This window comes from Cervus canadensis, chromosome 6, assembly GCF_019320065.1.
Source record: "Cervus canadensis isolate Bull #8, Minnesota chromosome 6, ASM1932006v1, whole genome shotgun sequence".
In the NCBI taxonomy this organism is placed as follows: Eukaryota; Metazoa; Chordata; class Mammalia; order Artiodactyla; family Cervidae; genus Cervus; species Cervus canadensis.
In genome coordinates this window covers 61,108,476-61,252,654 of record NC_057391.1, presented here as the reverse complement: position 1 = coordinate 61,252,654, position 144,179 = coordinate 61,108,476, and the positions used below count along the sequence as shown (strand labels likewise).

The 144,179-nt window shown below is 38.8% G+C and overlaps 1 protein-coding gene across 4 annotated transcripts; it reads left to right on the top strand.

Annotated features, from left to right (window-relative positions):
• Nucleotides 1–67,870: 67,870 nt before the first annotated feature.
• Nucleotides 67,871–137,887, top strand: DDHD1 (DDHD domain containing 1). Of its 4 annotated transcripts, XM_043472117.1 has the most exons (14): nt 67,871–68,942; nt 86,147–86,320; nt 94,253–94,354; nt 96,244–96,372; nt 97,423–97,570; nt 103,495–103,601; nt 105,550–105,656; nt 114,277–114,539; nt 116,185–116,260; nt 120,801–120,950; nt 123,638–123,890; nt 124,888–125,079; nt 127,651–127,734; nt 133,011–137,887. In XM_043472117.1, the coding sequence occupies exons 1-14, from the start codon at nt 68,093–68,095 to the stop codon at nt 133,190–133,192; spliced, it is 2,817 nt and encodes a 938-aa protein (XP_043328052.1). In that variant the 5' UTR covers nt 67,871–68,092; the 3' UTR covers nt 133,193–137,887. The 4 variants fall into 4 exon arrangements, with proteins under 4 accessions (XP_043328052.1, XP_043328053.1, XP_043328054.1 ...); XM_043472118.1 differs by lacking the exon at nt 127,651–127,734 and having other exon boundaries at nt 67,872–68,942; XM_043472119.1 differs by lacking the exon at nt 94,253–94,354 and having other exon boundaries at nt 67,876–68,942.
• Nucleotides 137,888–144,179: the final 6,292 nt, after the last annotated feature.

The window sequence follows — 144,179 nt, the reverse complement described above, 5'->3', positions numbered from 1 at the left end:
GTGGGCTGTTTCTTGCTGGCCATATTCTCCCTCAGGCTCTGGCTTGTTGCCATCTTCTCCCATCTCTCTCTCCAGATCTTTTTGCCAGCCCCTGATTCTCCTAGCTGCCAGCCTCTGACCTTCACTTTCCTTTTACTTTTCTCATGCAAAGCAGTTCACTCAAGGCTTCAGGACCAGGCCCTGACTGAGGTTGATGGAGAGAAGGGGCTTCACCTTTCCCATCCAAAAAGTCAGCCAAGATATTTTTTTTAAAAAACAAACAACCGTCTTTCCTGTTGTGAATTTTACCACTCCTCCACCTTGTGAGCTGCAGTCTGTTCTAGCCTCAGCAGAATTTTTTACTCATTGCCATCAGCCAGCAGTTGTGGGAAAACAGTACGCAGAGTGAATTGCTAAAGACTACCCCCAAAGTGGAATTTTAAGCACTCACATTAACAAAGCGTTGGGAAAATGTTATTAAAGATTCCAAACAAATGAGCAATCAATCCTTGTATACTCAATAATGAACAAGTAGAAACTGAGAGCCTTTCCAAAAAATCAAGTTGGATCACTACCTCAAGTAGAATATCAAAATGACTTTCAAATATATCAGAGATTCAAACATGAAAGGGGGAACACAGGGATCTCCCTGATGGTCCAGTAGTTAAGATTCCTATGCTTCTACTGCAAAGGGCACGGGGTTTGATCTGTGGACAGAAAGAAAAAAAAAAAAAAAGTTGAAATCAATAAATGACTTTAAAAGAAAAGGACCACAAAAATAATAGAACATGATTGAGGTTTTAAAATTAATATTCTTGAAGTAGAAAAAACCTTCTAAGTATGATATTGAAAAGTAAAGAGAAAAAGTTAGCAATCTGACTAAATATAAATGTTAAACTTCCACATAGCAAAACTACCACAAATCACATCAAAAAAAAAAAGTGAGAAAACATTGTAACACACAAAACAAATTTAAGAATAAATTCTTCAGAAGACAAACAATATCATCAAAATGAACAGAATTTTTTTTTATTTTCCTTTTTTTAAATTAATTTATTTATTTTAATTGGAGGCTAATTCCTTTACAATACTGTAGTGGTTTTTGCCATACATTGACATGAATCAGCCATGGGTGTACATGTGTTCCCCATCCTGAACCCCCCCTCCTGCCTCCCTCCCCATCCCATCCCTCAGGGTCATCCCAGTGCACCAGCCCTGAGTGCCCTGTCTCATGCATCGAACCTGGACTGGTGATCTATTTCACACATGGTATTATACATGTTTCAATGCTATTCTCTCAAGTCATCCCACATTTGCCTTCTCCCACAGAGTCCAAAAGCCTGTTCTTTATATCTGTGTCTCCTTTGCTGTCTCGCATATAGGGTCACCGTTACCATCTTTCTAAATTCCATATATATGCGTTATTATACTGTATTGTTGTTTTTCTTTCTGACTTACTTCACTCTGTATAATAGGTCCCAGTTTCTTCCACCTCATTAGAACTGATTCAAATGTTTTCTTTTTTAACAGCTGAGTTATATTCCATTGTGTATCTGTACCACAGCTTTCTTATCCAATCGTCTGCCGATGGACATCTAGGTTGCTTCCATGCCCTAGCTATTGTAAACAGTGCTGCAGTGAATATTGAGGTACACATGTCTCTTTCAATTCTGGTTTCTTAGCTGTGTATGCCCAGCAGTGGGATTGCTAGGTCGTATGGCAGTTCTATTTCCAGTTTTTTAAGAAATCTCCACACTCTTCTCCATAGCGGCTGTACTAGTTTGCATTTCCACCAACAGTGTAAGAGGGTTCCCATTTCTCTGCACCTTCTCCAGCATTTATTGCTTGTAGACTTTCGGATAGCAGCCATTCTGACTGGCGTGAGATGGTACCTCATTGTGGTTTTTATTTGCATTTCTCTCATGAGTGATGTTGGTTATCTTTTCATGTGTTAGCCATCTGTATATCTTCTTTGGAGAAATGTCTGTTTAGTTCTTTGGCCCATATTTTGATTGGGTCATTTATTTTTCTGGAATTGAGCTACATGAGCTGCTTGTATATTTTTGAGATTAATTCTTTGTCAGTTTCTTCATTTGCTATTACTTTCTCCCATTCTGAAGGCTGTCTTTTCACCTTGCTTATAGTTTCCTTTGTTGTGCAAAAGCTTTTAAGTTTACGTAGGTCCCATCTGTTTATTTTTTTGAGGGATGGGTCATAGAGGATCCTGCTGTGATTTATGTCAGAGAGTGTTTTGCCTGTTTTCCTCTAGGAGTTTAATAGTTTCTTGTCTTACATTTAGATCTTTAACCCATTTTGGGTTTATTTTTGTGTATGGTGTTAGAAAGTGTTCTAGTTTCATTCTTTTACAGGTGGTTGACCAGTCTTCCCAGCACCACTTGTTAAAGAGATTGTCTTTTCTTCACTGTATATTCTTGCCTCCATTGTCAAAGATAAGGTACCCATAGGTGCATGAATTTATCTCTGGGCTTTCAATTTTGTTTCATTGATCTATATTTCTATCTTTGTGCCAGTACCATACTGTCTTGATGAATGTAGGTTTGTAGTACAGTCTAAAGTCAGGCAGGTTGATTCCTCTAGTTTCAGTCTTCTTTCTCAAGATTGCTTTGGCTAGTCAAGGTTTTTTGTATTTCCATACAAATTGTGAAATTATTTTGAACAGAAATTTTAAAGGTAGGCAAAGGATATGATCAAGCAGCATACACATATACACAAATGGTCACTAAAACCATGAAAATATATTCAACTTTGTTCCTCCTTAAATAAATAAGCATTTTGAAAAGGATATTGTTGACATAGTTTCCCACCTATCAGATTGGCAAATATATCAAAATTTACAATACAAAGTGGTGGTTATAAGAGGAATTATTCATTTTCACATATGTTGATATAGAATATAAATTGGTGCAAACTTTTTGATAGATTATTGTTGTTTAGTCTCTTGGTCATTTCTGACTCTTCACAGAGAAAAGCCTTCAATCTTCCTGAGTTTCAAAAGGCAGATTCAAGCAGTTAATAATTAGGGGAGTGAGGAAATGCAGAAACAAAGGAAAGGCAGTCAAGAAACAATTTGTTGTTGTTGTTGTTCAGTTGCTACTTATGTCCTACTCTTTGTGACCCCATGGACTGCAGCACACCAAGCTTCCCTGTCCTTCACTATCTCCTGGAGTTTACTCAAACTCATGTCCATTGAGTCAGTGATGCCATCCAACCATCCCATCCTCTGTCACCCCCTTCTCCTCTTGCCCTCAATCTTTCCCAGATTCAGGGTCTTTTCCAATGATTCAACTTTTTGCATCAGGTAGCCAAAGTATCAGAGCTTCAGCTTCAGCATCAGTCCTTACAATGAATATTCATGGTTGTTTTCCTTTAGGATTGACTGGCTTTATCTCCTTGTAGTCCAAGGGACTCTCAAGAGTCTTCTCTAGTACCACAGTTCAAAAACATCAGCCAGGGATCAAACCTGTGTGTCTTGCATCTCTTGCATTGCAAGAGGATTCTTTACCCACTGAGCCACCTGGAAAGCCCACCCATATAGGAGTGGTTATATCAATCATTTTCCTGGGCTCCAAAATCCCTGCAGATGGTGACTGCAGCCATGAAATTAAAAGACACTCACTCCTTGGAAGAAAAGCTATGACCAACCTAGACAGCTTATTAAAAAGCAGGGACATTACTTTGCCAACAAAGGTCCATCTAGTCAAAGCTATGGTTTTTCCAGTAGTCACGAATGGACATGAGAGTTGGACCATAAAGAAAGCTGAGCAATGAAGAATTGATACTTTTGAACTGTGGTGTTGGAGAAAACTCATGAGAGTCCGCTAGACTGCAGGGAGATCAAACCAGTCAATCCTAAAGGAAATCAGTCCTGAATATTCATTGGAAGGACTGATGCTGAAGCTGAAGCTCCAATACTTTGGCCACCTGATGCAAAGAACTGACTCCTTAGAAAAGACCCTGATGCTGGGAAAGATTGAAGGTAGGAGGAGAAGGGGATGACAGAGGATGAGATTGTCACATGGCATCACCGACTCAATGAACATGAGTTTGGGTAAGCTCCAGGAGTTGGTGATGGACAGGGAAGCCTGGTGTGCTGCAGTCCATGGGGTCGCAGAGTCAGACACAACTGAGCAACTGACCTGAACTGATAGCTTAGCAAGACCTTCAACAGACAAAGACATCTATTCCCTCAAATGGTCATCTATCCACACTGGCTTCCATGAGTTATCTTTTTTCTGTCTGATCTACCATGATCACCAAGGACTGATATTTAACTGGAGGTGGTGGTTTAGTCACTAAGCGTGACTCTTGTGACCCCATAGACTGTAGCCCACCAGGCTCCTCTGTTCATGGGATTCTCCAAACAAGAATACTGGAGTGGGTTGCCACTCAATTCTCCAAGGGTTCTTCCCGACCCAGGTATCGAACCCAGGTCTCCTGCATTACAGTCAGATTTTTTACCAACTGAACTACAAGGGAGATGTGCCAATTTAACTGGTACCCACCAGTAAAGGAGTGCAATGTTTTAGCCAATGTTTAAAATATTGGAAAACTTCAAATTGGTAAACAGACCCTGCTTTAAGCACATTCTTCCACTGACTAGACCTGACTTTCCTGACTTTCCTCTATTCTAGGAACCTTCTTTACCTCCTCCACAGTCCAACAACTAAAGGGTTATTGCCAGGTACAGCCAGAGTTTCTAGAAGCCTGCTCTAGTGACACAGCCAGTATGTCTTCAGATTGGCAAGTATGCTATGTCTGCTGCTAATTTATTGTCAAATGTTGACTCCCTCCAAACACTGCCAAAATCATTTGTTCATAAGGCAAAGTTGAGTTTATTGCTTACTGTAGTTTTTTTTTTTTTTAACTGTAGTAAAAGAAAAGAACTACATTGATAGGGTCTTAGTTATATTTTGAAGTGGAAAGGCAAAGTTGGAATATTTATGAGGTTTTGGGTTTTGATTTAAGGCTATTCTTCAAATAAGGGGATGATGGCTTTACTATTGGAGAAGGATCGTGATGTAAAAGTTTAGGATTAGTATATACAGCAAGTTAAGTGTTCTGAGGCAAGGGTTTTAATGTGTCTTGGAGAATAAATCATCATTTGATGTTATGAATTAAACACTTTGATGTTTATTTAAATAGGTTTTTAGGGAAGTTCTTGAAATGGAAAATACAGGTATTTGCAATTTTTATCTTCCTGGTTAAGAGTTTCCTGAAATAATAAATATGATGAAGACAATAAAATAGTTAAATTATATTAATGTAGAAGACATACTGTTTGTTCATAGATAGTTTCATTTCTCACTGTGGTCATTCTTAAGCAAGAGCTGAAGATTAGGCCCTTAACATCTGGGAGTATGATCAACCCAGATGTTCACTGCTCTTGGAGTTGTCATGATTGAGTATCAAGTTTCTTAAGGTGGTTTTTCCAAACTTCTTAAGGGTAAAGTTTTTCTATTCCTTCTTTGGATGGTCACTTGTTGGATCATTTGATGGTTCAGTGACTATACAGTGGGATTTAGAATACCTCTCATTTGAATACCACAGTGCAAACAAATACTAAGAGGATTTCTGATCAGAATTTGTAGTCCACTTTTCAGCCAGGAGCCAATAATACCTAAATTAAACTAAGAAAAATGATCTCATCCCCAGTGTAAATACCATAGAACCAGGTATGGAATATTAGCCAAATTGTCTAATTTTATCATGTCTTTGTCTGCTTCCTAGAGCATTTTAACAATATTAAAGATTCTAAAGAGGTCTGCAGGAATCGAAATACAACAACACAACATTCTTTTCCAAAACCAGCAGAAGATACCCTTTAAGAAACCAATATTATATCTAAAATTTTCTATTCTGAGCCAGTGTCTGTCCAATTTCATGAACCTCTTGGATGAGAGCTACAGCCTTGGTAGAATTGTCTGGCTCTCTCTGAGTCACAGCATTCACCTACATTCTATACTTATAAAACATGAAGGAAAGAGGCTGAAAGAGAGAAGAAGTCAGTCCAGAATTCCCCTTGGGAAATTAGAGGTTCAATTCTCCAATCAAAACCCAAGTTTTCTCCTTGATTTACATTATCTAGCAACATCTTCTTCTGAGAGAGAAACCAATAGGCCAAAATGGGCTCTGTGTGGGGTCAGAAACTCTCTTAGAAGCAGGCAGCAGTATACCAATATAACAAATTCCCATACAGTGTGCAAGGAGTATCTATAACACTTTTTATACTATTCAAATACCAGTCTTAAATAGTCCCCTTTGATCTGTTTTTAGCCGAGATACCTCTAAGATATTATCACACAGTGTTGTAACATTTTGGCACCATGAATCAGGAGTGATCCAGGGCCAGGCAATGAAATTTGCAGTAGTAAGATCATTAGCAAAAGGTAAGTAATCTTATTTATAAGACTTCTGGAAGTAAGACGACCTTCAAAAATACACTATTTGTTTCCTAATTCTCTCCCAAGTCATATTTCTGTGAAAGTTTAGTTATAGAGCTAACTTCCATAAAAGGTGCCTGAGTATTGTTTTGGTAGAGACAGGAACCTTCTTTTCTAGATAAGATATGACAGGGAATTTTAATTTATGACTGTTTGGCCAGTGGAGGTATTGCCATCTAGAAAACCACCTAACAGTCAAGTCTAGTTCCCAGAAAATCGACTAATTCGTTACAAGGAACAAGTGCCAAAGAAAGACAGGGTGTCTCTCAAAGAAAAATGTGTGCAAACCCAAGAGTCAATCTTGTTGAATGCATCAGGCAGTTCACTACTAAAAAACAGCCAGATATTGAACTCATTTCAAAGAATGATTGAGGAGACAAAAAGCAAAATCAAGAATGGAGGCTTTATAGGGAATATAAAGGTAGCCTTATACCAACATAAGAGGCAGTAAGATAGCTATTAATATAAAAACAAAGAACAAAAGAACATAGGTTAAGACATGACAATATATGGTCTTGTTCAGTATTCAGTGGATCCTGGATAGAAGATGTCTACATCTCTAGTAGTCTTCTGCTTTATCTAGAAATCTTGGGTGAATGCCATCTCCTTCCAGAGACTTTCTACTTTGGACAGTTCTTAAGAATCTTCAGAAAAATAAATTAATTAATTAATTAAAAAAAAGAATCTTCAGGGACTTCCCTGGTGGTCCAGTAGCTAAAACTCCATGCTCCCAATGCAGGGAGCCTGGGTTCAATCCCTGGTCAGGGAGCTAGATGCCACATGCTACAGCTAAAGATCCTGCAGGCCACAATGAAAATAAATAAATAAGCAGCCATCATTTTATTTTATTTTTTCTAATTTATTTATTTTAATTGGAGGCTAATTACTTTACAATATTGTAGTGGTTTGGCCATGCAGTCACATGAATCAGCCATGGGTGTACATGTGTTCCCCATCCTGAGCCCCTCTTCCACCTCCCTCCCCATCTGATCCCTTTGGGTCATCCCAGTGCATCAGCCCTGAGCACCCTGTCTCATGCATTGAACCTGGACTGGTGATCTGTTTCACATATAATAATGTACATGTTTCAATGCTATTCTCTGAAAACATCCCACCCTTGCCTTCTCCCACAGAGTCCAAAAGACTGTTCTATACATCTGCGTCTCTTTTGCTGTCTTGCATATAGGGTTGTCGTTACCATCTTTCTAAATTCTATATATATGTGTTAGTATACTGTATTGGTGTTTTTCTTTCTGGCTTACTTCACTCTGTATAATGGGCTCCAGTTTCATCCACCTAATTAAAACTCATTCAAATGTATTCTTTTTAATGGCTGAGTAATATTCCATGGTGTATATGTACCACAGCTTTCTTATCCATTCATCTGCCGATGGACATCTAGGTTGCTTCCATGTCCTGGCTATTATAAACAGTAAGCAGCCATCATTTTAAAAAATGAAAAAGAACCTTCAGTTTGAGGTCTCCTGCAGTGACTTTATTGCAGTGATTCAAGGATGATTTGTGTGCTGTGCTTAGTCACTCAGTCATGTCCAACTCTTTACGACCCCATGGACTGTAGCCTGCCAGGCTCCTCTGTCCATGGAATTCTCCAGGCAAAAATACTGGAGTGGGTTGCCATGCCCTCCTCCAGGTAATCTTCCCAACCCAGGGATCTAACCCAGGTCTCTTGCATTACAGGCAAATTCCTTACTGCCTGAGTCACCAGGGAAGGCCTCAGACATGGCTTATGCCTCTTTAATGAAGAAGCATAAATCCAAGGGGCGGCCCTTTGGGATATCACTACCATGCTAGTTAGCTAATAGGGTCTTTTCCATCAGGGTTCAAGAGCTGTCTTTCCCTTATATTTCTTCCAAAAGCCAAGTCTTCAAGTTTTAGGTCATAAAAGAATATTTAAGTGTTTAGGAAAGACTGCTCAGTCCAGTTCAGTTCAGTTGCTCAGTTGTGTCTGACTCTTTGCGACCCCATAGTCTACAGCATGCCAGGCCTCCCTGTCCATCGCCAATTCCCAGAATTTGCTCACAAACTCATGTCCATTGAGTCGGTGATGCCATCCAACCATCTCATCCTCTGTCGTCTCCTTCTCTTCTTGCCTTCAATCTTTCCCAGCATCAGGGGCTTTTCCAGTAAGTCAGTTCTTCACATCAGGTGGCCAAAGTATTGGAGCTTCAGCTTCAGCATCAGTCCTTCCAATGAATATTCAGGACTGATTTCCTTTAGGATGGACTGGTTGGATCTCCTTGCAGTCCAAGGGACTCTCAAGAGTTTTCTCCAACACCACAGTTTAAAAGTATCAATTCTTCATTGCTCAGCTTTCTTTATGGTCCAAATCTCACATCTATGCATGACTACTGGAAAAACCATAGCTTTGACTAGATGGACCTTTGTTGGCAAACTAATGTCTCTGCTTTTTAACATGCTGTCTAGGTTGGTCAAAAGTTTTCTTCCAAGGAGCAAGTGTCTTTTAATTTCTTGGCTGCAGCACCATCTGCAGTGATTTTGGAGCCCCCCAAAATAAAGTCTCTCACTGTTTCCACTGTTTCCCCATCTATTTGCCATGAAGTGATGGGACCAGATGCCATGATCTTAGTTTTCTGAATGTTGAGTTTTAAGCCAACTTTTTCACTCTCCTCTTTCACTTTCATCAAGAGGCTCTTTAGTTCTTCACTTTCTGCCATAAGGGTGGTGGCATCTGCATATCTGAGGTTATTGATATTTCTCCCAGAAATCTTAATTCCATCTTGTGCTTCATCCAGCCCAGCATTTCTCATGATGTACTCTATATATAAGTTAAATAAGCAGGGTGGCAACATACAGCCTTGATGTACTCCTTTCCCTATTTGTAACCAGTCTGTTGTTTCATGTCCAGTTCTAACTGTTGCTTCCTGACCTGCATACAGATTTCTCAAGAGGCAGGTCAGGTTGCTGCTCATAGTTGCTGATAAAGCTGTATGTACTACATGACTGTTTTTAAAGTGTTTCCTACTAAAGTTAAAAACTTTTGTTGTATCCAAAGCATTCCAAAACCATAGACTTATCCAAAATCATATCTACTCTCATTGCATGAGTTGAATCTCCTAGCCCTAGCTAATTGGCAAGTTCCGATGAGTGCAAGGAGTCCTGCCACCTGCACAAACATTTCCCTCTGGCAAGAGGTCATATTTTGGACATGAAGTGACACCTGTTACAGTGCATCCCACCTGTTCCAGTTTTAAGGTATGACTTGTCAAAAAACAAGATTAAGTCTAGATTTTAATAAATCAGTTTGGGGCATAGATAGTTCACAACAAGAGGTTGAATATTTACAAGTTCCTCCATCTTCAGATTATAGAAAAATAACAGAATTTTAAAAACCACAATCAAGACTGGGAGAACGTAATGGGATTTCATAAGAAGTCACCCTACTTGCTGAAGTATTGTATATTTTCAGTGTTCAACAAAGACTATACACCCACACTGAGGAAACCAGATCTGAAAGAGACACGTGCACCCCAATGTTCATCGCAGCACTATTTATAATAGCCAGGACATGGAAGCAACCTAGATGCCCATCAGCAGATGAATGGATAAGGAAACTGTGGTACATATACACCATGGAATATTACTCAGCCATTAAAAAGAATTCATTTGAATCAGTTCTAATGAGGTGGATGAAACTGGAGCCCATCATACAGAGTGAAGTAAGCCAGAAAGATAAAGAACATTACAGTATACTAACACATATATATGGAATTTAGAAAGATGGTAACGATAACCCTATATGCAAAACAGAAAAAGAGACACAGATGTACAGAACAGACTTTTAGACTCTGTGGAAAAAGGCAAGGGTGGGATGTTCAGAGAGAACAGCATTGAAACAAGTATACTATCAAGGGTGAAACAGACCACCAGCCCAGGTTGGATGCATGAGACAAGTGCTCTGGCCTGGTGCACTGGGAAGACCCAGAGGGATGAGATGGAGAGGGAGGTGGGAGCAGGGATCGGGATGGGGAACACATGTAAATCCATGGCTGATTCATGTCAATGTATGACAAAAACCACTACAATATTGTAAAGTAATTAGCCTCCAACTAATAAAAATAAATGAAAAAAAAAAAAAAAGACTATACACCTTGAGGGATTATTAGGTTTGAAGGAGACCTTAGAACTGAGTCAACAGAAACCTCCACTTGTTTAGCTGCTGGAGCTGTTGCACTTAGACAAGGCCAGCAGGTTTTGCCACTGAGTCAAGAGACTATAATAGCTACTGGTGTTTGATGAAATGCCAGGAAGGTAAAAGAGAACAACAGGGTTTGCTCAGATCGCTCAAGAAAGATAAAGGGACTTCCCTGATGGTTTAGTGGTTAAGACTCCATACTTTCACTGCAGGGGCGTGGGTTTGACCCCTGGTCAGAGAACTAAGATCCCTCAAGCCTTGTGGAAGAGATAAAAAGATAAATTTTTTTTTTTAAATTTTAAGGTAGAAAGGTTTATAATTAGGCAGATCCAGATCTGTTAAGGTTTAGATTTACAGGGAAGTGCTTTGGTTACCCATGATTTAGTTAAATCATATGATAGCAAGGCAATTTCAGTAACCAGGGAGATCCAGGAATCTTCCTAACTATTTCATTGTAGTAGACCAGATGGGCTTCCCTGGTGGCTCAGATGGTAAGGAATCTGCCTACAACGTCAGAGAGCCGGGTTTGATCCCTAGTCAGGAAGATCCCCTGGAGAAGAGAATGGTAACCAACGCCAGTACTCTTGAATGGAGAATCCCATGGACAGAAGAGCCTGGTGGTCTATAGTCCATGGGATCACAAACAGTCAGATGCAACTGAGTGCCTAACACTACCACTACCACTAGTAGGGGAAATTTTTTTAACAGTTTGTAGTCTGTCAACAGTAAGGGAAAATTTACTGCTGGATAAACTGTGTCTAAGCTAACAACAAAATCACAAACTTTTTGTGAAATCTTATGTCTTTCTGAGCTAAAACAATAAAATGATAGTAGGATTAGTCTTAGTGTACCTCATCTTTGGAACCCAACTAAAGAGTCATCCACATATTACATGAGATTAGAACTACAAATCATGGTTGAGGACTTGTAAAACCAAAGAGGATACCTCAGTAAACTCCTGTGGCCTAACAATTCAGGTATATTAATGATTTTTCCAAGAGAAGGAAAACAAGTACTCATGATTTTTATTTAAAGCGACACTAAATAAAGCAGAACACAGATCTACAGCTATAAAATATATAGTGTCTGAGGCACCTGAGATGAAATAGTCTTTGGGTTTGCTACAGTGTTGTATAATAAAAAATTCAACAGGCCCTTGGACTAGGTAACAAAACTAGTGGGCAGCTCTACGGCCCAGTGGTAGAACTCCCCAGTGGTAGAAATAGCCCACTATTTCTGTTATCTAGTCCAAACTTGTACTGCTCGCCACATAACAGGCCAATAAATCAAGAGATGAGTTATTGGGGCAAGGAATAGTGACTTTATTCAGAAAGCCAGCAGACTAAGAAAATAGGGACTATTGTCTTAAAGAACCATCTTGCTGAGGTCTGGATGCTATTTTCTTCTATAATACAGGGTTGGGGGTTGGGGGCTGGGGTCAAAGGTAAAGCAAAAAGCTGTTCAGTTCAGTTCAGTCACTCAGTCGTGTCCAACTCTGCAACCCCGTGGACTGCAGTACACCAGGCTTTCCTGTCCATCACCAACTCCCAGAGCTTACTCAAACTCATGTCCATTGAGTCAGTGATGCCATCCAACCATCTCATCCTGTGTCGTCCCCTTCTCCTCCTGCCTTCAGTCTTTCTCAGCATCAGGGTCTTTTCTAAAAAGGTAGTTCTTCGCATCAGTTAACCAAAATATTGGAGCTTCAGCTTTAGCATCAGTCCCTCCAAAGAATATTCAGGACTGATTTCCTTTAGGATGGACTGGTTGGATCTCCTTGCAGTCCAAGGGACTCTCAAGAGTCTTCTCCAACACCACAGTTCAAAAGCATCAATTCTTCATTGCTCAGCTTTCTTTATGGTCCAGCTCTCACATCCATACATGACTACTGGAAAAAACATAGCTTTGACTATACGGACCTGTGTTTGCTATGACCAGTGCATTTTCTTGGCAAAACTCTGTCAGCCTTTGCCCTGCTTCATTTTGTACTCCAAGGCCAAACTTGCCTGTTATTCCAGGTATTTCTTGATTTCCTACTTGTGCATTCCAGTCCCCATTGATGAAAAGGACTTTGCTTTTTGGTGTTAGTTCTAGAAGGTCTTGTAGGTCATCATAGAACCATTCAACTTCAGCTTCTTTGGCATTAGTGGTCAGGGTATAGACTTGAATTACTGTGATATTGAACAGTTTGCCTTGGAAATGAACCGAGATCATTCTGTTGCTTTTGAGATTGCACCCAAGTATTGCATTTAGGACTCTTTTGTTGACTATGCGGGCTACTCCATTTTTCTAAGGGATTCTTGCCCACAGTAGTAGATACAATGGTCATCTGAATTAAATTCACCCATTCTGGTCCATTTTAGTTCACTGATTCCTAAAATTGATTTTTAAAATTCCTAAAAATTAAAAGCCGTAAGTTGTTGCAATTGTTTCCTGGTTTTGACCTAACTGCAGAGGGGATGTGTTAATTTTTTCTTCCTTCAGCCATTCATAGGTGGGCTGGGTCAGGATGTTTCCTGTAAGCTGAACAAAAGAATTTTAGCTTAACATTCAGACATGGGAGGCAAGGTTCCCAGAGATAGGCCATTATGTATACTTTAAGCTATAGAGAATTCCATGGACAGAGGAGCCTGGTGGGCTACAGTCCATAGGGTCACAAAGAGTTGGACATGACTGATCTAACGCTTTACACTGACTTTCATAGGCAGAATCCTTTTAGTAATTAACTAACTTGTAGCAAAAGCAATAGAATATAAAGGTTAAAGTAAAAGAAACAAATCTAATACAGAATCAGATTTGTTCTTCCCTATTACAGTTCTGTAACTATATAACTATCAACATAAAGAGTAAACCAGGGTGTGTTCAAATTTCCAGAAATTGAATTTATTCAATAGCAGAAGAATTGCCATTTGAGAAATGTATACTGTAGCTAGCTATAAGCAACTCTGTTGAGGGATTGGGGTGGGCGGTATTTATGGATAAGAAGTACAAAGATGAAGTTATGCAATAGGGGAAACACAACTTCAAAAGACGCTCAGAGCAAGAAATGATATTGTTGCTTAGCTCAATCACACTACATTCCCTAATAGGTGAAGCTATATATTGTTGAGATCATTCCTGCTTTTGGAACCTGGCAAGATCAAATGGAAGCCTGCAAACCTGAATGACCTCACCCTGGAAGATACTTTTGTCATGTGATATGATGATGGATTGGACTAATTATTAATGACTAAATGGGACTGTAGGAATGTAACAGTATCTTTTGTCTTTGTATTTTAGGTTACATCTGCACTGGCATTGTTAGTAAGATTATGATATTGAATATAGTATTGGTATTGACAGTCAAATGTATTAGGAAATGGAGTTAAAATCCTGCTGGGCTGGATGACCCACAAGCTGGAATCAAGGTTGCCAGGAGAAATATCAACAACCTCAGATATGCAGATGATACCACTCTAATGGCAGAAAATGAAGAGGAACTAAAGAGCCTCTTGATGAGGGTAAAAGAGGAGAGTGAAAAAGCTAGCTTAAAACTCAACATTTAAAAAACCTAGGATCATGGCATCCAGTCCCATCACTCCATGGCAAGTAGATGGGGAAAAAGTGGAAACAGTGACAGATTTTACTTTCCTGGCCTCCAAAATCACTGTGAAAGGTGACTGCAGCCTATGAAAAACCTAGCATATTAAAAAGCAGAGACATCACTCTGCCAATAAAGGTCTGTATAATCAAAGCTATGTTTTTTCCAGTAGTCATGTACAGATGTGAGAGTTGGACCATAAAGAAGGAAGAAGGCTGAACACCAAAGAAGTGATGCTTTCAATGCTAGAGAAAACTCTTGAGAGTCCCTTAGACAGCAAGGAGATCAAACCAGTCAATCCTGGAAAATAAACCCTGAATACTCACTGGAAGGACTGATGCTGAAACTGAAGTTCTAATACTTTGGCCTCCTGATGTGAAGAGCTAACTCATTGGAAAAGACACTGATGCTGGAAAAGATTGAGGGCCGGAGAAGAAGGGGCGACAGAGGATGAGATGGTTGGATGGCATCACTGACTCAATGGGCATGAGCTTGAGCAAACTCTGGAAGATGGTGAAGGACAGGTAAGCCTGAAATACTGCAGTCTTTGGATCACAATGAGTCGGACACGACTCAGCAACTGAACAACAACAAACAATAGCAACAATCCCCACCCCTCACTGGCTGCTCCAAATGTTCAGCATATAAATAGAATGATAGTCAAAGGTCAAGCAGTAGCCTACAGTATAATAAAGAATTTCTCTGGCCTTTGCCACTAGTTCCTTGAAAAGAGATGGTAAATCCTTGCAATTTCCTGAGTGATAGGGGTTTTTTGTTATTTATAAATCCCTTGGATCACACCTGAGTTTATGCTAAGAGATAAGATGTTTCAGGATGGGGGTTGGTCCCAGAAAGACCAGCCATGTGATTCGATGATTGGCAACTTGAGCCAGCCTGACCTCGGGGGAGGAGAGGAGGATTGGAGATTGAGTTCAGTCATGTGGCCAATGATTCAGTCAATCATGCCTCTGCAATGAAACCCCAATAAAAACTCTAGATTCCTGGTTGGTGACTTCATCAATGCACTGGAAGGATAAGGCACCCTGACTCCATAGGGAGAGGGCTTGGGAGTTCTGCAGAACCTCCCAGACCTCACCCAATAAGTCTCTTTACTTGGCTGGTCCTGACATGTATCTTTTATAATAAAACTGTAATTGTAAGTATGTGGTGTGGTGCACGGGTTCAGTCATGTCCAGCTCTTTGCGACCCCATAGACTGCAGCCCCCTAGGTTCCTCTGTCCATGGAATTTTCCAGGCAAGAATAATGGAGTGAGTTGCCATTTCCTACTCCAGAAATTTTCCCAATCCAGGGATCGAACCTGCATCTCCTCTCACATTGGCAGGCAGGTCTTTACCACTGCGCCACCTGGGAAGCCTCATTTGTAAGTATAACATTACAGAAATGGAATATTTCCTGCCATATCAGTCATCAGCAATTGCAGCCCTCCAACGTGAGCCCATGAGCCTGAGGGAACTCAGAAAGAAGAAGACCTTCTATCTAGCAGCTATTAGACTACGCCACTCCCAATAGTGAGCCCTGAGGAACTCAGGATGTGAAAACAGCATCAGTTCAGTTCAGTTCAGTCACTCAGTCATGTCCAACTCTTTGCAACCCCATGAATCGCAGCACGCCAGGCCTCCCTGTCCATCACCAACCCCCGGAGCTTACTCAGACTCATGTCCATCGAGTCGGTGATGCCATCCAGCCATCTCATCTTCTGTCGTCCCCTTCTCTTCCTGCCCCCAATCCCTCCCAGCACCAGGGTCTTTTCCAATGAGTCAACTCTTTGCATGAGGTGGCCAAAGTACTTGAGTTTCAGCTTCAGCATCAGTCCATCGAATGAACACCCAGGACTGATCACCTTTAGGATGGACTGGTTGGATCTCTTTGCAGTCGAAGGGACTCTCAAGAGTTTTCTCCAACACCACAGTTCAAAAGCATCAATTTTTCGGCGCTCAGCTTTCTTCACAGTCCACCTCTCACATCCATACATGACCACTGGAAAAACTATAGCCTTGACTAGACAGACCTTTGTTGGCAAAGTAATGTCTCTGCTTTTTGAAATGCTATCTAGGTTGGTCATAACTTCCCTTCCAAGGAGTAAGCGTCTTTTAATTTCATGGCTGCAATCACCATTTGCAGTGATTCTGGAGCCCAAAAAAACAAAGTCTGACACTGTTTCCACTCTTTCCCCATCTGTTTCCCATGAGGTGATGGGACCAGATGCCATGATCTTAGTTTTCTGAATGTTGAGCTTTAAGCCAACTTTTTCACTCTGCTCTTTCACTTTCATCAAGAGGCTTTTTAGTTCCTCTTCACTTTCTGCCAGAAGGGTGGTGTCATCTGCATATCTGAGATTACTGATATTTCTCCCGGCAATCTTGATTCCATCTTGTGCTTCATCCAGCTCAGCGTTCATCATGATGTACTCTGCATATAAGTTCAATAAACCGGGTGACAATACACAGCCTTGATGTACTCCTTTTCCTATTTGGAACCAGTCTGTTGTTCCATGTCCAGTTCTAACAGTTGCTTCCTGACTTGCATATAGGTTTCTCAAGAGGCAGGTCAGGTGGTCTGGTATTCCCATCTCTTTCAGAATTTTCCACAGTTTTTTTGTAAGCCACACAGTCAAAGACTTTGGCATAGTCAATAAAGCAGAAATAGATGTTTTTCTGGAACTCTCTTGCTTCTTCGATGATCCAGTGGATATTGGCAATTTGATCTCTGGTTCCTCTGCCTTTTCTAAAACCAGATTGAACATCTGGAAGTTCTTGGTTCATGTATTGCTGAAGCCTGCCTTGGAGAATTTTGAGCATTACTTACTAGCGTGTGAGATGAGTGCAATTGTGCAGTAGTTAGACCATTCTTTGGGATTGCCTTTCTTTGGGATTGGAATGAAAACTGAACTTTTCCAGTCCTGTGGCCATTGCTGAGTTTTCCAAATTTGCTGGCATACTGAGTGCAGCACTTTCATAGCATCATCTTTTAGGATTTGAAATAGCTCAAATAGAACTCCATCACCTCCACTAGTGATGCTTTCTAAGGCCCACTTGACCTCACATTCCAGGATGTCTGGCTCTAGGTGAGTGATCACACCATTGTGATTATCTGGGTCATGAAGATCTTTTTTGTGCAGTTCCTCTGTGTATTCTTGCCACTTCTTCTTAATATCTTCTGCTTCTGTTAGGTCCATACCATTTCTGTCCTTTATCGAATCCATCTTTGCATGAAATGTTCCCTTGGTATCTCTAATTTTCTTGAAAAGATCTCTAGTCTTTCCCATTCTGATCTTTTCCTCTATTTCTTTGCATTTATCGCTGAGGAAGCCTTTCTTACCTCTCCTTGCTGTTCTTTGGAACTCTGCATTCAAATGGGAATATCTTTCCTTTTCTCCTTTGCTTTTCCCTTCTCTTCTTTTCACAGCTATTTGTAAGGCCTCCTCAGACAACCATTTTGCCTTTTTGCATTTCTTTTCCATGGGGATGGTCTTGATCCCTATCTCCTGTACAATGTCACAAACCTCCGTCTATAGCTCATCAGGCACTCTGTCTATCAGATGTAGTCCCTTAAATCTATTTCTCACTTACACTGTATAGTCATAAGGGATTTGATTTAGGTCATACCTGAATGGTCTAGTGGTTTTCCCTACTTTCTTTAATTTAAGTCTGAATTTGGCAATAAGGAGTTCATGATCTGAGTCACAGTCAGCTCCCAGTCTTGTTTTTGCTGACTGTATAGAGCTTCTCCGTCTTTGGCCGCAAAGAATATAATCAATCTGATTTCGGTGTTGACCATCTGGTGATGTCCATGTGTAGAGTCTTCTCTTGTGTTGTTGGAAAAGGATGTTTGCTATGACCAGTGCATTCTCTTGGCAAAACTCTATTAGCCTTTGCCCTGCTTCATTCTGTACCCCAAGGCCAAATTTGCCTGTTACTCCAGGTGTTTCTTGACTTCCTACTTTTGCATTCCAGTCCCCTATAATGAAAAGGATGTCTTTTTTGGGTGTTAGTTCTAAAAGGTCTTATAGGTCTTCATAGAACCATTCAACTTCAGCTTCTTCAGCGTTACTGGTTGGGGCATAGGCTTGGATTACCGTGATATTGAATGGTTTGCCTTGGAAACGAACCAAGATCATTCTGTCATTATTGAGATTGCATCCAAGTACTGCATTTTGGACTCTTTTGTTGACCATGATGGCTACTCCATTTCTTCTAAGAGATTCCTGCCCACAGTAGTAGATATAATGGTCATCTGAGTTAAATTCACCCATTCCAGTCCATGTTAGTTCGCTGATTCCTAGAATGTCAACATTTACTCTTGTCATCTCCTGTTTGACCACTTCTAATTTGCCTTGATTCATGGACCTAACATTCCAGGTTCCTATGCAATATTGCTCTTTACAGCATTGGACCTTGTTTCTATCACCAGTCCCATCCACAGCTGGGTATTGTTTTTGCTTTGGCTCCATCCCTTCATTCTTTCTGGAGTTATTTCTCCAGTGATCTCCAGTAGCATATTGGGCACCTATCGACCTGGGGAGTTCCTCTTTCAGTATCCTATCATTTTGCCTTTTCATACTGTTCATGGGGCTCTCATGGCAAGAACACTGAAGTGGTTTTCCATTCCCTTCTCCAGTGGACCACATTCTGTCAGACCTCTCCACCATGACCCGACCATCTTGGGTGGCCCCACATGGCATGGCTTAGTTTCATTGAGTTAGACAAGACTGTGGTCCTGTGATCAGATTGGCTGGTTTTCTGTGATTATGGTTTTAATGTGTCCATCCTCTGATGCCCTCTCACAACATCTACCGTCTTACTTGGGTTTCTCTTACCTTGGACACGGGGTATCTCTTTACGGCTGCTCCAGCAAAGCACAGCCGCTGCTTCTTACCTTGGACGAGCAGTATCTCCTCAGGGCCCTTCCTGACCTTGAACGTGGAGTATCTCCTCTCGGCCCTCCCGAGCCCGCGCAGCGACTGCTCCTTGGACGTGGGGTTGCTCCTCTCGGCTGCCGCCCCTGACCTCGGGCGTGGGGTAGCTCCTCTCGGTCGCCACCCCTGAAATCAAAAGTGGGGTAGCTCCTCTGGGCCGCTCCTGCACCATCACAGCCTGGTGCTCTCGGTTGCCGCCCCCACCTTGGGCTAGGGGTATCTCCTCACGGCCACGCTTCTGCGCGGTCAGTCATACCAGCCCCAGATTAGCATCCTCCCATACATAGGAAAACGCTAAATCCCTTAACTTGGGATATCTGGTTTTCTTTAATTCACAAAAACACTTTGACACTCAGACTACCTGTCCCCTGTTGCAAGCTTCTATATAACCTGGCTCCTCCCACCCCATCCCGCCAGTTCTCTCAGGGTTACTTGAGATGCTGCCTCCCAGGCTTAAGTCCTAAAAATTTCTGCCAAATAAAACATAACTCAACTTTTAGGTTGCGTGTATCTTTTCAGTCAACATACTTTCCTGAGATCTGTGAGCCATGCCAGCGAATTATCAAACCTGAAAGGGGTCTTGGGAATGACTATCTTGTTTGTGGTCCCCGTGACCAGAATGAATTTACAACCCTGCCCACTGGGCTTTCTTTTCTTTCTTTATTTAGGCTGCGACAGGATCTTAATTGCTGCAGGCAGGATCTAGTTCCCTGACCAGTGATCCAACCTAGGCCCCCTGCACTGAGAGCATGGAATCCTAGCCATTGGACCACCAAGAAAGTCCCCAAACTGGATTTTCTACTTCTGAGAAGATAAGAGTGGTACAAAGACAATAACAAAGCATACTGAGTCTTTTCTTTGTTAGGCTTTCAACTTTAGGTTGAGACCCCTGAGAACTCTAGGTTCAGGGGTTTAGGGTTTGCCACTCCAGAATGTACCACTTTGGCATGTGGATTATTTCAAGTTAAAGACAGTTAAGACCCAACCGACTCAACAAGGGGGGCTTCCCAGGTGGTGCCAGTAACAGAGAATCCACCTACCAATCAGGAGATGCAAGAGGTGCAAATTCGATCCCTGGGCCAGCAACTCCTGCAGTTGGAAATGGCAACCTACTCCAGTATTCTTGCCTGGAAAATTTCATGGACAGAGGAGACTAGTGGACTACTGTCTGTGGTCACAAAAAGCTGGACCCAACTGAGTGACTGAGCATACATGCAGACCTGACAAGAGCTTTTTCCTCCTCCTTAACTGCCTAAAAAGATTTAGATAGAGGAGGTAGCCCCAGAACTATCATCAAAGATAACTACAAAGAATACGGGCAAGATGTGGTAAGCTGCAGGGGAAGCTCGACAAGGCCTAGAGATCAAATTCCTCTCTGTGTCCTTTGTCTCTGTGTGGCATGGCAAACATTTATTTACCGAACATTTACTCTTCCCATCTTCCTATAAATCATCTTCCCTTTTGAAGTCCCCCACTCCTACCGCCTTCCTCTTAGCTACAAATGGCATATAAGCTTCAATTTCCTGACTGCCTGGGGGTCTCCTATTCTTATGGGATCCCCATACATATGTAATTAAATTTATTTTCCTCCTGTAAATCTTGTGGTGTCAATTTAATTAGACCAGCCAAAGAACTGAGAAGTGAAGCAAGGAAAAGATTTCTTCCCTACAAGGATATTGTGCAAGTTTGGAGAGAGGTTTAGATAAATCAATCTGAACTTTGATAGGTTTAATCCCAATAATCCTGCTTATAGCAATATAATTTTTTGCTGTTACTCTTTATTTTTTTTTTATTTTTTTATTTTTTTATTAGTTGGAGGCTAATTACTTCACAACATTTCAGTGGGTTTTGTCATACATTGATATGAATCAGCCATAGATTTACACGTATTCCCCATCCCGATCCCCCCTCCCACCTCCCTCTCCACCCGATTCCTCTGGGACTTCCCAGTGCACCAGGCCCGAGCACTTGTCTCATGCATCCCACCTGGGCTGGTGATCTGTTTCACCATAGATAGTATACATGCTGTTCTTTTGAAATATCCCACCCTCACATTCTCCCACAGAGTTCAAAAGTCTGTTCTGTATTTCTGTGTCTCTTTTTCTGTTTTGCATATAGGGTTATCGTTACCATCTTTCTAAATTCCATATATATGTGTTAGTATGCTGTAATGTTCTTTATCTTTCTGGCTTACTTCACTCTGTATAAGGGGCTCCAGTTTCATCCATCTCATTAGGACTGGTTCAAATGAATTCTTTTTAACGGCTGAGTAATATTCCATGGTGTACATGTACCACAGCTTCCTTATCCATTCATCTGCTGATGGGCATCTAGGTTGCTTCCATGTCCTGGCTATTATAAACAGTGCTGCGATGAACATTGGGGTGCACGTGTCTCTTTCAGATCTGGTTTCCTCAGTGTGTATGCCCAGAAGTGGGATTGCTGGGTCATATGGCAGTTCTATTTCCAGTTTTTTAAGAAATCTCCACACTGTTTTCCATAGCGGCTGTACTAGTTTGCATTCCCACCAACAGTGTAAGAGGGTTCCCTTTTCTCCACACCCTCTCCAGCATTTATTGCTTGTAGACTTTTGGATAGCAGCCATCCTGACTGGTGTGTAATGGTACCTCATTGTGGTTTTGATTTGCATTTCTCTAATAATGAGTGATGTTGAGCATCTTTTCATGTGTTTGTTAGCCATCTGTATGTCTTCCTTGGAGAAATGTCTGTTTAGTTCTTTGGCCCATTTTTTGATTAGGTCATTTATTTTTCTGGAATTGAGCTGCAGGAGTTGCTTGTATATTTTTGAGATTAATCCTTTGTCTGTTTCTTCATTTGCTATTATTTTCTCCCAATCTGAGGGCTGTCTTTTCACCTTACTTATAGTTTCCTTTGTAGTGCAAAAGCTTTTAAGTTTCATTAGGTCCCATTTGTTTAGTTTTGCTTTTATTGCTCTTTAATACGTTCAATTTCAGCTTGATTTAGGCTCAAAGATACCTGTAAGTCAAGGCTCAAAGTAGTTACAACTGCCTTATAATTAGAGAAGTCTCTAGAGATTTCAAGGAAGAGACCATTGGGAAAGCATTTAAGCTGGCAATTTCATCTGTATAGTGAATCTCTCTCTTTTAAGTTGGTGGGTAAAGTGTTACAAACAAGGAAAGATTGTTCCTCAGTTAAAGGTCCCAGAGTGACAATCAAGGTCTGGGTCATGGAGAATATCTGAAAATTATTAGGGATACCCACCAAAACTTAAATCTTTCTTGATTTCCTATCTCATTCTTTAATGGCTCATGTTTTTAAATATATATATATATATATATATATATATATATATGTGTGTGTGTGTGTGTGTGTGTATCTATTCTGTTTCTTGGATAAAAAATTTTACCAAGGATCAAAAGAAGAAACCCTAGAATTTAAAAGGGGAGATGTGTGTGTGTGTGTGTGTGTGTGTGTGTGTATCTCACAGTGGATTTCTTCTCAAACTGACAATGTTTATGTTTTAAGCAAATAAAATGCCAGTTAATGTGAAACTCAATCACAAAGACTTGAGATTTTTGCTTTATGAAAACAGAGAACTAAAATTATTTTATGCCATCAATGAGCCTTCAGAGTCCATGAACCATGCTCTGCTTTTATTTAGGGGTAGGATGTTTTCCTGCCAGACCCCTTTCTTCCTGTTTCTTGGTAGAAACATGGCATAAAGTGCATCTCTTGGCTCCCTGCTAATGCACAGACCCTACTGCAGAGCCTACTTGCAGTGCCTACCAGCCCTGCTCTAGGACATGATTTCTCCTGATTCTGTTCTTCACTTACTTCATGTCCTGTGCTTGATGGGAGTATGTGACATGCTGCTCCAGCACTATTCCATTCGTGTTTGTCTTTACATTGGTGCCCTTGCTTACTGCATATGTTGCTTACAGCAGCAGTTTAAGGGGTTCTGCAGGGCTGGGGAAACCATGCATTCAGGAGGCCTGTGTGCAGTTGATAACAAACCAGTCACATGCCTGTTGTCAGGAGACAGATCTGTAGGTTTTCTTCTCCACATTCTGATACCACAAGCTAAGGGGAACAAGGTTTAGGGGGTCTTAGTGTGCTAATGGGCTTCCCAGGTGACTCAGTATAAAGAACCTGCCTGCAATGCAGGAGACACCAGAGATATGGGTTCAATGCCTGGGTTGGGAAGATCCCCTTGGAGGAAGGCATGGCAACCCACTATAGTATTCTTGCCTGGAAAATCCCAACGACAGAGGAGCCTGGCGGGCTACAGTCCACAGGCAGCAAAGAGTCTGACATGACTGAAGTGACTGAGCACAGCACAGTACTAACAACATAGTTTGTTGCCCCTGGGGAAGCAGTTGTGTGACAACGGTAGGATTTATGGTTGATACTATACTACCCTTATTGGAGAAATTTCTCCCAGTCGGCTTAAGTGTAAAATTAAAAATTGGACAATTGATTCTGCCTTGGAGCACCTTCACTGATCATTCACTTCATTGTTTTCTTCTCTACTTTCTTAGTTAACACAGACAATTGTTTTTCAAATGTCTTTTCTGTTTACAGAAACTACAAGTGTCTTTAACAAGTTTCTCCCTCTTCCAGTGGTTAATAACTGGGGTGAGTGCACGTAGCTTTTTTTTTTTTTTTTTTAAGCCTATCAATTTGTTCTGATTTTTATTCTGTTTTTATTGTAAGATTCTTTTCAATATGCTCAGCAAAGTGTTTTAAATTAAATCCCATGTCATATTAAATTAAATCCCATGTCATTGGCTTAAGGCATGCACGAAAAGGCAGGAGAGAACTGGATCATATCCACTTTAGGATCTATAAAGATGGGCTTCCCTTGTGGCTCAGATGGTAAAGAATCCACCTGCAATGCTGGAGACCTGGGTTCAACCCCTAGGTGGGAGAGATCCCCTGGAAAAGGGAATGGCTATCCACTCCAGTATTCTTGCCTGGAGAATTCCATGGACAGAGAAGCCTAGCAGGCTACAGTCTATGGGATCACAAAGAATCAGAGACAACTGAGCGACTAGCACACAAGATATTAAAAAGCTGATCCTCGACATCTCGAATTGGACTCATTCTTTCTCTGCTTGGTCTTCCCTGATGGCTCAGATGGTAAAGTGTCTGTCTACAGTGCAGGAGACCGGGGTTCGATCCCTGGGTTGGGAAGATCCCCTGGAGAAGGAAATGGCAACCCACTCCAGTACTATTGCCTGGAAAATCCCATGGGTGGAGGAGCCTGGTAGACTACAGTCCAAGGGGTCGCAAAGAGTTGGACATGACTGAGCGACTTCACTTTCTCTGCTTACAGGACTGAAACAGAGTCCAGCATGTTTTCACAGGGAAGCCTTCGGAATAGTCTCCAAAAGAACAGGCACACCTTCTATATAGCTTTTATAAAGTCCTCTAATTTCTTGCACAATCAGCATCTTTTAAGTCACCTCAGTGTCATCTTAGTCTGCCTTTTCCATCCAATTATTTTATATCTGAGGTTTCCTCCAAAATTGCCCTATGATGTATTTTAACAAAAATGTAAATTTCTTTGCAGATATCTGTCAGTTTCACCTAGACTTTCAAAAGTCTTAAAATGGATCTGAGGTCAAAATGAGACTAGGGAATAAAATCAACCACAAATGATTTTTCCTATTATCAGTTAAGAGATAAATGGTGTGTGGGGGTTTCCCAAGAGGGAAGGGGAGACTATCAAGAGATACAGGACAGAGGGAAATGGAGGAGCAATAAGAGTAGGATGAAGGCCATTAGGTTATATTGTGATTTGTGACGATTACGTATGGTTAGTCGCTAAGCCGTATCTGGCTCTTTGCAACACCATGGACTGTAACCTGCTAGCCTCCTCTGTCCATTTCTGTTTTTCATAATTTTGTTTTATACTGTGGTCAAGCAAACCCTTCAGGAAGCAATTTTGGGATCTGAATTTCTTTGGGTACTTCTTTATACCAACCCAAAAACTGAACATTGGATGAATTTAACATTGGAGTTTTAGATTTTGTCCTCTTTTATTCTAAAGTACCTCTCAAATGAACAATTTCGTCCACATCAAAGGGTCCCCAAAGTAGCTACTATAATGCTAAATTATCGCCAGTTAAATTGTTTATTTAGAAAAATAAGTATACAAGATTATGTTACAGCACAAACATATGTAAAAAAGTAGGAATCTGGCTCAAAGAATGTATGAACTCTAATTTAGACCAGAATGGGCAGCTCATTGGTTATTTATAGAAATAAAGTTTTATTGGAACTTGTCCATTTATGGCTGTATAAATAAGGACAATGACAGAGTTGAGTAATTAGAAGAGAGAGTACATGGCCCACAAGTCTGTAATATCTGAAACTTGACCTTTTACAGAAAAAGTTGGCAGGTCCTCAGTTTAGACTAAGACAAACCCAGGTGAGTCTGGAAATGGTCAGCTGTTGTTGCAATTAGGTCAGCTGACTCTGGCCACACCATCGTGACCCTTAGAACAGGTAACTATATGGTGTTTTTGGCTTTTTGGACCACAGCGTGCCTTTTACCACCAAAGCCACACGACAAGGGTGTTTGCTGGACTTTCCACACTTTGTACCATGCACAAGAATCTGGTATTGTTGAGCTTGGAACAACCTTCCTAAAAGTCAGCTCAGAGAGACTGTATCTTCCTCACCTCCTCCTGGTCTCTGAATTCAGCTGTCTCCAGAAAGGGATCTTCATCTCTCAGCTGCTTCCAGGTTAATGGCCAGGATGAAAGGGGTGTGAGTTTATACAAACCCATTTTGATAATCCAGGATTCAACACTGACCCCGGGGCTTGCTTCTTTCTTTCTCTCATGGCAACCTCAGGTTGGCCTGATGTATATATCTTCCAGTAAAAATGCCCAGCCAGGAGAGAGTCTGGGGCATTCAAGCTACTTCTGGTTCAGTCACCTGGATTCTCTTGTTTGATCAATATCATCATACATTATTAGGATAATAATCACTTTGTTGAATACACTGCTCACCCAGATTCTTCCATAGCAGCACAGATAGGTCAAAGTAGGGGATATAACAAATATCTGTGATTTTTGTTTTGTTTTGTTTTGTTTTAATTTTTAGCTCTGCTTGGTCTTTGTTGCTATGTTCAGGCTTTCTCTAGTTGTGGAGAGTGGGGGCTCCTCTTTGCAGTGACTTCTCTTGTTGTGGATCATGGGCTGTAGCGTCCTGGCTCAGTCGTTGTGGCGCTGGGGCTTAGCTGCTCTGCGGCATATGGGATCTTCCAGGACCAGGGAGCTAACCTTTGTCACCTGCTTTGGCAGGCAGATTCTTAACCACTGGACTACCAGGGAAGCCCTTCTGTGATTTTTATAAAAATCCTTTGTCTGTCTTGTGACTGAGGCTTTCAGACAAAATGTGTGCAGTGGAGGCTGACTGGGGAAGAGGGGAGTGATGTTACAGATATTGGAATAGGTCACACTGGTTTTGTGCTGGTGGAGAGAGAATAGCATCTTGGCCCCTAGGAGGGACCACCTCAGACTCGGGAGTTATGGAGGAGGAGGAGGAGCATTAATGATCTTTGTGTTTTATTAATAGAATCACCCTAGGGTGTCTTCTTCACAAAGAAAAATGCCCGATTTATAAGCAGGAAAAAAATACCATGTTAGAAATGGTTACAAGTGCCTTCAATTTAACTTGCTGGTGGCTTTGTCCTCCCCAACCAATGGCTCTGACCATGATTTGATTGCCATTCCCCTTAACCTTATCAAAAAGTTTGTGAGAAAAAGCAGAGGATGACCCCAGATCCTGCACCTCCCATTCAAATCACAAAGTCCTTCCTCTGGTGTCTTCCCCACTTCCATTCTCAGTCATTTTGTGTGGTAGACAGATGTTCCCTAGCTGATGGCTGAACAAGCAGAACTGGTTGTACTGACTACCTTCAGATAGTTCCTCATAAATTAAGGATTAGATTCCATCACTGAAACTAAACTGGGAAATTAAGGCTTGCCAGCTATCACCCCGTGCCTTGGACTGGTGTAAGTCTCACTTGAAGAAACCTAACAACGATAAACAACATTTTCCTTCCTGGCTCACCATGTGAGCCTCCAGGACTGTAATTCTTGTGCAGGAGCCAGGCATTAACTTGCCTCTCTCAAAATCAGGAAGACTTTGCTCCTGAGGGGTGGTCATAAGACACCTTCAGGTTTTTAAGGGAATATCACCAGTTGATTATGTAGCCTTCAGATGATTATGAAGATCGGTCCAAAAAGAGGCTGCCCTGGATTACTGGGAGGGGTCTCCCAAGGAGTCAACGGACTCATTATTTATGTGCATCCTTGCAGGTGTTATCTCTACAGGGGATATCATTGAATTAGAAAAGGCTGTGTAAAATTTGTCCTAGAATTTAGCCACATGATCAATGACACGCTAGGGTTGAAGCTGAGCTGTAGGTTGCAGGTGGACTTCTATGGCCTGTGTAGAAAGCTTTCCATGTAGAAAGCTGCTGCTGACCTTGCTGACATGAGGTTGTGTGCTAGGCAGTCTGACCTTATTATGGCAAGTCTGGGATAACACCACAACAGGTTATATTTAGGAAGTCCAGGTGTGCACAGAGAGAGCTGGAGGCACAGGTTCACATAGTTGGGCAACTAGTAATGGTCAAGGACACTGCCCTGCGGGTCCAGTGGTTAAGAATCCACTTTGCTATGCAGGGGATGCAGGTCCAATCCCTGGTCGGGGGTGCAAGATCCCACACGCCTCTGAGCAATTAAGCAAGCCCATATGCTACAAATAAGACCTGATTTAGCCAAATAAACAAGTAATTTTTTTTAAAAGGAAACAACTAGTAATGAGTCCAAGACTATTTCTTCTGCATTGTAGCAAGGCCAAGCACAATGAATATGTTGAAACTTTGCCCCCTGACCTGGCTGTCCTCCTGCAGACTGTGTTAATATACTAAGGATGAATAGCTCTCTGAGTCTGCCTTTAGGTATTTGTAGATATGCAACTCATCACGGTATTGGTCAGTGGCTGGATACTTGAGAGAAGAGACTAGAAGCATAGGAATGCAATCTATAGTTTTAGTAAAGGGATTTATTCTAAGGTAAACATGTAGAGAGAATCACAGATGAATAGTGGGTGGATTCAATTGGCCAGGAAGTAAAGAGGAGCACACAGGCATTCCTCTAGTATGTGGTTAAATCCATTTTTTCTACAGCAACTGGACTGGAGGAATTATGGTAAAAGAGTAGGCATGTATTTTGGGAAACCTGGAAACTGATCTCCAAAACATGGCTACAAATTAGAGATCCTGGTCTGAGATGATGGACTTGGGGAAGCCAGTGAGTTGGAAGATCTTTGATAAGATCCCTCTGTGTTATCTAGAAGTTATAGGGATCTCAAGCAATAGATGTAACCATTCAGGTGCTATTAACCAAGACCTGGTTGGCATTGTAGCCCTGGCCTGGACAAAGTGAACAGAGAATACTTGTTCCCCTCTTCTTTCTGGAAATCTGTTGGAAGGTCACCTCAGAAAGTTCTCACTACCAACACGGTCACTGCAGTAGAAATTGGTAGGCAGAAAGTAGAACCTGACCAAATACTTCCTGGCAGCGCCCATCCTATACCCAAGAGGGCTGTGAAAAAAAATTGTGAATGTTACTATTTCCAAGCCGGGAGCTGGAAGTGAGAACGGGTGAGCCTGCCATGAGTCATGTGTTGCATGGTGAGGAGACCCTATAGCTGAGGCTGCAAAGGGCAGGCCCAAACCCAGGACCAGACTGAAGTACGAGGAGGGCCGGGGCTGCCGAGTTAGCTGAGGAAGGCTGACAGCCTCCCTTTAAATAGTCTTGCTGCATTGTCAAGGGTGAAGACACAGACAAGTATACAAGCAGTGCATGTGTGTGCTCAGTCACTTCAGTAATATCGGACTGTTTGCAATCCTATGGAATATAGCCCTCCAGCCTCTTCAGTCCATGGGATTCTCCAGGCAATAATACTGGAGTGGGTTGCCATGCCCTCCTCCAGGGGATCTTCCCAACCCAGGGACTGAACACTCATCTCTTTTGTCTCCTGCACTGCAGGCAGATTCTTCACTTCTGAGCCACCAGGGAAGCCCTTCTTGGCCACCCTGATCATCTTGTTTAAAACCAAGGTCCTCCCATCCCCTGAACCCCTGATGTGCTTCAGCTCTTCCGTGGCACTTTTCACCTTCTAACATACTATGTCATCTACTTCTTTATGGGGAATATGGTTAACAGTTCATCTGCTCACTCCCCTAGAGCAGGAAACTTTTTTTTTCACTGATGTATCCAAAACACCTGGTACATTGTAGATGCTTTAAAAATATCTGTTGAACAAGTAAAGAACTTTAAAAAAAAAATACTTGACTTATCCAAGTCCGTCCAGGCTGCTATAACAAAACATCACAGACTAAGTTGGTTATAAACAACAGAAATTTATTGTTCCCAGTTCTGGAGGCTAGAAGCCCGAGATCAGAGTGCCAGTATGTTTCGGTAAGGGCCTTCTTCTGACGGCAGAATTGTCGGTGCGTCCTCACACCGCCTCAGGGACAAGGGAGCTCTCTCAGGCCTTTTTTATATGGGTATTAATTTCATTCAAGGGCTCTGCCTTCATGACCTACACACCTCCCAAGTGCCCCAACTCCTAATACTATCACTATGGGGCTTTGGCGTTTCAACATATGAATTGAGGGGGCGGCAAGGAACACAAACATTCAGACTGTAGCATGGTTCATGTTGTTTGTTGTTCAGTCCCAGTCGTGTCCGACTCTTTGCAACCCCGTGGACTGCAGCATGCCAGGCTCCTCTGTCCGCCACTATCTCCCTTTGCTCAAGTTCATGTCCATTGAGTTGGTAATGCTATCTAACCATCTCATCCTCTGCCACCCCACTCTCCTTTTGCCTTCCATCTTTCCTGGCATCAGGGTTGTCAGTGCTACATAAGTGTTAGTTCTCAAGGGAAAGAAAGTTCTAGAGGAAAAGAAAGAAGAAAGTTCTAGAGGAAAAGAAAAAAAAAAAAAGAAATTTTGAGCATAAATATAAAATTCTTGTTGTTAAATTAGCAAACCTAACCCTTCCTTAATTCACTTTAATTTAGGAGAAGCCAGTTGGTAAAGTTACATTTTCACACAATCAAAAAGAGTTTTGTTTCTTACAACCATAAACAGCAATTCATTTAACAGAATGTCTAGACAGCAGTTCCTCTGGATCTGCCTTAATGACATATTTTAATTAGTAGATACTGGCATATAAATAAGAACAGAGTCAAAGCCCTTCATCACATTCCTTTTCAGATACAGAGGGAAAGCTGATACCTTAAAAAATCATCTCTATAGCAACACAAATTGTGTTAGTTTGCTAGGGCTGCCATAACAATGCACCACAGATTGAGTGGCTCAAACAACAGGAATGGCTTTTCTCACAATTCTGCAAGTCAAAAGTCTAAGATCAAGGTGTCATCCAGATTAGTTTCTTCTGAGGCTTTTCTTCTTGGCTTGTAGGTGGCTGTCTTCTCCCTGTCTTCACATGATCTTTCTTCATGTGTGGTTTCAGGTTTCCTCTTATAGGGATACCAGTCATACTGGATTAGGACCCGCTCTCATTTTAACTTAATTACCCGCTTAAAGACTATCTCCAGGTACAGTCCTATTCTGAGGTACTGCAGGTTAGAGATTCAACATATAAATTTGGGAAAGGCATAGCTCATAACACTAGTAAAAATTTGAAAAGAAAAATATTTGTATTGACAAAGGATAAAGTTAAGCAAGACCTTTCCTTAGCTAAGCTTAATTGGACAAAGAATATAAGGTACCATGAAGGTCTCTTGAAATTTGTTCAAGGTAGTCAACTTCAAAGTACGTATTTGGAACAAGTTGAAATTTTCTTCAATGTTTTTTGCCTGTAATTGTACACTTTATCTAGAAAATGCTAATTTTTAGGAACATTATTTGAGCAACTTCTGAAATTTTAAAGAAAGGACTGTTATTTGAGGAAGAGGATGATTTTTGTAAACACCATATAGTTTTTTCTCTATCAAAAAAATAAAACAGATGATTTTGAAATATCATTGTTTCCAGAATTTATACACTTTCATAAGAAATCAGACATTTTTAAGTTATTGTTTCATTCAAGAAGTGTGGTTGTCTTTTCTAAAGTCATTATTAGTAAGTAGCATATATTTAGTTTTCTAACCATTAAAGGTCTGTAATCTCTAGAGTAATTGTGTATACCTTCCAATGATAAAAGGAAATGACATAATAACTATACAATGGTAATAAATCCCTATTTGATCTGTCTGCCCTATCCAGTCCCCTCTCTGGGAATTGTCCTTTTCCCCACTTCATATGGTTGCACAGGGAGCAATTGTCAATGTTGCTCCATCATCTGAAAAATAGACACCTGTGCAAACTGACCTGGTGATACGGCATCCAGATCAAAGTCTATTCAGGTGTCAAGAAACAAAAAGACAACTCTAGAATGGGAGAAAATATTTGCAAATCATACATCTGACATAAGGGGCTTGTATCCAAAATATATAAGGAGCTCTTATACTCAACAACTGTCCCATGGGAAATAGATTTGAATAGAAATTTCTTCAAAGAAGTTATTCAAATAAGCACATGAATAAATATCAAACATCATTAGCCATCAGGGAAATGCAAGTCAAAACCACAAAGAAATGCCATTTCACACCCACTAGTATGACTGTAATCAAAAAGACAACAAATAACAAGAGTTGGCAAGGATGTGGAGAAATTGGAACCCTCGTAAATTGCTGGTGGGATTGAAAAATGGTGCAGCCACGCAGGAAAACATGGATGAACCTCGAAAACATGATACTAACTGAAAGAACCAAGACACAAAAGGCCATATAATATATGATTCTAATTATATGAAACATCCAGAATAGGCAGATTCATAGAGACAGAAACAGATTAGTGGTTGCAAGGAGCTGGGCATAGAGAGGAATGACTACTAATGGGTATAGGGTTCCTTTTTGGAAAATTATGAGAATGTTCTGGATTTAGATATTAGTGATTGAGGTATAATTTTATGAATATACAATAGATTCTCCTTTTTTGTGGTAGTTCTATTCTGTAAAGTTGCCACAAACACTGAATTAGTGACTACTGAGTATTGCTCCTAAGGGAAATATAGGATTGAGTTCCCAAAGTTTCTGGTCATAATATTTTCATCTATCAGTCTTACAAAAGCTTGTTTTGTGTGTATTTCTGTTTAAAGACACCTTACTTAATATAGATTTCTTGTAATTAATTTTGTTTAATATTACTTTATACTAAAACACTGGCCAGGAAGAGTTTAACATTTTCTTCACCCTGGATAATGTGACAGTCCATTTCTTTGGTTTTCCATGTCACAACTATGCTACCTAATATAGTTCATGCTTTTTTTAAAGTTGGTTATCATCTTGTGAATCTACAAATTTAGCCACTTTTCCATCTTTTCCATCACCTCATCAGACACTATAGGTGTTACGTCAGTGCTTGGCAGATTTCCTCTTCCTTTGTCTGGAGGTACAGCATTGTTGTTTAATTAACATTGACCTCATAACCAAGAGCACTATAACTCGTGCCTGAAAAACAATTATCTAACATGTGTTTTCTCTGTCATGTCCCTCCCAGCCTTCCTGTGTTTAGAAACACTAGACAGCACTTCAGCACTTCAAGTACTCTATAGTTGAAGGCCATTCTAGACAGCAATATCACCAACAAAAAGCACAAAAGTGTTAAAAAATGTGCCCTCAATAGACTACAGGAAGGGTACTTGACTTCTAGTATGAGAGTGTGTGTTCAGCAATTCAGATTTTTCACCATTCTGCTCAGGTCCATGAATGAGCAACTAGATAAAAAACCACTGAGTTTTACACATTAAAAGTGAACTTGATAGTGTTGTTGAACCCAAGTTAACATGCCTGAAGCATGGTAAAGCCAAATAAACCAAAGCATCATAGTTTGGAGCAGAGAAAGGTTTATTGCAGGGCCAAGAAAGAAGACTGGCTAGCTCAGGCTCAAAAAGCCCAAATTCCCCAGTGGTTTTCAGGGAAGTTTTTAAAAGGGAAAACTTGTGGGGAGGTCTGCAGGATGTGTTATCTTCCTCTGACTGGTTGGCTGGTGAGGAGGTAACAGGGCCATATTCCAGGAATCTCTATCATCAGCCTTCTGGTTCCTAGCAGTCAGGTCCAGAGCTTGCTTGTGTTCAGCCTGAGGTTACAATCCTCAATCTGGGTTGGGGCCTTAGTTCCTGTAGAAGAACTCACAGATACATATCAGATTGTTAGGTGTATTTCTTGAGGAAGAATCAGGACCCTGCCTCATCACTGTACTATTGTATCATGTGTGGATGTGAGAGTTGGACCATGAAGAAGGCTCAGCATCAAAGAATTGATGCTTTCTAACTGTGGTGCTAGAGAAGACTCTTGAGAGTCCCTTGGACTGCAAGGAGATCCAACCAGTCCATCCTAAAAGAGATCAGTCCTGAGTGTTCATTGGAAGGACTGATGTTGAAGCTGAAACGCCAATACTTTGGCCACATGATGTGAAGAGCTGACTCATTTGAAAAGACCCTGATGCTGGGAAAGATTGAAGGTGGGAGAAGAAGGGGACGACAGAGGATCAGATGGTTGGATGGCATCACCGACTCAATGGACATGACTTTGAGCAAACTCAAGGAGATAGTAAAGGACAGGGAAGCCTGGCGTGCTGCAGTCCATGGGGTTGCAAAGAGTCAGACATGACTTAGCAACTGAAAAACAACAAGAAATTGTTTCTTGACTACCTTTCCTTTGTTTCTGCATTTCCTCACTCTCCTTTGTTTCTGTATTTCCTCACTCCCCTAATTACTAACTTCTTGAATCTGCCTTTTGGAACTCAGGAAGGTTGAAGCTTTTTCCTACAAACAAAGAACAGGGAATATGAAAAGGCTTTTGTACAGTAAGTCCCCTACATACAAATAAGTTCCATTCCAAGAGCAAATTCATAGGTTCAATTTGTTTGTAAATCCTTCAAAGTTAGTCTAGGTACTCAGCTAACACAATCGGCTATATACTACTGTACTGTAATAGGTTTATAATATTTCCACACATATAATACACAAAAAACAAATAAATACAAAAAATAAAGAAAACATTTTTAACCTCACAGCACAATACCTTGAAAAGTACAGTAGTACAGTACAACAGATGGTATACAGGAGCTAGCATCTAGTGAATAGGAAAGAAGAGTTACTGACTGAATGAGGGAGAGGAGTTGAGAGATGGTAGAGTTGAAGCATTGTCAGCAATAGAAGATGGAAGACAAGCTGCAATTTCACTCATACCTGATGCTGATGGAATGCACGTTCACATCTTTGAAAGTTTGCAACTTGAAGTTTCATGTGTAGGGGACTTACTGTACCTGGGAGGGCCCCACAGGGTCCTGCTCAGCTTCGATAGTATGTGAATTTTAAAATCATGTCTCATTAAAGCTGTTTTGTCTTTCTTTTTTTTACTTAAAAAAATATCAAGTGTGTCAGTGGGCAATTCTACACAAAACATATAGAACTCATGATATATAGCTTTTTTCTCCCATGTATCCTTTGAAACAGAAAAATACCATTCTATTCCATGAAAAAAGAATGAGATTGACTAGCAGGGAGAAGTAGATGAAAAAGAAACCCAGAAAGAGGACGTTCTGGGCTCTTTAAAGTGCTCCAGACCCTGATTTCTATCCTTTGGAGGCCTGCTTGCCCAGGCAATGCTCCCTTCTTGCTTAAGCTGGCTCAGGTAGATTCTATTTCTTGCAACCAAAATAATTCAAATTAATATAATAACTTTTCTTAGAGTTTATATGTATAGTTTATTGTTCTTGTTCAATCGCTAAGTTGTGTCCAACTCTGCGACCCCATGAACTGCAGCATGCCAGGCGTCTGTCCTTCACTATCTCCCGGAGTCTGCTCAAGCTCATGTCCTTTGAGTTGGTGATGCCGTCCAACCATCTCATCCTCTGTTGCCCCCTTCTCCTCCTGCCCTCAATCTTTCCCAGCAACAGGGTCTTTTCCAATGAGTCAATGCTTCACACCAAGTGGCCAAATTATTAGAGCTTCAGCTTCAGCATCAGTCCTTCCAATGAATATTCAGGGTTGATTTCCCTTAGGATTGACTGGTTTGATCTCCTTTCTGTTCAAGGGACTCTCAAGAGTCTATATAGTATATATATATATATAAAGTTTTTTAGAGTTTATATATAGTATCAGAGTTTATATACATATGATATTATATTATTTATATATAATAATTTTTCTGGAATCTTTTGATGAAATGATGACTGAGTTTAATTAGGTCAACTAGAACTTGAATGAATATTGAGATGGCTGTGAACCATCAGACTGAATTTCTTGAGAGCAAGCTGGCATCTTGGTTTGGTCTATTCAGAATCTAGACCTACCATCCATTCCCTGTATGTGAAATGTTGAGTGCTGAAAGGTATTCCTGGCACTGAAGTGTATTAGGATCCCTAGAACAAGCTCTCTTCAGGAGAAGTAACAACTTGGTTTGTGGTCCTGACTCTATCACAGTGAGACCTCTGTAAAAGGAGATCAGAAAAACAATCAGTCCTTAAGGCCTCTTGCAGCTCTGACATTTTTTGTTATATAAATTAAACATACTTCTTAAAATAGTTCATACACTATAGATTCTCTTACTAAACCCTCCTTTATGGCCATCACAGAAGATAAATGTCAACTCAGGCTGACTCAGCCCAGTGCATCCAGATCAAGTTACAGTGTCCATACAAGCTCTATTCCAGCTCTCAGCTGAGTTAGCAAATCACTATAAAAGATTAGAATTGATGATTTAAGTGTTATTTTTGCAGAGAGACCTTGGGGCATTTTAATCTTAATAAGACAAGGAAGGGATTGTAAACTTCTTTCTCCCTCTCTTCTCACAAATATTCAATGTCTTCACTGTCCAAGAGCCCAAATGAGATTTCCCAGGTGATTTGAGCCATTGGTATACAGCAACCTGGTAGGGTCTGGGTGGAGCAGTGGTTCTCAGAGTTTCAGTTCAGTTCAGTCACTCAGTCATGTCCGACTCTGTGCGACCCCACGGACTGCAGCACGTCAGGCCTCCCTGTCCATCACCAACTCCCGGAGTTTACCCAAGCTCATGTCCACTGAGTCGATGATGCCATCCAGCCATCTGGTCCTCTGTCATCCTCTTCTTCTCCCGCCTTCAATCTTTCCCAGCATCAGGGTCTTTTCAAATGAGTCAGCTCTTCGCATCAGGCGGCCAAAGTATTGGAGTTTCAGCTTCAGCATCAGTCCTTCCAATGAACACTCAGGACTGATCTCCTTTAGGATGGACTGGTTGGATCTCCTTGCAGTCTAAGGGACTCTCAAGAGTCTTCTCCAACACCACAGTTCAAAGCATCAACTCTTTGGTGCTCAGCTTTCTTTATAATCCAACTCTCACATCCATATGTGACCACTGGAAAAACCATAGCCTTGACTAGATGGACCTTTGTTGGCAAAGTAATGTCTCTGCTTTTTAATATACTGTCTAGGTTGGTCATAGCTTTCCTGCCAAGGAGCAAGCATCTTTTAATTTCATGGCTGCAGTCACCATCTGCATTGATTTTGGAGCCCCCCAAAATTAAGTCTGTTGCTGTTTTCACTGTTTCCCCATCTATTTGCGATGAAGTGATGGGGCCAGATGCCATGATCTTAGTTTTCTGGATGTTGAGCTCTAAACCAACTTTTTCACTCTCCTCTTTCACTTTCATCAAGAGGCCCTTTAGTTCTTCTTCACTTTCTGCCAGAAGGGTGGTGTCATCTGCATATCTGAGGCTATTGATATTTCTCCCGGCAATCTTGATTCCAGCTTGTGCTTCATCCAGCCTAGGGTTTCTCATGATGTACTCTGCATATAAGTTAAATAAGCAGGGTGACAATATACAGCCTTGACATACTCCTTTTTCTATTTGGAACCAGTCTGTTGTTCCATGTCCAGTTCTAACTGTTGCTTCCTGACCTGCATACGGGTTTCTCAAGAGGCAGGTCAGGTGGTCTGGTATTCCCATCTCTTTCAGAATTTTCCACCATTTATTGTGATCCACACAGTCAAAGGCTTTGGCATAGTCAGTAAAGCAGAAGTAGATGTTTTTCTGGAACTCTCTTGCTTTTTCGATGATCCAGCGGATGTTGGCAATTTGATCTCTGATTCCTCTGCCTTATCTAAAACCAGCTTGAACATCTGGAAGTTCACAGTTCACGTATTACTGAAGCCTGGCTTGGAGAATTTTGAGCATTACTTTGCTAGCGTGTGAGATGAGTGCAATTGTGCGGTAGTTTGAGCATTCTTTGGCGTTGCCTTTCTCGCAGCTCTCAGTTTATCCTGTAGCAGAATACCCTGGAGAGCTTGTTAAAAAAAGATTGCTAGGCTCCAGCCCAGAGTCTCTGATTCAGCAGGTCCCAGAAGGGTCAGAAATTTTATATTTCTAGCTGGTTCCCAAGCAACATGGACTCTAGGTTGTTAGTTCAGAAATAAATTTTGAGAACCATGGAGGAAGAAATTCTCAAAGAGTCAATGTTTGGAGTCAGGTGTTTTTGCCCCTGAGAGGTTGTCAATTTGGGGAATTGTTGTAACAGACATCTCAGAGCCTCCATGTTGGTTTTCACTTGGCCTTCGTCTTTCCTGTTTTTAGTTTTCCTTGTGGCTCAGCTGGTAAAGAATCTGCCCCCAGTGTGGGAGACCTGGGTTCAATCCCTGGGTTGGGAAGATCCCCTGGAGAAGGGAAAAGCTAACCACTCCAGTATTCTAGCCTAGAGAATTCCATGGACTGTATAGTCCATGGAGTTGCAAAGAGTCAGACACGACTGAGCAAATTTCATTTCACTTCATCTTTCCTATTTTTAGCTTTCCTAGAGAGATAGGGAGCTTCTCTTAAGAGCTTTCTAAAGTACTAGGTGTATCTCCTTTCAAAGTCCCATGACATGACATTCCTGAAGCATCTGCCTGATTGATATGTAATGTGAGAATAGTTCCTTAATGAAACTGGTACATTCAAGCCTTACATGAATATTTTATGCTGTATCCTTTATCAAGGGTGACTCCCCTTCCTTTAGGTTAATCTTAGACATGCAATTTTCTGATACTCCTTGATGACTGCCTAATATGCACAAGGTACCAGATTAAGGGCTATGAATGCATGCCTAAATGTACTGGCCACAATGTACTTATCATGGCTCTGTAGAACTCAGGGTACAAAGTAGAATATGGCCTGTGGCATTAGGAGGGCCTGGGCAAAATTCTGTCAAGGTCTAGAAGTGATCTCAACTGGTTTTGGTTTTGTTTTTCTTAAGGTTATGAGCATCTGGAAATTTGGCACTCTGTCGCTTTAGTGCTTTTGTGGTGCTATGAGGGCTTCCCAGGTGGCTCAGTGGGTGAGGAATCCACCTGCAATGTAGGAGACATGGGTTCAATCCCTGGGTTGGGAAAATTCTCTGGAGGAGGGCATGGCAACCCACTCCAGTACTCTTGCCTGGAGAATCCCATGGACAGGGGAGCCTGGGGGTCTGTAGTCCATAAGGTCACAAAGAGTTATAGTCATAGGTCATAAGGTCACAAAGAGTTGGACCCGACTGAAGCACCTGAGCACACACGCACATGGTACTCTAACATTAATGATTACTCTAACATTAGTGGTATGACATCATCTCTCTAAAACATATAAAGGGAGATAGCAGCATAGGACCAAAGAAAACAGAGGGCCACTCATGGAATAAGAACCAGGACGTGATAGTAAGGTGATTGGCCACCCTTAGTGGTTCAGTGGAACTCCTTTCCCTAACCTTGTCTCTTCTTCTTCCATCTCTCTCTCACACACCTCCAACCACACTGTCCCTTTTCAGCCTACCCATGGGCTAACCAAGCTGGACAATTTACACTTTTAGAAAGGATAGAGAAAAAGAGCATGAAAATAGGTTGCTCAGCTTATCATTTGCAGCTGTTGGAACAAACATCCTTGCAATTCCACTGGAATTTGCATTTATTTTTAGTCTTAGGATCAGGTGGTCTGGTATTCCCATCTCTTTCAGAATTTTCCACAGTTTATTATGATCCACACAGTCAAAGGCTTTGGCATAGTCAATAAAGCAGAAGTAGATGTTTTTCTGGAATTCTCTTGCTTTTTCTATGACCCAACAGATGTTGGCAATTTGATCTCTGGTTCCTCTGCCTTTTCTAAAACCACCTTGAACATCTGGAAGTTCACAGTTCACGTTATTACTGAAGCCTGGCTTGGAGAATTTTGAGCATTACTTTGCTAGCGTGTGAGATGAGTGCAATTGTGCGGTAGTTTGAGCATTCTTTGGGATTGCCTTTCTTTGGGATTAGAATGAAAACTGACCTTTTCCAGTCCTGTGGCCACTGCTGAGTTTTCCAAATTTGCTGACATATGTGAATCACAATAAACTGGAAAATTCTGAAAGAGATGGGAATACCAGACCACCTGACCTGCCTCTTGAGAAACCCGTATGCAGGTCAGGAAGCAACAGTTAGAACTGGACATGGAAAAACAGACTGGTTCCAAATAGGAAAAGGAGTACATCAAGGCTGTATATTGTCACCTGCTTATTTAACTTAATGCAGAGTACATCATGAGAAATGCTGAGCTGGAAGAAGCACAAGCTGGAATCAAGATTGCCAGGAGAAATATCAATAACCTCAGATATGCAGATGCCACCACCCTTATGGCAGAAAGTGAAGAACTAAAGGGCCTCTTGATGAAAGTGAAAGAGAAGAATGAAAAAGTTGGCTTAGGGCTCAACATTCAGAAAACTAAGATCATGTCATACGGTTCCATCACTTCATGGCAAATAGTGGCATGGAAACAGTGGCTGACTTTATTTTTCTGGGCTCCAAAATCACTGCAGATGGTGATTGCAGCCATGAAATTAAAAGACGCTTACTCCTTGGAAGGAAAGTTATGACCAACCTAGACAGCATATTAACAAGCAGAGACATTACTTTGTCAACAAAGGTCCGTCTAGTCAAGGCTATGGTTTTTCCAGTGGTCACATATGGATGTGAGAGTTGGACTATAAAGAAAGCTGAGTGCCAAAGAATTGATGCTTTTGAACTATGATGTTGGAGAAGACTCTTGAGATTCCCTCGGACAACAAGGAGATCCAACCAGTCCATCCTAAAGGAGATCAATCCTGGGTGTTCATTGGAAGTACTGATGTTGAAGCTGAAACTCCAATACTTTGGCCACCTCCTACGAAGAGCTGACTCATTTGAAAAGACCCTGATGCTGGTAAAGATTCAGGACAGGAGGAGAAGGGGATGACAGAGGATGAGATGGTTGGATGGCATCACCGACTCAATGGACATGGGTTTGGGTGGACTCTGGGAGTTGGTGATGGACAGGGAGGCCTGACGTGCTGCAGTTCATGGGGTCACAAAGAGTCAGACATGACTGAGTGACTGAACTTAACTGAATTTGAAAAGACCCTGATGCTGGTAAAGATTCAGGACAGGAGGAGAAGGGGATGACAGAGGATAAGATGGTTGGATGGCATCACCGACTCAATGGACATGGGTTTGGGTGGACTCTGGGAGTTGGTGATGGACAGGGAGGCCTGACGTGCTGCAGTTCATGGGGTCGCAAAGAGTCAGACATGACTGAGTGACTGAACTTAACTGAACTGAAATAACTTTATGCATACCAATCTCTAGAGTATTTCAAAACAGATACAAGTGAGAATGTGTGTGCAATCCAAGCTGTGACATAACTTTCTACTCAATATGTATTTAGTAAGGTTTGATACAAGTTTCTGCTCATACTTAAAATTGAGTTGGAAGATATCTTAAACTTTTAAAATTAAGATATAACTGACATAAAATTATCTTAGTTTCAGGTATACAAATAATGATTCAATTGTAGGTATATATTGCAAAACGATCATGGCAGTAAGTCTAGTTAATACACATCACTGCACATCTTTTTTCTTGTGTTGAGAACTTTAAAGACTTTCTTAGCTACTTTCAAATATACAATACAGCATTATCAACAATAGTCACCATGCTGTACATTACATCCCCAGCATTTACTTATTTTGTAACTGGAATTTTATACCTTTGACCCTCTTCACCTCTTTTACCCATCCCCCACTCCTACCTGCAGAAACCACCAATCTGTCCTCTATAATCTAAGAGTTTGTTGGATTTTTTTGTTTTTTCAGATTCCACATAAAAGTAAAATCATATGGAATTTGTCTTTCTTTTTCTGACTTACTTCATGAAAAGTATTTTAAATTTTTAGCAGCAGGTGGCAGGGGGGAATGTACTTATATCTAAATTATTATAATAATAAAGAAAAATTTAAATGTACTTTCAATACATGTGCGTGCATGCTCAGTCTCTCAATCGTGTCCGACTCTTTGTGACCCCGTGACTCTTTGTAGCCCACCAGGCTCCTCTGTCCATGGGAGTTTCCAGGCAGGACTGCTGGAGTGGGTTGCCATTTCCTTCTCCACTCAATACACAATGCTATGATTTTTTTATTAAAAAAGAACTTTTCTAAGTATATTTCTTTTCAAAAGTCAGAGTAGAGCAAAAGAGACTGTGATAAATACTGTTAGTTCTTTTTTTTTTTCCAGCCATGCCTGCATCTGATGGGATCTTTGTTCCTAGATTAGGGATCGAACCCAGGTCCCACAAGTAGAAGCGCCAAGTTCTAACGACTGGACTATCAGAGAATTCTCTATTTTATTTTTTAAACCAAGTGAATGATCTTTCAGTTTCCTTTTAATTCTAAATCCTGAGAGACTGCACCAATGTACCCATAACATTTTATCTAAATTATTTTTTGAGGCATTTATGATCTTACCTCCTAACTACTGCTGTTGATTAGGCATACTGTTCCATTCAGAGCTAAGCTTCCCTCTTATACAAGATCTAAGAAAAATTATTTTGAAATTATTTATAGAGCTTTGTCAATGGATTTGAGGCTATAGTAACATTAGCTGAGATACGGAAATCTGTGTGATATAATAGAAAGCACAATAGTAAGTTCTGGCATTAACTAGCTGGAAGACTTTGAATAGCTAGCTTACTTCAGATCTCTGGGTCTTAGTCTCTTCATCTATGAAATAGAGTTACTGGACTTGATAAGTAGATCTGAACTAGAATCACCTGGGATCTTCTCAAATGCATCCATGCCCAACCCCCACGCCTAAGCTCTTATACTCCAGACCACCCCAGCCAAAGCCCAGTAGGTATGTTCTAAAAAAGCTTTCAAGGTCATTCGGGATAGTCTTCTGGATCCTCCCTCTTCTAAGATTCTCCAAGGCTATGAAATATATCTTTACTTTTTATCACTTTATCTCTAAGTGAAGCCAGGTAAGAGAAACACTTAAAGCCCCTCGATAAAAATTTGGATATTTATTAATATTCTTAAATGACTTCCTGTCTTATTTTTATTGAAACCTTAGAATTTCAAGCTCCCAGAAGCCATTATAAATGTAGCTACCCCCAAAGCTTTAAAAATGAGACTGGATTCTACATTGTTTTAAAACTGCCCAAACTTTATTGACCTCAACATTTGGCTTATTTTCATACTGTAATGTCCTCTCTCCCTCTTTTTTTTCTTAACTTTGTTAGGAAAAAAGGGGGAAAAAAGTATCCTTTCTAGCTTAGAGTCATTTAATTATAATCAAAACATTTAAGTACCTTTTGTGTCTGATATAATGCTAGAAGATACATAAAGCAAGTTAAAAAGAAATCATTCCTGCTCTCTGAAGATACATTCCAAAATCAGTAGCATTAAGAGCAAACTGTTAAGATTTATGGTTTCATGACTCGAGGTATAGAATATTCTCTTGATCCATCATGTACTCATTTTCTAAAACACTTGTGTCTTTTTTCCCACATACTCAGAATACATTTTCATTCTGATTCAATAAATAAACTAAAAAACAGACTGGATCTCTTGTCTTCTGAAGCACCTTGAGTTCAGGAAATGTGGATTATCATTGTAGCTTCAATGCCTAGCACCCTGACAAGCACAAAGTAGCTGCCCAATAAACGCTGGACTACAGGGATAAATGGATGTGTTACCTCCTTCCTCTGGCCAATTCTCCAAGACAAAGGTAGAAAAAGCAACTGAGGTGGCAGGTTGCCTCGACTACTCTGAATCTTCACACAGGGCACTGGGAGAGTGAGCAGCCATCTTTCCTGGATCTAAGTCTCATTTCTGAAGTTTCCTTCCTAGAAGTGATGTGGTGAGAAGACCCTGTGAGACGCTGTGGCTACACAACCACATGATTGATTATTTTGGTTGACTTTGTCTTTTAATTCTTTAATTAATTGCCTCCTGATTTCTGAGGGTGCCTCAACCTTGCTTGTTTTGTTTTTTTAAATATTGATGTTTATTTATTATTATGAGAATTTAAAAAAAAATAATTCTCGGGGTTACTTTACAATGTTGTGTTAGTTTCTGCTATACTCAGCCATAAAAAAGAATGAAAATGGCATCATTTGTAGAGACATGGACAGACCTAGAATCCATCATACAGAGTGAAGTAAGTCAGAAACACAATTAATCATATATTAACGCATATGTGCTATAAATACGAAATCTAGAAAAATGGTGTTGATGAACCTATTTGCAAGGCAGGAATAGAAACATGGACGTAGAGACCAGAGTGTGGACACAGGGGCGAGGAAAGGGGAATGAATGGGGAGATTGGGATTGACATATATACATTACCATGTGTAAAATAGACAGCTAGTGGGAACTTGCCATATAGCACAGGGAGCTCAACCTGGTGCTCTGTGGTAAACGTGCTTAGTTTTATAGCAACTGCAGTGGTGACAGCTTCCAAACAGTTCACTGCTGCTAACTGCTGTTCACACTTACTCGGCTTTTATACCTGGCATCTCACAGAGCGCCTGGCTTGAGGATCAGTAGGGTTCATTGCAGAGGATGCTATATCTAAAAAATACACATGCTTGGGTCCCAACTAAATCAGGTTCTGATTTAATTGGTCTTGAGAGCCACCTCACATCAGAATGTCTAAAATTTTGACAGTTGATCAGAAGGTGCAGCCAAGCACCTATGGGACAGACTTCACACACTTACTCACTGCGCCTTATTAAGAGGGAGATGAGTTGTTCATCAGAAGCCATGAGGTGGCTAGGATTTTTCCTAGCTTCCTACTAGGATCTTTCCCTTTGATGGAGCCAGAATTCAAGGTGTAGAAATAGAGTTTGCTACAGAGAAAGACGGGCTTTTCTTGTGGCCCAGATGGTAAAGAATCTGCTGGCAATGCGGGAGACCTGGGCTCGATCCTTGGGACAGGAAGATCCCCTGGAGAAGGGAATGGCAACCCACTCCAGTATTCTTGCCTGGAGAATTCCATGGACAGAGGAGCCTGGTGTGCTACAGTCTGTGGGTTCGCAAAGTGTCAGACACGACTGAGTGACTAACACACAGAGAAATGGGCACCACTCTCACCCCTTTATGCACACCTCTCAGTGGCTCACATTGATCCTGAAATAAGATTCAAAATTCTTATACTGTCTTGCAAATCCCCTACCAGGACCCCACCCTGGCTTCCTCACCTCATCTGGTTCTCCCTCACCTTCTCTAGAGCAGCCTTCTTTAGCTCTCAGCTGCCATGCCTCTCCTCACTTCAGACCATCCCAACTGTTGTACCCTCTTCCTGGAATACTGCCCACTCCTCATCCTGACTCCCAGCCAACCCATTCACTCATCCATTTGCCTCAATAACTCATATGCAGTGTTGAGGCTCACGATTAAATGTCCCTTGGTCAGGGGAGAATATTTTCTTTGACCTTCAGACTAGAGGTTATGTTCTCAGCACATGGGATGACACTCTTAAGGCTATCATCAATTATTTATTTGGTTAATTGTTCAATTTCTGTCTTCTCTCTGCAGGGCTGGGATAGAATCTGGCTGGCTCACCCTTCAGGGGGCTCTGTGGTCAAACCATTCTGTAACCCTTGGCATATTATTTAACCTCACCAAGCTTCAAGTTTCTAATTAGTGAAGTGTTCATGTCAATAGCACCCATGTCATAAGACTGTGTAGGAATTAAATGAGGTTGTTCATGGAGAGGCTAGTGACCTGATGCCAATCACATAATAAATGATAAGAAAAATGTTAAGTATGTTTATTTTGTGGGGAAGATGTGGGGCTTCCCTGGTGGCTCAGATGGTAAAGAATCTGCCTGCAATGAGGGAGACCCAGGTTTGATCCCTGGGTCGGGAAGATCCCCTGGAAAGGGAATGGCTACCCACTTCAGTATTCTTGCCTGGAGAATTCCATGGAGGCAGGAGCCTGGCAGGCTACAGTCCATGGGGTCGCAAACAGTCGGACACAACTGAGCGACTTTCACACTTTTTAGCTTAGACATGGTTCCTCATGACCTCTTAGGGTTCCTTCCAAATCTTCTCTTACAATTGTGTGATACCACACAGTTTTGGAGTTTGTGCTGCAATGTGCTAAGTTGATTCAGTCATGTCCAACTCTGTGCAACTCTTTGGACTGTAGCCCGCCAGGCTCCTCTATCTAAGGGATTCTCCAGGTAAGAATACTGGAGTGGGTTGCCATTCCCTACTCCAGGGGATCTTCCTGACCCAGGGATAGAACACACGTCTCTTAAGTCTCCTGCATTGGGAGACGGGTTCTTTACCTCTAGTGCCACCTGGGAAGCCCGTTGGCGTTTAGGGACTAAATAAACAAGAGCTCTTTTCCTCCTTTCCAAAATCTGCAACCAAATAAGAAAGGAAACATGAGATAGAAAAATAAACACCTGTTAACTTTATAACAGGCAAAGCAGATGGGACGAGGTGATTTTAGCTGTGAAGCCAAAGGGGTTTATAAGACCCTTCACAAAATCCATTCATGCCAACTCTGAAATAGCAGACCTCATCTTAGGTGCAGAGCTGCCTCAGTGACCAGACCACAGAGAAGAGCAGAAGATACGGGTGTCCCAGAGACAGACTGGCCCAGAAAGATAAAACCCCAAAGGGCCAGAGCCAAGCCCAGTCACCAATCAGGTTAAGTTATCCCATCTCCCTGGGAGAGGGGAGAATGGGGGACAAAGATAAAAAGAGTCCTGACATGCCTATTCCTCCTGACAAGGAAATGGACCAACCATCCCTGCATGGAAACATGAGGAATGGGAAATAAGTACTGTCTCTTTCACAACATAGAATTTTTTAAAGCTCGTTTTTTAAAATAAATATTTATTTTTATTTACTTATTTATTTGGCTGTTCTAGGTCTTAGTTGTGGTGTGCAGAATCTTTTTTTTTTTTTGTTAACTTTAAATGTTTTATTTTGTATTGGGTTATAGCCAGTTAACAATGTCATGGTAGTTTTAGATGAACAGTGAAGGGACTGTATGTGAAGCCATATACATACATGTATCCATTCACCCAAACCCCCTCCCAAGAAACTCTTAGTCGCAGCATGGAAGCTATAGTTCCTTGACCAGGGATTGAACCTAAGCCTCCTGCATTAGCAGCACAAAGTCTTAAACCACTGAACCACCAGTGAGGTCCTCAGTGCTAGTTGAATGACATTTTCCACAAAATAATTGGCAACTTTACTTTGAAAAAAGTCAGTTCCTAGTACACTACAGGAGGCATGTAAAAAGAAGTTTGGTGAATAACTGGTTTTGGTTGTCTTTTAACTAAGTTGGTGTTCCTTTGTATCTATAGATACAACAACGTTTGAAGACAGCATCAAAAGTCTAAAGTTGATGCCTTTCATGAAGTTTAGGCCCAAGCAGATGCTGAGCCCTTACTCTTGCCCCTTCTTTGAGAGAGACCCTGATTTTCAGATGAATGCAGGTCTGTGACCAGGTTTTCACCTGTTAATATCAAAATAAGAAAAATAAGTTATATAACTGTGTTTTTTTTTTTCACTAAAATTAAATGCTTGCGAGACCTTATCAAGACTTATCACATAGTTTTGAAAATCATGGACTCTGAAGAAATGAATTCAAACTCTACCCTTACTGTGTTACTCTGGATATGTTACCTCTTTGTACCTCAATATCCTAACCCACAAAATGGGAATAATAATAGTATCCATCTCACAAGGTTGTATGAACAAAATAGTACTTTCAAATGGCTTGAAACAAGGCAAGGATATACAATGGAAAAAAGACAACCTCTTTAACAAGTGGTGCTGGGAAAACTGGTCAACCACTTGTAAAAGAATGAAACTAGAACACTTTCTAACACCATACACAAAAATAAACTCAAAATGGATTAAAGATCTAAATGTAAGACCAGAAACTATAAAACTCCTAGAGGAGAACATAGGCAAAACACTCTCCGACATAAATCACAGCAGGATCCTCTATGACCCACCTCCCAGAATATTGGAAATAAAAGCAAAAATAAACAAATGGGACCTAATGAAACTTAAAAGCTTTTGCACTACAAAGGAAACTATAAGTAAGGTGAAAAGACAGCCCTCAGATTGGGAGAAAATAATAGCAAATGAAGAAACAGACAAAGGATTAATCTCAAAAATATACAAGCAACTCCTGCAGCTCAATTCCAGAAAAATAAATGACCCAATCAAAAAATGGGCCAAAGAACTAAACAGACATTTCTCCAAAGAAGACATACAGATGGCTAACACATGAAAAGATGCTCAACATCACTCATTATCAGAGAAATGCAAATCAAAACCACAATGAGGTACCATTACACGCCAGTCAGGATGGCTGCTATCCAAAAGTCTACAAGCAATAAATGCTGGAGAGGGTGTGGAGAAAAGGGAACCCTCTTACACTGTTGGTGGGAATGCAAACTAGTACAGCCGCTATGGAGAACAGTGTGGAGATTCCTTAAAAAACTGGAAATAGAACTGCCATATGACCCAGCAATCCCACTTCTGGGCATACACACTGAGGAAACCAGATCTGAAAGAGACACGTGCACCCCAATGTTCATCACAGCACTGTTTATAATAGCCAGGACATGGAAGCAACCTAGATGCCCATCAGCAAATGAATGGATAAGGAAGCTGTGGTACATATACCACCATGGAATATTACTCAGCCGTTAAAAAGAATTCATTTGAACCATCCTAATGAGATGGATGAAACTGGAGCCCATTATACAGAGTGAAGTAAGCCAGAAAGATAAAGAACATTACAGCATACTAACACATATATATGGAATTTAGAAAGATGGTAACGATAACCCTATATGCAAAACAGAAAAAGAGACACAGAAATACAGAACAGACTTTTGAACTCTGTGGGAGAAGGTGAGGGTGGGATGTTTCAAAAGAACAGCATGTATATTATCTATGGTGAAACAGATCACCAGCCCAGGTGGGATGCATGAGACAAGTGCTCGGGCCTGGTGCACTGGGAAGACCCAGAGGAATCGGGTGGAGAGGGAGGTGGGAGGGGGGATCGGGATGGGGAATATGTGTAAATCTATGGCTGATTCATATCAATGTATGACAAAACCCACTGAAATGTTGTGAAGTAATTAGCCTCCAACTAATAAAAAAATAAAATAAAATAAAAAAAACAAATGGCTTGAAACAGTACCTTGCATATAATGTGTTCAACAGTTTCATTGACTGTTATTCACTTTGAAAGATCAGTCTTTATTCTGAAATAATATCCACCCTTTTATTTTGGTATTCAAATGTCTTTATTCATGAAATGATAGCAAGAGTTTGTAGTCAATCTCTTTTTCCATTTCCTTACTTGACAAATTTGCAAAAAAGTTGGCAATCTTATATCAGTCCTTCCAATCTTGTTTTTAAACTTAACTGACTCATGAAAAAAAAAATCTAGAAATCACTGAACTGTAGTACCCTGACTCCACTTTCCTTTTTTGAAGACCTTTAAGGTAAAAGGATAGAGAAATATATTTTTAAATTAAATAACAGAATATTACCAACTCTCCTGCCCCTTTATCTACATAACTTATCTTTGTTGCAAATTACCAAAGGCCCACTGGGGTATTACCCAAAAGTCTGTGAAATTGTCTGTGTGTTTAACAGGCTTAATTCATGGGCAATTATTTTGCCTATCTGCCTTGCTTGGCAACACGCAGAGGTGAATTTATGATAAATACTACTCAGCGTTGATGATGTCTATGGAAACAGTGATTCTCAAGTTTTCTGTCACCCAATTTGAGGCAGTGGAGGCACTGAATGAACAAACTGCTCATACACACATTGACTGAAAGACAGTGGAAGATACCAAGCGAAAACAAACCTCATTTCTCTCCATTATGAAGTTGCCCTCATCATAATGCTCACTAGTAGGAGGTAAACCCTTTTTTTTTGTTTGTTTGTTTTTCCTCCAGTATTATTGAGATATAATTGACATACAACACTGTATAAGTTTAAGAGTTACAGCATAATGATTTGATTTACATACATCATGAAGTGATTATCCCAGTATGGTTAATGAACATCTATCATCTCATATAGGTATAAAATTAAAGAAATAGAAAAAAGGTTTTTTTCTCTTTGGATAAGAACTCTTAGGGTTCACACTCTTCACAATGGTCATATGTAACACACAGTTGTGTTTATATTTATCACAGATATTACAGAATTTCTTATCTTATTGGGAGTCAGTGAAATTATTGAATCTATAAATTAGTATCTCTCAATAATTCTGAAATATCTTAGCCATTGTCTCTTAAATTTTGCCTCTGATGCATTCTTTTTCTCTTATAAGGGATTGTTGTTGTTCAGTCACTAAGTTGTGTCTGATTACTTGCAACCCCATAGACTATAGCATGCCAGGCTTCTCTGTCCTTCACTATCTCTTGCAGTTTGCTCAAACTCATGTCCACTGAGCTGGTGATGCCATCCAACCATCTCAACCTTTGTCCCCCTTCTCCTCCTGCCCTCAATCCTTCCCAGCATCAGGGTCTTTTCCAGTGAGTTGGCTCTTCACATTAGGTGGCCAAAGTATTAGAGCTTCAGCATCAGTACATTCAATGAGTATTCACCATTGATTTCCTTTAGGCTTGGCTGGCTTGATCTCTTTGCTGTCCAAGTGACTCTCAAGAGTCTTCTCCAGGACCACAATTCAAAAGCATCAATTCTTTGGGACTCAGCTTTCTTTATGGTCCAACTCTCACATCATACATGACTACTGGAAAAACCATAGCTTTAGGGAAAACCCCATCAAAAATTTAGATCTTCTCACACAAAAAGACAAATGTTTGATTCCACATTGTGCGTGCATGCATGCTAAGTTGCTTCGGTTGTGCCCAACTCTTTGTGACCCTATGGACTGTAGCCTGCCGGGCTCATCTGTCCATGGGATTCTCTGGGCAAGAATACTGGAGTGGGTTGCCATGTCCTCCTCCAGGGGATCTTCCCAACCCAAGGATCAAACCCGTGTCTTTTACGTCTCCTGCGTTGAAATAAATTGGTAATTAAATAAGGGAATGAGAACCTGTTTAGTATGAAAGTGAGAATCCATGTCAGCAATAACACCCAGAAGTTCTATAAACTCTCTTGAGATAAATTTGCAAAGTTCAGGACACTTTCCCAAGACCCCCTATTTGCTTACACTGCAGCACCGCAGATTAAAACTGTGATGATCCTAGCTATAACCACACTTAAGGGGTAATGTTTATTACAAACACAGAAGCCTCTCCTCAAAACCAATGTGTGAAAGTTTCCATTTGTATGAAAATAATCTGGTTTCCTCCAGCGAACTCTGGGCACCTGGCACATCTTCACCAGTGGGCAGAGGATGATGCCAAAGCAGCAGCCTCTTATCAGAACTTTTGATCTGCCTCCCCGGACAGCCTTCTTGGAGAGGAACAGAGAGATAAGGGAGATGCCTGACTTCTGAGAATGTGACAAGGGACAGTTTCTATCAGTATTTATTTCTACTTGGCAAAATAAGGGAAGTCTAAATGCAGGCTTCTGTGAAACATGCTGGCAACCATAGACCATCCTCAGCTGTGCCTTTGAATCCAGGAATGTAAGCATTTCATCTCTCATAGCCAGATAACAATCCTTATGAGCTACTGGAATTTGAACCTTCCTTCCCTGAAATAACGGCTTCCCTGCTGGCTCAGTCAGTAAAGAATTTGCCTGCAATTTGGGAGACCCAGGTTTGATCCCTGGGTGGGGAAGATAGCCTGGAGAAGGGAAAGGCTACCCACCCCAGTATTCTGGACTGGAGAATCCCATGGACAAAAGAGCCTGGTAGGCTACAGTCCATGGGGTCGCAAAGAGCTGGACATGACTGAGTGGATAACACTTCACTGAAATAAAAGCTATCATTTATTGACCAAAAGATTTATATGCATTGTCTTTAATTGTTACAATTACCTCTCAGATGAGTATTGCTACCCCTGTTTTCTGTCTGAAGGAAACCAAAGTTGAGGAAGATTTGGTCATCTTGCATAAGAGCATATAGCTGGTAAACAGAGGGCTCAAAACTTCAACTCAGGGGTGTCTGGCTCCAAGGCTCAGGCTCTGGCCGCTGAGCTAATGGACTGCTTGCTCTCTTAGCAAGCCTGGGTAAAGTAAGGTTGCTCTCTGTAAGACTGGACCTGGACCATGTTTGTGAACCTTTCTAATTAACCTCTGCTCTGAAATGTTTCTCAGAAAGGACGACACCATTCTTAAGCATTTGGCTGGCTTGTTTCTTCCTGTCATTTTTCCCAAAATCTAAAGCACGGAATGATGTGTTTTTATTTCCATTTCCTCTTTGGTCTGAAGTTGATTTCATCTTAACTCTCACTAAAGTGAGTGAGAGAGTGACTTACTAGGGAGAGCCTTCCAAGCAAGTTTTGTCAGTTTTCAGTCAATAATCATTTTTGGTAATAATTCTTAAGAAGCACCTGATTCTAAATGTTTGTTCTTCTGACAGTCACCCAGAAAATTGGAGGTGAAAAAAATTGTTTTATTTCAATGAACTAACCATCGGTGATGTGTGTCTGCTCGGTCATGTCCTCATCTTTGTGACCCCATGGACTGGAGATTGCCAGGCTCCTCTGTCCATGAGATTTCCCAGCCAAGAATGCTGGAGTGGGTTGCCATTTTCTACTCCAAGGGATCTTCCTGGCCCAGGGATTGAATGTGTGTCTTCTGCATTTCCTGCATTGGTAGGCAGATTCTTTACCACAGCACCACCTGGGAAGCCCAACCGTCAGTGACGACAGGACTACAAATAAACTATTGAAAAGACGTTTTATAGAATTACAATTAGTACCCCAAATATAGCATCTTTTTCAATAAATGAAGGCAAGTAGAGGAAATTCAATTAGCTTAAATGTCTTTATTTGGTTTCTACTCTCAACCCTGACCTCCATCACTCTTAACAAACTCAATCAAGGTCCTTGTGTCTGGACAACAATACATCAAAGGGAAGTCCTAGGGCTCAGCACGTGCATACAGAGTCTGACCAACGGCAAAGACCTGAGATCAGGAAAGCTAGAGATTGGTGCCGAAGTTCAGAATAATAGACAGCCAATCAGCTGAGGGTTGACTAAGCCAATGCAGAGGCACTGGGACAAGCTGTGTCTCATAAGGAGACACTAATCAGGTGTAGGCAGATCAGGCAAGACAGTGGGAGCCTGAGAACATTCTAGGTGTGTACTGAGAACATTCCCTGTGTACTGACACTGACCCAAGAAACTGGGCCAAAGGTGGAATGGAAGGATCCAACTATGACGGAAGGTCTTATAGGTAAGACTGTGTTCTGGACTGAATGTTTATGTCTCCCTAAAATTCATATGTTGAGATCCTGACCCCTAACATGATCATATTAGGAGATGGTGGTGAGTGATTAGGTCATGAAGGTAGAGCCCTCATGAATGGGATTAGTGCCCTTATAAAAGAGGCCCAAGAGGGACTTCCCTGGTGGTCCAATGCAATGCACAAGATGCAGATTCAATCCTTGATCAGGGAACTAAGACTCCGCAGGCCTCAGAGCAACTAAGCAAATGAGCTGCAACTAGAGAGGCTGTGAGCCACAATGAAAGATCCCACATGATGCCACAGAGTTCCCTCATGTCTCAACTAAGACTTGACACAGTCAAATTAATTAATTAATTACTTTTTAAAAAAAGAAACAAGAAAATAGGGCACAAGTTCCAGAAGGATAGAAGCAAAAATTGAGAACCTCTGCCTCATGACACGTAAGTCACATGGGCTTGGATGCCATGTAGAAGAACCGTCTTTCGGGACTCCAGTACCAGGAACTCCTGCTGGGGCAAGGTCCGCTACCTTTATCCTCCAGAGGCTTTTCCAATGTGAACTGATGCATGAAGTTGGTCAGGATTGTATTTCATTTAGCAAGAGCTACAATATGACATTTCTTTCAGACTCTTAAATTCTGAAAATTCCTTTTCAAGAACACTAATACCTCAACACTGGAAAGGGAAGAAAAGAGTCAGAGCAGCTGGAAGGGGAATATAAAACACAGTAAGATAAGAGAAGAATGGAAAAATGAGAGAAGCATAGAGATAATAATTAAGATCATGTAAGCAGTCACTAAGCCATATCCAATGTCTCCCTAACCCTCAGGACACTCTCATTGTTTCAATAGCTTTAGTTCCCTCTGGGTTAACATAACAGATCAGTTTAATTGCTTACATTTTGGTTAGTACTAACAATGGCATGCCAGATGCCCTCCATTTGGCAAAAGAGTAAAAAATCTTACATAATCACAGATATCAAATTTGGGAGTAGGTAAATTAATCACAGAGGATCATAGCTAGACACAACCTTAGCTCATTTTCCTCCTATTGCAGATGAGAAAAGTCAGACCCTGTGAGGCTGAAAGGGTTACCAGAGGTCACAGGTCTAGTTAGTGGCAGATCTGAGTCTAAAATCCCAGTTTTCTAATTTCTTGTCCCATACTTATTCCACTCTTTCATTCCCACATGCTACTATTCACTTCACATCTTGGAATACACGTGCTTTCTCTGATCTCTGTCAGTAGTACCAACTTTTATCCTTCCATTTCTGTGAAGGACCCTACTAAGGACTGCTGGGATCCACAAGATCGACTGCATCCATCTACAAAAAGAAAGAGGAAGTTGCTATAGCCCAAATACTACTTTTGCACACCTACTGCTCTGCCTGGAAAAGTTGTGAAAAATACTTCCATGCAATAGTAATAAACAATAATAATAAAACAGTCAATTAGCTCGCCAGTCATTTGAGCACAGCTGACGGGCCAGATGACAGCAGGGTAAAGGGTAAGCCATCATTGCATAACCACGTCCTTGGTAAGCTGTGGAGAACATGGTTAAAGTATAGGAAGTAAACAGAAGAAATCTGAGCAGGACAATGGGGCTTTGCTCAATATTATTGCCAATCAAATCGAATTGCTTTTCAGTTATTTCTGTGAAAGAAGGAACAATATTTATGTTCATTTGGGGAAAGTCATCTAAGAGGTTGCAATATCTTTTAAAATATGTATCTGAAAACTCTTTGTTCTTGGAGTAAAGCCAAACTTCAGGAACTCTCATTAGGGTAGGCTATCTTTGCAATGAAGCAGGACCATTAAAAATGGATGGCATTAAAAAAAAAAAATGGATGGCATTGACATTTTAAGAAGACTGAGAAAAATTGTTCTGCCTGAGTCATAAACATTGAGGAAAAAAATGCAAAGCACTTTCTGAAAATGGAAATGCCCTAATTCTTGATGCTGGTGCCTCCTAGCTTTTGTGGAAAGACAACATTTCTTTAGAAGGACACCTCTGCTCAATTTGAGAAATGTGTTCTGGGCTGGTCTTGTGTGATATCCACTTACACAGAGCCTCATGATACATTAGCATCACTTATCAAGCAGTGAGGTCTACTGAGAGACAGTATAATGGAGGGAAGAAGTTGGTACATAATTCAGTCCTTCCTCGTGGGTTTTTCCAAAGTTAGATTTCCAACAACATGCCCGAACACACCATTTTTGGAACCGTTCCCTCATCTACAATTATTGTAGACAATCTCATCTTCTTTAATCCATCCTTTTCACCATTGACTAATTAACCTCCCTTTTAAAAAGAGGGAGAGGGCTGAGATGATGTTACTCTTCTGCTGAAAAAATATTCTATCAGTGTGTTCCTAGTATTACAGAATAAATTCTAGCCACACGAAGACAGTACTTAAGAGCCTCTATGATCTAGCACAAACAAACTTTGCTTGGCACAAAGTGGAATGTAGTTATTGTTTTACCTTATATTCAGTTTTGTTAATGTGCCAAATGAAACTTTTATCAAATTCTTTTAACCATTTTTAAGCTTTCATTCCCCCTTCAGCTAATTTTCTCTTTATAGATTTTGCCCAGGTTTTTTGATGGGGGCTTATTAATTTTTCCAATCTACAAATAGGAACTCTTTATCTATATGATTTATAATCTCATGTCAGTCATCTTTATGACAACTTTTCCAGTTTGTTGATGATACTAACTTATGGGTGAATTTAGAGAGTCAAAGCATTTACTGCTTAATTGGTAGGGCCAGAGTTTGTCTTCCACACAACTGATATCTAGAATCTCTTTTTGGAAGCTTCCTCTCTCACCTTCTGTCCTTCCTGTTTTCTACCAGATTCATATGGAACTACTATGGAGCATTTTCTGGCTCCAGACCTTTCATACACTGACATTGATTGGTCTTATGAGTTTCAACTCTTTGTGCCTTACCAATTTGGTAAACTATTGTAAATTTACAGAGTTAATGGGGGGAAAGTTATCTTTTTTCCTTCTGGATGGTAGCGCTTCCTCTGTGCCCACAATGCCCTAGCTGGGCCTGGGTCCTATGATTTTTCAACCCTGGATTAGTGTAATATAGTAGAAAATATGTATTGGTCTCTGCCCACACTCCCCCTTGCCCCCCGCCTCAGTTCCTGGCACTGAGCTCCTGAAACCCTTGTAATTTCCTGGGTGATAGGAGTGCCTTTTGCTTTAATAAAGAGATTCTGATTCAGCTCCTGGGTGTCTTCTGAATGAGGGCTGGCTACCCTAAAAACTGAGCCTTAATTAGAAGCTTAGTGTTTTCAGACCTGCCCCTACCCCTTCATTCTCTTGAGAAGGGAGAAGGAATGAAAATGGAGTTAGTGATTGATCTTGCCTCTGTGATAATGTCTCCATAAAATCCCAAATGTACAGGATTAGGAGAGCTTCCCAGTTGGTGAACACATGGAGATGCCAGGAGAAGGAGTGGGAGCTCCAGGTCCCTTGCCACATCCCTTGCCCTTTGTATCTCTTCATCTGACTGTTTGCTTGTATCCTTTGTCATATCCTTTAATAAACTGGTAAACGTTTCCTTGCCATTCGAGCAAATCAATCAAAACCAAGGCGGGAACCTCCCTGGTGGTCCAGTAGTTAAGAATTCACCTTGCAGTGCAGAAGACTCAGGTTCATTCCTTGGTTAGGGAACTAAGATCTCACATGCTGCAGAGCAACTAAGCCCATGCACCATGCCTATTGACTCTGCAAGCTCCAGATCCCATGCCACAACTAGAGTCTGTGCACCGCAAGGAAAAGTCCTGCAAAATGCAAGGAAGATCCCGTGTGCTGCAACTAAGACCCAACAAGTCCAAAATAAAATAAATAAATAAATCTTTTTAAAAAAACACACACAAAAAAAAAAAACAAGGAGCAATTGTAAGAATCTCAGATTTGAAGCCAAATTAGACAGAAGTGGCGAATGTCCTGGAGACCTGCTTCTTGTAGTCCGCATCTGAAGTGTGGGGGGTGGGACAGCTTGTGGGATGGAGCTCTTAACTTGCAGGATCTGACACTATCTCCAGGTAGAGAGTGTCAGAACTGAGTTAAAGTGTCACCCAACTGGTGTCATGGAGAATTTCTTGGTGTGGGGGAAAACCTCCATACATACAGGGGCCAGAAGTGCCCAAAGTGAAGTTTCTGTGTGAAGACAAAGGGAACACAGTGCGGAGAAAGGCAGTAGAGAAGAACTGGGTTTTCCCCACATAAGAGGAAGGGGCAAGTTGAGGGCTTTCCTATGTGGTGAGAAAGTTGTCACTTAAGAGGTGCAGTTTCTTTTGTACCCATAAATGAGACTTCTTTCTTTGCCTTTGTAGGAGACTATTCCTTTGTTCTTGGGAGAAAGCATTAAGGTTCTTGACCTTTTTAGTATATTAACTTGACTACAAATGCTAGATGTTCTGATCTGATCACATACTGTTCTATGCTAGTGGATTCCAAGCTTTATCTTCCTCTTTTATGTTGGGAAGGGGAAAGACAGGGAGAAGAGGGGAGCTGACAGTTGTCCTTGGGGACTGGAAATTGAAGGGAGAGGATGAAGAGGAAGAGTCTTTAAAGTTGCTGGTGAAAGGTGTGGCTCAGAGCCCGGAAGAGGGCTGATATCTCCTCCCCCTAATTCAGCCTGGCGCTGTTCTTGGACCTGAATGGTGGAGGCTCTGGAAGAGTCCAAAGACAGTGACTTGGTAAAGCTACCACCAATAATCAGGAAGGGACAGAACATTAGCAAGGCGACAATAAGGTCCCTTCAAGATTCTTGGAGGTCAGTAAGGGCATGTGGGTAGACACAGTGTTACCAGAGCAGTAGAAATGGAACGTGGTGGGTGAGGATGATTATTGCAGTGGACAGAACAGACTGTAAGCAGATGTAAGCCATCCTTCTGGGGGTAATAGGAAACACTGGAGAAATGACTGACTAGCAATTAAATCAGTAGTAGCTCAAGTTATAATTTGGGCATTAAAAACTTGATATGACCTCATTTATGCTTAGTCAAAAGCCTGGCCATACCAGTTGTATACATTTTAAGGATACATATACAAGAATAATACTCCTACCTTTATTATATAACTCAAGAAAGTGCTTCAAATTATGGGCATATATCAGACAAGATAGGAAAGGAGAACCCACCATGGCAGGCTATTTTGGATATTTTGAATAGAAATATTTTGAATCAGGTTGAGCTTTGCAATGTCCTTCCCATCAAAATTGAACAAAGAGGATAAGCCCCTGGTGGGACATTATGAGAAAGACGATAATATCTGTAGAGTACTTTGAAATTATGCAGATAACATACAAATGTATGCTTATATAAAGTTCAATTAATATAGAACTTAAGGTCCAACTTCATTTTCTCTCCACCACACAGAAGTAACGATATGGGTAATTTATAGCTTATCCTTTTAAACTTTATCAATTATTTACACATATGTAGGTGAATATATGGTTTCCCAGGTGGCCCAGTGGTAAAGAATCTGCCTGCCAATGCAGGAGACAAGAGTTTGATCCCTGGGTTGGGAAGATCCCCTGGAGGAGGAAATGGCAACCCACTCTGATATTCTTGCCTGGGAAATCCTATGGACAGAGAAACCTGGTGGGCTACAGTGCATGGGGTCGCAAAAGTGTCGGACACAACTTAGCAATAAAACAACAACAAAGGTGAATATATACAAACATGTATCTATATACACATATATAGAGTGTGGGTTTATTTGTGTTTTTAATGTAAAAATGCAATCAAACCACAGGTCATTCTTCTGTAACTCGTTATTTTCACTTAGTGATATGACTTAGAGATCTTTCTGTGCCAGTACCTTCTTTTTAATTGCTCTTTGCATCATATTCTATAGTTTCACAGGTGTACAATAGATTATTTAACCATTCTTCTACTTTCATTTCAATAACAAAATACTTCCTATTCTGGATTGCTTTTTTGTTTTGTTTGTTCTTATTGTGTTGTTTTCAAAACAGAGATAATATACTATGTCTCTGTTTGTAAGGGTTTAGAAAAGATAATCTCTCTCCCATCTCTCCCACCCCACACCCCCCACAAAAGTTCTGTAGAAAACCTGTGACTTCTCTGAGAAATTTCAGAAAAGACTATCCAAGTAAAGTATTACAAAATATATTTATCATCTAAAATTCTAAAGATGAAAATAAGTAATTCCCTTTGCTAAATAATGTTCTATTTCCTTGTTTACATATAAAGAAATATATCAATAACTGTTTCATTTTACCAAGACCATGGATCATGTAACTAATCTACTGGAAAGTTCAGAGCCAAATTGTGGTTCATCTCTGTTTCACAAATATATCAGACTTAATCTAGTTTTAGTTCCTGACTTCTTATTTTTCCAAACTCACTTTTCCCCTTTATCCAATTTTTTTCACTTATACTCATTGTTTTGAATGCACTTTTAGAAATCACTTTAAATTCTTTTTGAATAGGTGAGAGGATGGACAGATAATTGGAAGGGTGGAGAATGGAAACAGTTGAATGAGTCAAAAGCCACTTTTTTGAGCTGTCTCTGCAGATGTCATTTTTGTTTTCTAACAAATAACTGCCCTTACTGCAGTAAACATTTTGCAAAGTCTCCTTTGTGCTTTTCGGTATTTGGAATGTTGACCTCCTGAATCTGTATTTATGATTTTACATTTACCATTCTCATTTGCAAATACAAGAGTTCTCCAAGTAAAAATTAATCTAGGCATTGTTTATATATATATTTTCAACAAAGTTGTTTAAACACTTGATTGCATACTCACTGTCTGTAGTGGGTTGAATAGTGTCTCCCTTAAAATTCTTGTCCCCCTGGAACATTAGAATGTGACCTTTTTTTGGAAATAGAGTCTTTGCAGATATAACGATTTAAGATGAGGTCATACTGGATTAGAGTGGGACCTAAATCCAAAGACTAGTGTCCTTATAAGAAGAGGAGAGGACACACAGCAACAGAGACACACAAGGGAGGAGCCCACATGAAGATGGAGTGATTGGATTGATGCAGCTATAAACCCAAAGACTGCCAGCACCCAGTGGGAGCCAGGAGAGGCACGGAACTCTAAGTTTCTCCTTTAGAGCTTCCAGAAGGAAGCTGCCCTGACAAGACCTTGACTTTGAACTTCTAGCATTCAAAACTAGGAGAGAATAAGTTTCTATTGTTTTAAGCCACACAGTTTGTGAAATTAATTACAGCAGCCCTAGCAAATGAATTGGAGAAGGGAATGGCAACCCACTCCAGCATTCTTGCCTAGAGAAGCCCATGGACAGAGGAGCCTGGCAGGCTACAGTCCACAGGGTCGCAAAGAGTCGGGCACGACTGAGTGACTAACACAACACTTTAGGAAATGAATACACAATCCTTCTATACCTTCATTAAAATTATCTCAAGAGCGCCTGTGGATTATAGTTTCTAACCTGGAAATACAGTAATATGAGTGCCAAGGTTTATAATTTCCAATTTGAGAAGTATGGTGATATGAATAACCTGATGAAGAACTCTTTGTTCACCATCACTGCTAATTAAGTATTAGGTTGAATCTGAAGTGCCAAACGTTAAGAAGTAAAGAAAGAAAGACTATAACGACAAGGGCACTGGCATGCATTTCTTTTTTTTTTTTAATTTTCTGGTGGCACTAGGTCTTGTTGCCATGCATGGGCTTTCTCTAGCTGCCTCAAGCAGGGCTCCTCTCCCTTGTGGCGTGTGGACTTCTCTTGCTGTGGAGCGCAGGCTCTAGGGTGCAGGCTTCTGTAGTTGCAGCACAGAGGCTCAGCAGTTCCTGGGCTCTAGAACCCACAGGCTTCGGTAACTGCAGCAGACAGGCTCTGTCACTGTGGCTTGCAGGCTCTACAGGACAGGGCTCAGACGCTATGACACAGGAGCTTAGTTGCTCCACAGCATATGGGAATCTTCCTGGACCAGGGATCGAACCCATGTTCCCTGCATTTGCAGACAGATTCTTATCCACTGCACCATGAGAGAAGTCCTATACTCATTTCTTGTACTTAAAATAGAGGTTGTTAAATCTTGAAGTTTATATTTCTGAAGAAATTTGTTTTCCTACCATCCTATTTTAATTTATTAATGACCTCACACTAGCAACTGTTTAGTGTGTTTCAAAAAGCCAATAGGAAAGCTGTGAAAGAGCTTTGTAGGCTTGTGTATACTGTTCAAGCTGAAACCTTATATGTTAAATGCTGATTTGTCATATAAGGATAAATATACTTTCTTAAGCAGCAGTTGCAAAAACAGTGAATTGATTCTGCCATTCAGTCCTTTAAAAACTCAGCAAATCACCCAGAGTTACTCTAATGGAAATCTCTATTGAAGCATAGCTTCTTTCTTCTCTCCTTTTTCTCTTGTCCTATGAAAACCAGAATAAACTACACACATACAAGATTCTGCTTTAAGATTAGGCTGATTCTTTCTCAGCCTAATATTATGCCTATTAATTATTTTGCATTGAAGACCTATATGAGTTATATACTTTGTGAATAAATAAATACTTTCAGTTTAGCCTCAGGGTAAGCTAGGAAAGAATCCTAAAGCACCGAAGTCATCAAATGCGTCTATAATGGATACATAATGTGGACCTCACAGCAGCCGATGGTTATAGTCCAACTCACTTTTATATAATGAAAGATCAGGGAGACAGCCAATCTCCTCTTTCTGATATAAATAAGTTGATGATTTTGTAGCTGCCACCATTAAGTATGCAATACTGTACTAATTTACCTTTTCTTTCATTTGGATACATACCTTCAATATAAACTTTTTCATTTTAATATATACCTTCAATACCATTGACCTTTATGTCCAGAAGAAATGTTTTAAAAATTTATGAGGTTTTGATAAGTATAGTTTTACAGGCAGACCTCTTACAAATCTTTAAGTAAATGGATTTAGTATTCTACATCTTAAGTGTGACTTCAATTAAACATAAAAATAACAAACCATCAGTAAAATAGCTCTAGATAATAAATATTTGTTGAATGAATAAACAAAAGGTGAATGACTTTATTCATTATGTATTTTTGTTATTTCTGCTTGCCTAGCTGCCTTTTGATTATAACTCAGCTTCCTGTATTGATTTGCCTTTAAGGAAATAGTGACTCTTGTGGTCATTCTGGAATTACAGGAACTAAAGAGTTGGCATTCTGGGTTTATCTAAAGATACCTCTAGATGTTGCAATGTGGCTGCAATCTGAATCTGCCTGCAATGTAGGAGACCCAGGTTCAATCCCTAGGTTGGGAAGATCCCCTAGAGAAGGGAATGGCAACCCACTCCAGTATCCTTGCCTGAGAATCCCATGGACAGAGAAACCTGGCGGGCTGAAGTCCATGGGGTCATAAAGAGTCAGACACGACTGAGCGACTAACAATTTCTAGATGTTGACTTCTTCACTGTAGAGTCTAGCATAGTGCCTGAAACTCTATAGACATCTTCTACAGGTTCAATGAATATTTCCTGCTTCAGGCTAGTTATCGTTGCATTTAGTCTGTGAACAAAGACACTCTCTGCTATGGTCTGAATGCTTGTGTCTCTCCAAAATTCATGTGCTGAAATCCTAATCCCCAAGATGATGATGTTAGGATGTGGGATCTTTGAAAGGTGACTAGGTCATGAAAACCCTTATAAAGAAGCCTCACAGAGCTCCTCAGCCTCTTCCAAAAGTGAAGACCCAGTGAAAAGATAACCACCTATGAACCAGGAAACTCTCACCAGACACAGTATCCTGATCACATGGACCACAGCCTTGTCTAACCCAATAAAACCATTAAAGCCATGAAGCCATGCCATGTTGGGCCACCCAAAACGGACAGGTCATGGTGGAAAGTTCTAATAAAATGTGGTCCACTGGAGAAGGGAATGGCAAACTACTTCAGTATCCTTGCCTTGAGAACCCCATGAACACTATGAAAGACAAAAAGATATGACACTGAAAGATGAACTCCCCAGGTCGGTAGGTGCCCAATATGCTACTGGAGATCACTGGAGAAATAACTCCAGAAAGAATGAAGAGACAGAGCCAAAGCAGAAACCACACACAGGTGTGGATGTGACTGGTGACGGAAGGAAACTCTGATGCTGTAAAAAGCAATATTGCATACAAACCTGGAATGTTAGGTCCATGAATCAAGGCAAATTGGAAGTGGTCAAACAGGAGATGAAAAGAGTGAACATCAACATTTTAGGAATCTGCGAACTAAAATCGACTGGAATGGGTGAATTTAACTCAGATGACCGTTATATCTACTATGGTGGGCAAGAATCTCTTAGAAGAAATGGAGTAGCCATCATAGTCAACAAGAGTCGAAAATGCAGTACTTGGATGCAATCTCAAAAACCACAGAATGATCTCTGTTCATTTCCGAGGAAAACCATCCAATATCACAGTAATCCAAGTCTATGCCCCAACCAGTAATGCTGAAGAAGCTGAAGTTGAATGGTTCTATGAAGACCTCCAAGACCTTCTAGAACTAACACACAAGAAAGAAGTCCTTTTCATTATAGGGGACTGGAATGCAAGAGTAGGAAATCAAGAAATACCTAGAGTAACAGACAAATTTGGCTTTGGAGTACAGAATGAAGCAGCTCAAAGGCTAATAGAGTTTTGTCAAGAGAAGGCACTGGTCATAGCAAAACTCTCTTTCAATAACACAAGAGAAGACTCTACACATGGACATCACCAGATGGTCAATACCGAAATCAGATTGATTATATTCTTTGCAGCCAAAGATGGAGAAGCTCTACACAGTCAGCAAAAACAAGACCGGGAGCTGACTCTGGCTCAGATCATGAACTCCTTATTGCCAAATTCAGACTTGAAGAAAGTAGGGAAAACCACTAGGCCATTCATGTATGACCCAAATCAAATCCCTTACAATTTTACAATTAGTAGAAGTGACAAATAGATTCAAGGAATTAGATCTGATAGACATAGAGCCTGAAGAACTATGGACAGAGGTTCATAACATTGTACAGGAGATAGGGATCAAGATCATCCCCAAGAAAGAGAAATGCAAAAAGGCAAAATGTTTGTCTGAGGAGGCGTTACAAATAGCTGAGAAAAGAAGAGAAGGGAAAGGCAAAGGAGAAAAAGGAAAGATATACCCATTTGAACGCAGAGTTCCAAAGAATAGCAAGGAGAGAAAGAAAGCTTTCCTCAGTGATCAATGTAAAGAAGTAGAGAGAAGCAATAGAATGGGAAAGACTAGAGATCTCTTCAAGAAAATTAGAGATATCAAGGGAATATTTCAAGCAAAGATGGGCTCAATAAAAGACAGAAATGGTATGGACCTAAGAGAAGCAGAAGATATTAAGAAGAGGTGGCAAGAATACACAGAAGAACTATGCAAAAAAGATCTTCATGACCCAGATAAACCACAATGATGTGATCGCTCACCTAGAACCAGACTTCCTGGAATTCGAAGTCAAGTGGGCCTTAGGAAGCACCACTAGGAACAAAGCTAGTGGAGGTAATGGAATTCCAGCTGAGCTATTTCAAATCCTAAAAGATGACATTGTGAAAGTGCTGCACTCAATATGCCAGAAACTTTGGAAAACTCGGCAGTGACCACAGGACTGGAAAAGGTCAGTTTTCATTCCAATCCCTAAGAAAAGCAATGCCAAAGAATGCTCAAACTACTGCACAATTGCACTCATCTCACACACTAGCAAAGTAATGCTCAAAATTCTCCAAGCCAGGCTTCAACAATATGTGAACGATGAACATCCAGATGTTCAAGCTGGATTTAGAAAACGCAGAGGAACCACAGATCAAATTGCCAACATCCGCTGGATCATCAAAAAAGCAAGAGAGTTCCAGAAAAACATCTGCTTCTGCTTTATTGACTATACCAAAGCCTTTGACTGTGTGGATCACAATAAATGGTGGAAAATTCTGAAAGAGATGGAAATACCAGACCACCTGACCTGCCTCCTGAGAAATCTGTACGCAGGTCAGAAAGCGACAGTTAGAACTGGACATGGAACAACAGACTGGTTCCAGATAGGAAAAGGAGTGTATATTGTCACCTTGCTTATTTAACTTATATGCAGAGTATATCATGAGAAATGATGGACTGGATGAAGTACAAGCTGGAATCAAGATTGCTGGGAGAAATATCAATAACCTCAGGTATGCAGATGACACCACTCTTATGGCAGAAAGTGAAGAGGAACTAAAGAGCTTCTTGACGAAAGTGAAAGAGAGTGAAGAAGTTGGCTTAAAGCTCAACATTCAGAAAACTAAGATCAAGGCATCTGGTCCCATCACTTCATGGCAAATAGATGAGAAAACAATGGAAACAGTGACAGGCTTTATTTTTTTGGGCTCCAAAATCACTGCAGGTGGTGGCTGCAGCCATGAAATTAAAAGACACTTGCTCCTTGGAAGAAAAGTTATGACCAACCTAGACAGCATGTTAAAAAGCAGAGACATTAGTTTGCCAACAAAGGTCCATCTAGTCAAAACTATGGTTTCTCCAGTAGTCATATATGGATGTCAGAGTTGGACTGTAAAGAAAGCTGAGTGCTGAAAAATTGATACATTTGAACTTTGTTGTTGGAGAAGACTCTTGAGAGACCCTTGGACTACAAGGAAATCAAACCAGTCCATCTTGAAGGAGATCAGTCCTGAATATTCATTGGAAGGACTGATGTTGAAGCTGAAACTCCAATACTCTGGCCACCTGATGCAAAGAAGTGACTCACTGGAAAAAGCCCTGATGCTGGGAAAGACTGAAGGTGGGAGAAGAATGGGACAACAGACGATGAGATGGTTGGATGGCATCACTGACTCAATCGACATGAGTTTGAGTAAGCTCTGGGAGTTGGCGATGGACAGGGAAGCCTGGTGTGCTGCAGTCCAATGGTCCAACGCAGTCCGACACAAAGAGTCGGACACAACTGAGTGACTGAACTGAACTTATAGTATTTTGCACAGGCTGCCCAGGTGGCACTAGCAGTAAAGAATCCACCTGCCAGTTCAGGAGATGTAACAGACTTGGATTCAATCCCTGATCAGGAAGATCTCCTGGAGGAGGGCATGGCAACCCACACCAGTATTCTTGCCTGGAGAATCCCTTGGACAGAGGAGCTTGGCAGGGCTGCAGTCCATTGGGTGGCAAAAAGTCAGACACAAGTGAAGCGACTTAGCACACACACAGACATAGTACTTTGCACCCTGTACTATACCATATATGTTTACTTGTATGTAACCCCCACTAGGCAGTAAGATCCTTGAAGGAACTGAGTCTCTCCCATTCTCTTTCAATTAGAATCTAGCACATCTAGATTCTGATGCATAGGTGACATCAAAACACTGTAGAATTAATGCTATAATGGATAACAAATAGATCAAAGCTCAGACCTTATTTCAGATTCTGAAAATTGTCCATAGAAAAGACTAGGGAAGAAACTGACACACAGGGGTACTCAGAAAGCAACACAAACAGAAACAAGTGCTCTGAGTAAGAGCTGCAATATCCAGCTGCTTTTTCACTGTGCAAGATTACCCAGCCAAGAGCACAGGCTGGAGCAGATACCATACCTATGTTCTACTTACCAAGCCATGAACCCCAACAGTAGTTCGTATCTGCCCATGGGAAAGAATGCCGTTTTTAAAGAGAATTTAAATTATCTTTTAAATAATTAAAATGTCCTTTAAATAATGAGAGGTTAGATCCCAAGAGCAAGAAAAAATTCTCTATCAGTCTGATTCCACAACAGATTGTTGGTGGGGGGGGTGGGGGGAGAAAGTGAATATTGGGACTTCCCTGGCAATCCAGTGGTTAGGACTTCACCTTCCAATGCAGGGGGCGGAGGTTCAATTCCTGGTCAGGGAACTAAGATCCCACATGCCTCAAGGCCAAAAAAACCAAAACATAAAATAGGAGCGATGAGTAACAAATTCAATAAATGGTGCACATCAAAAAAAATCTTAAAACAAAAAGATGAATATTGTCTGATCTTGAGAATACTGATGTTGGAGATTGTTTTTCTCTGGATTCTCAACATAGGGTGATTGGCTTTATAAACAATTTTTTTTTTGGTAGTATCAAAGAATCACATTGGGGAGCTTCAGCATTCAGCCTGTTCCAGAAAATGAGCCACAGAATCAGAAATACATAGAGAACAGGAAGAAAACTTCAAGGTTACAGAATCACATTGCTATGAGACTTTTTTCAAGAGATCAACTAGTCCAATAATTACTTAATCTTACAGATGAGGAAACCAGAAAGATGGAGGCTAAGTAACTAGCCGTAGCTTAGTTATCAAAACTAATTCTAGAACCTGGTTTTCTGGTTTTCAATTTAGTAATCTATCATAACTGGCTGGACTTGACATCATTATAATCAACATTGACTGTGCATCCAGTGTGGGAGAGATTGAGACATACAAACTCGGTCTCCAACAGGGGCCTCACAACGAGGTTGAGAAAACAGGAAATAAGTATTGAAAGACAAACAATAATACCAGACGGCATATGAAAGCAGATCTAGACCTGGGTTTGAGTGGGAGTGGAGACGCCACTTTAGGAATCAGTGGGCAAGGGGTGGAGTGTCCTCGCGTGGGCCGACAATTCTGAAGGGACCAGAGCTGATAAGGTGGCTGATAAGGTCCACCTAGGGCTGCAGGCAGGCCTAAGGTCACAGAAGCAGGGTCAGGAGAATCCAATTTCCCGGGGCCCTCTCGAAGGGTAGCTTAAGCCTTTGGGCTCATGACCCAGATTGCAAGGATGAGTCCGGTAAAGCTTCTCCACACCTGGGCTCTGACCCTCAGACGGGCGGGGGCCGAGGCAGCAGCACCGCAAGGCAATGGGAGCGGAGGCGAGGGGAAAAATCCTGAGCTGACCGGGATGCCGCGGCGGGAGGGGCAACGGGCGCCGCGCCCGCGCTGCGTGGGTTGAGAAGAGGTTTCCGGGACGGCGCGCGCGGCCGGCGGGGCGGGGCCCAGGGGCAAGCACCGCCTACGTCGGGCTGCGTGACAATGGGGCGGGCGGCGGCACGCGGCTGCGGCGGCCGGGGGCCTCGGGGGGGCGGAGCCGCTTCCTCTACCGCCGCAGCCCCCTTCGGGATTTGAAAGATTAAAAACTCCGGGTGCAGAGGGCGGCGGCGTTGAATGTGTGGCGGAAGTGCTAGGGGCCACGGCTCGGCGCCGAGCCGGGCGGCCGGCGGCGTCTCCACAGCATGAATTACCCGGGCCATGGGTCTCCGCGGAGCTCCGAGCGTAACGGCGGCCGGGGCGGCGACGGCGCCGCCTGGGAGCTGGGCTCGGACGCGGAACCGGCGTTCGGCGGCAGCGTCTGCCGCTTCGACCACCTGCCCGCCGGGGACCCTGGCGATGACGAGGTGCCCCTGGCCTTGCTGCGCGGGGAGCCCGGGCTGCACTTGGCGCCGGGCGCGGAGGACCACAACCACCACCTGGCGCTGGACCCCTGTCTCAGTGACGATAACTATGACTTCAGCTCGGCCGAGTCGGGCTCCTCACTGCGCTACTACAGCGAGGGCGAGAGTGGAGGCGGCGGCAGCTCCTCGTCGCTGCACCCGCCTCAGCAGCCGCCGCTGGTCGCGTCGAACTCGGGGGGCGGCGGGGCGGCTGGAGGGGGCCCCGGGGAGAGGAAGCGCACCCGGCCCGGCGGCGCGGCCGCCCGGCACAGATACGAGGTGGTGACGGAGCTGGGCCCAGAGGAGGTGCGCTGGTTCTACAAGGAGGACAAGAAGACCTGGAAGCCCTTCATCGGTTACGACTCTCTCCGCATCGAGCTCGCCTTCCGAACGCTGCTGCAGGCCACGGGGACCCGAGCCCGGGCCCAAGACCCGGACGGCGACCATGTGTGCGGCCCGGCCTCCCCCGCCGGTCCGGCCTCCAGCTCCATGGAGGACGAAGACGAGGACCGCGTCTGCGGCTTCTGCCCGCGCATTGCGGGGCACGGGCGCGAGATGGAGGAGCTGGTGAACATCGAGCGGGTGTGTGTGCGGGGCGGCCTCTACGAGGTGGATGTGACCCAAGGAGAATGCTACCCGGTGTACTGGAACCGTGAGTAGCCGGCCGGGGGAGGGAGCGGGACGGGCTGCCTCTGCAGGAGCCGACACGCACCCGGGTGGGTTTGGAACTTAACTGCGGGGAGAGCGAGGCGCGTGAGGCCTGGAGATTGGTCCGAACAGGATGGAGACCGTGCAGGCAAGCGCCGGCAGGTAGAGGGTAAAGCGAGCAGATGGCAAAAGCCCAGCCGCTTGGGGTCAGGAGGAGAGGATACTGCCGAGGTAGCGCCTCCTGGGTAAGCCGGATGCTGCAGCCATCCCCTGGAGGTGTTCCAGGAATGGATGGCCAACCCGAAAGGTTTAATTTCGTGATCCTACTTGAGCTTTGTCCACCGAGGGATCTGATTCGGTCTCGTTTACCCTGAACTGCTTATGATTTAAATACCGGTTTGGCTTCTGGACTGGAAATGTTTGAGGGAATCTGAATAACGGTTCCGTTATGGATTTGGGAAAAGAACATTAATCCCTGGTGGGAAGGGAAGGGATAGAGGTTGTTCTCACCGGTGCGTTCAGGAGAGGTGGAAAAGCACTGCTCGCGGCAGTTGTGACAAGTGGGTCCGCTCACGCTATGTGGAATACTCATATTTCTCTCTCAGGTCCTTGTTTACATATTTTCATTTTTGCCTCTTAACTTTGAAAAGTTCCAAGGCTTGGGCCTTAGTTTTCTCATCTGTAAAATAGGGATAATTGTATCCATGTCGTAGGGTTGTTACGGAAATTAAATGAGGTAATATGCTTAAGGGCCTGGGAACTGTGTTTGGCACACATGTGAATAGTAAAGATAACAATGCAGTTAGGTTTGTAATTAGATTAAGGAGGAAGGCGGTCAGAAATATCCGCCATTGCAGGTAACAGATGTTTTATATGTAAAATAATATCTGATGGTAAGGTAAGCTTTTGGCGCCCAGTAATTTGTAATATATAGCTGTAATTGTTATGGGCCCAGTACCCTAGCTCAGATGTCTTCCTTTAGTGTCACTAGCCTTAGGCCTTGCATACACCTTATAACACTCTGCCTTGTATTAATTATATGTATTGATGACTTAGCTTCCTTTCTGTATGTTTAGCATCTAATGGGAAAAATCCATCATCTTTATCTTCATATTCTCATTGGGCCTAGTGCAGAACATTTTTTAAAAACAAGTATTGAATTGCATATGTGATTCTAATAATGTTAAAACATTTACATGTTAAGCATGAGTCACTAAGACAGCAATTACAACACGTATCAAATCACCAAATAAAGCAAGCTTAGCAGGCAATTCAGTTTCTTTACTTCTCTTTAAGATGACTTTGAAGACATTTGTTACCACTTTCATAAAGCCAGATTCATCTAGGACCCACCATATCACTCACTCCTTTTGATTATAAGCTCACTAAGGACAAGATATGCTTGCATTCACTCATTCATTCATCTTTTTCCTTTTTACCAGTATTTGTGCATCACACAGTACTCTTGTGAAGGCAATAGGAAAGGTGGAAGAAAGGACAGTCCTCACCTTTGAGGAGCTTCCCACTAAGTCTTTTTCTTCAAATGACCTAGGCATCATGATTGATTTTTATTGTTTGAAGACAGAAGAGCAAGGACTTATTGGAGTCAGAAAGTGGGATAAAATGCAGGGCATTCTTGAAGAGGGGGCTGGAAACCAAGAGATGAATCTTACCCTTTTAGGTCAACTGAAGTATATTTACCAAGAATACTGTGTGCTCTTTTGATTTATGATAAGATTGTTAATGCTTGCGTAGTGCTTGACTGTCTACAAAGCGACTTTTCACATTCATTATTTCATAGTGATAGCAAATGAGTGCTAATGTTCTTTATATGAAGAAGCAGGGTTCAGCAAAGTATATGAACCTGTCCAAGGTCACCCAGCTGGAAAGTGGTAAAGCAGAAAGGCATTCCAGCCAGATGGGATAACATATGCAATGATGCAGAAGCATGAAACTGCATGGCATTTTGAGGAAACTAGGCTGTACCTGCAAGGGTCAAAACATAGAGCCTAGCTTTGGAGTTTGACCACCACAGAGACAGAGGTGTTTAATCAGAGACAAGAGATTGTGAAGGAAGCCCTTGCCTGGTGAGTGCTACATTTAGGAGAGTAGCTAGAAAAGGAGGAGGGGTGGGTATGCAGTGCTACAGAATTTGGACTTTACCCTGTTGAGTATCAGGGAACCAAACACTTGAAGGCTGTCTATTACTTAAGTGGCTAGTGACAACACAAAGGCTGAATTGGACAGGTAGAGAATATCATTAGAATGCTGGTGTCATAAATCGAGCAACAGTAAGGGCCTACAAAAATTAACCTGAAAGGAAAAGTGGTCTTAGTCCTCTCAAATCATCTTTCCTAAATCAGATCACCAGTAGACTAGTTATAGGTTATAAATTAATTTTTGTTTGCTGGCATAACAGCAGACCTATTTTTACTCCATTTTTGCATTTTCTAGATAGCTTTCTGCAAGATACAATCCAGTATGTGTCCCAAGGCTTCACATTAGTTATGATGAAAATGCAATAGTGCTTTTTGTCCATGATTTACTACTTCTCACAAAATCCCACGTAACTTCCTTCTAATTGGTTTTTCAGGTCTCCGTGTATTATTATATAAGTTTTCACACTGTCTCAGAAGAGTTCAATCCCAGTATGGTTTCTTCAGCCTTTTCAAATGGAAAAATTTATAAACTTTGCAGCTTTTAACCTTTCTCTTATTTCACTTTTTAAACCTTTCTGGAAATTTTCTGACTACTGATAATGAAAAGTTTTTTAAAAGTCCAGTAAGTTCCTACATACCATGGTGGTAGGATTCCAGTGACCTAATTGAGTCCACTTTATCTGGGTATTGAAGCGAATAAGTTAGCTATGCCTAGTCGAAAAGAAAGCTGTTAATTTATTTTTACTCTTCCTTTCTAATAGATAAAATCTGAACCAGTTTGGAGTACATGAATTGGAAGGGGAACAGAATTTTTGTCTACCATAGCTTATAAGCCAATATTATTATGTATGAAAAGAAGTATTAATTATAGGAAGCTTATTTTAGTTTTATTGACTGTTTAGATGTTTTTCTGACTGCATGTGGACCTTTTAGATAAAAATTGATCATTGCTGAGTAATGGCTTAGTAAACTCCCTCACTCCCCATGTTTTAACCAAGCTCTCTGTAGCCTCTTTATAGGCTTCTTTTGAGAATTATTAGCATTATAACATGCTTAGAACAATGGTGGCGCAAGCACTAGATGTTAACTATATCTGTGTGGATCTCAGAAAGCAATATATGTTACTTGTAGAAACTCACATGAAGGTTAGTAAGCCTGGGTATTCAGATTGTTAAGTTTGTTTTCACTGGTCTTTACCTCATCACAGGTGAAAATTTTTTTTAGTTTAAAAATCATTTATTGTTAATCAGCTACCGCAATACAAAATAAAAAGTTTAAAGAAAAAGCAGGAAAAAAGTCATTTATTGAATGCTAATCTTCAGATTATCTGGAAAAAGAAAGATGTAAATTGCTATGAACCTGGCATCCCAATTAAATTCTGATTATTTTTTAATTTTTATTGGAGTATAATTGCTTTAGAGTGTTGTGTTAGTTTCTACTGCACAGCAAAGTGAGTCAGCTATACATATACGTATATGTATATTCTATAAATGTTTGTCAGGAATAATAGTAAGAAAGTGGCCAAAGCATTTAGTAGTTGTTATGGGAAGGCATTTAGAACATCATAGAGATTTTTGATGAGTTAAGAATAGTTTTAAAGCAATTCTGGTAGCAGTGATGTGTGCAGCATGCACTAGGGAATATATATTAATAATTTCCATTCACTGACTAAACAAAGTTATTTTAATTGACCAAATGTCTGTATGAACGTGTAGTTTCCAGAAGCAGTTATTAATTATAAGCCACAGCTTCCCTTACCCCACCCTCCCCTCTTTTTGTGTACTTAAAGACCTACATGCATTATTATAATCCTAAACCATTTGCAATTTCAAACACTTAAGAAATTAATCGGTCTTTATGATACATTGAAGAGAAAATATTATTATCCCAATAAAAAGGTAGAAAAATTAGGGCTTTTTCTTCAAGTACCCACATTATATGGTGTTTATTAATTTGGCACAGCTATAACCATCTCTTAGGTCTTTTTTATTTAAGAGTTAATAACCTTGATACGACTGAGTGACTGAACTGAACTGAACCTTGATAAGTAATAATCCTTTATGAAGCACAGGGCATCATGGGAAAGTAATAGAGTCCAAGCTGTTAGAAGGTAATCTTTCTTGATCAGTTTCAGCCTCCAGTAAAGCAGAACTGTAGGGACTAGAGATGCCTGACTCTGAAACACTGTCGGAGAATTGCATTATCTCCCACTCTCTCAGCCTGGAAAGCAGCCTTGGGTATCATTGGAATTCTATTTGTTCAGGTTTTTAGAACCCTGGCAGAAGTCTTCTGAGAGCTCCATTCCAGATTAAGCCTGCTTTAGACTATTTTCCAGTGACCTACTGAAACAGCACAAAGATAATGAATGAATAGTGGGTGACTTGTACGGAGGGCAGGACTTGGCATTACCCGATGGAGGCATTCAGGATTTTTCTTTCCCTTTGCATTGTGCCATTAGTTTAAAAACTGATATCAGTTATTGACCCACCCTGTTTGTGTACAGCTCAAATGTGATATTGCATGTTGTGCAAGTTTCTTTATATAAATGTTCAGAGTGATTAGTATGTTTTTCTTTCTTCCATCTGTCATCACCCTCTTCTCTTCTTTCTTCTTTTACTATTTTGCCTTTAAAAAGACTTTTTGTACTCTTCGTTCTCCCAAATTATGTCTTCCCTAGTGGCTCAAGCAGCAAAGACTCTGCCTGCGATGCAGGAGATGCAGGTTCAACCCCTGGGTCGGGAAGATCCCCTAGAGAAGGACATGGTGGCCCTCTCCAGTATTCTTGCCTGGAGAATCCCATGGACAGAAGAGCCTGGCAGGCTACAATCCGTGGGGGTCACAAATCTCTTCCAAATTGTATTTTCTGGGTCTTTTATCCTACATTACATCCTCTAATTTCTGCTTTGGTAAGATCTTTGATGTCTGAAACCCTAGGACTGATTCTTTTCTGTAGGGAACAAGGAAAAGCTGGATATGCTGTGGTGATCATGAAATCCTCTGAGAATTATGGTCACTGGGTGAGAAGAGTAGGGGGATTAAAAGGAGAGAGGGAAATGTAACATATGTTCACAGGAAGCCTAAGATGAAGATTACTGGCAGAAGAGATGTGGAGGGTAGGCAGTTCTAGAATCCCTGATTGTTGGGGAATCTGATCCAAGACCTTTATCTTTTCATGAGTCTGATGAAATTTAAACTGTGCACGTTATCAAGAAGAACTTCAACACTGATAAAGGGTGGAGATACAGTCTCCTCTCTTTTTTTTTTTTTTTTTTTGGCCACTGTATATTCCCGAAAGCTCAGTTAAGAAGTAAAACAAGGAAAAACATTTTTATAGCCACTGTATAGAACCTGCAGTTCTACTTTTTTGAGTTTGCTTTGGTAAAGGGAGATTGTGCGTAAAAAAAGATGTTGAATCACTGACAGAAGAGTGGATTACTGGGATGAAAAGCATAATGCAGATACTTTTTGATATCCCTGAAATAGGGGACAGGTGAAATTCAAAGTGGTGAAAAGTAGAAATTGCCTGTACCAGAGAAGTAAGGTAAAATGATAGAAATATTGACATAGGCGTATAAAATTCAATATTATGTATTGCTTTCTAATTTTGCCAGATTACTATATATACGAATAAACTATACAATCATTAATATTTGTTCTAAGCTTTTGTTACATTTAGCTATATCTAGGTAATCTTTATATTCATTACACTTGACTATTGGAGGCAAGGCCAGCCTTTGGAAATTATAATGTTATTAGTATTTCTGTACTCCAGGACCTCAGATATGTGGACTCTTTAAGAAATATAAATTCCATCTGAATAGATGGCTTTTCCAAATAGCCATCTATTGAGAGTTAAGCTTTTATTTGCGGAAGTATAATTTTAACTGTATGAATGGAAAACTCTAATATTACTCTTCCCTCTTTGGCTACTTCTTAGAGAACCGTCATTCTGAACATCAGTGCAGATAGTCCTTGGGAAACATGATAGAGGACAAATAACTGGATGAACTGTGCTAAAACATAAGATTCTAAATCGCATGTCATAGAAGGAGCTGCAGAAGTAACTTTAGGTGAAGTACAAGGAACAGAGTTGAAATTACTTCTGAGCCTTGATATATGTAGATAAATGCAGTCTCACCTTGTATTGTACTACTTACTATAGATGATCAATTTTCAGTTAATATTTTAGGCACGAGTACATTATTTTCCTCTTATTCTGTAGAATCGCTAATAGGCAGGCCCCGGATGTATCTCATTTCTTCCTGATTCACCTAGGATAGATCATCATTTTAACAACCAACACCTTTTAATGTTAAGTACTCCCTGGTGGCTCAGATGGCAAAGAATCTGCATACAATGTGGGAGATCCCTCGTTTGATCCCTATGTTGGGAAGATCCCCATGGAGAAGGGAATGGCAACCCACTCCAGTATTCTTGCCTGGAGAATCCCATGGACAGAGGAGCCTGGTGGGCTACAGTCCATAGGGTCGAAAAGAGTCGGTCACGACTGAGCAACTAACACACACAAACCATTGATTCAACTGAACTCCAGGAGTTGGTGATGGACAGGGAGGCCTGGCATGCTGCAGTCCATGGGGCCACAGAGTCAGACACGACTGAGTGACTGAACTGAACTATTCAACTTTACAGTTATACTAATTAAGACATAAGAAATATATCCTTTAAAACCCCTGTGGCCTGTTTCTTAAAAGAAACAAATAGTATTTAAGGTATAATTATATTGTCCAGAGTTTCTTACCCCTATGAAATGGATTTAAACTCAGTGAGTCATAAATATTAACAGTAGCTTTTGCCTAAATTAAGTTAGTATTTTTAATGTAATTGTTACTTTCAGATGGGATCCCCAGTGTGTTTTGAGGTATAGGTATTTCTTTCGTAATGTAGAATTTTTTATAATTGCTAGCAACTAATGAAATTTTGGAGTTGTAACATTTGTAGCCAAGCTAAATGATGACTAAGACAGTGACTGTTTAGTTACCTTTGTCCTACAGTATTCCTCTAGAACATAGTTCCTGTCTTGTGAATGAGCAAGTGTTCAGGTATTAGAATGGAAGGAAGGCAGCGTTTTGTTATCTAGTTCTTAATTTACTACCTTTCGTTCTATTTACCAATTAAACATTATTAGTTTCACACATAATGTTTTTACTCTGTCACCGATGTTTTGAGAAAGTTTGTTAACTTTAACATTGAGTTTAATGTGAATTACCTCATAGGTACAAAAGTCTAGATTACATAACCAACCATCAGTATTCCCCCTTGCTTAGCTTATTAAACATTACAGATATAATCAAAATCTCTGCCGTGACGTCTCCCATTCCCTTTTCTTCAGTCCAAGAATAATCCCTCTCCCAAATTTGTCATTTATTCTCTATGAAACATCAGAAATAGCAGATGCAGGTAGCAGCCACCATCCCTAGGACTGAGATAAAGCTCCCAAGGAAGAGGTTATTACCTCTCGGTGCTGAGATTCTGACCCAGAGAGTGTGGCAGCGGTCTCAGGTGCTGCCCCTCTGGGACTGCTGGAAATCACCAGTGCTGGGGGAAGGCTTCCTTTGGAACTCACCACAGGCTGCCTGAAGGGGGGGTGTAGGAGAAGTAGTTCAAGGGGAGGTGCCTGGCAGGTGATATTCCACTGTGAAACTGTCTGGAGAGTTGTGGTCCTGGCTGAAGCTGACCATGGGAAGATGCCACTGCTGTTAGCACCTGGGCACTGCTAAAAAATAAAATTCACACACTGCAAGAATTCAAAAGGTGAGCACACTGGAAGCAGAGAGAAACCCCTTCCTCTTCTGTTATAAAGGACAGTTTGGTAGAAGTAGTTCATCAATATGTTAGCCACATAATGGTTTAAGTGGGCTTCTGTGGGGTTGATCTGGGACCCTAGCCATCATTTACAGCATTAATTCTATGAAAAGTATATTCAGAGTGTATAGTACTGGATAGTAGGTTTACAACAAGCCGTACTAAATGACAACATATTTTTCTTAACCTTCCACCTCTTCATTTTCTAGCCTCGACTCTCATATCTCCTTCACTTTGCCTTGTGTGTCTTCTACTTTTCTTATATCTCTCATCCTTGCTTATCTCTTCTTCGACTGAATAGCAGCACTCTGCCATTCTTGTTTTCCCTTACTCTGTGACCTCCTTCCTCTTTAAGTTCTGTGTGGTCAGATTTTCCCTGGAAGTTTCTAGAGTCGTGAATTACAGGCATGCTTTGGACCCTAAGTGGGTAAAGCTGTAAGGACATAGCTAAGCTGGAGGAAAAATGCCAAGACTTTCTCTCTGTGCATGTCATACATTGCAGAGTACAATATGAGTTGAAATAGTTCTTGAAAATAGTCCTTTAGGAATCTTATAATTGTTCCCTCTGCCTTCTGGTATAAGTGTAGCTTTTTAATACATAAAATGTTTATTACCAGAATTCCTCTACCCACACATAAGAGAGCCACTCAGGCTTGCTTAATGAAGGAAGTGTTCATTGGAAAATGCACCTTGCAATTATTTTCTTGTCAAGGAAGACCCACATTTTTTCTTTTGATTCCAGTAAAGGCCCACCTTTTATCATGATTTGCCTAAGACTTATAATTACCTGGTTGTTTTCTTCCAGGCAAGTGGTCATGATAAGCACTAGTCTTTATATTAAGTTTAAATTGACTCTTGATGAGTGGTGTTTTAAATGAAACATAATAACTTTGTTAATCTAGCTATAGCATATTAATCCATTAACCCTTTGAAAAATTTGTCTCTGGTCCCTGGCTATGTATCTAGGTCTTTCTATTCCATTAACTACAAAGTGAAGTGATATTTTAAGTATCTATCTATGCAAGTCCCTATCAACATGAGATTCTACTGCTTACGATTTTTAAAAGCCAGAATACCAGTGGCTTTAAACACAAAAAGGTCCGTTTTTCTAAAACAGAGGCTATACCTAAAAGAAGTATAGATACCTAGAGTTCAGAGCTATGTGGCAGCTCCACTGTAATTGGGAATGGAGGTCCCTTCAGCTATTCAGCTTTTCATTCTTTGTGACTTGGTCTAAGAGAGCTTCAGGAGCTCAAGACATAGGAAGCAGAAAAGGTAAGAGGGGAAGGTCAAAGAGCTGTACCACCAGTAAACTCTGCTATATCCTATCACCCAGATTCAATCACATGACCAAACCCAGTTGCCCAAGAAGACTAGAAATGGTCTTTTTATTGAGCATACTACTGTCCTAGATAAATTGGTGTTCTGCTATAAGAAAGAGAGAGAACAGATATAGGGTAGGCATCTAGCAGTTTCTTCCAAAATATGTGATCTTTTTTTTTTTTTTTTTTTTTGCTGAATATGTAAGGATTCTCCTGAGAATCAAAGGTTATAAGGAATCAGCTCATGTAATTAGGGAAGTTGGCAAGTCTAGAATCTGCAGAGATGTCCCAATTCAAATCCATAGGCCAGCCAGCCACTGTTAAAACCAGGAAGAGCCAGTATTCCTGTTCAAAGATCACCAAAAAGAAGAACTTAATATTCCAGCTTGGTGGCTATCAAATAGAATTCCTTCTTATTTGAGGGAGGGTCAGCCTTTTGTTCTAGTCAGGCCTTCAATTGACTGGATGAGGCTGCCTACCCACATTATGAAGATCAGTCTCCTTTCCTCAAGTCTATGGATTTAAATGTTAATCTCACCCAAAAACATCCTCACATTGACATGTACACACTGCTGTATTTAAGATAGATAACCAGCAAAGACCTACTGTATAGCACAGGGAAATCTGCTCAATATTCTATAATAACCTAAATGGGAAAGGAATTCATAGAAGAATAGATAGATGTGTATGTGTAACTGAATCACTTTGTTGTACACCTGAAACTATCACAACATTGCTAACAAACTGTACTCAGATATGAAATATAAATAAATAAAAACTAAAACACCTTCACAGAAACACCCAGAATGTTTGACCAAATATCTCGGTACCTTTTGGCCCAGTCAAGTTGATAATAAGATTAACCACACCAGGACTTCCCTAGTGGTCCAGTGGTTAAGAATCCTCTTGTCAATGTGGGGGACATAGGTTCAGTCCCTGGTCCGGGAGGATTTGACATGCCATGGGGCAACTATGCCCATATGCCACAACTACTTGTGGAGCTTGTGTGTTGCAACTACTGAGCCCAAGTGCCCTAGAGTCCATGCTCTGCAATAAGAAAAGCCACTGCAATGAGAAGCCTGAACACCACAACTAGAGTAGCCCCTGCTTGCTGTAACTAGAGAAAGCCCACACACAGCAACAAAGACCCAGCACAGCCAAAAATAAATATAAATAAGTAAATTTTTAAAAAAAACTTTAAAAAGATTAATCACATTGAATATAAAACTGTATGCTCAATCGTGTCCAACTCTGCAGCCCCATGGACTGTAGCCTGCCAGGCTCCTCTGACCATGGAATTCCCAAGCAAGAATACTGAAATGGGATTCCTACTTCAGGGGATCTTCCCAACCCAGGGATTGAACCCACATCTTTTCATCTGCTACATTGGCAAGTGTATTCTTTATCACTAGCACCATCTGGGAAGCTCCGATATAAAACTAAAACCATGTATAGATAGACATGCCAAACATTATCAATACATTTCAGTCGCTCAGTTGTGTCTGACTCTTTGCAACCCCATGGACTGCAGTACGCCAGGCTTCCTTGTCCATCACCAACTCCCGGAGCTTGCTCAAACTCATGTCTATCGAGTCGATGATGCCATCCAACCATCTCATCCTCTATCGTCCCCTTCTCCTCCTGTCTTCAATCTTTCCCAGCATCAGGGTCTTTTCCAATGAGTCAGTTCTTCTCATCAGGTAGCCAAAGTGCTGGAGTTTCAGCTTCAGCATCAGTCCCTCCAATGAATATTCGGGACTGGTTTCCTTCAAGATTGACTGGTTTGATCTCCTTGCAGTCCAAGGGACTCTCAAGAGTCTTCTCCAACAATACAGTTCAAAAGCATCAATTCTTCAGCGCTCAGCTCTTTTTATAGTCCAACTGTCACACCCATATATGACTACTGGAAAAACCATAGCTTTGACTATACAGACCTTTGTTGGCCAAGTATTGCCTCTGCTTTATAAGTGCTGTGTAGATTGGTCATAGCTTTTCTTCCAAGGAGCAAGCATCTTTTAATTTCATGGCTGCAGTCACCATCTGCAGTGATTTTGGAGCCCAAAAAAATAAAGTCTGTCACTGTTTCCATTGTTTTTTCATCTGTTTGCCATGAAGTGATGAGACCGGATGCCATGATCTTCGTTTTTTGAATGTTGAGTTCTAAGCCAACTTTTTCACTCTCCTCTTTCACTTTCGTCAAGAAGCTCTTTAGTTCTTCTTCGTGTTCTGCCATAAGGATGGTGTCATCTGTATATCTGATGCCAAACATTATAGACATTTATCATGTAGAAGGAGAAAGTTCCTTATAGTCCCACCTCCCCAAGATACCTGTTAATAATAACTTAGGGTATTTCTCTCCACTTATTTTCAGTACATATACCAATGTATACTTTTATAAAACAGGATTATACTATTTATAACTATATATGCACATGCACAAATATATATACATGTAGTATTATGATTTAATTTTTCATTTTAATTTTAGATGTTATTCCATGTCTTCTGAATATTATTTCACAATGGATTATTTTGATGTATTTAATGAATATTTTTAATACCTATTGTGCCAAGCATCATTGATATATTCAGTCATCTGGTAGTAGAAATTATAGGTCATTTTGTTTGATTTTGTTTGTTTTTTATCATAAAATGAGATAAATACTTTTGTAGTATAGCTTTAGGCATTTTTGTAAGAGTTTCTATAAAGTGTATTTCTAGAGTTCATCTATAAAAGATACATGTGTTTTTAGGTTTTAAAAAGTACTGCTAGGCCAGAGTTTCTCAGTCTCAGCATTATTGACATTTTGGGCCAGATAATTAATTGTTGCAGCTTGGGGTGGGGGTAGCTGTTCTCTTTAGCAACATCCCTTGGCCTCGATACCAGTAGTACCACCACCCCAAAACCTGATGAGTGAGGGGTGACAATAAATAGTACTCACTGTGTGTCCAGTCACAGTTGTAAGACACATATAAAGAGGATACATCTTGGATGACCCCAGATTTCTGTCCTGGGTGACCTGCTAAATACTGTCAGTACAGACTTGTCATGATGCGGAATACACAGGTTTGTGTCCTGTTTTGTTTCTTCCAGGAACGTTGTGTGTCCCACGGCTTTTTGTGATTCTGGTAGCTATTAATTGTTCTACTCGGAGTCGTTTAATTGGCAGTTGCATGTTTGGGTTTAGAGTTTGAGACAGAGGCCTGAACCAAAACTTAGGTGTAAAGCTCCCAAAATATCCATCCAAAAGAATAAATGCTTAGATTTATTAGGCTTAAGAGGAGAAAAGATTTGGGAGTGTAGATGTGTGCTAAAATTTGTTTTACTCTTTGATTTTACTTTTTAATTTCCATGGTTTTTATGGAGAAGCATGCTTGGCTTTGGTTTGTAAGTCTCATTATAGCCTGGCAGTGTAAAATTTCCCAAATTATTTCTTTTAAAATTACAGCTGAATAGCCTGTATTTCTTAGGGAGAGAGCTAAAAAGGGACTTTTCCTGTTTAAGAATATAGGTTGCATTGTGTGGTAGAGAGTTTGAATGAACTTTGGAGTCAACCTTTGGTTGGAATCTTGGTTCTCATAATACTTAACAGTGTACCTCTAAGCAAATTATTTAGGTTCACTAAGATTCATTTTCAGTTCAGTTCAGCCGCTCAGTCGTGTCCAACTCTTTGCGAACCCATGAATTGCAGCACGCCAGGCCTCCCTGTCCATCACAGACTCCCAGAGTTTACTCATACTCATGCCCATCGAGTCGGTGATGCCATCCAGCCATCTCATCCTCTGTCATCCCCTTCTCCTCCTGCCCCCAATCCCTCCCAGCATCAGGGTCTTTTCCAGCGAGTCAGCTCTTCGCATGAGGTGGCCAAAGTACTGGAGTTTCAGCTTCAGCATCAGTCCTTTCAATGATTTTACTCATTTGTAAAACTGGGGAAGTCATTGCTATCTTTAAGATTAAATGAGATGAGCTTTTGGATCTGGAGAATAATAGAAGGTATCCAAATGTTAATCTCTACACATTTTCCCCAAAAGCCACATACATTTAAACCATTCATAGGTGACACATCCAACATTACTACAGGATGGACGATACCGTAAATTTTAAGTTAGCTGTAAGTAAAGAAACAGCAAGTTACAACAGCTCTTGTTACTTCTATAAACCTCTGAATCTGGAGAGTGGGGCAAGGAGCGGCTTAGTTGAGTTCAGTCTCTCTGTCATGTCCATCTTTTGCATTTGCTGCTTTGGCAAGTAGATTCTTTACCACTAGCGCCATCTGGGAAGCCCCAATATAAAATTAAAGCCATGTATATATAGACATACCAAACATTATCAGTTCAGTTCAGTTGCTCAGTCGTGTCTGACTCTTTGTGGCCCCATGGACTGCAGCACGCCAGGTTTCCCTGTCCATCACCAACTCCCGGAGCTTGCTCAAACTCGTGTCCATCGAGTCAGTGATGCCATCCAACCATCTCATCCTCTGTCATCCCCTTCTCCTGTCTTCAATCTTTCCCAGCATCAGGGTCTTTTCCAGTGAGTCAGTTCTTTTCATCAGGTAGCGAAAGTATTGGAGTTTCAGCTTCAGCATCAGTCCTTCCAATGAATATGCAGGACTAATTTCCTTTAGGATGGACTGGTTGGATCTCCTTGCAGTCCAAGGGACTCTCAAGCGTCTTCTCCAACACCACAGTTCAAAAGCATCAATTCTTCGGCGTTCAGCTTTCTTTACAGTCCAACTCTTACTTCCATACATGACTACTGGAAAAACCATAGTTTTGACTATACAGACCTTTGTTGGCAAAGTCTCTGCTTTTTAAGAGACAGTGAGAGAAGAGAGAAGATCAGAGGTTAAAATGAAGCAGAAAACCACTCACAGAAAGAAAATGTCCCCATACAACAAGCAAAATATGGCCACAGACTTGAGTCTTGGTAATTAATAACACTAACTGTAGGGAGGGTGTGTGAAAGAGAGGGACAGAAATAGCAGCATCAGAGAAACATTGCTGGTGGGAGAGGAGAAAAGGATACTGCTCTTTGGAGCCGTGACAATAAGAGGAAGGAAGTAAGGAGAAAATGAAGGGTCCTGGAGAAGTGAAAGAAAAGCAAGAAACACCAGTCCAGTCTTCACTCACCACTACCACCCCTACCACCACTATAGGAGCTGCTGTTAATAATATGCAGCAGCAGACACTCTGAAACTAAGAAGTCTGTCCCTAAAATACTCGTGAATAGAAATAAATGCCATACAAAGCTACTGCAAGAGGAATGCAGAAAATGTGAATTAGTACATTTCCACTGATTATAGTTCTTCCCCAAAAAGCAAACACAAAATAAGAGAAACTGTATTGTAACACTCCAACCAAATATTCTGAAATTTACGGGCATACTAATAGGGACATTGATGAAAGTAATGTTAATGTAAGGGGCACTGATAAAGGACAACAACCAAAAGAATGAAAATGAGATGAGAGAAGTGAAAAGCTTCAGAGAGAAAGTGGTTGAAATACAGTATAGGCAAAGGAAGCCCCAACGTATTTATAACTGGATTGACTGCAGAAGAAATCAGTGGAACAGAACTAATTATTAAACCATAGTCCAAGGAAGCTTTTAAGAAATAAGAGGAAAACTGAAATTTATAAATTAAAAGGACCCGCCTTGGCAGATAGATCTAGAACAATGAACTCTGAGACATAGACTGTTAGATTTTAGAGACTAGAAGAACTATTTTAGATTTTGAAGGTAAATTTTTTTCTGGACCCTTGGTGGGGGGAAAAAAATCACATTACTAATTTAAAAATTAGATTTGCATCTGACTTCTCTAGAAATGATATACAAAGGAAGGCTGCAGTAAAACAGCATTTTTTAAAACTCAAGGAAGCACAGTTCAAGCTTGCCAACCTGTCCTTCAAGTATCAAGGCTATAGAAAAACAATGAAAATTTAATAGATTATAGATTCAAGACTAAAACAGTGGTGGGGATATGGGCACAATTGTTATATGTGAGTCAGGAGACAAAGGAAAAATAGAATAAATCATTCCCTATTGTAAATAGTAAGTGGGAATTTTGGATACCATTTAAAATGGACAGACCGCATAGTAAAAGTTTAAGTAAACAAAAAAGAGATTTAGGACCCTCTCAAATACATAAATACACACAAGAACGTGTGAAAGTCACCACTAGAACCAAAAATGCAAATATTCCTAAATACCAAAGGAAGACTTTTTTGAAAAGCAAAATCATCAACTGGAGAAAGTGGGAATAATAAAAACGGTGATTATAGAAGAGTATTTCAAACATACCAGTTATTTCAATAAGCATAAGTGAGCTTAACTCACGTCAAAAGAAAAACACATCTAAAAGAGTGAAAAGGGTTAAAAATAAAGAGATGTGCAAAAACATCACAGGAATATGGAAACAATAAGAAAGCAGTTGTTGTAATCTTGATAGACAAAGTAGAATCTAGGGGGGAAAAAAAACATCAAACACAGCAGTGTGCTTTATGTTAAAACCCCATAATTCTCAAAAAAAAACCAACCAAAACCCCATAATTCTCAATGAACTTATATTTTTGAATATCCACCAAATATAGCAAACACCTGACTATCGAAGAATTGCTACAGCAGAATAAAGGATAATGCAAGAAAAAATAGAAACACATAATAGATTTTAAATACATCAGTACAAGTCTGGTATAAGTGATTCAGGATCTAGTAAATTTTCTGTTTCAAAGTAGGAATTGGCCATTGGTTTCTTTTAATGGGAATGGGAAATGATATTTAGAGATCACGATCTTTATATCAGGATTGCTCACTTACACGGGGTTGGTCTGTCTTTCTAGGTCTTTTCAGTACACAAAGCTTAGGCTATCTTTTTTTTTTTTTTAAGAGAAAATATACATCGTTATTTCATGCTGACATTTTTAGATGAAATTTAAAATACAGGTTTATTTCTTTCACTTTTATATTTGTATCTCTTTTTACTCGTGCTAAGAAATCTTAGTTTCTAATGATATTAATGAAATTAATTATTCATCTTAATACCTGCACTTAGAAATTAACAATACCAATATTATTACAATCATTAGCAATTAGTATAACTACTACAAAAGGTTTAAGATGTATTTGCAGTTCCTTTTGTCCATAGGGTATATCCTAGTATATATATATACAAATTACTGTGTTTTGAATCCACTTGAAGTAATTTCTCTATGTGTAGTTAAACCACCAACTCTTTTTATTTTTAGGCTTTTGTTGTTTTGCTTTGCTTTATGGTTTTTTTTTTTATTTTAAAGAATTCAGGATAACTTAGATGACAGTCGTGGTTTATGAATAGCAACTAAAAGTGTTAAATTTTGGAGATAGTGTTTAATCAAAAAGCGTTCAGTTTTTCAAAAAAATTTTTCTCAATTTTTTCCTGAAATGGGTGAGGAATTTACTGTAATTAAAAGTTTTACTTGTTTCTGTATACTCACTGGGAGCCCTTGATCTCCAACGCAGCCCTAAAGAATGTACCACACTACTACAATACACTCTTTCTAAACTATTTGTGGGAATTTATCTCAGTGTTTTCTAAGACATTCAAATTATCACTCGAGTCCTTGCATGAAGTTTGTCAACCGCTTAGCCTACTGATTTGGTTACTTGGGGCCTCAGTTATATAGATAACTGCTCCTCTCCCTTTCTAATGTCAGGTAACTTTTATGTGTAATATTTAATACAAGTAAAATTATATGTTGTAAAAAAATTATATACTATGGCTTGAAATCTGAAATGTAAAACTTTATTCTGTTGGGTCACAAAAGTCTGTTTTTGCCATAGCAGTAGCAGAATATAAACTTGTAGTTACTATGTCACTTCTTGGGAGGTTGAATCATAAAACATATAATTCTGTGGTTTCTCTTTTCAGAGTCTGATAAAATACCAGTAATGCGTGGACAGTGGTTTATTGATGGTACCTGGCAGCCACTGGAAGAAGAAGAAAGTAATTTAATTGAGCAAGAACATCTTAGCCGTTTTAGAGGTCAGCAGATGCAGGAAAGTTTTGATATTGAAGTGTCGAAACCCATAGATGGAAAAGATGGTAAGACCAATTAATACATTTAATATGTTTTATAAACAAGTAAGTTATTGATAAAGCTTAGAGTGGCTGCTAAGTTTGAAATAGTAATTCAGAAGTGTTAAAATTTACACGATTTCTGATTATTTCAAACATTTGATTGTTATTTTAGAACTTGAAAATTGCTATAAATTTCTGAACTATTTCCATTTTTATTTTACTTAACATATACTTTCACTGATATGACACTAACATGATTTACCATAAATGTACAATATGTTGTAATATGCTTTATGAATTAGTCCTTTTGAGTAGCTTTTTAGTTATCAAAGAAAATTGAACTTATAAAAAAAAAAATCCCTTGTTATTCTACTGAAAGAGTAGTTTTGCTAATATTTTAGTGTTGGTTCTCCTGAAGTTTAAAAAGGCTTTAATTTCCTTTGTGTAAGTCCTGTCTAACTGTCTTGATATTGATAACCATATCAATTTTTAATTTGAAACAATCTGCTCCTTATATTTCCTTATTCAGCATTTCGATTTTTTTTTTTTTGGCAATAGTTTAAAATACTTACATACTAGCCAAGATTATCATGTTTCCCTATGTGCCTGATCTTGAGTAAAATTCAAAATGTGTGGTCAAGTTAAAAATACTTCTATTGTTCATTTACTGCAGGCAGTGGGATCAACTATTCTGGTGAGTATAACAGTATAGGTAGATTAGAATTTATAGATTTCTCTTTTTTTTTCCCTAAAACTGTTTCTTCATCCATGTTTGCCTTTGTTTGGGAAGTTTCTTGGCAAGCCCTACGTAAGCAAGTGAATTAGACTATGAACTAGTCGTTTTTCTCCCTCCCCTTGTAAAACATCTATAAAGCAGAAAATTTCAATTATTAATCAAGTAATTCACAGAATGCAGCTTGGAAGAAATGAATTATGCAGTTGGAAGTAATTGTTTATATAACATCAGTTCAGTTCAGTCACTCAGTCATGTCCAACTCTTTGTAATCCCATGGACTGCAGCACACCAGGCTTCCCTGTCTTTCACCATCTCCCAGAGCTTGCTCAAACTCATGTCCATTAACAATAAACTTAAAATTGGGTGTTTTTATATCTTTAAAACTCTACGTAACTGAGGAAAATGGTGGCTTCTAAGTAAATCGGTAATTAAATCTAAGAAATGTCTATTATATGCCAGATACCATACTCTAGGAATTTTAAGCATTTCATTTTCCTAATCCCTAGAGTCAAATATGTTCTTATTCCACTGTAAAATTCAAACTCAAGGTTCTTAAATATCAATATATAAGAAAAGCTCAGTGTCTGTAAGGCAGAGCTGTGTCTACATTCATGAAGACTGCCAAAAAGACAATACTTTGATTAAAGCACAAATAACAAATTTTGTATATGTTTGATCTTTTATTGGTGACTGACATGTTTTGGAACTTCTCATCACACTCTAAATAATCACAAAAGCCTACTTCATAGTATTTGAAAGGCTGAACTTTTTTCATAACTTCATATCTATTGGAAAAGACTGAATTCTAGATTTTTTCCTTTCTATTAATTCTCCTTAAGTCTTCTCTCAAAAATGGCAATTCACCTTAACAAACCCAGTTTATCCTCCCAGATTCTTTACTATTAATGCATGGAAAAAACCCAAGAGCTTCAAGGGGGAAAAGGATGAGTGTGAAAAATAAAAATGAGTATATTGTCCCCCTTTCTCATACTACATTCAAAGCATTTCTTTTCCACTTGCTAATTTGCCCTGTGGAAGTTAGTTACTAGCTCTGTTTCGTCTCTAGATCCCATCTACTTGGAATCTGAAATGTTAAATGGAGCAGCGTACTCAAATTTTCTTCAAAGTGCTCTAATTTTATGAGCCAGTCATTTAAATAAGTCTGATAAAAGAACATGGTTTATTTGTATGAGAAAATTTTTTAGCATGTCTTTGAGCTTGTCCATCTAGGATATTACTGTATTTTTTGATAGCTTTAAAGATACAGATTGGGTGGTAAAATTCTAATTGGTAATAATAGAAAATTGTGAAAGTATAGAATGCTTTTGTATTGTAATCTTTCAAATTAATGATCTTTTGAGGTTCTTTAGAAAAATTGATTTTTTAAATATACTGTGACATAAAACATCAGGATGTTTTATTATCAACAAAGTTCAATTCATTGTATGTACTACTGTCATGAATTTCCAGCCATTTTGTTATTCAGTATTATGCAGAACATACTTTTATGTATTAAAATGTGACTTTTGACTCTGAAGATTATGGGAAATTCTGTAGTACATTTGAAAATTATCACTGGTCTTGAGGAAAGAACATTTGCTGTCCAAAAAGCTAGGTTGTTGGAAAAATAACTCAAATTTGCAATACAAAGATAAAAAAGTATTATCTTTTGATTATTTTGCTTCTTACCTTCAAGCTTCTGAAATTTCCTATTTTATTAATTTTAGGGGGAAAATAGTTTTTCCGCTTAAAGTTTCTCATTGTACCTAAGTAAAGCCTTGACTCTTCATACTGCTAGAAGATTTTGAATATTCTTTGTGCAAATAGTACTATGCTCGTTACTTTGTGAAAGAAACACAGGGTTTTGTCCTTCAAGGAGTTTTAAACCATTGGGGATGACAAAGCCTGCAGATGAGAAGTTACAGAGAATAAATACAAGATAACAAAGTAGACAGTGCATATTATACATTCTTGAAAAAGAGATATAAAATAGAATTGGCAATCACAGTGCAATGGAGTTACTCAAATGAGGCTTTCTGAGAAAGTGTCATATTTAATAATTTAAAATTTAAAAAAAAAAAAACTTATTCAGGAACCCTTTTTAAGTTCTTTGGGGAATTCCTAAGAAATTTAACAGAGTTCTTGCCTTGAAGTGAAAGTGAAAGTTGCTCAGTCTTGTCCAGCTCTTTGCAAACCCATGGACTATACAGTCGACGGAATTCTCCAGGCCAGAATACTGGAGTGGGTAGCCTTTCCCTTCTCCAGGGGATCTTTCCAACCCAGGGATCAAACCCAGGTCTCTCCGCATAAAGCAGATTCTTTACCAGCTGAGCCACAAGGGAAGTCCCTCTTGCTTTGAAGGACATTCAAATAAAATCCTAATTTGTTTTCCTTCTGACCTTATCTGTATCTTGGTTAGTGCAGTTATTGACACAAATACACTGAATATATTTATTATTTTCTTATTAATTATCCTACTAATCTCAGAGTAAACATTGAATTAAATTGATTGGAGTTTAGCATAACTTATCTTTCTAAGAAAGATAAACCCCCCCCAAAGTATAATCGTATTTTGTGATTTAAATTTCACTTTTTCTGAGTTAAAAAATGACTGTCTTCCAAACCCACCTCCTAGGCTAGGATACAGTTATCTGGCAGCCTAACAAATGAAGGCTAGAAGTTCACTGGGGATTAAAGTTAGTGTAGAGTTAGTGATAGTCGCTCAGTTACATCCAACTCTTTGCAACCCTGTGGACTGTAGCCCACCAGGCTCCTCTGTCTGTGGAATTTTCCAGACAAGAATACTGGAGTGGATTACCATTTCCTTCTCCTGGGGATCTTCCCAACCCAGGGATTCAACCCTGGTCTCCTACTTTGCAGGCAGATTTTTTACCATCTGAGCCACCGGGGAAGCGCCTGAGTCATAAAATAAAAGCAGGGCTTCAAATAAGTTACTTTGTAAATACTTAAAAGTCCTAGAGTAGTATCTCACTTGTTTTATAATTTATCTATCCAAGCAGTAATCAGTAAAAAATGGTTGAACTAAATGAATTAGTCCTACAACTGCTCTGGTCAAAAACTGTATAATCTCAATCCAATTACAAGAAAACATCAGACAGACTCAATTTGAGGGACATTTTACAAAATAACTCACCAGTATTCTTTGGAAATGTCAAGGTCATAATTAACCAGATGAAGTCGGGATCCTTTTATTAGTGTTTATCAAATCACCATAATGTAAACTTTAAATTTCTTATAATTTTGTCAGTTGTACCTCAGTAAAGCTGAAAAAAAAAATTTTAAGTGTCAAAGCCATGGAAGACAAGGAAAGATTAAAGACTTTATCACAAATTAGAGGAAACTAAGGAAACATAGCATCAGAATGCAACATGGTACCTTGGATTGAATCCAAAGACAGAAAAGGACTTAAGTAAAAAAGCTGGAAAATTATGAATAAAGTTAGTATTTTAGCTGATAGTATTATACCCACCTTAATTTCTTAGTTGTGATAATTGTACTATATAGTTATGCTAACATTAGGAGAAGCTGGATGAAGGATATATATGATAGTGATACTCTCTGTACTATTTTTGCAGCTTTTCTGTAGGTTGAAAATTATCCCACAGTAAAAAGATGTTATTTTTTTTCCTTAAGGCCAGTAGAGAAATTAAAATAGTAAAATGGGTATATAAAAAAAACCAAAAGAAACAACAAAAGGAGAAACAAGAAATACAGATAAAACAAAGAAAATGAATGGGAAATGGTAGACCTAAATTTACCCATATCAAAAACTATAGTAAAAACCACTACAATATTGTAAAGTAATTAGCCTCCAACTAATAAAAATAAATGGAATAAATAAATAAATCTCAGGCAGAAAACTAAAAAAAAAAAAAGGCAGGGATTGACAGATTTGTTAGGAATGCACAATCCAACTATATGTGTCTACAAGAGTCATGAAGTGAAAGAAAGTGAAAGTTGCTCAGTCGTGTCCTACTCTTTGGGACCCCATGGACTATAGAGTCCATGGAATTCTCCAGGCCAGAATACTGGCGTGGGTAGCCATTCCCTCCTCCAGGGGATCTTCCCAACCCAGGGATTGAACCCAGGTGTCCTCGTTGCAAGCAGATTCTTCACCAGCTGAGCCACAAGGGAAGCCCAAGAGTACTGGAGTGGGTAGCCTATTCTTTTTCCAGCAGATCTTCCCAACTGAGGAATGGAAAATAGAACCAGGGTCTTCTGCATTGCAGGCAGATTCTTTACCAACTGAGCTATCAGGGACTCAATATAAAATCACAGATAGGCTAAAAGTTTAAAAAAAAAAAAATGGACTTTTTACTGTTCAAGCTAAGTTGGGATGCTATGAAAGCACAAGTGTTGGTGGATCCCCAAGGATTTATAGCATTTAACAATTTGGCATGTAGTCTATATACCTATCCTATTGCGAGATAAGGATATCCCAAACTGAGTATATCATTTCAAAAGTCTAAGGCCAGGATCAGGGGAGGGAGGAGGGGAGAATGGGGAAAGGGAAGGAAGAAGTAATAACCCTTTCTCACCAGCTTTTCTTTTCCTCTTTGGTGGCTAACAGGATTCCTATCTTCTAGCTTTTAATTATCAATCAATTTTTATAAATGTATGTATTTAGTTTTTGTGAGATCCAAGAAGACTGACAGGAGTTTTCTCATTCTAGTTGGCAGATTTGAGATGTGCAAACCTCCTTTCCCTCAAGTTGAGATTATCCAGGTTGCCAGCTTTTGCAAAGGGAAAAGTTATAAAGTTATTCTATTCTAGGGAGTAGTATATCTTCAGCAACCTTTTTGATACCCTGCTTTCAGAATTATATAATGAAGGACATTTCTGTAATACATGAATTATAGTAAGGAAATTTATTGAAAACACTATCTTAGTAATTAATATCTTTTTCGTTGCTGTGTAAGACTTTAATACATAAATGAAAAGTTTTATTAAATGTTAGCATTTAATTAGAATTTTCAGTTGTATTTTGAGTTTGTGCATACTTTTGCTAACACAATGTAAGAATTCTTAACTAAAACTTTATTTTAGTGATCCTTGTTGGAATGAAAGTAAACCCTTTTTGTCTCTACTTGCTTGTGGTACTTAATTCTTTGCTTTGGGTTGAAAAAATTAAACTCTCCATGCTTCAGGATGTTGTAACAAAGCGAATGCTTTTCAAGTGAAAATAAGAATTAAGTTTGAGAAGAAGGTTAATAAGCATGTCCTTAATTTTGTGAAAATGTTTTGTGTATGTTTCTCTGATTTTAGTATATGGGGATATTTCTCTTGTTAATCCTTACATTAGTGTTCCTTTAGGTAAAAGCTTTCATTTTTATATATTGACTAGCTTTTAGAAAGTGTTTACATAATTTTAGAGTGTGATCAGGTGGTCCATATGTTCCCCTCTAGTTATTTCTTAGTAAATGGGGCATCGTTAGTTTTGCTAGTAGATTGATAAGTCTAGGTTTTGTTTGAGCAGTGAAGTCTCAAGTGTATGTCAGATTTGATCTACTTGGATATGTTAGCTTTTTCCTAATGATTTCTTTTCCTGCAAGTGATATATCTACCCCTTAGTAACTGACCAGAAAGCACATGAAAGAAGAAATATGTTCAGTGAAGAAAATTGTTTTGGTTGTCATTTTCCAACCCTCTGTGACAGCAAGATATTTTTATAATCCTGATGTTACAACTCAGCATATAATTCTTGTCTATACTTTTTTTATAATCACCTAATTACATATAAAGTTATGAAATGCCTTGTAAGCATTTCTCAATAACCTTTATCATATATATCTTTAAATTTACTTTATATATAAGATTTTTTAAAATTTCTAGTACTATACAGTTGGAGTTAAGTATTTTTGTATTTGAGCAGTATTTAATCTTTGAATATCACATTAATATAGAAGAGAATGAGGATGAAAATCAAATGTGTGAAGTATGTAAGTCTCTCAGTTGTGTCTGACTCTTTGCAACTCCATGGACTATACAGTCCATGGAATTCTCCAGGCCAGAATATTGGAGTGAGTAGCCGTTCCCTTCTCCAGGGGATCTTCCCAACCCAGGGATCGAACCCAGGTCTCCCTCATTGCAGGCAGATTCTTAACCAGCTGAACCACCAGGGAAACCCAAGAATATTGGAGTGGGTAGCCTGTCCCTTCTCCAGCATATCTTCCTGACCCCTGCGTTGCAGGTGGATTCTTTACCAGCTGAGCTACCAGGAAATCAAATGTATTAGAATGTAAATTTGAACTAAATCATAACGATTCTGTGATTCATTAACTGGACTGTAGAGAAACTGATTATAAGATTTAATTCTTAGTGGATTTTTTTAAATAATTGCTTATTTAAAAATGTGAGGAAATTTGTTGATATATAACTAGCAATATTTGACAGAGAAAATGTTGACTTTAAGGTTATCTGCTGATTTGCCAAATATCAAGTCTGTGTCTGGCTTTACTCTGTTGTCTGTTTTATACTTACAAGATGTCACAGCATACATTTTTAATAACTTTTTCTTGTCATTCTGTCTAATAAATCTTTCATTATTTTATCACTAAAAATTAGTTCAGAATAGAGCTTTCAATTTAATTTTTTTGAAAAGTTTCATGTTTTCATTTTTCGTTTTTGACAATATTTTAACAACTTTGTTGAATAGAGTTGTGAAAAGAATATTTCTACAGGAGGGCTCTATTATGCTTCAGTGAGGGAAAGCATCTAGTAGAATGTGTACTATGGTATCTTCTCAGGAAAGCTGCATTAGATGTTTAATATTGTTTATTGCATTTTCAATTTGCACATCAGATGTTGGCTATGTCATAATCACAAATTTGATTAGAGTAAATAACTTTAGTATTGTAAAGATGGGGTGTTATTAATCTCTTATGCATACAAAAATGCCGTGTTTTGTTTTTTATTCTATCTATACAAAGATGTTAAAAATGGTGATCATGTAGGTGTCTTTAACTGATGTATTTAGATATCATTTGCCTTTTTACTTTCAGTAAAAGTAGAAGCATATATTTGATAAACATTATTAAACTAATATTTTGCTGCACTGATTTTTAATTGGAATTTATATAAAGCATTTAGAATAATGTTTGTCAAATACAACTAATTTTTTAAAGTTAATACAACAAAAAGGCAAAATGGTAAACCTCATTTAAAATTTACTTTGAAGCTCAGTGTTTTTGCTTTCTTAGTTGTCTACCACCTCCCTCCCTTCTCCCTCCCTTCTCTGTTCAAATGGAGAGGATATAAGGAGAGTACAGATGCAGCAGGTCTTAAACGAAAGCGTTCCCAAGGTACAGTAATTGTAGTTTTATTTCTCCTTGTAGATATATTCCTGGCTTGTAGCTTTCAGTTGTGTCTATAGCATTCAGTTGTACTTAGAGCATAGAAATTACTAGTTTTATAGAAATGTATCCAGTGTGTTATTTTGGTTAGTATTAATTAAAAGTGGTATAAACATTTGTGAGCCATGTGTATAGTTTAGCAATGGGATATTTGCCAATATTAACATGCTTTAAGACAATGTGAATGGTTTAGAGAGAAACAAAATTTTGTTGGCTTAACACTGTTAATATCTTGGTCTTATAGTTTTAATGTTTTAAGAATATGTTGCTCAGAACTGTTTTAACAAAAATGCAGTTTTGAAACATTGGATTAAAAGGCTTAAAGTACTGACTTAAGGATCAGACATAGATTTAGGAAAGTAACTTAAACTCTTTGCAAAAGATTTTTTAGTTTATGGAAAGTTCTTTTAGTTAAAAGTTTTTACACTGGATTTGTGTTTTGTTTTGTTTGCAATAGAAGGTATTATTCAGGTTTGTTATGTTAATTGCACCTTGGTCTTGTGTTCAATGTTAGCAGTAATGTGTCCTGGTAGGTCAGGAAGATATAAATTGGTTTTCATAAATTTTTGAAATGGCATTTTTAACCATAACTCCAAAGTACATTTTCTTGGCAAGGATTTGCTTTTCATTGTATTCTAGTAGGAAATACCTTTTCACAAAAAGTGTCTTATGGTCTTAGATCTTGACCAGGACTCTATCCTTGAACAGAAGAGTCAGACTTTGTCACTAGCTGGCAGAGTGGCATTAAGTGGCATTAAGTGGCAAGTCACTTAATCCCTTTCTTTATACCTCTATGTGTTTATATATAATGGGAGATAATATTTTGCTTAAAGAGTATTTTAAGGAAATAAATTAGGCACAATGATTTGAAGGTGACTGGTTTTATAAAGGTATGTGAATTTTTCTTACCTCTATATAAGAGATAAAGAGAAAAGTTTAAGTCCTTCAGACTATAAGAATTATCAAAAGATGAATTAGTGGACATGTTTTGAGAACTACCTTAATCTGTTGCTTCCATAAACATTACTAAATTTGTGATACATGCCAAAGGGGATGCTAGGACTGTGTTTGGTGTTAGTGATACAAAGTGATTAAGGTATAGTCCCTGCCTCAGAGTTTGTTATTCCCAGAGAATATAGGTTTGGCTTTTTTTTTTTTTCTTTAGAGCTCATTTTCACCAAGCATACCTTATTACAGAAATGAAATAACCATACTAATTTGAACATAATAGTAGGAAAAAACTGATTTCTTTTTAAAAGCTCTTTCAGCTTTGGAGTTCTGTTATGGTGAGCAGTATCCAGTGATAATTGGCTTTAATATCCATTCCCAAAATACCTTATATTCTAATAAATTAGGTTATTCTCTTCCCAGTTTAAAGATTTTTTTTTTTTAACCTGAGTCTTGTTTTATCTTATGCTGAGTAGTTTCCACAGAACAAAAAGTAAAGTCAACAGAAGAAATGGAACCTAAGTTTCTATGTCAAAGGTACTGAGGACTTTCATGAAGGTGTATATTCCTTAGACCTAAGGAATGATCACATAACCTGAGAAAGCAGTTCTTTAATAATCAAATCATATTTCCTAAAGAGGTTAAAATTATGATCATTAAGCCAGCTTTATTCCATGTTGTTCTAACAAGTTGCCTTTTCCTATAGCATGTTTAATAATTTATAAAATTAAGTCCCTGTCTGTGACTTGTTTCACATCGATATGTGTTTCAATAAAACAGTTTTTTGTTGAACTGAGTTAAGATATTCATTCAAAAAAATCTGTTTATTATAATTTTCACTTAAATGAAGTTTGTCTTGGAGACCTTCAAATTTTTCCTTTTTGCAACAGCTATTCATAGTTTCAAATTGAGTCGAAACCATGTGGACTGGCACAGTGTGGATGAAGTATATCTGTATAGTGATGCAACAACATCTAAAATTGCAAGAACAGTTACTCAAAAACTGGGATTTTCTAAAGGTATTTGTTAAATATTATTAGAGTTTGTCAAAATGTTGGGAATCTGACTTTTTCTCTTATATTTAAAATAGACAATTCAGATTTTATTTTCAGTATATTTTAAATATGTATTAAGTTTAATGACAGTTTCTACCCTGTTAAACTAACCTTTATTAAAGTGACTGAGTTGACATGTATTCATTAATAAATAATTATATGTTAGGAATGATCTGGCAAGATTATTAAGGATGTTTTTTTACTTCTCAAAGCACAAAAGCAGTCAGACCTGAGGCAGTGATGTGAAATAAAACATAGCAATTGAAATTGTGTCCGTTGAAACAACAATTGACAAGCAATTGAAACAGTGTCAGGAAAAGTGAAGACTGGAAATTTTTCTTTGGATTTAGTGAAATGTAGATCATTGGTGACTTAGATGAATTTCTGGGACAGAGACAGATGGGCGTGAGTTGAAGTTTAAGTAGAACTTGAAGAAATGGAGGCATTGAGAATAGACAAATCTTTAAACAAAGCAAAATTGACTAAAAGGAAGAAAAGAGGGACTGATACCTGGAAAAGATGTGAGTGCATTATCAAAAAATATTTTTTCAAAAATTTTTTCTGTCTGATAATTTTTTTGCTGTCTTTTAAAATTCTTTGATAATAGATGTGCTTACACATTTATTTGTTCATTAGTTGTATTTGTTTTGTGGATTATCACACCTTTAGCCCATTTTGCTATTTGGATGATTCATTTCACTTTTTGATTAAAAAGTTCTTTAACTAACTTACTGTGTGTCATGTTTTGCAAGATATTTTCCCGTTTGTCATTCATCTTTTATCTTTTCTTCATAATATTTTTCTTAGAGATGTTTTTAATTTTTATGTGCTCAGTTCATCTTTTTTCCTTTTTGCCTTATTGTTCCTGGCTTCACTGTCATGTCTAGTTCAGTACTTTTTATTAGAGCTGATCATTCTATATCTTACAAATTTTATCCCCCCTATTTTTTTCAATATAGTGAAAATGCTATCTCTCTAATAAGTAATAAGCTTAGAACCATGATTTTCCCACAGCATCAAGTAGTGGGACCAGACTTCATAGAGGTTATGTAGAAGAAGCGACATTAGAAGACAAGCCATCTCAGACTACCCACATCGTATTTGTTGTGCATGGCATTGGACAGAAAATGGACCAAGGAAGAATTATCAAAAATACAGCCATGTGAGTGTTTTGATGACTACAGTCTCCATCTAGTCAGAGTCCAAATTTTTGTCCAGGGTATAATATAGTTTAATTGTTATGCCACATGTTTCTCCAGTGCCAGCTATTCTGTTTTAGTTGTAGATGAAGCTTTTGGACCAAATTTTGAGAATGATCATATCTAGGTGATGATGATGATATTTATTTGATTTTTTTTTCCCTTTTAACATGGAGAAGTGAAGGGATAAGAAAGCCTTTAATGTATTATTAGTTTAAATTAAAGTGAAGTTGGAAGCAAGAAACAAGTTGGTTTTAAGTTTCTATGTTAATCTCTGAATTGCAGAAACTGAGGATACTGTATAATTCTGAAAAAGCTAAGAATTGTGTAAATTGCCAGTTAGCAGCTTAACTTGTCCAATTAATTATAGCCAGAGGAAACTGAACCCTAAATTTTACAGAGAACAAACAGTGGGTGTTTTGCCAACATGCTAGGCAGGTTATTTACCTCAGTTATTTATATTCAGCTTTATTCTAAAAGTTTGTTAAGATGTTGGGAGAAGGAATGTTCATATATGAATTTCAAAAATGTTTAGGATGGTGTGAAAAGGAAATTTTAGAGTTATGGCTTCCACCCATAACTTTGCTCTCAACTTGGCTCTCTTCCACAAACTTGGCTCTCAACTTGCAGCCAATATAAAGAAAAATCTGATCAGATTTATAATGTGATGAGAACAAATCAATTGTTGAGAACACAGTTTATCAGATTCTGAAATTTCAAGTAAATGTGTTTCTTGAGTCCTGATAAAGCAAATACTGTAGGATAACAGGAACTATGTCCTCAGCAATATCTCTATAATAATACAATGTTGAGTTCTATTTTACTTTTTATTGTAACACCTTTTAATGCCAGCTGATGGATTAAAATAAAAGTACTTTCAATCTGAAAAAAAAAAAAACAATCTTTGTCAGACACTGCCAGGTCATTCTGATCCTTGTCATTCTCTGTAGCTTGTATTACAGAGATCTCTTCCCTCTGATTCTGATTTTCTTTTCTGATGATTTGTACTTCCCACAATGTTTACATTCTTGTGGCAAGATGCTAATCTTCTCCTTGGTTACCTAAGGACTCTGAGAAGTAGGTTTAATAACATGTTCTCTCAGGAGCTGTTCATATTTGGAAAGGTACCAGCTTGATTTCTTTGGGTGCAAGTGAGGGAAAACTTAACTCAGAAGGAGGATTCAGTAGTCCATAAAACTGAGAAGTCTAAGATTTGCCAAACAAGTCATCAGAATCCAGTTTCTATCCACTCTACACACCTTCATTTTTTAGCTATTTTCGGACATCTCCTGTGGTTCTAGATGTGGTTTATATAATCTTGTATTCGAGTTCAAGAAGAAAAAAATTACGCTTTTTTTCCAGAAGTCCCTGCTAGTCTATGCATTTTAATGACTGGTAGTATCACCTGCAACTATCTGAATCTGTACACGGCCATGATCTGATCTGCTGGACTTGTCAGCTTTCCATGACACCACCTTCATGGCAGAAAGGGAAGAAGAACTACAGAGCTTGTTGATGAAAGTGAAAGAGGAAAATGAAAAAGTTGGCTTAAAGCTCAACATTCAGAAAACTAAGATCATGGCATCCAGTCCCATCACTTCATGGCAAATAGATGGGGAAACAGTGGCTGACTTTATTTTTCTGGGCTCCAAAATCACTGCAGATGGTGATTGCAGCTATGAAATTAAAAGACGCTTACTCCTTGGAAGGAAAGTTATGACCAATCTAAACAGCATATTGAAAAGCAGAGACATTACTTTGTCAACAAAGGTCTGTCTAGTCAAGGCTATGGTTTTTTCAGTGGTCATGTATGGATGTGAGAGTTGGACTATAAAGAAAGCTGAGTGACGAAAAATTGGTGCTTTTGAACTGTGGTGTTGAAGAAGATTCTTGAGAGTCCCTTGGACTGCAAGGAGATCCAACCAGTCCATCCTAAAGGAAATGAGTCCTGAATATTTATTGGAATGACTGATGCTGAAGCTGAAACTCCAATACTTTGGCCACCTGATGCAAAGAAGTGACTCATTTGAAAAGACCCTGATGCTGGGAGGGGTTGGGGGCAGAGGAGAAGGGGACGACAGAGGATGAGATGGTTGGATGGCATCATTGACTCAATGGACATGGGTTTGGGTGGACTCTGGGAGTTAGTGATGGACAGGGAGGCCTGGCATGCTGCGGTTCATGGGGTCGCAAAGAGTCGGACATGACTGAGCGACTGAACTGACTGACTGAACTGACACATTAGAATTAGATAACCATAGGAAGAGTTAGAGCTGTAGTCAAAAGAATAAAATATTTAGGAATAAGTTTAACAAAGAAGTGTAAGATTTGTACACTGAAAACTATAATACACCAATGGAAGAAATTAAAGAAGACTTAAATAAATGGAAAAGACAACCCACATTTGTGGATTAGAAGATTAGTGTTATTAAGATGGCAATACTTCCTAAATAGATCTAAAGATTGACCACAATCCCTATTAAAATTTCACCTGTCATTTTTTGCAGAAGTTGGCAGGCTGATTCTAAAATTTACATGGAAATGCAAGTGACCCAGGATAGCCAAAACAGTCTGGAAAAAGAATAAAGATGAAGAACTTTGCAATGATTTGCTACAAAGCTACAGTAGTCAAGACACTGTGGTACTCATTGGTGTGAAGATAGACCTAGATCAATGGAATAGAATTAAGAGTTTGTTTGATTTTCAACAAGAGTGCCAAAATAATGCAATGAGTAAAGAATAGCCTTTTAACAAGTGGTGCTAGGACACCTGGATATCTGCCTGCAAAAGAATGAAGTTAAAACCCTGCCTTATACCACATATAAAAATTAATTCAAAGTGAATCAAATACCTAAATATAGACGTTAAAACTGTTAGAAGAAAATATAGGAGTAAATCTTTGTGATCTTGGATTGGGCAGTGGTGTCTGAGATATAACGTTAAAGGTAAAAGCCACTAAAGGGACTTACCTGGTGGTCCAGTGGTTAAAATCTACCTTGCAATGCAGGGAATATGGATTCAGTCCCTGGTTGGTGATCTAAGATGCCACATGCTGCAAGGCAACTAAGCCCACGTGCCTCAAGTAGAGAATCTTGCCCGTCAACAAAATACTCAACATGTCGCAACAAAGATCCCACATGCTGCAACTAAGACCCAATGCAGCCAAATAAATATTAATAAGTAAGTAAAAAAAATAAAAAGCCACTAAAGAACAAAAAGATAAATTGGGCTTTTTCAAAATTTAAAACTCTAGTTTTTCAAATAGCACTATCAGGGAAGTTAACGACAACCCACAAAATGGTAGAAACATTTGCAAATCATATCTGATAAGGGTCTAGCATTTAGCATATATAAAGAATATCTACAATTCAATCATTAAAAAAATAAATACCCCAATTTTTTAAGTGGGTGAATAATTTGAATGAACGTTTGTCCAAATAAAATATACAGATGGTCCATAAACACATGAAAAGATGCTCAGTATTATTGGTCATTAAGGAATTGCAATTCAAAACCACAGGGAGATACCACTTTCTGTTGACTACAATGACTCTTATCAAAAATACAGAAAATAGCAAATATTAGCAAGGATGTAAAAAAAAAATAAGAACCCTCATGTGTTGTTGATGGAATTGTAAAATAGTACAGCAGGGTTGTAAAATAGTAGAGCTGCTTTGGAAAACAGTTTGGCACTTTCCTCAAAAAAGTTAAATGTGGAGTTAACATGTGAGCTAGCAATTCTACTTCTAGGTGTATACCCAAGAGAATTGAAAACATGTATTTGCAGAAAAACTTAATATTCAGTTCAATTCAGTCGCTCAGTCGTGTCCGACTCTTTGCGACCCCGTGAATCGCAGCACGCCAGGCCTCCCTGTCCATCACCAACTCCTGGAGTTTACTCAAACTCATGTCCATTGAGTCGGTGATGCCATCCAGCCGTCTCATCCTCTGTCATCCCCTTCTCCTCCTGCCCCCAATCCCTCCTAGCATCAGGGTCTTTTCCAGTGAGTCAACTCTTCGCATGAGGTGGCCAAAGTATTGGAGTTTCAGCTTCAGCATCAGTCGTTCCAGTGAACACCCAGGACTGATCTCCTTTAGGATGGACTGGTTGGATCTGCTTGCAGTCCAAGGGACTCTCAAGAGTCTTCTCCAACACCACAGTTCAAAAGCATCAATTTTTCAGTGCTCAGCTTTCTTCACAGTCCAGCTCTCACATCTTAACATTCACTGCAGCATTATTTATAATAGCCCCCCCCAAAAAAAAACTAAATGCCCATCATCTGCTGAATGGATAAACAGAAGTGATATATTTATACAGTAGAATGTCATTCAGTCTTAAAAAGCAAAGAAAACTGATTCATGATACAACATGGATGAACCTTGAAACACTATGCTAAGTGAAAGAAGCCAGACACAAAAGACCATATATTATAGATGTTATTTATCTGAAAAATCCAGAATAGGCAAGTTCATGGAGACAAAGTAGATTTATGCTGTCAGGGCCTAGAGGGAAGAATTATGGGATCTGACTACTCTGGGTAGAGTGTTTCTTATGGGAATAATGAAAGTGTTCTGAACTTCGATAGTGGTATTGGTTGTACAACTCAATAATACTAGAAGCCACTGAATTGTTAAAAAAAATAAATAAGAAAAAGCTGCTGATGTCATGTCTAAAAGACACAGAAGTAAATTTGTAGAGACTCACCGACCAGAAAGGAAACATTTATACCATGTAAATGCGTATGTGAGCATCAGTAAGGATAATAACTACAATGGGTTAGAACAGTTCAAATATGTTTTAAATCTATGAGTTAGTAATAATGTCAAAAAATATAAAGCTTCTTAACTGAGTATTTAATTGTTAATAAAAGAGAAGAATTAACCACTTATCCTGCCTTTTCTCAGTTCATACACTAACTATTTGATTGTATCACAAGGCAGCAAGTATTTGATGTGGGGAAATTTCTCTTTCCTGAAGTGTAAGGCGTGGTGAGATTTAAAAAGCACTTTTTTGCAACCATAGTAAATTAGTGGAGCTAAGCAGTGATCATAGCATTTTCTAGTATCACCAGAAAAAGAGAAAACCAGGTATATATATATCTATGGAGTAGTAGTCTAGCCAAAACAGTATAACTTGAATCTGATCGGGCCCCTGTATCACACCACCAAATAGGGAACAAGAAGCACATTAAGGAACTCTGTGGGGATACCGTCATTAAAAATTAGACTGAGAAACTGCAGGACATAAAAAGAATTACAAAGCCAAAAAAGAGAGAGAGGGATCTATAGATTAAAAGACACTTAAGAGACATCAAACAGTTGCAATGATTGGGCTGTATTTGGAGCTCAGTTCAAAAGTTTAAAAAAAATATTTTGCTGTACCTTAATTTTCAAAGTAGAATTTAAAAACCTATATTGTGTGGAGAACAAGTATAGAAATAGATGAAATATAAGACCGGCCACAATGTGCTAATTATTTAGAGGTAGGGTATTTTATTAGGAAGACATAGCGGTCCACTCCAGTATTCTTGCCAGGAGAATACCATGGACAGAGGAGCCTGACCAGCTACAGTCCATAGGGTCACAGAATCAGACATGACTGAAGCGACTTAACACACACACACAGGGTATTTTATTATATATTATTGTCTCCACTAAAGACTTATAATTATTTAGAATATAGTATCAGATGACAGATTTAAGAAAACAGTTCTGAAATGAAGGTGTCCTAGTATCACAGACTGTTGCATAATGTAGCAGTAATTTAAACGTAATTGGACAGAGTTATAAGCAATTGGAAGTGTTACGATTGAAGGCATTTTATATCATGTAAATGCATATATGAAGTTACTCTGATAGAGTTTTGTTTTGTTTTGATTTTTTTAAGGATGAGAGAGGCTGCAAGAAAAATAGAAGAAAGGCATTTTTCCAACCATGCAACACATGTTGAATTTCTGCCTGTTGAGTGGCGGTCAAAACTTACTCTGGATGGAGGTACATTTTGTTTAAAAATTAAATTATTTAGTCAATGGGAATGAAGTGTTTTTAATTTATTTGTCTTGAGGTATACTCACTCTTTGTTCTAGATTATTTAGGAAAATAAAATCCATTTTTTTTAAAAATAAATAATTATATTGACTTAACATCATTTTGGACCACCATATAGATTTCTCTAATAGTACAGTTTTCATGAATGCCCTAACATTTTTGACAGAAAAATGACTTGTCAATGCTTTTAAAGCATTTGCTGTCTACAATTTCTTTTTTGTTGTTGTTGTTCTCTACAATTTCATATGAGCTTACAGTTTCTTTCTGATAATTTTCCTCCTTTGTATTTGGAAGATAAAATCTTAGGTTTTTTGTTTTATTGTCATTCCTGCATTCCTTGGACTGATGAATTTTACTCTAACACAGAGAAATTACATAAAATGTGCATCTTTCTTTACAATAAGTTTTGTCCTTTGAGTATTAAAATCATTAAAATAGAATGTTTAGGTTGATGCTTTTGAACTGTGATGCTGGAGAAGACTCTTGAGAGTCCCTTGGACAGAAAGGAGATCAAACCAATCAATCCTAAAGGAAATCAGTCGTGAATATTCACTGAAAGGACTGATGCTGAACTGAAGCTCCAATACTTTGGCCACCTGATGCGAGGAGCTGACTCATTGGAAAAGGCCCTGATGCTGGGAAAGATTGAGGGCCCAAGGAGAAGGGGATGACTGAGGATGAGACGGTTGGATGGCATGACATGAGTTTGCGCAAAGTCTGGGAGATAGTGAAGGACAAGGAAGCCTGGCATGCTGCAGTCCAAGGGGTTGAAAATAGTCAGACATGACTGAGCAACTGAACAACGACAAAACGGAATAAGAGAAGATATTTGCAAATGATATGACCAGTAAAAGATTAATATCGCACAGCTTATATAACTTGACATCAAGGAAAACAAACAACCCAGTTAAAAAATGAGCACAAGACCTGAAGAATATATACAAATGGCCAAAAGGCATTTGCAAAAATGTTAACATTGTTAATCATTAGAGAAATTCACACCTGTCAGAGTGACTATCATCAATAAGAACACAACAATGGAGGCTTCTCAGAGTACTAAAAATAGAGCTACCATATGATCCAGCAATTCCACTCCTGAGTATATATTGGAAAAAAAAATGAAAATACTAATTCAAAAAGTTATGTGCACCCCAGTGTTGATAGCAGCATTATTTATAATAGCAAAGGTATAGAAGTAACCTCACTGTCCATCAACAGATAAATGGATAAAGATGTATATATACATCATAAAAAACAATGAAATTTTTGCCATTTGCAGTGACATGAATGGACTTGTAGGACATTATGCTAAATAAGACAAAGACAAATACTGTATGATACATATGGAATCTTTAAAAAAAGCAAACTTGTGAATATAACAAAAAGAAACAGAACAAATAGGTGGTTACCAGGAAGAGAGGGACAAGAAAGGTGGAGGGGATTGAGAAGTACAAACTACTGCATATAAAATAAATAAGCTGCAAGGGTATATTGTATAAAATGAGGACGTTAGCCAATATTTTACAATAACCCTAAATGGACTATAACCATTTAAAAATTTTGAGTTACTGTGTTCATCTGAAGCTTATTGTACATCAACTGAACATCAATAAAATTTTTTTAATTTAAAAAGAGAGATCCTTAGCTTGTTCGTGATTTAAAGGAAATGTTTTCAATCTTTGAGCACCAATAAGTGCATTGATGTTTGTGGTAGTTAAATACCCTTCATTTTTCAGTTAACAAATAGTAAAATTTCAAGAAGGTAAGTTTCATCATATTCAAAGGTAGTCTTGAATATTTAAATTTTAATATAAAACACTTAGGGAATGTATTTTTTTTCACTGTTTTTTCCCTAAAATTATTCTCTTAGTTCATTTTTTTTTTTAACTTGTAGACACTGTTGATTCCATTACTCCAGACAAAGTGCGAGGTTTAAGGGATATGTTAAACAGCAGTGCAATGGACATAATGTATTATACTAGCCCACTGTATAGAGATGAAGTAAGTATCATGATTATCTTGTTGCTATTGGGTATTTTTTAGAGTGATAGCATGTGTGTCCTGAATTTTAACATTTTATGTTCTCTTTTGTTTTACAAGCAAATGAGAATTATAGCCTCTGTTTCATGGTGCTTTTGATAGTCTTATTAAACTGTCCATTGGGACCCTTAATGTTGTAACATGATAACAATATTGTAACATGATGATATTATAACATGATAATCTTGGAAGTGAGAGTTTGGTTAGAAAATAGCTCTGTGAAAATATGTCAGTTTTCATAAATCTGATTAATATCTTTGAGTATTGTCCTCATAAAAGTTTTGGACATGTAAGAGTTTTATATATAATAGGCCTACTTCTATTGTGTCATTTCTATGGTGGATTTGTATAGTTCTCAAATGGTAATGGTGCTCATACATCACAAAAGTAACCCTAAAGGGGGTGAGGGAGTGAAAGTTTAATCAGAGGGATGAGAGAATTTCTGTGAATGCAATTTGTCACTTCACTGGTAAGAAAAAAAGAATTCCGTTTCATGGAAATAGCAGTATTAAGTACCCAACATGTATTAACTTGTTTAATTCTTACCTATGAAGTCAGTATGACTAGTATCTTCATCTGAAGGATGAAGAAACTAGTATAAGGAGTAATTACCAATAGGGCAGCTGTGCTGCTCCAAGCCAGTCCTTCGCGGATTTTATTCATTCACATTCATTCCCTAACTTTATCCAAGATATCTTTTATATATCTATAGAAACATGTTTGCTTAGTTGCCGTAGGAGCTTCCTTCTCTTCCAACTACCATTCCCTTAGGATTTTTCTTTATTTCTCTTTCTATATTCCCCATTGCCATATACCAGTATTGGGCAAGGTTAACCTTGCCTTGATCTATTTGAAAACAGTAAAAGCAGCTACAGGCTTCTCAGGTGGTGCAGTGATAAAGAATCCGCCTGCCAATGCAGGAGATGCAGATTTGATCCCTGGATCAGGAAAATCCCCTGGAGTAGGAAATGGCAACCCGCTCCAGTATTCTTGCCTGGAAAATTCCATGATCAGAGGAGCCTGGCAGGCTACAGTCCATGGGATTGCAAAGAATTGGACATTACTGAGCACACACACACACAAGAGCTGCAAGCGGAACTGCTCTTCTGGACTTTGTTGTTCAGTCACTCAGTCATGTCTGACTCTTGGCAACCTCAGGGACTGCAACACTCCAGGCTGCTCTGTCCTTCACTGTCTCCCTGACCTTGCTCAAACTCAAGTCCTTTGAGTCGACAGTGCCATCCAACCATCTCATCCTCTGGACTTAATTCTGATCAAAAAGAAGACCTAGTCGGTGAAGTAGAATTCTAATACCTTCTATGTTTATAGGCCTTTATAGTGTACAGTGAGTATTGAACTATAGTATTGCAAGTAAACCAGTGAGGGAAGGAAAAGGGAAAGAGAAGGGCTGAAAGCATATTACTGTACACACACACACACACACAGAGTTGGTAGTATCCCTAAGCGCACACACACACACACACACAGAGTTGGTAGTATCCCTAAGCGCGCACACACACACACACACACACACACACACACACACACACACACACAGAGTTGGTAGTATCCCTAAGCACACACACACACACACACACACACACACAGAGTTGGTAGTATCCCTAAGCACACACACACACACACACACACACACACACACACACACACACACACACACAGTTGGTAGTATCCCTAAGAAGGTATCCTGAGTCTTCAAGACTAACATGCTCTGAGTCATGTCCTCCAAAAGTAGTACATGCTTTTTTAAAAGTTAACATTAATATCCAGAAAAACTAGAAAGGGAAAACTGTCACATTCAAACCTCTGGCCATTGGCGAATGATGACTGAGAAAGTGATCACTTTTTATTTTGCTCTTGTATCTTCAAAGATATTCTCCTCAGAATGGAATTGAGTAAAACAGATATTCGGTAGGAGAAGGGAACTGATAGCTAATGTAAATGAAATGGAAGGAGAACACCCAGGGCTTTAAATTAGTTGGTTTTTTGATCCAGTTGAATTTAATGGAAGAGAACTGAGAACTTGTTTCTGAGATTCATCTGCAATCTTCAGCAGTGTTTCCGAAACATGCCTAGTTAGAACAATCACTTGTGGTGCCTGTTAAAAATACCCCCATGGTGGGCATTGGAGTTGAGGATATTAATGTGAATTTATGACTTTGAAAATAAGTGGGTGTATGTGGATAACATCTATATATTTAAGCATACATGTTTAAACATATATGATGTATGTTTATGCATGTTATGCATATATATATATATGCATGTATTTCCTACCTCTGTCCACTGAAAGGACTAAGAAGCAGACACCCCAACTTAATGAACACACCTAGCACGCAGATCTTTGCCTAGTATGGTTACTCCCCACTAAGAAAAAGTAGAGTTTCTGGGGAAAATGGCTTCCAGGACTAGGGCAGGAGAGGTTCAAGTCAAAGCTGGAAGAACTTGTTTTGACAGCAGGTGAAAACTGCTCAAAAGAATGATGAGGCAAGACGCATGGACACAGAATGACTTAAAGAAGCAGATCCCACTGACCAAATCTGGAAGGATTTGAGCACCAAAATAATTAAGTAAATATTATTATTTATTGTAAGCTTCCCAGATGGTTCAGTGGTAAAGAATCCACCCACAATGCAGGAGACTTGGGTTCAATCTCTGGATCAGGAAGATTCCCTGGAGAAGGAAATGGCAACCCCTCCAGTCTTCTTGCCTGGAGAACCCCATGGACAGTGGAGCCTGGTGGGCTGTACAGTCCATGGGGTCACTAAGAGGCATACACGACTTAGCAACTAAACAACTATTACTTATTGTAAGGAATTATTAGTATATTTTATAGAATTATAATAAGGTTAATGTAGTTAAGAATTTTAAATCATTGAAAAATTTGTAAGTCCTTATCTCTTATAAATAGATAAACAAATTGGGAAGAAGAGAGGTCCTTTGCTTACAGTAGAATGCCCAGGGCTTACTGGTGAGTGTGGAAGGACAGCTGGAGGAAAGGGCTCATTTTGCAGCCGTCGTCATGGTAGGATCAGGCAGGAGAGGACTGGGCAAGAGTCATTCGTGAATGCTAGAATGAGGGGAGTTGTTTGATGCGGAACAGAGTCTTTGCATAGTCTTAAAGTGTATCCTCTCAGACTGCTTTTAGTTTAAAAATAATGGACTTCCCTGGCAGTTTTGTGGTTAAGACTCCATGTTTCCACTGCAAGGGACATGGTTAATCCCTGGTTAGGGAGCTTAAGATCTCACATGCTGCACAACCAAGGGGAAAAGAAAGATCTTTAAACAACACTAACTAAATCATGTCACTCCCTGGGTTAAAATCTTGGTTGACTCTCATTAGAATAAAACCATAATTAAAGAAAAAAATGGAATGCCTTTTTAAAAAATAAAGGTATACAGTGGAAAAATCAAGCAACACCTTTATGGGTTGTTTCTAAGGCACATCCAGAGGACACAGCATAATTTACGCAGCATTCCAATTAGGAGGAAACGTCAGACGAATGTAAAATGAGGATGTTGTCATTTAAAAGTAGGAATTAAGACTGTATTATTTTAAAAATGTTGATATAATAAGGAAAAGAATGGCTGTGGAAAACGTTTCAGATATAGAAGATTAGAGAGACATGACAGTTAATTTTAACTTCTCATACTAAACTATATACTATACTAGATCAGAGGAAACACTACAAAGGGTATTATTAGATCAGCTGACAAAATCTGTATGGGACTAGATTAGCTGAAATATATGAATGTGAATTATGAAGTTAATAACAGCACTGTGGTTGTGGAAGTCTTAGGAAATATACACTGCAGTATTTAGGGGTAAAAGACCATGAAATACGTAACATGTCCTTAATGGGTCACAAAAAAGTTCTGTGTGTGTTAATAGAAACAGAACAAATGATAGGGCAAATAGAAAAATGTTCACATTAGGTGAATCTTGGATAAAGCCTGTGAAAGATCTTTGTACAGTTTTTTATTTTGCAACGTTTTATAGATTTGAAATTACTCCCAAATGAAAAGTTACGAAAAAGAAACTAAAAAACTACTCTCGCAGCTTCCTTCTCTGGAGATCCTGACTCGGTGGGTCTGAGATAGAGCCTGGGAATTTGCGTTGTTAACAGTTCCGCAGGTGATACCATCAGAAAAGTTTGGCAAACATTGCTTAAGTCATTGTGAAGAATGAAAGAAAATAAAAAAGACTTAGAAGTAGGCAAAAATTGTTCTTATTCTTTAAAAAGGAAAGCTAATTCTGCAAATCAAAGTTCATTTAGCACAAGGTTGATCTTGGGCAGGGCTTCCCTGATAGCTCAGTTGGTAAAGAATCCGCCTGCAATGCAGGAGACCTGGGTTCAATCCCTGGTTTGGGAAAATCCCCTGGAGAAGGGAAAGGCTACACACTCCAGTATTCTGGCTTGGAGAATTCCATGAACTGTTTGGTCCATGGGGTCGCAAAAAGTCAGACACGACTGAGCGACTTTCACTCCTTGGTGCCAGGCAGTATCTAGACTAAATTATTCTTCAGTAGTGTATGTTTCCTAAGGGAAGTAATGACAGATAACAGCCAGCAGCGATTCTGTAGGATTAAGGCCTGTCTGGTGAATGAACCTTGTTAGGTTTATTTGATAGGCATAAATAAGAGCCTTTTTCCTCTTCTTCTCAGCCTTTGTAGTCAAATAGATGCAGTTTTAATATCTGCCACTTAACTAGCTTAAATAAAATTCCTCAATTTCTCAGCTTCCTCACTTAAAATGGACATAAACTACACAATTGATAAAGATTGTCATGGGGCTTCCCCAATGGCTCAGCAGGAGGCAAGAGTTAGATCCCTGGGTCAGGAAGATATCCTGGAGGAGGGAATGGCAACCCACTCCAATATTCTTGCCTGGAGCATCCCATGGACAGAGGAGCCTGGTGGGCTACAGTCCAGAGGGTCACAGAGAATTGGACACAACGGAAGCAACTTAGTACACAAAGATTGTCATGAGGATCAAAGATATTATGGTATAGTTTCCAATACAATTCTTTGTGCTTAGATTTTCAAGTTGTAATTAAGTGTATATCTGTCTTTATGTATTTCAAGGACTACCATTTAAAAAAAGGAATAGATTTATTCTGTTAATTCTAGAAAGTAAAATAAGGATCTGTGAATTGAAAATATAGAAAGGAACATGTTTGATTACTCAATGAAGAACTGTGTAATAACTAAAGCTGCCTTAAAAACACAGAAGTGTTACAAGGAAAAAAAATTGTACATAATGTAAGCTGATGGATTTTAACTAAACTTACTGTGTAATCATTTCACAGTATAATATCTTTATCAAATCATTACATTGTACACCTGAAACTTACACAATGTATATCTCAATTATATCTTGATAAGACTGAGGGAAAATTTTTTTTTAATAGAAGTAACCACTTCTGGATAAAGGCACTCACTGAGGTAGATGCTGAGCTCTTTATTCTTTGTCCCTTTATATGGCTGTTACTGAAGGGACTTTAGCTTCACAGGAGTTTGAATTAAATCATCTCTGAGGCCACTTTTCACTCAGATTTCTTCAGTGCTCATGGGAGGACCCTAATTAGTGATTGTGCACTGAAAAGTTGTGCTTCGGGGAAAATTTTTATATACTGAACAGTACTTCTCAGGTCATACTTTCTGAGGACCAGTTTTTGGTTTTGTTTTTTTTTTAAAGGAACTAACTCCAGTCTATCAAGACATCATTAGAGAGCCTTTGGCTCTTTTCTTCAACCCTAAATAAAGTAACATGGAAACTCCAGAGAGAACTGTTACCTCTTTTGTGCAACAGAACTGTCTTTTCAATGGCTTTTTAAAAATGAAGAACTAAAAAGAGAATTGTCATGGTCCTATCTTGCCATTGCTATTTGAAAATTATTTAATTGATGTATATGACTAAAACTCAATAAATTACTTTTTCTCATTAAAATTTCCTGAAGGAGAGAGAAGAACAAATGACTATGTTCTTCAGCCATATTTTAGGTGTTTAGAATCTCTCTTGAAACTGCTGGATTTTTTTCCATTTTGGTTGACTTTCTTGATAAATTTTAATTTTTGAGCAATGGTTATGAAAATTAGAAACTTTTAAACTTTTGAAGAGCCATCTAATGCTTTCTCTGTGTGAGAGGTTAGCTAAATTGATTTGATAATATTATAGAGTTAATAAAATTAAGATAATAGGGTATATCATTAATCTTGGTTCAGATATCCCAAATGAATATAGTTGGTCACAAGGGGATCCTAGCTGGAGGAATATAAATGGATCAGAAAGGAAAAGGGGAAAAATAAACCCTAATTAGAGTAGACTTTTTGGATATAACATCAAGGTGAATTTCTTCTTTTGCTGCTGAGTGGATGATTTATAAAGACCTTTAGAGGTAGTGCAGAACTGTTTTGCACTAAAAGTTGTCTTTCAAAATTGTAATGTGTATTGACCACAAATGTTCCTATATATGTAAGCTGCAGACAGAGATTTTAAGTTCTACTATATCTGGATATGTTCTAATAAGGGAACACAAAGATTAGTTCTAGTCACGTAGAAGATTATTAAAACAGATGAAAACATCAGCTCTTCAGAAACTATACATTCTCTGCTTCAGTCCATGGTAAAATACTTTAGTGTTGAATAAGACTTTCTCTTTGTTGGATATTTACTTTTTATGATTGCTAGATTAAGGAAGTTATTGGTATAATGAGTGATGCTTTAAATTTTTAAAATATGAAATAGCTTAATCACTGGTAGAGAAACTGGTAGATCTTTTCCATTTTTTACTATTTAATTTTAATGGGGGTGGTATTTTAAAAAAACAAAAAAATTGGGTTATCTTTTGCCAAAATACCTAGGTATTCATCTTTTAGTGTTTCTGGACTTCATGGTAGGAGTTTTAAAATCAAGCCCTTCAGAAGTAAACACTATCAACAAATGTGCTTTTAAAGAAATGTATTTTATTGAAAAATTAGCTTTTTCAATACCTCCCTCATGTAGATTATAAATTAGGAAAATTGCAAAGTTTTAAGGGTTGGTTCATATTCTTATCAAAGCCAAGTCCAAAGCATTACATTATAGCTCCCTTTGAACAAAGCATGTAATTTCACATCATACTGCCTACTTTTTAAATTCTATTGACTAGAATTACCTACAACCCATGTCTTGGGATATTTTTATATGCATTTACCACTAATGTGTGGTCCCCAGAATTGCTGAATCTGAAACTCTAGGATGGAGCCTAGCAATCTATATTTAACAAGCCCTCCAGACCATGTACATGGTTTCAGTAGCTTCAACAAGGACCTCAGTATTGTACAGTAGAGGTCTGTAACCTCTGTGAGGTTAACAACCAGAACATTGCACCTTCATTCAACTCACTGGCAACCCAGCCAAGCATGATTGCTCAAATAATTTCCAGTTTGATTCTGCTAAAGAATGTTCAGTGAACCAAATGGAGGCGACTTGTCTCTAGAAACAAAATAACAAGATATGGAAGCAATTAATAATTAATGTTTGTATGTCTGAATAACAGCTGATGTATTAAAAAGAACTGAAATGAGAAATTTAGTATCAGGAAGTTTATAACCGGATAGTAGTAAGCAGTGATAGGAAGAGGAGAGGACTACCTGAAAAATCAGGTCAGGGCCCTGTATGAATGAATTTGAGTAACAAAAGAACCTTGTTCTTCTCACTTCATAGAATGCTTCAGTAATATTTATTAAAGCTAAATTTCAAAGAAAGTTTTATAAAGAAAAATGGCTAAGATATTTTCTACATTATTAACTTCTAAACCTTAAAAAATTCCTACTTTTTAAAAGTATTTAAGAATATTTCATATTACCAACATAATGGGAATTTTGGAATATGAAGTACATCAACATAACCATTTTCCTTAGTCATACAGTGACCTTTCATTACATTACTCTTATCTAAATGCAGCAAGTAATAATGCATATAATATATTGCATATACAATATGTTAGTAACCCTGTTATCATAAATTCAGATATTCTTTTCCTAAGCTTACTGTGGCTTAAAAAGTACAGGGTACAAGACTTTAGAATAGCATATGAGTCCATTACAATGAAGGAAAAATATCCAGAGGCTTTTTGGAAATCTTACTAGAATCCTCATGGAACTTTTTTTTTAACGCATGAAACTGTTGGCTGCAGTAGTTGGTTTAAGGACTGTGAAAGGATCTGTGTGGGTAGCATCTGTCTTTATTCTTTAGTGTTGCTATGGATTATAATATTATGTATACCTTTACATTGGGAAGATCCCCTGAAGAAGGGAAAGGCTACCCACTCCAGTATTCTGGCCTGGAGAATTCCATGGACTGTATAGTCCATGGGGTCGCAGAGAGTCGGACATGACTGAGTGACTTTCACTTTTACTTTACATCATTTCCTGTAGGGTTCTGAAGCAGCTGAGTTAATTTTAATAATCTAGATATATCTATCTAGTAATATATTTTTCTTTCTTAGCATATTTGAGTTTAGAAATAACATTTATAGAAGTGATTATTCTAATTTGATGTTTTCTTATTTGAAACAGCTAGTTAAAGGCCTTCAGCAAGAGCTCAATCGACTATATTCCCTTTTCTGTTCCCGGAATCCAAACTTTGAGGAAAAAGGGGGTAAAGTCTCAATAGTGTCACATTCCTTGGGATGTGTGATCACTTATGACATAATGACTGGCTGGAATCCAGTTCGACTCTATGAACAGTTGCTGCAGAAGGAAGAAGAGTTGCCTGATGAACGATGGATGAGCTACGAAGAACGTCATCTTCTTGATGAACTCTATATAACAAAACGACGGTAAAATAGCCTAATCTCTTAAAAGAAATTAAAATGTCTTCATGGAATCACTGGACTTCTTAGTAGAAAACTTCAGATTTTTCATAATAAAGAAAAAATACACAGTTTAGGGCACAGAATAGAATATTCAAAGATTGTTGAATAATATGCCTAATCAAGCAAAAGACTATTAATTTTGATACTAATTACATGTGTTTTCCTATAGCATAAAATTACCATCTTCCTCTTTTTGCTTTTCTTTTTCTTCACAGTTTATTAGAAATGAAATCTAAAACTTACTCCATGCTGAGTCACTGTGTAGAAGCTGATGAGCCTCCATCTTTATTATTATTCTGAAAATAATTTTAAAGGCCGTTTTTCTTGGCAAATATATTTTAGACATTTTATAATTATTTAATCATTTACAACCTTTCTGATACTATCTTTTTTAGTTGGATTCATTATCTATTTTTTTCTTCTGATACAACTGGTAGATAGGTTAATTGAACAAAATAGAAAACGTAAATCAAGTAGAAAGAAGAGTGTAAAAATCACACATAAAAAAAAAATCACACATAATCTCATGTGAGAACTGTTAATGTGTTAGAATATTTTCTTTAAAAAATAGTAAATATATATACTATTTTATCAAACGCCCTTCAGAGATTATAAGTATCCATTAAGTTAATAAGCCCCTGATTGTGTTAATCCTGGAATATGCCTGATACTGTGTTTTAATTCTTTGCTACATTTCTATCTTCATCTCTAATTACATGCTCTTGTTCTCTTGATGGTCATTCAACTGAGTCTAATAAATCTGTGAAATGTCACTCATTTTGATAGCATTATATAAAACAGCCAATTTAGTTAACTTAAACTTTTACTCAGGAAGCACTGAATTTATTTTAGTCATACAGAAATGGTCTAAGGATTTCATTAGAATTTTATTAAGAAGTACCACACGGAAAATGCATAAATTTTATAGTATCAAAGTAGCTAATAGTTTTGAGAGAAAATGTCATGTTGCAAACTTTAGCACTGTGTTTTTTGTTTTTTTGTTTTTGTAACGCTGTATTTTAGACAAATTCAAGTAAAAATGTTTTTAACAGGTTTAGAAAATGAACTGAACCTTTTTAAGTTTGTTCCATTGTTTATTAAATGTAAGTACATACAGAACATTGTATTAGGAAAAAGTGGAAATAACTCAAGTGTTCATCAACAGAGAAAGGCTAAACTGGGTTTATCTATATGATGAGCAATTAAACAGTTGTTATAAAGAGTGAAGTAGGTTAGGAGGCAATGAAGTGAAAAGATTGCTAAGATTCATTATTAACTGTAGAAAAAGGAAAGACTTAGAAAAGGGTATGTGGTGTGAACATTTGGTATGGTTTTTTGAAAGTGTATATATGCTTGTATGTGCCTCACATTTTACTAAAGATTCCCCCCATCAAAACCTATTAACAGCATGTATTGGAAGAATAGGGTACTTTACTAATTATTTCATAAACTAATTATTTCAGAAACAGCAAGTTCATTTATTAAATACTGTCAAGAATTAATTTGAGGGATTGGATGATTTCTTTATGCTTAGTGAACTAGTGAGCATCTAATACTTAAAACGAAATTATGAATATGAATGTGTATGTAATCTCATACTCCTCCCTAGGCTGCGAGAAATTGAAGAACGGCTACGTGGTTTGAAAGCATCATCTATGACACAAACACCTGCCTTAAAATTTAAGGTAAGGAAAGACAGATGAGATTTTCATTGTTTATCTCAATTTTTTTTTCAAGCATCATTTAAAGCATGACGTTAGGGATCAAATGAAATTCTAATTATTCTTTGAGGTGAGTCTTTTTTTGAACCTTTACAGTGTGTTGGACCCTGCTGGATTCTACTAAGAAAAGAATGGATAAGACTCAAAATACATAACACAGCGTTACTGGGGCTATTATATAGAATAATATGTAGGCACAAGAAGGAGGTTTAATTTTGCCTAAAGGTTTATAAATGAATGATATTTGTACTTAATCTCTGTAAATTGGGTATTGCCAAGTAGAGGAAAGAAGAAATGCTCTGTTCTTAAAAGAAACAGCATAAACAAAGGCATGGAGGGATATAACTCATAGTACATCCAAAAATAGAGACAGATCTGGGAAATATCTAGTATTTAAAATTAAATGTTTGTGACCAACTAGTTTTATATGGTAAGAAAAATAGCTGGAAGTATATCAGTGATTATTCCACGGATGGAAAGCTGGCGTGTCAGCTTAAGTGTGTGACAGAAGCACAAGATGTGCATGTAATGCAGTTAGTTTGGAGCAAGGTGAGCAAACCAGTTCAGCTAGAATATACAAGATGCAGGGCACAGGGGCTGTGGGAAAGTAGGAAGAGAACTTAGATTTGATGGGACAGTGGAAAGCTTTTCAGGGTTTTTGAGCATCAGAATAGATCTGTCTTAGCAGTGGTTTAAAGAATAAAAAGTAGCAAAGAGACATTGACATTGGCCTATTGGAAAGGACACAGCTTATAGCTGAATAACAGCTTATTTGCAGTGTTAAATGGAGCATGACATAAGTCTCCTAATACTCATTTCCAGTTGAATATATGCCCATGTCTAGTGTACTGTGTTATCTCTTCCTGTTTCTTTTATCATAGGAACTTAACATATGGGTTACATGATGGAATGATGCAGACATACTTATTGAATCTATTTCTCTGACTTCTAAAGTTTTTTTTTTTTAACTTAAACATTTAAAAGCCGTATGATAAAGTTATAAGATACATTCAAAACCCATAAGAGCATGGTCTTTGGAGTCACCCCCACCTGGAATTTGAGTTCCATACCTACCACAATTATTGTATGTAATCAATGTTAAATATGTAGAATTGCTCTGATAGGAAAAATAAACTCTTCTATTTCATGTCCTGGGTTTTGTTGGTTATGATCCACTAAGTATGTTAGAATCTCAAAATTCAATTATCACCTTACTAGAATTTATGCCCTTGTCAACCACAGATTGGCACTTGCCATCTACCTCCATAAGGATTAAATCCCGTGCTGCTGCAGCAGCCCCCTGAAAGGAGTTCAGGGTGAAGAGCAGAAATGAGGCATTCTGTCCTCCGGGGTGGGGGTGGGGGGGGCGGGGGGGTGGTTGGGAAGACTAGCAGGACAGGTCTTCAGATAGCTAGGTAATTTCCAGAACTAATTTTATGAGCACAATTCTTGTATCTCCTCATGTCTTTAAAAGCACTAAAATCATTCATAGTGATAACTATTCCTCGTGACTAGCAGAAACCTTCTGGAAAGATATGTGCTTGACTGCATGTATTCCTTCTTCACCACAATCACATATATACTGACCTTCCCCCCTGCATCTTTGGAACAGTTTCTCAAAGCTACCTGAGGTGCTGTCTCCCAGCAGCACCTGAGGGCAGTCCTCATATTGCCCCAAATAAAACTTAACTCACAACTTTACTATTGCATGTTTTTTCAAGTCGGCACCCTATAGTTGGTATATCTTTCTAATACATGGTCATGTGGTCTAATAATGTGAATTTTTAATTATATAATTACTTACAGAGAAAAATATATAGATAACTGAAATTTAAAATTCCTAGGTGGAAAAGTGGTAAAGAACCCACCTGCCAATGCAGGAGATATAAGAGATGCTGGTTTGATCTCTGGGTCAGGAAAATCCCCTGGAGAACAAAATGGTCATCCACTCCATTATTCATGCCTGGAGAATCCCATGGACAGGACAGCCTGGCAGACTACAGTCCATGGGGTTGCAAAGAGTCAGACACAAATGACTTAGCATACACGCACAAAAAGGAATATACAATGCATTGGCAAATTTACTTAGAACTCCAGAGTTCTAAAAGAAACAGAAGTCTTATATGCCTGTTACCTGGCAGATGGCTTTACTTTCAGAATAAAGTATTAGATTTGTCACATGTGACCACTGAACTTTAAAAAGAGCAAAAAAAATATTAACAAACATTGGTCTGAAGAGTAGAAAACTTCGATTGTGATCATGAGGCTTTGCCACTAACTAGTTACGTAATATTAGCCAAATTACTTAACATCTCTGAATTCCTCTGTTCGTTGATCTCTAGACAGAGTACTTAGACTAAATATCTAAAGCGTTTCTTCACCCATAAAATTCTTTGACAGCTGTAGATAACACTAAAGCAATCATTACTCTTACTGGAGAGATAAGAATTCCTTTGTGTTTGTCAGCCAAGCTGCAAATCAATCATAAACGAAGAAAAGTTGTTTAATCCATGGGTTTAACGATTTAACAAACATTTATGAAGTGCCTGACCAATGTATAAACCATTTTTCTGGGGTGTACGTGTGTGTGTACACATGCATGTGTATATCAAGCAGAAAGGATTTACAGAGCTTTCTCTTCTATCTTAACTATTTTTGTATCTTTATCTTTTATTCTTTTCTCTCTTTATAGAAGAAGAAATGAGAGGAATCTTTTCAGAATTGATGCTTTCATCCCTGTCACTATTATTCCAGATGCTTTTTCTTATATTTTTAATTTTTCTTAATACAGTTCTTCAGCCTTCAAACATCTTTAAGTTACTCCATTATTTAAAAACAAAAACTTTCTTAAAGTTTATTTAGCTTAAAGCTACCATTTCAAACTATGTATTCATTCATATATATTTTTTCACTTGGAAAAAAAATCTCCAGGGGCATGGGAAGAGATTAAAGGTGTGTAAGATTGGAGGCAGGGACACTGTTACAGTATAGTCCAGAGGAGAAGAGATGAAGTGAAATGTTAGAATCTGTTGGAGTGACTTCTTAGATGTTGGAGATAAGAGGGAGGAATTAATTTGTGATATCTTGAATCAAGATATGGAACATATGCGAGAGGTGAAGTGGGTTTAGGAGGGAAAGCTATCATGTTCCGTATGTAATCCAGTACTAATGACGACCCTGTTTTTCTTGAAGCGCTGTCCTCCCTTGACTTCCATGCTGCTGCATTATCCTGGTTCTCTTTCTCCTTTAACCCTCTCTTCTGTAGTTTTGTCTCCACCTACTCATCAGGTGCAGACGTTCCTTATAGTTCTGTCTAAAGCCACTTTATCCTATGTGATTCCTAAGCAGTTTTATCCATTCTCTCAGTGTTCATCACTTCTATGATGGTGACACATAGACTTGGATGATGACGTATTCAATTCTGTATCTCCTGTCCGAAATTCTCGGTTACCTGTTAGGTATGTTACAGATACCTCAAACTAATTATGAACAAAAACATGGTTTACTTAGTTTCCCGTTACAGTTCATAGGTTAATTAATATCCTCCCGGTCAATCAGACCCAAATCTTACAAATCGCCTCTGATTCCTTCTTTATCTCTGTCTCCATTTGAATATTCATGTTGATTCTATCTTAATCTCTCAAATTTCCATTTTTGAATGGAACAACTTGTCCTCCTAGGTACAGATTATCTTTTGCCTAACCTCTTTCAGTAGTTTCCTAACTTGTCTCCAAAGTCTACTGGCCTCTTAATTTTCCAGTTCATTCACAAGCTACTACCAGATTTACTAACCTCCTAAAACATGGGTCAAATCCTGTTCTCTTTCACTATAAAATAAATTATGCTCTGTTTTCTTAGTCAAACAGTCAAGATTCTGTACATTTCTCATTCCAGTTACGTTTTCCCCATAGCCAGTCTTCAACCTTACCAGATTGTTGCCCTTCTCTAAATTAAGCCAGGTTCTTTCCTGCCTCTGCTTTAGTTCATGTGGTTCTATCAATATGGATTATCTTTCCAGCCCCCAGTGTATCGCAACCCCAACTTTGGAAATCCTCTTCATCTCTTATGGCCAGTGCACACATCCTTTATCTACTCACCTGTAGCACACTTTCCCTCTGTTATGCACTATTTAATTCAGTCTCCTCCGCAGGATTGTAAACTCTTGGGTGCAGAAGCTCAGCCTTTTTGGTCTATATATGTTTCAGAATACCTAATATTACTTTACACAAAATAGTAGCTTAATAAGTTTTCCTTCTCCTTATTCTCATTCTTCATTTTCTGTTAGATTTAAAGATACTGAAGCTGCTCCTGGATAGTTTAAAATAATTAGTGGTTGTTATATATTTAACAAGTAATGCAAATACAATCTAGACAGAACTCATTTAAAATGATATACATTTGGAGATAATTTTGTTATTTGTATTTTACTATATATTACATTGTGTCCAAATTCTTTGAAAAACAGTTCACCATTTTTAAATTTAGGGTGACTTTATCATTGTAGGTTGAAAATTTCTTCTGTATGGGATCCCCACTAGCAGTTTTTTTGGCATTGCGTGGCATCCGCCCAGGAAACACTGGAAGTCAAGACCATATTTTGCCCAGAGAGATTTGTAACCGATTACTAAACATTTTTCATCCAACAGATCCAGTGGTGAGTTGTAAATATGGATATCTGTGTCTCAATATTAAATTTTTCCTAAGAGAATCTGTAAGAAATCTTCCAAGGTACTGCTGAATTGCTGAGAAAGTATTCATTTACAGACATCTCTTATTTTATTTTACTTCACAGATAATGCAGTTTGTTTTTTTATTTTTTACAAACAAATTTTGTGGCAACCCTGCATTGAGTAAGTCTACTGATGCCATTTTTCCAACAGCATTATTTTTTAATTAAGGTATATATTTTGCTATTTAGACATAATGCTGTAGCATATTTAATAGACTTTTAAGTATAGTGGAAACTTAACTTTTATATGCATTGGGAAACCAAAAAAATTGTGTGATTCACTTAATTGCAGTGATCTGGAAGCAAACGTGTGCAGTATCTCCGAGGTATGCTTTATCTATTACACTTGATAAGTTCATATTTTTTAAATATTTTTCTTTGGTTAGTTTAGGGATTAGGAAGTAAAATACCTTAAAGATGTTCTGTTTATGTTGTATTTGTAGAATGAAAGCATAATGTAAAAGTACCATCCAAGTAATGGATCCAGTTTATCCAAAGGACAGGAGTCGTCTGAACTTTCAAACCTTAACCTGTTGTGATTCCAATAATGTAGTAGCCATAAAATTTAAAAATCCCACTTTAAATACTTTGTTCTCTAAAGCATGTTGCAACATTGAAATGTGTTTGGTAGATCCTCTTAAAAATGAGAATATTTAAATACTGTGTATTAAACATGGAAAAGTGGAAGAATTTATTTTAGCCTGGTAGAATTACAATATTTTGGATTTTTGCATTCTCTGTTATGTTTGTAAATAAATTTTTCTAATGTAAATAAATTAAAATTTTTGTAAATAAAAATAAATTTTTCTAATGTAAATAAGGATTTTGCATCCAGGTGAACAGTTTAATGTGAAATAAGATTTTTGGATGAGATAAATTCTTCATTAAATCGTATTGGGAACAAGTATTAAATATAGCTAAATTTAAGGCAAACTATTTAAATAGCATTTATTTTCTGAAAAACAGCTTTATATGACTCTGTAAAGTCTTTTAAAAGATCTTTGGCTAGTACCAAATAAATATAACATTGACTAAACACTAGAATTTTAGAAAATTTCCCGTATGTTAAAAAAATCAAAACTACTATATTTAACAAATAAATTTCACTGAAATGGAATCTAGTATTAAATTCAAATACTGACTGTACAGTCTTGGCCAGGTCACTTCTAAGACTATCTATTTTTTGTCTATATGATGCAGATGATAATATTTTACCTCAAGGTTGTCAGGATTAAGTAAAACATGTGCAAAGCAGCTAGTTAGACCTTAAGTATGTTGTTATATCCATTCATTTTACTGATTTTCCTGTAACTTAAAAGTGAACTTAAGATTGTAGGTGAACTGTGAGCTACATCTTGTATAATCTTAAACTTCGTTATACAGTTGACCCTTAAACAGCTCTGGGGGTGGGTAGCAACCTTGTGCCCAGTCAAGAATTGGGGTGTAATTTTATAGTCAGCTCTCCATATCTACAGTTCCATATCCACAGATCCAACCAATTGCAGACCATGTAGTGCTTTAATATCTATTTATGGAAAAAAAACACACACGTATAAGTGGACCCATGCAGTTCACTCCTGTGTTAAGGGTCAGCTGTATTATGGAGGATTACAAACTCATCATTACAAATTATTTTTTATTATTCATTTTATAGTTTTTCTGTGATTTTTTTTTTAATAGTTATGTAAGAACTGTGCTAGGCAGTTTTTCTAAACTTATCTATTCTTCCCAACATCCTTCTGAGGTAGTAGAAATTAGGAAGTATTATTTCTTTTCTACAGCTTAGGAAACTGAGGCTCTGAAACTTTGTGACTTGGTGAGTGTCGTATAGTTAATAAGTGACAGAGGCCAGAATATGAATGCAGGGAATTGTATGCCAAGTCCATTGCCTTTTCTGCTATGTCATCCCTATTTCACCTTAGACAAATGGTCTTATATCATTATCTCATGCACTATATTAATCTGCTTGAAAATAGGGTCAACTGAGAGCTTAGATATTAAAAATTGACCTTATTTACTGTGTTCCAAGTTACTGTTTACTGCTTCAGTTTTGTTCATGAGATGAATATTAATCTAATTGCTAGATGTTATCAGAACATAATAAAAATGAATATTCCTCTGAAAAACAAGATCTTCCCTGTAGTTCAGACTTCCCTGTAGCTACAAGGTCTTCCCTTGTAGCTCCTGCCTACAGGCAGGAGACCAGGGTTCGATCCCTGGGTTGGGAAGATCCTCTGGAGAAGGGAATGGCAACCCACTCCCAGTATTCTTGCCTGGAGAATCCCGTGGACAGAGGAGACTTGCAGGCTACAGCCCATGGGGTCACAAAGAGTAGGACACAACTGAGCAACTGACATTACTGAAAAACTAATTAAAGGGCACTATTAGCCTAGATTAACTCTAATTTTTTTATAGTCTCATTATTAAGGATATATAATTAGACAAACTACATATTATTAACAGTGAAGAAATAGGAATACATGTTAGGAATGTCAGGTTTTGAATCATTTCCTAAGGTCCTCTGAGCACACAGTCGAATAAGAATGAACAGTTTACTGAAACCTAAGCATTGTGCCTTAATGTTTTGTTTCCTTGAATTTTTTTACATCAAGGCTTATAGATTAGAACCGTTAATACTGAAACACTACAGCAACATCTCACCTGTGCAGATCCACTGGTATAATACATCCAATCCTCTACCTTACGAGTATATGAAGCCAAGCTTTCTTCACCCAGCGAAAGATCCTACCTCAGTTTCAGAGAATGAAGGCATCTCAACAATACCAAGCCCTGTGACTTCGCCAGTCTTGTCTCGCCGACACTATGGGGAATCTATAACAAATATAGGCAAAGCAAGCATATTAGGTAATTTCTCTTCAGTATTCCTCATCAATGAACTTAAGCACTTTTATATAGTCATTAAATTTTAGGTACCTGAAAATACTCTATATATTACAAAACATCTGAGAGTTAATGTTTAGAGTTAACTACTCTCACTTCTTATATTTGAAGACAAAAGCTCTAAATTCTCTAGTTAGATCAGATCCTGTCATTAGAGAATATAAGATACCTGGATGCACAAAAAAAAAAAAAAAGCTGGAGGCATCAAGTCCCTCATTTTCACCTTGGCCCCATCACTTGCTGTGAAATCTGGAGAAGTCATGTAGTTTTTAATGCTCATCTCCCGCATCTGTGAAATGAGGGGGTGCTTGAGTACTAAGGGTGCCCTGGCCAACCCATTCTCTGATCCGTGTCCTACAAGTCGAATCGTGTCCTTCTTGAGAGCAGCAAGGATATTGACTTTCCCTCTGCGTGGTCTCTAGTTCCAGCCGCAGTGTTTGGTGTGGCGCTGGGGCTCACTTGTGTGCTCTTAATTTGTCCTTTGCTTTTGGTTACAAGTTGCCTTAATATAAAGTGCCACAAGATGGCACTGTAAACAGGCTCTATCTGCTGGATTCATTGATATTCATCATAGAGATTGTTTATTCACAGCTTTTTATAACAGATCCACTTTACTTCAGGAGTAGGCATATCAATAGTAAATATATGCCCATGTGAATGGCATGGTTCTTTTTATTAACATTTTTAATCTTACAGAATACCTTAAAAAACAAAGATCACTTGAATAAAATAGAATCTTTTTTTCTTTGTAGGCTGTATTCCTGCAGTTTGTACAACTCTCATTCTGTTCAACACCATTTTTATTTAGAAGCCTACAATATAAATTGCAATTTTTTTATGTTCCCACCCTGGAAAAACATGACTAGGGCTTAGTCTCTCTGCCAACTGACTGTAATTACGGGTGGTGCTCTTTAGCCTGGTGTAATTCAGCAGAATGACTGGCCTGTTTTGTGAAATGCAGGGGCTGCAAGCATTGGAAAGGGACTTGGAGGAATGTTGTTCTCAAGATTTGGACGTTCATCTGCATCACAGCCATCTGAGACATCAAGGGACTCCATAGAAGACGAGAAGAAGCCAGTTGCCTCACCGCCCATGACCACCGTGGCAACGCAGACCCTTCCACACAGCAGTTCTGGCTTTCTTGACTCTGCATGTTAGTTCATACTCTTCTTTCCAGGTTTACACTGTGTCCTTTTTAAAACTGGAGGAAGACAAAGAGCATTAAGATATTAACACTAGCAGTCCATTCTGTAATCTAAAGTATGCCCTAGCTTTTAAAGAAAAAAATGCTTTTCCTCTACTTAAATTTTCAGGAATAATTCCCAGGTAAATGCAGTTTTACTCTCTGCATGGGTGAATTAAGTTAAGAACATTAATAAGTGCCTTGTCGCACAGAGATCTTACACATCAAGCATAAAACAAATCTCTTTGTGGTAAGCACCCCTGATTTTTTTAAAGTAGTTTTTTTGTTTTTGTTTTTAAACATGGTCTTCTCAGCCTTAAAAATTCATTTAGTTGCTGCAGATCTATGCTGTATCTACTCTTGATACCATTTTTAAAATGCTCTGCCAAAGCCATCCTGGTGCTAATCCCATAGCTCCCTTCATCAACCTAATTATAAAACCTTCAGAACTTTAATTATATTGGATCCACTCTATGGCTTCCCATCCTGTCCCTACTACCTTGTGCAAAACTCAAGAAATGAGTGAAAGAATGGGTAATTATTCTGCACTTAGCAATAGAAGGCTGCTTTATTTCATTTTTTCCAGTGAATTTATAAGGTCTAAAATCTTAATAGTTGTGAAACACTAAAACTCTTAAGTGTATATTTACTTCTGAGGGTCTAAACTTAAAAGTTTATTTATAAATGTCCAGTGAAATAAAACTAGTAAGTCAAATCCTAGTTTCCATTGACTTACTTAAGGAAATATAGATTCTGAAACTAGTTATTTCCTTTCTGCAACTATAGCAAGAAGAAAGTTTTATTTTCTTTCTCTAAAAATGTTTATTCAGATGCTTAGGTCTGTTTTCTTACTGTGTCTGCTGCTCTAAATTTTAAAATGACTAGCATTAATTGCCGTTCATAAAAAATTAAAAAGGAAGTTGAGATGTGACAGTCCTAGAGGCTGGGTCTTTCTCCATAGTCAGCCCCACTCCACGATGAATTATCCTAGCCATTGCTGAGTTGGACATTCCTATTTGGACCAATTCCATTTTTTAAACTTAATCCTATGCCTGACTGAGTACTAGAAATTTTATAATTTCAAGCCTTTTGAACACTGCCTAGAAAATTCATTTTAGATTTTGATATTTGTACAAAATTCATATTTTTATGAGTTACTCTACATTTATTGCTTAATAACAGAAATGAGATTGTGAAAATGTAAAATTTTGTTGCAACATGCAGATGTCAAAAGAAAACTATAAACGTCTGAAGAAAAATAACTTCAAAGAATTTTGTAAGATGGCGGGTAAAAAGCCACAATTCCTTGTAATGTTAATGCACAGCAATGATGCTAGTAAACGTTAGGGTGAATAAGCGAACAAGAAGAGCAGGGTAGAATTTGAGCCCCAGGGAATGGGTAAGGAAGACACAGAATTCTATAGGATCTGAGGGAAAAAACTGTCTTTTAGTGTTTTTGCTATTTAACATAGAAATTTCAAAGTGATAATGATAATAAAGAAGAAACTTATTTCTTCCTACAGGACATGTGAAGGTAGAAATGCTTAGTTTTATTGCATTATAATATTTTAACAAAATACGTTTTCTGTCATTCTTGCATATAAATTCTTTGTTGGTTCTAATGGTAAATTACTTACCAACTATAGACTCAGCTAACTGAGCTAACATGATTTCTTCGTTTCGTGTTTTCATCTTTAGGTATAGATTTTTAAAGTCCAACTTTTAACATTGGACAACTGCTGTAGTAGAATTATGCCTTTTAAATCAAATACTCTAGATTTACCTTTGACTTGCTCCAGTAATATACTCTTCTCTGTAATCCTGATTTAGATAAATTTCTTAAATCATAATTGCTATTTTGGCTGTATCTTGCAAATCATAAAACCTTTCTTCCTTAAATCTTCTTTCTGAAATTTGATCACTGTGGTTGGTTAGGTGATTCTGGCTTCCTTCCTTCTTGCTCACATTGATTGCCTCAGTTCTTCTCGATAACCTTCATTCTAAGGCTACTGACTTTGATTCTCCTGCTTTTTGAGGGTAAGATGGACACAGACTGAATTCGTGATCAATCAGGGTTTCTCTCTTTGAAGAGTTAGTGTTGTCAATTGAAACTACTTCGTTGACATCAAGTTGAAGCATCTTATATAGCTGCTGTTCATTTCTTTTGAAAAGTATAGGCTTATTTCTGGTGGTTTTACTCTTTCTTTTCCTCTACTGCCTTGTGTTTGTAACATATCATGAAAAGAATTTGTTCCTTTTAGCACTGTTTTGCCTCTAGGTTAGAACTTAAGTGAACTATAAATTTGGGGGATGTTTGAGTGTTAACAGATTACGACATTGTATTTTGAAGTTAATTATGCTTACATTTTCCATGATAGAGCTCTTCACAGAACCTAATTGTGTACTTCTTTTTGTTTGCTAGGTTTAATCAGCTTATTTGGGAATATTGTTCTAACTCTTGGCCACTTCATCACTGAAGGCCATTTGTAACCATCAGCCAACACTTTACAGCATCTTGTGTTTTGTGTTTTTTTTCCACAGATTTCAGACTTCAAGAATCGTTCTTTAATCTCCCACAACTTCTTTTTCCGGAAAATGTAATACAGAATAAAGATAATACCCTCGGTATGGTATATGTCAGGAATAGCATTCAGAACGCTGTGAAAACGGTCTACTTAGATTTCTTCTGCTCACTGAAAACTTGATCAGTTTTTCTATGAGAGCAGCTTTAATGTTGCCATTAACAGACTATTTTAAATGTATTCTCTTCCTGTATGTCCTAATCTTAAATGGTAGTGGTCCTGAAACCTGACTATTCATTAGTTATTTAGTGTGCTAAAATATATCATACTCCTATATGTTTCTCCAAAGAAGGAACTGTTTAGAGAGAGAAGAAAAGCATTAGGCCATTTTCTTTCTTCTCTATTGCCCTCCAGCCTTCAGAGAGCTTCACTGTTCTTTTCATGTAATATATTTAAATATAAAAGGATTTCAAAGTATAAAGAGTTTAATCATTCCTAGTTATTTCAGATATTAGTAACCCTACCCCTAGGGCTGTTAGTATGCCACAGATGATACCTGGTTTCAACACAAATATTTAATGGTCTTTAGAGGTATAGGCTTGCTTTGAAAAAAACTATTATTGGCTACAAGAGATATTTGCAGTTTCCTGATTTTCAGTAGATTCAAAATGTATTAGTAAAGATTAATCTTAGCAGTTTAAAATTATTTTTATCATTAACTTTCATTCCTTTTTTTCTATATCTTTCCTTTTTTAAAAAATAATGGATTTGTCTTTAACAAAAAAAGTAAGTTATAGGTTTCTCCTTGGATTTTCAAACTGTATCTAATTTTTCAATTTCTATGTTTATAATTGCTAATTTTCATGCATTTTTTCTTCTTTCAAAAAAAAAAAAAAATCTTAACTAGATATAGATTCCAAAACAGTGTGTCAGCATAACAAGCTGATTTGGGCTTTTGACTCTGTGACAGCAGTTTGTGTTGATCTAATTCAGTGAACTCCTCTCAAGAAATGATTTTATAAGTGCTGTCTCTAGTCCCTACTCATGTAATAGTCACTTCCATAAAGAAATAACTGATGTGTGCTTTTTGAATATTTAGAGAAAGGAAAATTAATCCATTCATCTATTTGTCCTACATTCAAGTAGTCCTTTTATCCACTGCCTTAAAGCCAGCCCAGCTACCTAAGCAGTTAGACCACTCGTCATAACTGCACCACATTGATTCGGATGGTAATATGTATATGGCTTCTATTTTCTCTTCTCCTGTTTTTATTCATTCAACAATTTTACCATGAGGTAAGTAGATAGTCACTAGAAGAGACACCAAGATGAATCCATTTCAGTGCTGCCCATAAAGATGTTAAATGCTGATGTGGAAACTTAAGTATATTTCAGAGGGCATATATTCTTGTAGGGAAGGTGGATAACCACAGAAATAATATAAAAATGGTAGAATGTGATGAACCTCATGACAGAGATTCTAAGGAGAGAGAAAATGTTTTCACCTGGAGAAATAAAAAAAAGGTTTTGTGGAAGTACAACTTAAATAAGCAGAGATAAAGAGACATTTCAGAGAAAGAAGAAACAGCACAGCACAAGCAAAAACACAGAGATAGGAAGCACAAGGTTATTTAGAGATCTAGAAGTTAGTTCTGAGAACCAAGGATGAGTAGAAGGGAGTAGTTCTGAATATGCTGAGGAACTTTTCTCCAACCAGATGGTAGAGGATCCAGCAGATCTGGCCATCCCCAGGAGTTCCTTTGTATTCTTATGAGCCTGTGTTTCCCCAAATAGCCCATCTGTTGTCAAATGTTAGGTGTCTGAATGTCTTTCAGAGTAGATTAGTGTTGGGAAATTTGGGGGTCAGAAAATGGCAACTAATTATAAAGTTCATTATGGAGTTTTTGCTATTTTTTTTTAAATAAAGGATGTTTGGAGAATGTTTTTAAATATATTTGGAGCTATGATAAGTCACAAAATGTAAATACTCCTTGGATATCAAACACCTAACTACATAAAATATACGGTTGCTCTGAGACAGAGGGAAAATAAGATATAATTTATCAAGAACTCTGAACATATATTGCAAATGACTTTCATCAGTCATTTGGAAACCCATTTTCCTTTACTAGTACTTGAAGTGGTTTTCTTATTATGTACCTAGAGCCTAAAATCATGCAATTATGATCATAATTGCTATTTATAAATAGGTAATTTTTTAAGATTCATTAAGTTTTTGAAAATTTCTCTCTAGCATGTTAAGACACTCCCTTTAAATAGAAGAAACCTGTCCAATTGGTACACATTATAATACTAAAATGGTTACTTTCTATTCATGTATTTTGCTTTTTAACACCATATCCAGGTTGAAAAGCCCTGTGCACAAAAGAACACTCTACTGAAAGCAGAGTGCTGAGGAAACTGCCTTCACCCTGGGGAGATGGCAGACACTTGCTTGGGGAATAAGGAGGGAGATGTGCCCATATGCATGACTCCCCCAAAAAGAAAAAGTGAAAGTGAAGTCGCTCAGTCGTCTCCAACTCTTTGTGACCCCATGGACTGTAGCCTACCAGGTTCCTCTGTCCATGGGGTCTTCCAGGCAAGAATACTGGAGTGGGTTGCCATTTCCTTCAACCCATGTTTTAAAACAGTGAAAGCAAATTATTGATGATTGTTAAAAGCCAGCAATTTTTTTTTTTTTTTTCATTTTTACCTCTCCTCAACTTTCAGTTCAGTTCAGTTGCTCAATTGTATCTGATTCTTTGTGACCGAATGAACCGCAGCACACCAGGCCTCCCTGTCCATCACCAGCTCCCGGAGTCCACCCAAACCCATGTCCATTGAGGCGGTGATGCCATCCAACCATCTCATCCTCTGTCATCCCTTTTCTTCCTGCCCTCAATCTTTCCCAGCATCAGGGTCTTTTCAGATGAGTCAGCTCTTTGCATCAGGTGGCCAAAGTATTGGAGTTATCTTAAATTCTCTTTTTGTAGGTACAGGCATATTAACTCGTAGGCACTCCAGAGAAAAGGATTAAGTGATTCTATGTTCTCCTTTTTCTTGACCTAATTCAGTGAAAGAAACTAGGAAAAAACTACTAACCTGTCTAGTGCCACCCCTTCTTGTACAATAATAATGAGAAGGCGGGTCCAAGGCAACTCCATGTAGATTTGGGCCGACTTCGGCCAAGAGCACATCTCACAGCACACGTAGAATAGTGCTACCATGTAGTGACCTCACACCATTGGGAATTCTGTGATCTACATAAAGAAAAAAGATGAGATATTGGCCCACCTACATCCATCCATCCACCCACCTGTAAAACCAACACGAATATGGTGTCAGCTGCAAACCAGACTGCCTGGGGTAAACCTTTTAAGGAAGATGAGAGACTGTAAAACAGGTTCATCAAGTACAAGCTGGTTACCTAATTTCCAATTTGATGGGGACTACCTACAGATAAATAGAAAGGGAGGGGTTAGGGTAGGCCAATCTAGTTAATGACACTTATTAAAGATCGTCTAGTTGATAAGGACAGGGACACATAATGGGGCAATAAATTTGTCATTTGAGTTTGTAGTATATGAAAGGCAATGTTGCACAGTGATAGCACATTAAGAATACATTTCAGGGGCATAAAATCAAAGTGGAGCCAAGTAACACTGGTTATAACAGGAAAAATCTCCCTTTAACTTTAGAATGACAGTTGTTTGAGACTGTTGGACTAGGAAGGCATTCTACAGTGGCCTTCACAAGGAATTCTTAGAAATAACATGGTATGGGCTTCACCAATTTTAATGTGTGTTTCCCATCTCTTCGTTTTTCCTCATTTCTCCTTTTTTTCTTCATAACTGACTTCACCTTGACTCCTCTTCACCATGTTTGAGAATTCATTTTTTCTTTTCATCATCTTCTTGTGCCAGAATGTACCTACGAATTTTAACACAGATGTCCCATGAAATATGAAAGATAAAAGATTAAGACATCCCTACCCCACAGTTCAACATGTGGATTTCAACTATTTCTGACTTCTTATGGACTAGCTTATAATTTAAATGAGAAAAATAGCAGTTTTGTAAAAGGTCTATGTCAATATATTTCACAGTGCTTTATAACCTGATTGGGTATTTATACTGTTTAAGTGTAAATCTTATCTAAAAATTTTTAGGTAAGACCCATGGACATTCTTTGTCAGAAAAGCACAATTGAGTAGAAAAATAACTATAAATTACCAAATGGTATTGTTTAAAATATACATTTAGCTAAACATAAATGAAATCTTGCTCTAAAATGATGTGATTTGCTTTATGCGATTTCCAAACTTCGCAGGTAAAGCAAAACCCAACTTTTTCTCCAACCTCCTTAATTTTTGCCAGTTTTTACTTTTTATACCTGCTAGCACGCTGAACAAAAGAGCAGATTTTGAGTCTGAATGGTAGTGATTTGGGTACTTTTTATTTTTAAGACAGACCCTTCATACTGTGTGGCTTATTGACAGTTTTTGAAGAATTCCTGAAGATGGAGATTATTGTTTTTCTAAGTGTTTTATCTCTTAAGGATTTGTTAGATGAACCAATTGCAGTCTTATAGCCTTGGATTTGGTAAGGTGATTTTTCTCATGTGTTACAAGGACTTTCTGTGTGTTTTAGAAAAAAACTTAATTTACTGAACTGTTTGAGGACAGCCCTGTTTAAATGAAGTCCTTCCTCTCAAGGGTTACCACTGTTCCTCCCAATTTCACTTTCCCAGCCAGTGGATTCTTGAGCACGTGTACGTCCCAAGTATTTGTTTGGCCCTGCTGACAGGATCGAGACTAGAGTATGTTGTGGCCCTTTCAGGAATTCAGCATAACGGGGAGGAAAACACTGTAGGACTGTAGTAGATGTTTTCTTCCAACATGTTCCCCTGAGCCAGTTGATGTAAAGAACCTCCCCTGTGAAGGAGCCTTTGAGTGCCCTGTTGCACTCCTGCTGACATTACTGCATGTAAGGCTGACCTGTCATTCTGCAAGAAGACTATTTGCCGTATCTTTCAGGTTAGGCACAAATTATAAATAGGAAAGCCAGGATTTGAGGCCAGTTTCTTTATTCCAAATATACTGTATGGTAGCAAGTGAGATTTTTGTTTTCTTACTTTATTATTCCATACTGACCTGAACATACAAAGGAGAGGGTTCACCAGACAGAATCCTGAGCTACTGAGGCTCTTGAGTATTTTCTTCCCATAAGGTGAGAGTTTTCGGAAAGTCACTTTTTAAAAAATAGTAATAATAATTAGGAGAATCACTTGTGTTTGGTAAATTTTTATTCTCCAATATAGTAAGTCTGTGTAGAAACAATCTTACTGTGATACTTACTCATTTGTTTGACTTCTTTTTAGTGGAACTGGATCACAGAATTGACTTTGAACTCAGAGAAGGCCTTGTGGAGAGCCGCTATTGGTCAGCTGTCACGTCGCATACTGCCTATTGGTCATCCTTGGATGTTGCCCTCTTCCTGTTAACCTTTATGTACAAACACGAGCACGATAATAATGTGAAACCCAGTTTAGATCCAGTCTGAACCCTTGAAGGACGTTAATGGCCCAAAACTGATTTTTTTCTTGTTAAATATGTGTGTCAAGATATGAAAGTTTCAGGTTTAAGTATGTTTCAGTTTTGTTTAGGGCAAGAAATATTTGATTTTGAAAGCACTTTATTTTATTTAAAAAAGCAAAACAAATGTTCAGTTTGAAAGAAGTTATTTATAATTTTCATCATTTTAATTATGAGTCTGACAGAACCCCCTGCAGAGAATCAAGGAAGACCTGGAATTGAGGAAGATTTGGGTGACCTGCAAGATTATAAATCACAATCTAATTTCTCCCAAATATAAAGGCTTATTAATGGGTTGAACCTAATGTATTAACCAAAGTATGTTTTAAATCTAAAATGATCAAGGTCCAGGATAGTCTGTGTAAAGATCACAAGGTGGTATCATTGTTTTAGATTTCTATGAAAACTTCCATTTCCACAATTTCTTTGAAACATGAGTTTAAAATGTTTTGAATTTAACTTGTTTAGAAAACCTAATGCTGAGAGAAACATTTGAACTACTGTATTTATAGTTTATTACCTCTGGACTAATTGCTTTATGTCAACGTATGAAACATTACATTTTTAAAAAATTTCTTTGAACAATTTAAGAACCACATTTATTTTCTGAAGTGTTAAGACCCTTTTTTCTCAGAACTCCATCTTTGTACTCGTCAGATGAATATATAGACACTGTGGCATAATTTCAGTATTTTTTCCATTAAAAACTTGTAGTTTCACACAAATAACACTAGTTCAATTATTTTGAAAAAGAAAGTGAACTTTTTATTATGTCACATGCACTTCAGAGAAAACTAAAGTTTTCTACTTGACACAGAATACTCCAGAATAGGTACATTTAGTAAACTTTATTGGAAAACTAGTCAACTTCTTTGGAGTAGGGAGTATAACTATTTTAATTACGTATATAAGCATCCGTGTGCCAAACAAATAACATATACAAAGGGGATAGAGTGCCCTAACAAATTTTTTAAGTGTTTTGAGGAATTGTAGTTGCAACATAGACACAATAGTTCAGGATTCTGAGGCATTGAAAGAGTTTCCTCAGCTGTCATTTTTTCCACAGTGCTTTTCATCTGAGGAGCTCAAAGTGCTTTGCGATTTAATAATCTATGTAGTAGCTCCTTGAGGTAAGTGAATGAGTGTTATTCTCATGTTCCATGTTAACACACTAAGGCACCAAAATATATAAAGTACCTTGAATTAGATGACAGAGCAAACCAGGAGAACTCAGACTGAAGACAGGCCATGTTCTTTTATGTGCTGTTTGTTGGCTAACACACATGACCTCTTATTTTGCAAATAATAATAATAACAGAAGTTGCGATTCATAACTTGGAGAAATGACTGAAACTGGTCCTTCACCCTACTGGTCATATACATTCTTGAGTTCTCACAGGCAAAGGAGGAGTTACTTACAAGGGATCAGTAACCATTTCTGCCACAGTCAACCCTCACTTCTGAGAGGCTTCCACTGGGGTTCTATTTAAGGTGCTGCCATTGCTTATCTTAGCTTCACAGAAATCATTGTCAAACTAGGAGCAAAGTTGGTCAGTTATACATCTCACCTTCTTTATGAGATATAGAAATCTTTGGCTTACTCGTAGACTTTTCTTGGTTGGCCTTTCATTGAATTTGCACAACATAAAGCACTTCTTAGTGCTTAAAAAGATCCTAGTCTCCATGCCCAAATATGTGACTCACTAAGAAACTCTTGCTATAAAAGGCTTTTGATGCTATCTTAGCAAAGCTGAAGCAATGTCTTTCAAATTTAGAGATTCCTGTGAACAAAGGTCATTCTCATACCCTGTTTATTTCATAGCTCTGTTTAGTTTTCAGGAGAATTAAACTTCCATCTCATATGACTGTTTCATTAAAGGTACATGAGTTTTTGGGTCTTAAGACATTCAAATGCCTCAGAGCTTTAAGGGATTCATTCTTAACCACTAGAATGTTAAGAGCCCCTTTCACCTGAGGGGAGTGAAAACCTATCAAACCTTTTAATTTGATATTCAGTGAAAGGAAAAGTATACTCCCATAGCTATAGGAATACATCAGCTTCCACTTTTTCATGTTAGGGAAAAAATCCAATTTAGCCACATGGAAGTTATTTGAATTCTTGAAAAGAGCAATATTCAAAACCACCTTTTCAAAATGAGATATTCTGGATTATTGGACAGGTGTTTTGTTTTGAATTCATAATTTCATAACCATGGCGATTTTTATTTCACAGTACTCTTCTTGTTTCCATGTCTCTGCATGTTATCATGGAATGTACTTGTATATACTCAGGTAATATACAGAGTATGTGTAATTCTAGCTTGATTTAGAAGCTAAGTCAGTTACTGAGTAACATTTTGCAACTTTATTCCTGCAAGTACTAAATTGGCCAAAAAGTTCTGTTTTTGATACCATTAAAATTTTATTCTCTACTTTGTGTACCTGCTATGATGATTCTTCTGAGTACTGGTCAGACCATTCAAACAATTTTAATCCAGTTAGGCCCCCAAGAATTATTTATACGTAGAATAAGGAGAATGTTTTGTTAGTTCATAACTTTATTTTTGACAGTAATTATACTTGTGTTATAATCCAGTGTTACAGTATATTAGCACTTATTAAAAAATGTTCTTGGTTTCCTGGTAACTAATTTATATTGAAGTAAGCCTTAGGAATCTTTTATTTTACTTCTGTTAGATAGCATCTGTCAGCCTTCGGGAATTCTCACACTGAACAAGTTCTTTAGAAGGTCTCAGATGGTGACATGTAAACATTCATCTCATTTTCTCTGTTTCCTCACTGGAGCTGGTCTTATTCTGGCTTTGCCTACCCCTAAAGAGTAAACAGGAAAAAAAACCATCAGTGGAGTATCACAACCAATTCCACAACTCCTTCCAGTGATGACACTTTGAGCCCCTTAAGGTAGAACTAGACCAAACCTTGAGAGTTCACTCTAAGGCCTACAGTAGAGGAAAAATAATTGAGTTGCTTTCTGATTAATTAGGTGGTTAATATTTCTGTCTTCTCAGCCACAATGAGTAGGGCATTTAGACAATTGGGGAAACTTAATTTGAGTGCATGTCTTAGAACTGTTTGAATAATATTTTGTTAGCTTGGAAATGAGGCTAAAAAAAGATATGTGATATTAAAGAAGGATCAAGGCAAAGGTAAAAAGATGATGTAGCAGTCCTTCAATGGAGAAAGAACTAGAACTTGACCAGACAAGTCTGAGTGTTGGATAGTTGACTTCTGTGGTTATTCTCAGGTTTCTCTTATCCGGATTCTGCTTGTCATCCTTCTGCATGAATACTTCTGCCTCAGGCCTCTGCCAGCAATCTGCTGGTCCTCTGACTGAATTTGAAACACATGCAGGGACTTCCCTGGCGGTCCAGTGGTTAAGGCTCCATGCTTCCAATGCAGGGGTGTGGGTTTGATTAAGATTGCCACCCCAAAAAAAGTGCGTTAAGTATTTTTATGGCTAGATATGGGCAATACATACTGTTTCCTGGCATTTTATAATAACTTACCTACATAGAAAAGCTTTTGCTGTATCTACAGCATATTTGGCAGGAAGCACCCCTACTGAACTCTTAATGTTAATTCTAGGATGGGTCTAAGAACCTTGAAACCCACGCTGTCTCCATTTGCTTTAGTCAAGGGGAAAGGAAGTTGCCAAGGAAATACTTGTTGTATTGAGCTTGGAACAGTGTACAGAATGGCAGGATATAAAATTTCATCTTGAAGCTCTCATTTAGTAAATGTTAGTGCTGGCATGATAACAGCCTAGATTATGTGCATCCTGTTTCAGTCTTCATTGGATATTTGCAGTAATTTTCAGAGGATCTTAAAATTTCAGATGTCATCTCATCCAACCATGTTTTAGTTTGATGTAAGCATTTAAATAGCATAAAGGTCTTGAAAAATGAAGGGACAGCATGTTAGGTTGAGCCCAAAGACATTGAAAGACTAAGTACTTGGCAGTAGAGGAGGGAGGTTATGGTCTCTCTACAGAAAAATGTCATTGACCATAGTGGAATTGACCATCCTTTTCAAAAATGTGTTATGCAGACTTTAATAGATGTTGGTTCAGAAAATAAGTTTGGGAAATGCCAGATTTAGAAGACTTTTACAGCAGGACTTCAGGAGCTCTCAGTGTGTTAAATGCAATGTGAATCTGGTGCTGAAAGGTGGAGAAGGGAAGTTTTTCCAAACTTACTTAACCATTGTTAATGGCAACCCATTCCAGTATTCTTGCCTGGAGAATCCCATGGACAGAGGAGCCTGGCGGGCTACAGTCCATAGGGTCACAGAGTCAGACGTGACTGAAGTGACTTAATATTCAGCACAGCATTTATATGAACATACTTAGGAAAATGCTGTCACACTTAAGTCCTAAAGAGATGTATCCTTTTGTTTGACAAATGACACTCTAAGATCAGATGGCCAGCCAGTGATAAGAGTCAGTGCCTGTTTCCTTCCCATAATACATTGGGAGCTCCTAAAGGGCAGAATCCTCCCACCCTCCTGGGTGGAGGAGGGTAGGAGGGGTGCCTCTTCCTCATCCCCTCCCCCAGCTCCAGCTGTAACCTGATGCTGATGCTTTAGGAGCTGCAAGCTCTCCGCAGAGGTTCCCCAGTTGGTCTCCTTTGTTCCCGGGCTCTTGTGAAAGAGTGTCTTACCTGGGCTGGATGTCCGGCCTTTCATGTGTCAGATTCAAAATACCCAGGAAAAAAAAAAAGCAAAAGAATGAAAAAATTAAGGAAAAAAACAAAATGCCCAGGAAACATAGTTTTTCATTCTGGTGATAATGCAAATGGTAGGAAAACAAGTTGCACACTGTTAAATAATATTGCTTTTGTGTCCTTTTCAAACTGTGCATATATTGACCTTTTATCAATTCATGTCACGTAGGGCCCTTCTAAAACTGTCCCATCATAGGTTAACTAATAGAAATTTTAAAATTCAAGTATTATATTTTTGGAAGACTATAGGAGATGAGTTTCTGGTATGTATGTCTTTTCCCCCAAAATAGTGTTTTTGGCAGGTAGTTAGCATGTACTTTTCCTTGGCCTTTGTGTTGGATTACAAGTGGAAGTGCACTTAGTATTGTCCATTGCCTTATGGTTTTTCATTTATGTGTCACAGGGAGCAACTTGCTTCCTTCCCATCCTACCGTTGTCAGGCTATGTTGGGAAGCTATTCTTTAGGGAGATTACATCTGGTCTGCTGCTGGAGTAAGATAAAAAACAAGTATGTGTTAATACCTGACCTTTAATCCTTTCTCCTAGAAGACATCAATTACCTATGTGCATCATTCATATCTTCCCTTAACACCCACACTCACTACTGTCTCTGCTTGATCTCTGAAAATATTTGATTCCCTGTGAGCTTTGTGATAAACAGAAGTATAACCATTTTGGGGGTCTAAGGCTGTCATAATAAATCCAAACTCTGCCAACAAGAATCTGGGTTTTTTTTGTTTTGTTTTTTACTTTTGCCACTAGGCATTCCCTGGTGGCTCAGCTGGTAAAGAATCTGCCTGCAATGTGGGAGACCTGGGTTTGATCCCTGGGTTGGGAAGATCCCCTGGAGAAGGGAATGGCTACCCACTCCAGTATCCAGGCCTGGAGAATTCAGTGGACTGTATGGTCCTTGGGGTTACAAAGAGTCGCACGCGACTGGGCAACTTTCACATTTCTCAGAGGGAGGTAACACTACATGACTCTTGGAACTCTTAGGTTGTTGCCTTTCAGCTTCGGTGACTCTTCTTGTGTTCACCCTCCCTAAGTGCTGTCAGTGACTGCAGTAACAACTCACAGAAGGTGGGCCTTTTCATTTTCTTTTCTTCATTGCCTCTCATTTTCAGTAGTCAAGGCAGGTTGGTTTTCTCAGTGTTCAGTTTTACTGAAGCATTTTTCTTGTTTGATCTGAGCAGTGGCCAGTTCAGATGGCAAAAAATACATAACTTTCATTTTAGAACTTTTCCAGTTTTGATTTTTCTCATTTGGAACTTGTGCATTCACCTTTGATAATTTCAAGGAAGTGAGAGGTAAGTAGTAGAACTCTCTCCTGGATTACACTTTTTCTCTAGATGAATTGATGCGTTCATTATCTCATTCACCAAGCACAAGTCATTGTGACCTCTATTAGACAATCTCAAAGAATAGGCTGTTCTAAGCATTCTTGGGAACATTGTCCTCCTCATCTTTGTTTATGGTAATCCAGAAAGTTCATGAAGAGTGCAAATATTAAAATCTACCTACTCATGAAATGATTTATGACAAACAATGTCAGGGAATATCTAGTGGAGAAAATAGGTATATATCTGTTGGTGAACAATGGCCACCACCCCACCTCCTACTAGGAGGGTTAATAGCCACTGTGGCACACCAGCTCTCTCAAACATGAGAGGGAAAAGTTGGTTTGTTTTGATCCTGTAAAATCTGTTCACAGCTTCTCAATCCAGGATCAAAAGATGACCATAGTTCTCAAGCTTTAGGGCTAACCTGAATATGTGATAACTGATAGAAGATTAATGCCATGAAGCCATGCAGATTGGGATCAACCACTACAACATTTCCAGTCAACTTCCCATTTCTTCACACTTTAGTTCATGCCAGACTGATTGAAAAATAGGGTTTGAGGTATAGGAATCCAGGAATTTCCATGCTAGACAGAAGTAATTCCCTCGAGTGGTATTAACTTTAGATTGGGAAATAAAAGGGCCAAGATGAATGGACTACATATATTAATAGAATTGAGATGGGACAGTGTTCGAAGTGAAGAAAAAGCAAATGTGGGAAAGAAAGCTACTTGATGCCCGGTCAAAATAGTCTTGACAGCTTAGACACTTCATTTTCTGAGGAAGGTGGATGATACAGTGGCATGGATCTGATCACAACATTTCTTGAACTGAAGCCCTTTGCTGGCTCCATTTATCTTTGGAGACTCCCTGTGACCTAGCCCAAGCTGCACCTCCCCGCTGAGCTCTATCTACCTTTAGCAGCATTTCTGTCACAGCAGACTATATAGCATTTACCTAAGAATGCATGTGTTTTAGTTATTGTAGTGGTTACTTGGTGTTTTGATCTACCCAACATCCTATTTCTCCTCCTTTGGGGTGGGCACTTGCCATCTATCTCTACAAGGATTACATCACGTGCTGCTACAGCTGCTGGTTTTCAGCACCCCCTGAAAGAGTTCAAGGTGGAGAGCAGAAACGAAGCATTCTGGGCTCCAGGGAAAACTCGCAGGACAGATCTTAAGATAGATATTTTCAGGAGCTGATTTTATGAGCCCAATTCTCGTATCTTCTTAGATCTAGAAAAGCACTAAAATCCTTCACGGTGATAACTATTCCTCATGACTAGCAAATGCTTCACAAAACTAGCAGAAACCTTCTGGAAAAATATGTGTTTGAGATCATATATTCTCCACCAAAATCACATGTATACTGGCCTTCCCCCCTCCCTCTTTGAAGCAGTTTCTTAGAGCTATCTCCTGGGCTGCAGTCCTCATTTTACCTCAAATAAAACAACTTGCAACTCTCACATTATACATTTTTTTAAGTCGACAAGATCCTCGCTTCCCCATCTCTCTATGAGTTACTGCCCTAGGCCGGCCCACTCTGTGTGGTTCTAAGTGGCTAATCCTAGTAAAGTGTTGCAACCTTTCCCATCCTTGGTTAAAATTATTTTCTGTTTCGCCTGAATCCCTATTATTAAAACAGCTTGATCAAAGCACTCACCATAACCATGCCAGGTGATGGGTGTATGTCTCGGGTCAGACCGTACTTCCCAACTCATAAGCCACACTGACTATCCCAGAGTTAGGCACATACCCCAAACGAGACTGAGAAGAAGCTTTCTATCGTATTAAATTGCTGGCCTGTATGTGCAGGCCTTCTGTGGCAGTTCAGTAGTCTGGTGGGCTCGGGGTGATGTGAACGTGGAGCCGCCTGTAGTCAGACTTCACGCCTTTCTCCTGCAACATGGGTTATGTCCATCTGCTATGGCAGAGAAGCAAGTGGAGAAATGAAGCAAATGCTACCCCTAGTTTTCCTGACGCCACTTGAATTTACTTACGCTGTTTTCCTTGGGTCCAGAAGAGTTCAAATTAATAATAATTTGACCAAAAATAAGCTCCACCTACCTAATGGAAATTCTGTCCTTTGAAGACCTCCCTCAATCCTCTGAAATTAATAACTACTTGTGAGTCCCTGTCATAGTCCATTTGGGCTACATAGCAAAAATATCATAAACTGGGTGGCTTGTAAACAACAAACACCCCGTAGCTCCGGAGACTGGGCAATCCAAGATGATGGAACTGGCAGACTCAGTGTCTGGTGAGAGACCACTTCCTCATTGACTGCCATCTTACTGCAATCTTGCATGACAGAGGGACAAGGGATCTCTCTGGGCTCCCTGATTAAAAAGAGCACTCTACCCACATGGCCTAATCACCTCTCAAAGACCCACTCTAAACACTATCACACTGGGGACTATGTCTCAACACATGACTCTAGGGGAGACATTCAGTCCTTAGCATCCCCTACTAACAATATGTTTGTTGCACTGGTTTCATTTTGCCTTGATTTAGGGTTTGATCATCTATCTCTTTTTCACTTGTTGACAGGCTTTTTAAAGGTAGGGAGGGACTTCCCTGGTGTCCAGTTGTTAAGACTTCGCCTTCCAATGCCGTGGGTGTAGATATGATCCTTGATTAGGGAGCTAAGACCCCACAAACCTCACAGTCAAAAAACCGAGATATAAAGCAGAAGCATTATTGTAACAAATTCAATAAAGATTTTTAAAATGGTCCACATTTTAGGGAGCATCACTGGACTCTCCATAGGGCACTACATTGTAGGGTCTTAAATTTATTGAATTATATCTAGACTGATAATGTGTAAGTACCAGGAATAACCATGAATTTAAAAATACGAAAATCCATGCTTTCATGGAGTATATATTCTAGTAGGAAAATTATTTGACCAAAATTCATGGGAATTGCTGAACTGGAAGAAGCCTTGAGAAGAAGCAAATCCTACCTGGAAACAAGAGGCTCAGGAAGAAGGGATCTTGCTTTTTCCACAACCAAAGAAAGCAAAATTAGTAGCTTCTGGGATGTAGCAAAAGAGTAGGAAGCACATGTCAGGGTGAACTTGAAAATAGAACTTGGATTCTATTTTCTATTCTATTAAAGACTGACCGTTGTATTTACCTGTGCAGAACAAAAATGTCTAGCTAGGTGTTCACAGTTAGTCCCCAACTTGTGCTCCATAGTAACTCTGTGGTGTTTCCTACAGAGACCAAAGAGATTCCTTTCTTGCTGTATGCTGTTCCCTAAATGCAACAGTGCATGTTCACTTCTCTCTACCTTTGCACTCACTGTCCCCTCACCCTAGAGTGTGTTCTGCTTCTTTCCCATTTACTGAAAACCTTTATTTATTTTGAAGTTGGTAATCACTGCATTCATGATTAGAAAAAAAAAAAATCCCAGTGCTTTCCCAATTCCTTCCAGATGCAGACTAGTTTCTCTCTATACCAGACAGCAATTTATGATTTACTCTCCCTGCAACTGAAACATAAAGAAAGAGGAAACAAGCAAAGGAGGAAAAGGTGGGGTTCGTGGGAAACACTAGTTAGTCAATTAATTTGCATTTGTGGAAGACATTATAATGTTCTGTTGTGTTTTGTTTATAAAGAAGGGAATGTATTCCAAGTTTCATGTGAACAGCTGTCAGCTTTAGGATCATGATATTTTTGGAGGGTAAGGACCCCGGTTTGTACATGGACATAAACACACAAAGTTTTGTGTCAGTTCTTACACAAAACTTTTGCTCTGATGGTTGACTGACCATGTGCTGTACTAAAGATGACCTGTGTGGGGAAAGGATGCCACAGCACGACGCAGGGGAAGGACTGCTCCCACAGTCAGTGACAGTGGAAAGTGACTCAGCCAGTGGGAACAGCTGGGGCATCTTGTTTGGGGCTGTCTGGCTCCTTGTTGTAACCCCAAGTTGAAGGACACTCCAGTTTGACTCATCAAAGCCTGGAAATTTTTCTCAACTAGATCTGAGGTTGTGAAGATTTGCTGCCACTACCTGTCTGAGAGATTCTCTGCTCGTTTTTCATGTTCAAGGATATGTCTCTATGCATGGGTGGGGAGGAGGAACTTACTAGCTTGCCAAATATATTAAATCTTCAATCATGTGACTTTTATAAAAATTACTGTTAACATTTACTGGCACTGTTCTAGATGCTTTAGATGAATTCCCTCGTGTCATGTTTACAATGCCCTCCTGAGGTAAACACCGTTGTCAGGCCTTATTTTTCTACAAGGGAATCAGGACATAGAAAGATTGAGGTAAGCAGACCGTGGCCGCCCAGCTACAACATGACGGCGGAGTGCGGCATGTGATGCTCAAGCCTGTGCCATGCTGCCTCTCCCAGTGCAAGTGTAGGGAAACAGTCCGCGTAGGGCTTCAGACCAGACTCCACCTCACTAACTGTAGGCAAAAGTCTGAGGATGTAACTCAGTCAACACTCTTAGCTTACTCCCCTGCTTGCGTTCTCGATTGCTGGTAAAAGTAACCACGGTGCTCGCAAGCAGGACAGAAATAAGGCTATTTCATGAAAAGCACAAACCAAGGTGATCACATCCTGCCTTGTCCCCTTCAGAGTTAGGAGCAGAATGGCTGATGTCTTGACCAATGGATATACTCTTACCTATACTCCTCTGAGTACATAAAGCACCTAAATATTATCACCCAGGAATAAAATAATCTCGAGAATGTGTTAGTTCACATTCCCCTAGGTTTTGAAAGGCTGAAAAATATTCCATTTTGTTATCTGTCATGATTATCCTGGAATCACATTTTTAATGGTGTAAAGTCTATTGCAGAATTCACTCTGAAATATTTCAGACAGTTCTCTAGCATGACACATCTATAT

Bases quoted from the DNA above. Each gene is read 5' to 3' on its own strand.
- DDHD1 (XM_043472117.1), top strand. From the start codon at position 68,093: ATGAATTACCCGGGCCATGGGTCTCCGCGGAGCTCCGAGCGTAACGGC. The intron at 96,373-97,422 runs GTATTTGTTAAA...ATTTTCCCACAG, and splicing joins AAAACTGGGATTTTCTAAAG to CATCAAGTAGTGGGACCAGA. The intron at 97,571-103,494 runs GTGAGTGTTTTG...GATTTTTTTAAG, and splicing joins ATTATCAAAAATACAGCCAT to GATGAGAGAGGCTGCAAGAA.